At 48.4% G+C, this 127,212-nt stretch overlaps 8 protein-coding genes, 2 long non-coding RNA genes and 1 other non-coding gene across 23 annotated transcripts; 7 read left to right on the top strand and 4 right to left on the bottom strand.

Annotated features, from left to right (window-relative positions):
* Positions 1-31,504: 31,504 nt before the first annotated feature.
* Positions 31,505-37,782, bottom strand: S100a16 (S100 calcium binding protein A16). Of its 2 annotated transcripts, none has more exons than XM_005331259.5 (3): positions 37,608-37,782; positions 32,449-32,626; positions 31,505-32,211 (listed from the first exon to the last, which is right to left on the bottom strand). In XM_005331259.5, the coding sequence occupies exons 2-3, from the start codon at positions 32,599-32,601 to the stop codon at positions 32,053-32,055; spliced, it is 312 nt and encodes a 103-aa protein (XP_005331316.1). In that variant the 5' UTR covers positions 32,602-32,626; positions 37,608-37,782; the 3' UTR covers positions 31,505-32,052. The 2 variants fall into 2 exon arrangements, with proteins under 2 accessions (XP_005331316.1, XP_005331317.1); XM_005331260.5 differs by lacking the exon at positions 37,608-37,782 and adding an exon at positions 33,732-33,887.
* On the top strand, positions 36,794-38,830 carry LOC144368507 (uncharacterized). Its single transcript, XR_013428267.1, has 2 exons — positions 36,794-37,106; positions 38,395-38,830. It is a non-coding gene; the product is annotated as an uncharacterized LOC144368507 (long non-coding RNA).
* S100a14 (S100 calcium binding protein A14) lies at positions 38,783-40,903 on the bottom strand. 2 transcript variants are annotated; one of them, XM_005331261.5, is made up of 4 exons: positions 40,757-40,903; positions 40,320-40,429; positions 39,780-39,926; positions 38,783-39,570 (listed from the first exon to the last, which is right to left on the bottom strand). In XM_005331261.5, the coding sequence occupies exons 2-4, from the start codon at positions 40,347-40,349 to the stop codon at positions 39,433-39,435; spliced, it is 315 nt and encodes a 104-aa protein (XP_005331318.1). In that variant the 5' UTR covers positions 40,350-40,429; positions 40,757-40,903; the 3' UTR covers positions 38,783-39,432. The 2 variants fall into 2 exon arrangements, with proteins under 2 accessions (XP_005331318.1, XP_021586240.1); XM_021730565.3 differs by lacking the exon at positions 40,757-40,903 and adding an exon at positions 40,615-40,726.
* Positions 40,904-44,552: 3,649 nt separating this feature from the next.
* S100a13 (S100 calcium binding protein A13) lies at positions 44,553-53,649 on the bottom strand. The gene is made up of 3 exons (XM_005331262.5): positions 53,414-53,649; positions 51,929-52,122; positions 44,553-44,783 (listed from the first exon to the last, which is right to left on the bottom strand). Exons 2-3 carry the CDS (start codon positions 52,079-52,081, stop codon positions 44,643-44,645), a joined length of 294 nt encoding a protein of 97 aa, XP_005331319.2. The 5' UTR covers positions 52,082-52,122; positions 53,414-53,649; the 3' UTR covers positions 44,553-44,642.
* Positions 53,650-54,213: 564 nt separating this feature from the next.
* On the top strand, positions 54,214-58,101 carry S100a1 (S100 calcium binding protein A1). 2 transcript variants are annotated; one of them, XM_005331263.4, is made up of 3 exons: positions 54,214-54,367; positions 56,308-56,461; positions 57,766-58,101. In XM_005331263.4, the coding sequence occupies exons 2-3, from the start codon at positions 56,321-56,323 to the stop codon at positions 57,907-57,909; spliced, it is 285 nt and encodes a 94-aa protein (XP_005331320.1). In that variant the 5' UTR covers positions 54,214-54,367; positions 56,308-56,320; the 3' UTR covers positions 57,910-58,101. The 2 variants fall into 2 exon arrangements, with proteins under 2 accessions (XP_005331320.1, XP_005331321.1); XM_005331264.5 differs by having other exon boundaries at positions 54,238-54,367; positions 56,279-56,461.
* Positions 58,102-59,253: 1,152 nt separating this feature from the next.
* Positions 59,254-69,049, top strand: Chtop (chromatin target of PRMT1). Of its 5 annotated transcripts, none has more exons than XM_078027526.1 (6): positions 59,263-59,568; positions 60,817-60,898; positions 62,228-62,381; positions 64,991-65,174; positions 65,956-66,093; positions 67,848-69,049. In XM_078027526.1, exons 2-6 carry the CDS (start codon positions 60,834-60,836, stop codon positions 68,051-68,053), a joined length of 747 nt encoding a protein of 248 aa, XP_077883652.1. In that variant the 5' UTR covers positions 59,263-59,568; positions 60,817-60,833; the 3' UTR covers positions 68,054-69,049. The 5 variants fall into 5 exon arrangements, with proteins under 5 accessions (XP_077883655.1, XP_077883654.1, XP_077883653.1 ...); XM_078027525.1 differs by having other exon boundaries at positions 64,988-65,174; XM_078027528.1 differs by lacking the exon at positions 65,956-66,093 and having other exon boundaries at positions 59,258-59,568.
* A 17,861-nt stretch (positions 69,050-86,910) lies between these two features.
* On the top strand, positions 86,911-88,472 carry Snapin (SNAP associated protein). Of its 2 annotated transcripts, none has more exons than XM_078027523.1 (4): positions 86,911-87,114; positions 87,271-87,317; positions 87,514-87,632; positions 88,356-88,472. In XM_078027523.1, the coding sequence occupies exons 1-4, from the start codon at positions 86,972-86,974 to the stop codon at positions 88,464-88,466; spliced, it is 420 nt and encodes a 139-aa protein (XP_077883649.1). In that variant the 5' UTR covers positions 86,911-86,971; the 3' UTR covers positions 88,467-88,472. The 2 variants fall into 2 exon arrangements, with proteins under 2 accessions (XP_077883649.1, XP_077883650.1); XM_078027524.1 differs by having other exon boundaries at positions 86,916-87,114; positions 87,876-88,472.
* A 159-nt stretch (positions 88,473-88,631) lies between these two features.
* Ilf2 (interleukin enhancer binding factor 2) lies at positions 88,632-96,050 on the bottom strand. Its single transcript, XM_005331266.5, has 14 exons — positions 95,896-96,050; positions 95,476-95,535; positions 95,269-95,311; positions 94,338-94,442; positions 93,805-93,882; positions 93,229-93,331; positions 92,146-92,211; positions 91,740-91,856; positions 91,201-91,279; positions 90,497-90,584; positions 89,884-89,945; positions 89,691-89,805; positions 89,404-89,494; positions 88,632-89,154 (listed from the first exon to the last, which is right to left on the bottom strand). Exons 1-14 carry the CDS (start codon positions 95,898-95,900, stop codon positions 88,994-88,996), a joined length of 1,173 nt encoding a protein of 390 aa, XP_005331323.1. The 5' UTR covers positions 95,901-96,050; the 3' UTR covers positions 88,632-88,993.
* A 106-nt stretch (positions 96,051-96,156) lies between these two features.
* Positions 96,157-99,811, top strand: LOC144368506 (uncharacterized). Its single transcript, XR_013428266.1, has 2 exons — positions 96,157-96,715; positions 96,868-99,811. It is a non-coding gene; the product is annotated as an uncharacterized LOC144368506 (long non-coding RNA).
* Trnam-cau (transfer RNA methionine (anticodon CAU)) lies at positions 96,239-96,310 on the top strand. Its single transcript has one exon. It is a non-coding gene; the product is annotated as a tRNA-Met (tRNA).
* Positions 99,812-103,124: 3,313 nt separating the features above from the next.
* On the top strand, positions 103,125-119,910 carry Npr1 (natriuretic peptide receptor 1). Of its 5 annotated transcripts, none has more exons than XM_078027522.1 (23): positions 103,125-103,251; positions 103,900-104,701; positions 105,356-105,555; positions 105,939-106,052; positions 106,407-106,542; positions 106,892-106,983; positions 107,640-107,775; positions 107,993-108,077; positions 109,498-109,618; positions 109,991-110,065; positions 110,290-110,367; positions 110,783-110,887; positions 111,326-111,400; positions 111,520-111,676; positions 112,094-112,249; positions 112,468-112,636; positions 114,167-114,313; positions 114,413-114,536; positions 114,683-114,751; positions 115,013-115,187; positions 115,458-115,556; positions 119,061-119,152; positions 119,317-119,910. In XM_078027522.1, the coding sequence occupies exons 2-23, from the start codon at positions 103,984-103,986 to the stop codon at positions 119,377-119,379; spliced, it is 3,186 nt and encodes a 1,061-aa protein (XP_077883648.1). In that variant the 5' UTR covers positions 103,125-103,251; positions 103,900-103,983; the 3' UTR covers positions 119,380-119,910. The 5 variants fall into 5 exon arrangements, with proteins under 5 accessions (XP_077883648.1, XP_040143527.2, XP_013216644.2 ...); XM_040287593.2 differs by lacking the exon at positions 103,125-103,251 and adding an exon at positions 103,270-103,402; XM_013361190.4 differs by lacking the exon at positions 103,125-103,251 and having other exon boundaries at positions 103,534-104,701; positions 106,458-106,542.
* The last annotated feature ends 7,302 nt before the right edge of the window (positions 119,911-127,212 follow it).

The raw sequence follows: 127,212 nt of genomic DNA, 5'->3' as shown, positions 1-127,212 counted from the left end.
ATTCATTGCTGCATGAGCAAAGGGTCTCACCCACACCAGGTGCTGAGCGGTGTTTACGACCGCTGAATGGCAATGAGGGTCACTGGGGGTGGCATCTAGGAGCCTCGAGGTCAGGGAGTTGTTCTCGCCGCCTGAGGTCACACCACTGATGACACTAGCAAATAACAACGTCTCCTCTGGGTCCCAGGAGTGGAACTGAGGCATCAGGCTGGAAAACAGAGCTTCAGAGAGCTACAAATCCCCGAGGAGTGACCACAGGAAACGTCCCATCACGGGGACCAGCTAAGGAGCAGAGCAAACTCCCTGGTGGGGAGGGATGGAGACAGGAGGCCGACAAAGAGAGACAAAGAGGCAGTCATGGAAAAAGAGAGAAGGAGAGAGAGGGCAAGGAGCTATGAAAGAGAAGTTGGGGCAGCTTGATCAGAACTTTTGTCTTGCTGTCACCTTTCATGTCTCTTGTCCCTTCATTCCTCCCCATCTAGGTTCGCTGCCCATGTTGATGTGTCCTGCTGGACGGGACAAGAAGCCACTTGAAGAGCCTCTACATGACCTTCCAGACGTCCTTGAAGAGGAAGACAAATGAGATACAAGAGATTTCTGAGTGGGTGGGGGTTCTGCACCTGCCCATCCCACAGGTCCTCCCTCTGGCCACTCTCCATCTCTTGTCACCCCTACCTGTTTGAGTCACCAGGAGTGTGTCTGGGTCTCTGGGAGTGGAATGGGTGTTCCTGGGTGCACCTCCTTCCCTTCACACTTCCCCACACCCTGCCGGAGGTGAGGCTGTGACCACCTGCTGGCTTGTGTCCTAACCACGTTGTCCCTCATGAAGAAAGTCCCATAATAAAGGTTTTTCCCATTAAAAAAAAAAAAAAAAAAAAAAGAGAAGTTGGGGGAAAGGTCAAGCAGAAACGGAATGGGGACGGAGTGACTGGTTTGGAACCAGAAGCGGGAGAGGGCTCTCGGGAGTCCCCCCGCATCTGGAGGCCTGTCCATAGCCAGGTGTCTCCCCTCCGGAACTGAAGCCAGAATTGTGCCCACCCCATGGCAATGCTCTGCGTCTGTGAAAATCAGACTCACTTGCCACCAGCTTGCTGTGTGACCTCCAGCAGTCATTCCCCCACGGCGGGACAGGTCTGTTGGATGAATGAGAGGCCTGAGTCCTGTTCCAACATTCTCCACTTGTCTACAGGCAGAGAAGCCAGGACACAGGCAGGCAGTGGGGATGCCCAGGGCAAGGATGTCCAGCTGGAGAAACTGGATCTTCCATTCCATCCACGCCCTCTGGGTGCTCCAAGTGAACAAGTGTTGCACCAGCGGCTGCTGGCTTTTGCCCGACCGGCTCCTGCCCCCTGGTGGTGGCGACGTGTCATTGCAGCGCTGGTCTCCGCTTGCGACTTCCCCACCGCTTCTCCCTCTGGTGGCCAGCCCTTCCCAGGCCCTGCTCCTGACTCACCCTGGACCAAGCCGCGCTGATTCACCTCCAAGGAGCCTTCCCACACCCACACCTGCCTCGCTTCAAAGGAGTTTCCTAGCAGTTCCTGCTAAGAAGCCCAGGTGGGCTGAGATTCCCCAGAAATCATTTCAAGTGGCCGAGGGACAGTGGGTCACAGTGCGTGGGCCTGTGATCCCAGCAACTCAGGAGGCTGAGGCAGGAGGATCACAAGGTCGAGGCCAGCCACGACTCAGTGAGACCCTAAGCAACTCAGTGAGACCCTGTCTCTAAATAAAATACAAAATAGGGCTGGGGATGTGGCTCTGTGGTTGAGTGCCCTTGAGTTCAATCCCCAGTACCCACCTGCCCACCCCCCAAAAAGAGATAATTACTCCAGAGTCACAGGGATCTTTTGATAAAGAGGAATTGATATTAAAGTTACAAAGTCAGGATGTCCTTGAGCCTGTGTTCCAACCCTTCCCAGGACAGCATCACAAACTGGGAAGTGCCACTCCAAAAATGGTTTCTAAAGGGAAGAATACTGAAGTTGAACATAAAAATAAGTGGTCTGCTGTCCCACAAATTGGCTCATACACAGGTCCCTTCCAGGGGGAAAGGGCTGTCCAGAAATTCCGCATTTCTCATAGGGTGGCCCACATTAAAGACCTCACTGAAAAACACCACAGATCTCCAAAAAGGCCTTCCCTTCTGGCAACAGCTCTTCCTATTCTAAAATTGCTAGGTAAAATATTTACCCTGGAAGAAACTGATTCAGAGAATGCTCAGGAAAAAAAAATGACTCCAAAATACGCTGCTGAGCCTTTCAGAGGACTTTCATAGCATCGAGGTTGTGCGTGTGTGTTTCTGCAGCCTGGGGACTGATCCCAGGACTGAACCCACAGGTTCAGCAAGTGCTCCACCAAAAGCTACATCCTCAGCCTCTTTTTAAAAAAGTCATTTATAGCATTGATTTTTTTTTAAAGAGAGGGAGAATTTTTTAATATATATTTATTTATTTTTTAGTTCTCGGCGAACACAACATCTTTGCTGGTATGTGGTGCTGAGGATCGAACCTGGGGTCGCACGCGTGCCAGGCGAGCGCGCTACCGCTTGAGCCACATCCCCAGCCCAGCATAGCATTGGTTTTTAATAAACTAGGTAGAAAACTTGCAGAGAAATGATGGTTGTAAATGTCAACATGCCCACCATGAAGGAAAGAAGTCAGATTTCCTGAACTTTTGGTTCCACTAAAAGAAAAGAGAGTTACTAATTAACTCTCTTCTTGTTGTTTCTTCTCTCTCTCTCTCTCTCTCTCTCTCTCTCTCTGTACTGGGGAATGAACCTAAGGATGCTTAACCACTGAGCCACATCCCCAGTCCTTTTATTTTCTATTTTGAGACAGAGTCTTGCTGAGGGGTTGAGGCTGGCCTCAGCTGCCTGAGTTGTGGGGATTACAGGCAGGTGCCACTGTGCCTTACTTAATTAACTCTCTTCTGATGAGAAGATTTTTAAATAAATTTCTTAATACAAATTAGGACAACACATGACTGGAAACTATATTCAATTCACTTTTTCCCCAAAACTACTCAGAAATAAAAAAGTATATACTTATTTTCAAATACCAATTAATCAACACAAGATATATCAAATAGCTATATCATTTGGAATCTTAAAATGGTAACAATTAGCAAATACGTTCACAGCAACAACCATTCAAATATCCTTCTCAAACATCAGAGATTTATTACATGTTAGCTGTCTCAGAGTTTTTCAGTGGTAATACATTAAAAATTATACATGTCGGATAAAAGCATCCGTGCAATTATTTTATAATTCAGTTACAATCAAAATGCTAGCAGGGCCTGTTTTCTCCACACATGCCAAAAATCAGTTTCTATAATGGCAGGATATACTCAAATATTAACTTAGCTATGTTTTCTAAAAATAATCTTTTCGAGAAATAGTCTTTCTCCAACTGAGTGCGGTGGCACAACTTGTAATCCCAGCATTTTAGGAGGCTACGGCAGTAGGTTCAAAAGTTTGAGGCTAGGGGCTGGGGATGTGGCTCAAGCGGTAGCGCGCTCCTCTGGCATGCGTGCGGCCCGGGTTCGATCCTCAGCACCACATGCCAACAAAGATGTTGTGTCCGCCAATAACTAAAAAATAAAATATTAAAAAAAATTCTCTCTCTCTCTCCCTCTATCACTCTCTCTTTAAAAAAAAAAAAAAAAAAAAAGTTTGAGGCCAGCCTCAGCAACACAGCAGTATAAAAGGGGTGGTGGGATGTAGCTCAGCAGTAAAGGACCCCTGGCTTCAATTCTCGGTACTGAAAAAATATATATGCATTTATTTTTTATTATCTCTCCAGGAATCACAGTTCATCTCCTTTCTATTTTATTCTCTTTCAAAATTAGGGACTTGTTTTTAGCTAACATTTGAGATCATTCATTTGCCACTACAAACTTAGAGTTTAATGCCTATGTTATCGCTAATTAACGAATATGATTTAAAATGAGTCCCACTACATATGGTTTTCTACCCCATAGGTTACAGTCACCTTGTGTATACATTAAAGGATTATTTATTACATTCTGTTGTCACCAAGGAAACTATGCTTTGTAGCTTAAACAAAAACTCGTTCAACTTTAATATTTCACTGTCACATTAAATCTCCTGGCCTGAAAAAAAAATAAAAATAAAAACTTTTAAAAGCATGACCTTTCTTTCTGGAACATTTTTCCCTGTACCACTAAGCACCAGAATTGGGAACTTGCCGTCTCCCCAACTCACCATTCTTAGGGGATGTCAGTGTACAAAGGCCCATAGTCCCTGAGTTCTGTCACCTGACAACTGACTCAAGAGAGCCTGGGACGCTTCCAAACTGGCTACCGATTCTTCGTGGCCTCCCCGCAGCCAGGGGCTGGCTGCCGTCCCAGCAAGTACACGGGTCTGGGTGTCAGGCAGGCTGGAGTCTCAAGCCAGGCTCCGCCATTGGCCAGAACAGAGAGCCAAGAAAGGACAGTGTCTCCGGTGAAACTAGGGCTAACAGAAATCCACATAAATCAGGGTGATTAACCACCTTCCCAGAAACACCCAACTTGAGAAATATGTTTTACTGCATCTTGATAAAGCCAGGGAACGTCCTAAGTCTCAGAAAAAGACTAGAGGCAGTTTCAGAAAAAGCCAGGTGACTCAGAAGTATAAGCGGTGGTTTTTAAAATTATAGGGTATTACTCATGAGGAAGTGATCCCCAGAAGGACATTTTAAAAGATCAACTTGTAAGACTGGAAAATGGCTGTGACACAGGAGTTAAGACTTGACTCCACCATTTCTAATTCTATTAATGGAGATCTTTCGGCTCTCAGACAGAAGTTCAACCCGAGTTCACCAAAGCCAAAGGGGTGTGGCTGCTACAGGGCATAAGGTCACTGCCATCATTCACCAAATCCACGAACCACACCCTTGAGGGCCAGAACGGGGATTCAACGCCATTCATTCCTCCATCGTCATCCATCCATCCTTCTCTCTCTCGGGCTGTGTGTCTCTCTTTCCACGTCAGCTCCCCTCTTGCTGTGGCATAGCAGGGCCTCTCTATGTAATGAGGAACCTGATCACCTATCCCTCCAGTTTTGTAAACCCAATATCTCTATGTTAATCAAGGAAGAGTCTGATTGGCTCTGCCAGGTTCACACACTGGGCCCTAGGCCAATCCCTGTTTCCACGGAGACAGTGTTATGATTGACTAGTGTGGATTAGAGCCGCATCCCTGTGCCCAAGGGTCTCTTACTAAAGGGACGGAGCCAGTTACCTCAGCGAGATCACACTCATCACTTAGCTGGGTGCGGTGGCCCACACCTTCAATCCCAGCAGCGGCAGAGGCTGAGGCAGAAGGATCCCTAAGCAACTTAGCAAGACCCTGTCTCAAAATAAAAAATGAAAAGGGCTGGGGATGTAGTTCAATGAGCAAATGCTCCTGAGTTCAATTGTTTATTTGGAGATGAGACTTCACTAAACTACCCCAGCTGGCCTCAAATTTATGATCCTCCTGCCTCAGCCTCCTGAGTTGCTGGGATAACCACCACCCAGCTTCTCCCATCATAATTGCCAAAATATCTAGGTCCAGCTTCGAAGACAGTGCAGTTTGGTGGCTGCCTCTAGTCCAGTGTCTCCCCATATGCCGTTTCTTAATAAGAAATCAATTCCTTACATGGGGGGAGACACACAGGTCATCCAATTTATCCGTGCAACCCTGTAAGATCACCCACGTCCAGTTCCCCAGCTCTCTATCTACCAGCCAGTCCCTGGCTTGCATTTGGGACTTTCCTCCTGGAAAGGAACAGCGCTGGTTCCCGGGATGTTTGGATGTATCCTGAGGTCACAGGGTGAACAAGACCTAGTGTCTTGGAACCAGATCATCTCTGAGTGAAGTGATGGAGAATGACCTTGTGAACCTGCCCGGCTTCTGTCCAGATAAACATCTGCTCCCGAGAAGGAAGGACAGCAGGCCGGCCGGCAGGAAGAAGCTAACATTTCCAGAGTGCTGACTCTGGGGCTTTGTTCTAAGTACTGAGCATGGAGTATCTGATTTGATCCTCCCAGCCTCCCTCCCATGGGAACAATGTCTATGATGAATCAGATCAGGACACTAAAGCTCGGGATTAAGTGCAGGGCCAGGATTTGAACTCAGGTTGGCCTGGCGAGGGAGTAATGGACCAGCCTAATGCCATGTTGAGATGGGGAGCCATCTCATCACAAAGTCACGAAGGTTCATTTCTGTTTTACCGTAAAATACTAAGATTTCTATTTGGCCTGACCGTAATTGGATGTTTTAAACAGTTGCTTGGGATTCCTGCCCTTGCTTTGAACTTCCCCATGCCCGGCCCTCCTTGACCAGATGACTACCCTCCCTGAATCCCAGCTGCCCCTCGTTAACTCTGAGGTTGGACTGAGTCTGCTCCCCACCTTGAGACGTTAAACAACGTAGATCCTAAACCTGCTTTCTGCCCTTGAATCATGCTTGCCAGAACCCTGTCACTCCCTGTCAGTTCCCAAGATACCCCCCCCCCGCCTTTGTAACTTTTTGTGCTATCAAAACCTTCTTTTCCCAGATAACTGCTGTGTTAATTTGGTGTAAGGTTGGAGGCCATGGTCTCTGCATGGCGGAGAGCACCACTCATCCATCAGTCCTGCCCCTGCTTCGCCCAAGCTTCCTGCCCTGCCCCCCCTTTCCTCTTCCCCCTCCTTCCTCAACTGAGGCTGAAACTGGTTCTCTACACCTCTCTCGCTTGCTTGCTTCCCTGTTTCCTCCCTTCCTCTCTCCCTCATTCTCAGTCTTATACCCCCTCAGTTTAGACAGCTCCTAAAATCAGAGGGTTGGAAACGGGGTTCAGCCAGCGCCACCCTCCCACCCAGAGGCTCTCCTCCCCAATGTGGGCATCCCCTGGGTCCGGCCTCTAGGACCCCAGGTTGGCCAAACACCAAGCCAGCCACCACGGTCCCCACTGAGCACACGCCAAGAGCCCCTGGGTTTTCCTAGGAATCTCAGCTAACCGACCCTTCTTCTCCTATCCGGAGAACCTGCCTCCCCCAACCTGCCTGGGACAGCGACTTCCCGAGCCGTGTCCTCCTGAGCTCCTGTCTCTCCCTTCTTCAACTATTATGGTCAGGGTTGAGTGCCCCGTTCTCCTTTTGTTTACCTTTATTTTTATTTTTTAACTTTTTAATTTTTTGCAGTACTAGGGTTGAACCCAGGGCGCTCTACCACTAAGCTACATCCCTAACCCTTTTTAGGTTTTTTTTTTAATTTTTCTTTTTTTCTTTTTTTGAGACAGAGTCTTGCTGTTTTCCAGGCTGACCTAGAACTTGGGATCCTCTTGACCCAAGTAGCAGTGTGCTTTTGCTACTGCTCGATCCTTGTCCACATGTCAATCCAATTATGAGGACATGGTTTTGAGAAAAAGAAAGAAGGTTTATTGCTTTGCTAGCAAAGGAGAAACACAGGGTTCTCCTGTCCCAAAAGCTGTGATTCTGCCCATCTTCAGGAACAGGCTTTTAAAGAGGTGACTCCAAGGCTACAGTGATCTCTGCTGGAGTGGCAATTCACTTGTTAGTTTGGGAGGTATCTATCTCTGAGATCTTCTGGTGCCCTCCCCAAAGTCTGGATGACTTCGTTCCTATGGTGGGTGTGTACTCGGGACAGATAACTCTGCCAAGGATGGGGAACAAAGGTAATCCTGTTTCCCCTGAGATTAGGGAGGGGAGGGATTAGGGAGGAGCAGGGAGAGAGGAGGAGAAAGCAACATGTCCATAAATAACTTGCAGAGGCTGGGGCTGTAGCTCCCTGGCTGGGCGCTTCCCTAGCTCGCGTGAGGCACTGGGTTCCATCCTCAGCACCACATAAAGAGAAACAAATAAAATAAAGGCATTCTGTCCATCTACAACTACAAAAAAATTGTTTTTTAATAAGTTGCAGTGGCAGAGCACAAGACTATATTCAAAGCATAAAGCGGAGCACTGTTACGTTTCCTTTTAAACTCTCTCTTCCCTGCTGTTCTGGGTGACAGACTAGAGAGACCCCTCCCTCAGCCGGTTCTTAACCTAAAAAATTATTATTTCAATCAAAGGGACATTGGGTATCTCTTTTGGGGGGTATTCTGACCCATGCTTTGGGTAGCATGTTTCTGCTCTTAATTTAAAAGCCATGTTTAGATTGACACACTATCAGCTGGGCACGGTGGGTGCACACCTGTAATCCCAGAGATTCGGGAGGCTGACGCAAGAGGATATCAATTTCAAGGCCAGCCTCAGCAACACAGTGAGGCCCTGTCTCAGAATCAAAAAAAGAATAAAAAATAAAAATGGCTAGGGATGTAGCTCAGTCGTAAGGTGATCCTGGGTTCAATCCTCAGTAACAACAACAACAACAACAAATCCATACACTAACTGTGTAATAATGGTCCACTTTATTCTGAACCTAGATGGCCCTTGCTGCTCTGCCACTGGGACTTATTTTTTAAATGGACATATTTCTTTCTCTTTCTCTCCCCTCCTTCCCTAATCTCTGCCCCTCCTTAATCTTGGAGGAAAGAGTTACTTTTCTTCCCCATCCTAGGAGGGGCAATCTGTCCTTGAGCACACACTCACCCCAGGAATGAGATAAAGCATATTTGGGGCACTTTAAAAAATGACAGTCTCCCAAATCAATAAATGAACAGAGAACAAGTGAAACAGCCTTTGAATCACCTCTCTAAGACCTATTTTTCCTCCTCATGGGTAGAATCCCAGCCTCCAGGACAGGAGTCTCCTGGGTTTCTCCTTTGGTAGCAAAGCAATAAAACTTACTTTTCTCAACACAGTGTCCTTGTTATTGGCTTGGCGTCAGGAACAAGGACCAAGCTTTCGGTGACAACTGTACGTGGCAGATGGCCCTTCATGGTCTGTGGCTTGGAACTGTACGTTTCATTAAACAGGTCATCAATCCTCTATATTTGATTCTGTTTAGGTTTTTCTCTTCTTTTTTTGTACCAGGGATTGAACCCAGAGGCACTTAACCACTGAGCCACACCCCCGGCCCCCTCTTTTTTTTAATTGAGTAAGGGCCTCACTAAATTGCTGCGGCTGGCTTTGAACTCACGGAGCTCTTCCTCCTCGGCCTTCTGAGTTGTTGGGATTACAGGCATGGGCCTGGGTCTGTTTGGTTTTTCTTAGTGAAGTTCAAAAGCAAAGGAAAAAAAAGAAGAAAGGAAGAAAGGAAGAAAGGAAGAAAGAAAGAAAGAAAGAAAGAAAGAAAGAAAGAAAGAAAGAAAGAAAGAAAGAAAGAAAGAGCCCTATGTACTGCTGTCTTTTGTTGTGAGGTCCCCAGACTCATCTTTAAGACCCAAATCAACTGGATGCAATGTGATCCCTGTGATCCCAGCAGCTCAGGAAGTGGAGGTAGGAGGATCACAAGTTCAAGGCCCCCTGAGTGACTTAGTTGAGACTCTGTCTTAAAATAAAAGATACAAAGGTCTTGCATGAGCTCAGCAGCAGAGTGTCAATGGTTCAAGCCTCAGTACTGCAAAGGAAGGGGAAAGGAAGGAAGGAACCCTGTTGGCATGACGTGACCTTCCTATTGCCTTGGCACATGGCCTCCTGGTCGAGGATGTCACCAAAGGGGACTAGGAACATGAGGCCAAGTTTTCTGCCAAGCACCAATAGCTCCCCGTTCACCCCAGTAACCCCCAGGCCTCCCACACTCCCACCCCCCTCTAGACCATCTTCCTGTAGGAGACATCGAGCTCCGTTCAAAGTAAATAACAATCAGGAAGGAAATAACTCACGAGCTTTGCTTTTAACCGATCTTTTTTTTTTTTAAAGTGAGAGAAATGGAGGAAAGAAATGGAACAAGGACTTGGACTCTCGACTTTTGCCGGCTCTTGTTCCGTGGGTGGCTAACGCATCTCTGCCTTCCCTCCACACCCCTTTCCTTTGCTCTGGTCACCTTGGGTTCCAAGGTGACAGGTCAGCTCCATACACATTCTGGGAGGGGTCAAGCCACTTTCTCACCCCAGACAAGGCTCCACTTGACAATGCCAAGATGATGATGGACAGACCTCACGTGATGGAGATGCCCAGCTTTGGCAACTGTGCAAACCCCCAACCCTGCCCTCATTCCCCCCTCTATAAAAGCTCCAAGTCACTGTTGGCCCCTCAAAGGGTGTAGGTCCCCTTGTCTTTGCAGTGTGGTTAACAATGATTAAAGTTCCTTTCATGCTTTCCACCATTACCTTTCCTGTTTGTTTTTGGGGGGTTAGAGGCCCTGAGATAGGGATTTAGGATAAGAGAGAGAAATGTGGAATCTTAAGGTCAACACCCTCAAGCCCTTGAGATGTAGAAAACACAGTTGTAAATCCTGGCCCATGCCCTTGTAAAATGAGGGAAATACGCAAGCCCAGGAAAACTGGTGCAAAACTGATGCAGTTCCACCCTGGATTATGCACGTCCAGTCTGGCCCCTGAGACGACCTTTCCATAAATATTGGCCCCCAACCCAAGTCAGGGCTGCTTTTCCCTCCCTAGACAGCCCGCATCCTCCTTTGAATGGGTATCTTCCTTCCCAAATAAACCTCTATGCCTTCGTCTGGCTTGTGCTGAAATTCTTTTCCATCCCATATGCCAAGAACCCTGCTGGACCAGGTGAGATGGGGCACACCTGTCATCCCAGCAGCTCGGGAGGCTGAGATTAGAGGATTGTGAGTTCAAAGCCAGCCTCAGCAACAGTGAGCAACTCAGTGAGACTCTGTCTCTAAATAAAATACAAAATAGGGCTGGGGATGTGGCTCAGTGGTCGAATGCCCCTGAGTTCAACCCCTGGTACCCCACCCCCCCAAAAAAAATGGAAGAAAGAAAGTGAAGGGAAAGAGAGGAACGAGAGACGGGTAAGAGAGAAATAAAAGACGGAGACCAGGCAGAGACACATACGAGAGTTTATTTGTCAGAGCTGAAAAATTAAGGCCATGTCTCTATAGGAGAGAGGCAAAACAGGCCTGGGTTCTGGGATTTTCAGGCTCAATCATCAGAGCTGGGCAGGTCCTAATACAGGTGTTCAGGGTGGGGTTGGTACGAGGGAGTGGGTGAGCCTTTCTCAGATAGGCCCTTGGGCTGGAGAGTGAAACTTTTTTCCTTAAAATAGCAGCTGTCACTTAAGATGGCAGTCCAGATGCTAAGCAGCAATGTTAGTGAAAAAATCGTATAACCTGGCCTCCCCCTTACCCCCACTCACCTCACTATGTTGCTCAGGCTGGCTTCAAACTCCCGGGCTCAGGTGACCCTCCCAACTCAGGTTTCCAAGTAGCTGGGCACACCACCAAAACAACCTCATGGTCTATTTTTCTTGAAATAAATTTTATTTGGGGAGGGGGGTGCCAGAGATTAAACCTGGGGGCCCTTAACTACTGAACCATACAACCAGACTTTTTTATTATTATTATTTTGAGACAGGGTCTTGCTAAATTGCTGAGGTTGACTTTGACCTTGCAATCCCCCAGCCTCAGCCTCCAAAGCTGCTGGGATTACAGGTGTGTGTCCCTACACCCAGCTAAAATAATTTTTTTTTAAAAAAGTTGCAAAAAAAAAAAGTGGATGCAGAGTTTAGCTGGGCGTTGTCATGCCCACTGTAATGCTACCTACTTGGGAAGCTGAGGCTGTTGTAGGGACAAAGGAGGCAAGGCACCGAAGATATTTTTATTTGGCTGCAGCCAGGTTCAGGGGGCACAGCTTCTGCTGTAATCCATCAATCCCCTGAACCCCGAGTTCAGGGAGTTTCAGAGTTTTATACCCAGCGTGTAAGGGGAGGGGCTCAGAAGTTCATAGTCTGCAGAAGTTCACATAAAAGCAGCTTTTTCCTTCACTGTTCTGGGCAAGTTAACTCTTCAAGGAACACACCTGAGAAGGGGAGAGCTTCTTCTCCCCTTTCTTTCCTCCCCCTGCCAGCTGTTACCATGGAGCCCAGCTGTAACTTATCTTAAAAATGCAGACATCTCTGTGAAGCCCAGCTCAAGGCCAGAGGCCTTGTTTGCACATTTCTTCAAAGTACTATACTGGATACATTTGTGAAAAACTAGTAAGGGGTGTCCAGCACCTGGAGTGCTGGTATCTTCCCGGCCAGTGGCCAAGTAAACAGGGCAATAGGAAAATAGGAAGTTTATCTACAATGGACTCTTTTGCTGACAGTCCTAAAATCAGCCATGGTGAAGAGGGCTTTTCTGTGGAGAAAGGGGGTGCCACTTCAGAGGCAGGAGGATCACAAGTTGAAGACCAGCCTGAGACACTTAAGAAGACCTATCTCAAAATAAAATATACAAAGATCTAGGAATGTAGCTCACTGGTAGAGCACCCATGGGTTCGATCCCAGTACCACCGAGAGAGAAAGTTTCAAAGAAAAAATATATAGTGAAAAATGTGAAAAAAAAAGAGAACAGATTTTCAGAAAATAAATAAAAAGTAAATTAAAACATGACAAAATTAAATGTCATATTCTAAAATGGAATAAATAGAATAATAGCAGATAAACTTTAAAAAAAAATGAAATTGAAAAAAAAAAAAAAACGTGCTGGAGACCCAGCTCAGGGGCAGTACTTGCCCCCCATGTGCAGAGCCCTGGGTTGGAAAGCACATGGCCCACAAGTGACAGAGGCAGGAAGCAAACCTCGGCTCAGCCAGAAATCCTTCATTCTGCAGCGAAGTCCATCCATCAAGCACTGAAGGCTCATTTTCTGGGTGTAGGAAATGGCCCCTGAGTCACGGAAGGAGTCTGGCTTTTCGAGTCTACAATGAGGGTGAGTTAACCACCGGAGGCTGCGGACGTGCAGCTTGGACAGTCAGGGACCTGGTTTGCAGGTTGAAATTTCACTCAGGAAGGCAGCTGTAAAAAGTTTGAAACTCCTCGTCACTGGGAGAAGCCCACAACTTATCTTCCTTCCTCCAGGACCCACTGTTACCTAGAGATTCACCGTTGGCTTTTCTCCCCCCAGGACTCATCTGCATGGGAAAAGGGAGAAGTCCCTTGGCCCTTCCTTCAGGGCCCACTGTGGTTGGGAAGGGGTGAGTGTTTGCTTTTGGTGGAGATGCTGGGGCTGAACCGGGAAGGGGTGAAAGTTGGCTTTTCCCTCCGGGCCCATTACTACTGGGAAAGGATGCAGTGAGAGAGGTGTCATGACTGGCTCATTTCCCTCCTCTGTCCCTCTCTCTTTCTTGGGGAACTGTCTTGTAGGAATATTATCTTCCATAACCCTTTCCTGGGTTTGCTCCCGAAGTAAACACATACATGGAAAAGGAAAAGAAGCACAACAATAAAAAATATTATGGAAAGAATAAGAAATGTGGAAAACAAAACAAAAAAAATTCAAATATATAATTGGTAGACCTAAAGAAAGAACAAGAGGCTGGGGCTGGGGCTAAGGGGTAGAGCGCTCTGCTCGCCTAGCATGTGCAAGGCCCTGGGTTCCATCCTCAGCACCACATAAAAACAAATAAATAAAATAAAGGTATTGTATCCAACGACAACTAAAAAAATAGTTTTAAAAAAGAAGAGAGCAAAGCATTAAAACAATAAAATAATCTGAAAGAAATATTTCATTCTTCAAGTTGTGAAAAATAGAAAGTTTGCCGGTCCGTTTTCAAAATAGAGTAATTTGCCTCAATCAGGATGTAAGATCCAATTAGAGCCTCTTCCTTTGCCCACCCTAGTCTTAAAATCAGCCAATTTTGTACATCTTAATCCGAGCTCCTCCCATCAGAGCAAGGGGCAGCGCTGCCCTGGGGATAACAGCAGACAGACTGCAGGACCTTCTTTGGCAGCCCCCCTTTTGTAGAAGTAAAAGGTTTCCCCTGTCAAGTTTCTTTTTTTGCACGTGTTGATTTCTTGCAAAATTTCTAACAAAGTCTATATTTCTAACAAAGTCTAATGGCCACATCATATTCCAAGAAAAGAAGTTTAATACAACCCAGGCATATCCCGAGAAAGTTACTGTGTTAAGGAAAAGGAATTAAACTTCCATTTCCATCTGGTTAAAACATGACAGTGATACTTTTTTTTTTTTAAATAATCTGCTAAGCTCACATGAAAGTAAAGGAAATTTTCAAAAGCCCAAGCAAAGCAGGAATTAAAAAACCCAATGAGCATGAGTTGACACTACAGCTCTCCTTGGGAAGGACCGGCTCCTGGTGTCAGGAAACACAGAGCTTCCAATTTCAAGGACCGTTTGAGTAGAGATGAGTCCTTACATCAGCAAGAAGCTGGGAACTGGAAAGTCCCTACATGAGGCAAGAATCCTGCAAGAACTACTCCCCGAGGGAAAGAATGTCCAAGGGAAAGTCTCTACCAGCAAAAGAGAGAGCGAGGGAAGAGCTTGTTATGCAAGGGCCTGGGCTCCAGTTAGGGAAGAGTGGTTTTCCTGGAGAAATTCTCAACATGGGCTGCCTCCATGCAGATGGCAGATTTTGGTTTACATAACTGGTGTGATTCAGAAAGGCCAAACCCGCCAGGCGCTGTGGCACAGCCTGTGATCTCAGTGATTCTGCAGGTGGAGGCCAGAAGATCACAAGTTCAAAACCAGCCTCAGCAATTTACTAAGACCTTGTCTCAAAATAAAAAGGGCTGGGGATGGGGATGGGGGGAGAAGGACAGGGCTGGGAGGAGGAGAAGGAGGAGCGGGGAGGAGGAGAAAGGGAAGGAGTTAACAAATTGGTAATGGCCTTGGGGCACTTGGGAAAAACAAAAAAAAAAAGAAAAATTGCTTTGAAGACCCATATTCTTAAACCAGAATAACCAGGTTTCCCCTTAATACATTTGGATTTTTTTTAATTTTTTATTATTATTTTTTTAATTTTTTGAATCAGGGATTGAACCCAGGAGCACTTTACCATATCTCTCAGCCATTTTGGGTCTCACTAAATTGCTTAGGGGCCTTGCTAAATTGCTGAGACTGGCTTTGAATTTGCGATCCTCCTGCCTCAGCCACCACACCTGGCTCTTTTTAATTTTGAGTCAAGATCTTGCTAAACTGCTGAGACTGGACTTGAACTTTCAATTCTCCTGTTTCAGCCTAGAAACTCTGGGATTATAGGCATATAGCACTGCACCCAGCAAGACTGAAAAATTTTTAACTGCACAATATAGGCATCTTTTCAGAGGAACCATACACACACACACACATGCACATACTGACCACACTGCATAAGAAAGAAAATCTGAAGATCTATAACCATCAAAGAAATTGATTAGGGGGTTGGGTTGTGGCTTGGTGGTAGAGCACTTGCCTAGCACATATGAGGCACTAGGTTCTATCCTCAGCAACACATAAAAATAAATAAATAAAATAAAGTTATGGTGTGCATATATAACTCAAAAATTTTTTTAAAAAAGAGGAAATACTGTCCAGCTTACTCTATGTGGCAAGCAGAAAATAACTTTTGTGGTAGAGACAGCTCATGCCCCATTACCTGTTCTCACCTTCTTTCTCACAACTAAAGAATTCCTAAGCAGCAGAATACAGGATTTGAAGACGGGTGAGTCACTTGGACACATAAACTATGGGTGGTTGAGAAGAACCATCAACCAGCCCTAACCACCAACTTCCAGATAGTCCAGGAGAGAGAAGCAAAATTCTCCCTCATTGAAGTCACGGTTATTTTTGGTAACTGTTAACAGCCTTTTGTATTTTGTATTTGGTAACTGTGTTACCAAATAGCCCACCACAGTACTAACACCAAAAATGAACCATATGATAAAGGAGAACTTGGGTAATCAATCTGTTATGATTGTAAATGCAAAATTCTAAATTAACTATTAGCAAATGGCAAATGGAATCTAGTATTATGCTTGAATGCTGGGATACAGCTCAGTGGTAGAAAACTTGCTTAGCATGCACGAGGCTCTGGGTTTGACACGGGCACCTTAAACAAAACAAACATACAGTTTTAGTGTGTGATATAGATAGATAGATAGACAGACAGACAGACAGACAAAGGGTTTATACCATGAATGCAGAGATGATTTTAATATTAGAAAGTGTATTAATATATATCACCACACTGACAGACTAAATTTTCAAACCATATGATGATCCTAGTGGGTGGAAGAATTAATTCAGTACCCATTTGTAATAACCCTTAGTAAGCTAAAACTAGGAAGATATATCTTGACCAATGAAGGACATCTAGCAAAAATCTATGGAAAATTTTTTTTATATTCTTTTTTATTTATTTTTTGACACCAGGGATTGAACTCAAGGGCTCTTAACCACTGAGCCACATCCCCAGTCCTTTGTTGTTTCTTTATTTTGAGACAGGGTCTCGCTAAGTTGCTTAGGGCCACACGGAGTTGCTGGGGCTTACAATCTTCCTGCCTCAGCCCCCCGAGGAGCTGGGATTACAGGCTGCTGCGCCACCCCATCTGGCATGGGAAATAATTTTAACATTTGACAAAAGAAGAGTACAAGATGAGAAATATAAGTGACAAACAGGAACGTGATACAAGAAAATATAAACACCATGAACATAAAAGAACCTACTAATGTAACTTCAAAATAGATAAGACAGCAACTGACAATGCTTCTGGGAGAAATAGTTGATTAATAGTTGATCACTTATGGTTAGAAAATTTAACACAACCTTTTCAGAAACTGATTAGTAAAGGAGAAAAAATAAGCAAAGGTATAATGAAGGTGTACAGCTCCCACTCTCCATTATGGAAGCAACCAGGATCTTTGCAAAATTCCACTCTCTAGGCACAGTCACAGGGCACGTCCGATGCTGTGCAGGTAGAAATGAAGCTGCGCCCTTTGCACGGCCGCTCCTGCCAGCGGGGCCCCTGGGAGGACAGCTGAACCCAAGGCAGCACCAGCAGCTCTGCCGCCATCTGGGCTGGGCTCCCCTGCTGCTGCTCCCTGGCAGCGGCAGCTGGCGCAGCTGTGGGCTCTCTGTCACACTGCAGCTGTGGCCATGCTGCAGCTGGGAGCTTGGTGGGAGGAAGGAATGCTCTGCCCCCAACGTCTGACGTCACTTACCAGCAGCCTCAGGGAACCCAGCCAGTAAGGCAGCAGCCGCAGGTTGGTGACTTGTGCCTCCATGAGATAAAACAATTTTTAAAGTGTGCTCAGAACCAAGATGACATGGGGCTCTGTGAGGGCTTCAATGAGGAGCTGAGACAGTTGCAAGCTCACTAATAGATTCCTCTAATCACTGAATTCAAGTTGAAGAAGGAGAAAATGGGCTGGCATCACTAAATTGTTTTAGCATAAAAATGTAATTGGTAGTGAAAGCATAAAGTGTAAAACCTTCAGCAAACCCTCCCTCTCCTCGTGATGCATAGCATCCTGGGTTTGTTTGGGTTTTTGTTTTGTTTTGTTTTGTTTTGTACTAGGGATTGAACCCAAGGGCGCTTAACCCCTGAGCCACCTCCCCAACCCTTTTTTTATATTTTATTTAGAGATGGCATCTCGCCATCTTGCTGAGTTGCTTAGGGACCTGCTAAATTGCAGGCTTTGAAATCACAGTCCTCCTGCCTCAGCCTCCCAAGCCACCATACCGGGTGCATCCTGGCTTATGACTAGCAACAGAAAAGGATGTTCTCACGGTTCACTGAGAAGGCATAGAAAGGGTGATTGGGCAAACATATCTGTGGCCTCCTTAGACCAGTTGTTGTGCTGTTATTGTTTGTGAGTTGTTTAAAATAAAGTGATTTTTTTTCTTTCATTATTTGTGGTATGACATTGAATCCACGTGCTCTACCACTGGGCCACATCCCCAGCCCTTCTCATTCTTAAGTCTCCCTGAGTTACTTAGGGCCCCCATAAGTTGCTGAGACAGGACTCAAATTTGTGACCTCAGCTTCCCAAGTTCCTGAGGTTACAGTCTCATTTTAAACGAGAGAGGATGCATAAGAACCTATGTATTAAGATATAATTTATGTAAAGTTAAAAAGGCAGTGCTAAATAATACGTTGCTTAGGAATACGTGATTTAAAAAAATGTTTCATGTGTGTGCACTGGAAATTGAACTCAGGGACACTCTACCACTGAGCTACATCCCTTGCCCTTTTCATTTTTATTTTGAAATAGGATCTCACTAAGTTACCCAGGCTGGCCTTGAATTTACTTGCAAGCCCCCTGCCTCAGCTTCCAGAGTTCCTGGGATTACAGGCATGTGCCACTGCACTGGGCAAAAAAAAAAAAAAAAAAAAATGTATTCAAGGGACTCATAAACACGTAATTCAGGATAATAGCTAGAGCTGTGGAAAGGGTGCGTGCCATGTGGGATTGGACACAGAGGCTTTTAACTGGATCCGTTAGTTTTGTTTATTTTGAAGGGATTTGAAACAAATGTAGAAAAATGTTCAAATTCAACAAAGCTTGTGCCTGGACATTGTTTTCTGTACACTGGAAATATTTCGTCATTAAAATAGTGGGGAAAGAAAAAGAGTTTAAGAAGAGCAGCCACAAAGAAAAAGGAATTGCACATGAGATTTTGCAGGGAGATCTGGTTAGCCTGAGAAAATCGGTGGCCCTTCCAGTTAGCGCAGGAAAGGGGAGCCAACGGTGGAGCGGTGTCTCCGGGACCTTGGAGAGAAAAAATGAGTGACCCAGGAATTTCATCCCCTGCCAAGCACCCACAGGCTCCAGCTGAAAGAACTCAGGAGCTACACGGAGCCAAAAGCCCTTTGAAATCCAACCAACTAAATAATGAATCAGATGAAGGATGCAAGAATGAAGAGGTCAAGCTAAAAGGTCTGTTATTGAACACGGAATTCAGAGAGTAAAAGGCTCCCCACCCAAGGAGGTCATGGTCGCAAACAGAATGTAAATAGTACATGTATCAGCTCCTGAGAAGGAATTCACATAACTATCAACAATGGATAGACTGGGGCAGGGAAAATGATTGTAATTATAAGCATACTGTTTTCTTTGACCTTAGATAACTATCTAAGATGAAGGCATGTGGTTAGGAGTTGTTTTTCATCTGCAGGATTCTGTAGGAATTACTGTTTTCTTTTCGGTGGGGCTGGGTACTGCACCCAAGGCCTTGCGCAGATGAAGTGTCGCTCTACCCCTGAGCCACATCCCCAACCCCAGGAATTAATATTTCTCATAATGAAAAAAAAAAAAAAACAGCTGGAATTGAGTAATTTGTTCATTTGGCCTTTGGATAAATTCAAGTGAAATTTAAATAGTGCTTAAAAATGAGTAATCCTTATCATGATCCCACTGCGACAACTTGCTTTCCTGTGGATCATCTCTGGGTCTTTCTTTGTAGATAGCCATTCTCTTGGTCCTCAGGGGAGTGGGCCAGGAGGCTTCAAGGAAACCAAAATCCATGGACGCTCAGGTCTTTACATGAAATGGCCTCATGTTTGCACATGGCCTATGTCTACCTTCCTGGTTCTTTGTTTTGTTTTGTCCTAGGGATTGAAACCATGAGTGCTTTGCCACTGAGTTACATCCCCAGCATTTTTTTTTTTTTTTGGTAATTTTGAAGTTTATTCGATCCCTCCCTCCCTCCCTCCCTCTCTCTCTCTCTCTCTCTCTCTCTCTCTCTCTCTCTCTCTCTCTCTCTCTCTCTCTCTCTCTCTCTCCCAGGATCTTTATTTATATGCGGTGCTGAAAATTGAACCCAGTGCTCATACATGTTAGGCAAGCGCTCCACCACTGAGCTACCACCCAGCCCAGCCCTGGGTGGTCTTGAACTTGCAATTCTCCTGTCTCAGCCTCCCAAGTCACTAGGAGGCTGAGACAGGACTTGTCTGGCTTCCATGCTGGCTTCCTGTTTAATCATCATTATATTCTCCTTTTTTTTTTTTTTTTTTTTTTTTCTTTTTTGGTACCAGGGAATTAACCCAGGGGCTCTTAACCACTGGGCTACATGAGACAGGTTCTCACTAAGTTGCTGAGGCTGGCCTCAAACTTACAATCCTCCTGCCTCAGCCTCCCCAGTCACTGGGATTACAGGAGTACGCCACCATGCCTGATCGTCATTGCACGTGGCCTAGGCATATCTTCCTGGTTTTTTTTTTTCTTCTGTTTTGTTTTGTCCATCACCTTTTTACATCTCCAACCAGCCCAATCCCACAAAGACAGTCCCATGTGAAGGCTAAGTCAGGTTTACCTTGTTAAAAATTTCTGAGTATGATTCTTCAAAAGTCATCTCAAGCTGGGAGCAGAGGTGCACACCTGTAATCCCAGCAACTCAGGAGGCTGAGGCAGGAGGATCAAAAGTTCAAGGACAGTCTTAGCAACTCAGCAAGACCCTGTCTCAAAATAAAACATAAAAAGGTCTGAGAATGTAACTCAGGGGTGGAGTGCTCCTGGGTTAAATTCTTAGCACCAAAACAAATGTCATCTCTGTTGATAACGATTCACTTGTTTGTGTGATGATGTAGTATTTGCTGTCTTCTTCTCTAAACCGTAAGCTCCATAACATCAGGAAACACCTCGTCTCACTCTTTTCGTTACAGCCTTTGACACACACCTACGTTACCTTGTAACCAGGTGCTCTATACTGAGCTCCATCCTCGGCCCATTTTATTGTATTTTGAGACCAGGTCTCTCTCAGTTTCCCAGGCTGGCCTTGAACTTGTGATCCTCCTGTCTCAGCCTCCTGAGTAGCTGGGATTACAGGCGTGTGCCACAGCGCCTGGTCCAAGGTACTTTATTCTTTCTTGTTTATTTGTAGCTTGTCTTGTTGTATTTCATTGTCACTGTGGTTTTTATTGGTGCCTTATAGCTGTACATGATCATAATAATGGGTCCATCGTGACATGATCACACACGCGAGGGATATCATTTGCTCCCTTACACTCCCTCGTATTCTATTTCCTCCTCTTTCTCCCTCCTCCTCCTCCTCCTCCTCCTTCCCTTCCTCTATTCTCCTGGTCTTCCTTCCATTCATTTTTTTTTACTGTTGCTTTATAGATATACACAAAGGTGAAGTTCACCGTGGTACATTCATATTCGTACGTGGCATATTTTGGTCGATTTCAAATTACTACATCCTGAATGAATAAGTATGCCTGGGAAGCCACACAGCCCCATACAGGGCCTGTGGGGGACACTCCTGGCCCTCCACTGTGTCGAGGACAAGACATGGACAGATGTCCCTGCCCTCATGGGTGGCAGTCCACACAGTTGGTGAAACCAGGGAGTTGCATCGTGTCTCCTCCTGGCCACAGGCAGTGTGTCCTTAGGTAAGTCACACCAGGTCTCTGAGCCTCAGTATCTTCCTCTGTGAGATGTGGGCACTGATTCCTGTCCTACAGGGTTATCAATAAGCCTAGAATACAGAAGTTTTTTGGGGTTTTTTTCACAAGTATTTTTAAGGTGAGGTGGCACATGCCTGTGATCCCAGCAGCTCAGGGGGCTGAGGCAGGAGGATCGAGAGTTCAAAGCCAGCCTCAGCAACAGCAAGGCACTAAGCAACTCAGTGAGACCCTGTCTCTAAACAAAATACAAAATAGGGCTGGGGATGTGGCTCAGTGGTTGAGTGCCCCTGAGTTCAATCCCTGGTACCAAAAAAAAAAAAAAAAAAAAAACTTTTAACATGAGACAATAGAAAGGATCATTTTGTTTTTTGAAATAAACCTTATTAGGAATTTAAATGGAAAAACAAAGCCAAATGAATAGAAAGTGCAAAATCTAGCCAGGTGGTTTATTCTTAGCTTCATGGGACACAGTAAATCAGGTTCCCACCCTGTAGAATAACAAGTTCAGCAGGATGTGGTGCTGCACACCTGTGATCTCAGCCGCTTGGGAGGCTGAGGCTGGAGGATCACAAGTTCGAGGTCAGCTTCAGCAATTTAGCAAGACCCTGTCTCCAAGTAAAGAATTAAGAGGGCTGGGGTGTAGCTCCGTGGTAGAGGATCTCTGGCTAATCCCCAGTACTTTAGAAAAGAATGACAAGTCCAGCTGCAGACGGATTTGACAGGCACAACTTGCTGGCGCCCACCCCGTGGGTCCTGAGGGGTGAGACAGGAGGCTGAGAAGACCACGCACAGAGACCATTTCTCGCCCTCGGTCCCCTGCTCCGCTCAGCCAGCCGTCCCCCCGGAAGGCCTGGGGTGGAGCTGCTTGGCCCTGCGGGGGCTGCCTCTGCCCCCCTGGGACCCCGCTGGCCCAGGCCTGAAACCAGGCTCTGATGGCCATTCAGTTCTCTGGCCTCCCCTGAAGTCCAGCTTCCTCCACAGAGTTTTAGGCTAAAGCCTAGCCCTCTGTTACGGTTTGAATCTGGAGCGTACCCCCCAGAAGCTCATGTTTTAGGGGGTGCAACTTCTGTAGGTCATGAGGGCTATAGCCACATCAGTGGATTAATCCACTTGGTGGATTAATATCGGGAACACACTACCAGGTGGTGACTATAGGCAGGTGGGCCATGGCTGCAGGAACTAGGTTCCCGGAGGTGGGGTCGGGCTGCATCTCTCTGGGGCCCCTTGTGTGTACGTGTGGTTGTGGGTCTGCTCCCGGCTGCTGTGAGCTACGCATCTGTCTGCCATCTTTTCTGCCTCATCTCAGGCCCAGAGCAATGGAGTTGGCTAAACTGAGACCTCTGAAACCATCAGCCCCAGAAGAAACTTTCCCTGTACTAATTTTTTTTGTGTTTGTTGTTGTTGTTGTTGTTGTTATTGTTTTGGTACTGGGGATTGAACCCAGGGGTGCCTAACCACTGAGCCACAGCCCCAACCTATTTATTTATTTATTTATTTTAATTCACTTTTTAGTTTTAGGTGGACACAATATCTTTGTTTTACATTTATGTGGGGCTGAAGATTGAACCCAGTGCCTCGTGCATGCTAGGCGAGCGCTCTACCCCTGAGCCACAACCCCAGCCCGCCCCCCAACCCTTTTTATATTTTATCTAGAGACAGGGTCTCACTAAATTGCTTAAGGCTGGCTTTGAAATAGCGATCCTCCTGCCTCAGCCTCCCAAGCTGTTGGGATCACAGGTGTGAACCACCACGCCCAGCTCACTAAATTGTATTTATCAGATATTTTAACCACACGGACAGAAAGCTAACACAAACCCTAGCAACAGGCTTCTAACTGGGTTCTCTTTCTGTCTTTCTGTCTCTGTCTCTCTCCTGTCTCTCTGTCTCTGTCTCTGCCTCTCTCTCTGTCTCTCTCTCTGTCTCTGTCTCTCTCTGTCTCCGTCTCTCTCTGTCTCTCTGTGTCTCTGTCTCTGTCTCTCTGTCTCTCTCTGTCCCTCTGCCTCTCTCTCTATCTCTCTGTCTCTCTGTCTCTATCTCTGTCTCTCTCTGACTCTCTGTCTCTCTCTCTCTTTCTCTCTGTCTCTATCTCTGTCTCTCTCTGACTCTCTGTCTCTCTCTCTTTTTCTCTCTGTCTCTGTGTCTCTGTCTCTGTCTCTCTCTCTATCTCTATCTCTGTTTCTCTCTCTCTGTCTCTCTCTGTCTCTGTCTCTGTCTCTCGTCTCTCTCTGTCCCTCTGCCTCTCTCTCTCTCTGTCTCTCTGTCTCTATCTCTGTCTCTCTCTCTGTCTCTCTCTGACTCTCTGTCTCTCTCTCTGCCTCTCTCTGTCTCTGCCTCTCTCTCTGTCTCTCTCTCTGTCTCTGTCTCTCTCTGTCTCTGTGTCTCTGTCTCTGTCTCTCTCTCTCTATCTTTCTCTCTCTCTCTGTCTCTCTGTCTCTATCTCTGTCTCTCTCTGCCTCTCTCTGTCTCTCTCTCTGTCTCTCTCTGTCTCTGTCTCTGTCTCTCTCTCTCTCTCTCTCTCTCTCTCTCTCATTTCCTGCCAGCTGTTCTAAAGTCTTGGTGAATATCGGGGGCAGTGAGGCACAGCTGACTCCCTCACGGAGGCAGGAGAGGCTCTGGGGAAAGAACCGGGTGGTTCTGGCTGACCCTGGCCCTGCTCTCCTGCCTCCTAAGAGAATCTCTCCGTCTCTAATGCAGAGGTGACATTTTCTTCCTTTCCGTCCCCCTCTTCCCGTGGAAGGGAAGTGGGAGTGCTGGTAGGGTGAAGGGAATAACACTGTGTGGGGGCTAGGCAACGAGTGGTCACTGCGGGAGGGACAGAAGGGCCACTCTCTTCCGAGCTGCCTCTGGGATCTCCCAGGAGACTTCCCCAACCTTGGGTTTGAGTGTCGCCACAGTTTGGCTCTGAATTGCTCCCCAGAAGCCCATGTTTTAAAGTCTTGTTCCCAGTGTGGAGCCAGCAGTGGACACTTTAAAACTTAGGGCCCAGTAGAGGTCACTGAGGGTCCCACAATAGGAGGGTGGGACACCGTCCCTTTCCTCTTTCTCTCTTCTGCATTTCAGTCATGGATTGAACAGCTTTGCTCGTCGACGTGCTCCCTCCCTACCCACGACACCCTGTCTCACTCAGACCCAAAAGCCACCGGGGGCCAACCAACCACGAACTGAAGCCTCCAGAACTTGTGAGGTTTATTTGTTAAACCTTTCCTCTTTGCAAGTTGATTATCTCAGGTGTTTTATTACAGTAATAGAAAGCTAACAAAAACAAGGAGCCACCTCCTCTCTTCCCCAGGGCCTTGGTACCAACTTCATCTTTGCTAGATCCTCCAAGAAGCTCTGTGCCCCATTTCCTCCCTTTTGTGCTCACCAGACCTACCCCTCCCCTGATTTTTGTTCCATCTCAGCCTATCCTTCCCCCGGGCGTAGTGATCTTGCTGCTCTCTGAAGTCCATTTTCACAGGGTTCGCTTCTGCACTCCCTATAAGAATTTTTTTTTAACTATATGCTGACTTGCACACATTTCAAGTCAACCGGGCAGATTTTTTCATCATGCTTAAATCACTGTTAAAAGTGTACATTCTGAAGCATTTAGATAACTGGAGCATTTTTAAATAAAGCTATATAGACACTGTTTTAAATGTGTGTTGTTCGAGGAAATCTAAACATTTGAAATATGTAGGTCTGAGAAAACAACGAAACAGAAAGTCAACAAGTAAATAGAGGACTTAAAGAACACCACAGATCAATTGGACCTGAACGACATTGCATTTTTGAGTCTGGGGATGTGGATCAGCCTGTGCAAGGCCCTGGGTTCCATCCCCAGTACCAGAAGGAAAAAAAAAATGTGACTGTAATGAAATGCCTGCAACAGCTAGCTTTATAAAGAGGAAAGGTTCATTCAGCTCACAGTTTGGGAGGTCCCAAGTCCAAGATTGGGCAGGGAGGCTCCATCTGTGTGACATCAGATGAGAGCAGCCGATGGCAGTGCATGATGGCAAGAGCTCATGTAGCAGCAAGCAGTCACATCTCAACGGGAATGAAGAGCAAAAAGAGTGTGGGCAGAAGCAGGCTGGCTCCTCTATAACAATCCTCTCCCACGGGGAGACCCACAGGGCCACAAGAGCCGGGCAGAGTGATGCACGCCTAGAACTCCAGCTACTCAGGAGGCTAAAGTAGATCACAAGTTCAAGGTCAGCCTCATCAATTTAGGGAGACCCTATCTCAACCGCAAAGCTAAAGAAGACTGGGAGTGTAGCTCAGTGGTAGAGCACTCCTGGGTTCAATCCCAGGACCATAAATCAATGAATAAACCAATTAATTCTATGAACAGAGCAGGGGGGAAGAGCAGGAAGAAAAGATTAACATTAAACAGAGACATGAGATGGGAGGGAAAGGGAGAGAAAAGGGAAATTGCATGGAAATGGAGGGAGACCCTCATTGCTATACAAAATTACATATAAGAGGTTGTGAGGGGAATGGGAAAACAAACAAGGAGAGAAATGAATTACAGTAGATGGGGTAGAGAGAGAAGATGGGAGGGGAGGGGAGGGGGGATAGTAGGGGATAGGAAAGGTAGCAGAATACAACAATTACTAATAGGGCATTATGTAAAATTGTGGATGTGTAACCGACGTGATTCTGCAATCTGCATTTGGGGTAAAATTGGGAGTTCATAACGCACTTCAATCTAATGTATGAAATATGATATGTCAAGAGCCTTGTAATGTTGTGAACAACCAATAAAAAAAAGGAAAAAATAAAAAAAATTTAAAAAATAAATAAAATTTTGAATTACCTCTTCAAAAAAAAAAAAGAATCACAGCTCTCATAGCTCTTATCTTGAAAAAAAGAAAGAAAAAGGAATATTCACATGAATCAATAGCTTCCTCCAATTCGTTCGGCTATTTGCTGTTTCTCTGTTTCTTTTTCTTCATAGGCAATAGATACTTTCTTTGCCTCCTTATCTTTAATCCGCTCGGCAACACATTCCAATCTGACTTGTTTTTCAGACCCCCCAAATTGCTTGTGCTCAACCACCAATGAACTTTATTTGGCTAACTTGGCCAATAGCGGTATAAATTCCTCACTAATTTACTTGTCCTGCCTCCAACACGGTAGGCCCACCCTCTTCCGACATTCCACGGCTGACCCAGACTTCTTTGCTGACCCTTTTCCAAACAGATACGTGGCTTCTCCCCTAGGATGCTCCATAGGCAGCTCAAAGCTTGAATCAGATGAAAATGGTATCCAGTCTCCTGCCTCAACCCTTTCTCTCAAAGAAGACGTTTGAAAGGGAAGCCCCTTTCCTTTTAACATCATTGCTTTCTCCAAATATTACAAAATCACATATCAAAACAAAAATCTCATCCCAGCTACCTGGAATTCTGAGTCAAGAAATGACAAGTTTGAGGCCAGCCTGGGCAACTAGCAAGACCCTGTCTTAAAACCAGATAAAAAGGGCTGGGGTGTAGCTCTGTGCTTGCCTAGGATGTATGAGACTCTGGGTTCAAACTCCAGGAAGTATCTTAAAACAACAACAACACAACATCAACAACAACACACATACACGCACCAGAAGCTCAAATACAAAGGAAAAAATAAAATACACACACACACACACACACACATATACACAACTAAACCTCAAGTTGTCTGAATAGCTTCATTGTTTTGTAGCAAGGATTTAATAAATCTCAAGGACCGTGAAAAAATAAAAATAAATAAATAAATAAACCAAGTGATTAATGAAATAATTATATGCCAACAAATTGAATAACCCACAAGAAATCTGATAGGTTCCTATAAGCATATAATCAGCTAAGACTGAATCATGAAGAAATAGAAAATCTGAAAAGAATTATTACTAGTAAAGAGATTGAATCTAATTAAAAAAAAAAAAAAAAAAAACTCCCAACAAAGAAAACCCAGGATCAAATGGCATCCCTGGACAATTCTACCTAATACTTAAAGAAGAATCAATACTAATTCTTCTCAAACTCTTCCAAAAAAATTTTTAAAAAATGGAACACTTCTGAAATCATTTTATGAGTTCAGCATTATTCTGCCACCAAAGCCAGACAAAGATCCTACGGACTAAAATATCTGATGAATAGTAATGCAAAAATCATCCAAATATACTGGCACATTAAGTTCAACAGCACAGCAAGAGCATTATCAATCATCATCAAGGAGGATTTTACCCCTGGAATTCAAGGATGGTTTTATATGCGGAAAGGAATACATGTAATGTGCCAATTAACAAAACAGAGGACAAAAATCACAGGATTATCTTAAATGATGCAGAAAAAGTATTTGATAAGATTCACCACTCTTTCATTATTTAAAAAAAAAAAATACTCAAAAACCTAGGAATAGCAGAAAATTACTGCCAGGCACAATGTCACATGCGTGTAATCCCAGCTACTCAGGAGGCTCAGATAGGAGGATCAGGAGGTTCAAGGTTAGCTTGGGAGACACTATCTAAAAATAAAAAGAAAAAATAAAATAAAAAGAGCTGGAGATGTAGCTCAGTGGTAAAGCACTCCTGGGTCCAATCCCCAGTACCTTAAAAAGAAAAAAGTTACCTCCCCAACATGATGAAGGTCACATTTGAGAAACCCACAGTTAACATCAACTAAACAGTGAAAACTGGAATTTATTCTTCTAAAATCAGGAAAAAGACAAGAATGCCTATTCTCACCAATTGTACTCAACATCGTACCAGAGTCTTACTCAGAGCAATTAGGCAAGAAAAAGAAATAAAATGCATCCAAACTGGGGTAAAAAAAGAAGTAAAATAATCTCTTTGCAGATGACATGGTTTTTTTATGTAGAAAACTCTAAAGAATTTATTTTTTTAAAAGCCCATGAGAACTAATAAATAAATACAGCAAAGTTATGGCCTTTTGCATTTTTTATTTTGAGGCAAGGTCTTGCTTCGTTGCTAAGGGTCTTAGTAAATTGACGGAGCTGGCTCCACTTGTGATCCTCCTGTCTCATCCTTCCCCTTGGCTGGGATTACAGGCGTGCACCACTATGCCCAGCCCAGAGGCAATTTTTACAGAAATAGAAAAAGGCCTCAAATTCACAATGAACTTCAAAGGACCCAAAATAGCCAAATAATCTTGAAAAAGAAAAACAAAACTGAAAGTCTACACTTCCCAATTTCAAAATATATGACAAAGCTCTGGTAATCAAAACAGATTGGTCGGGGCATAAAGACAGAAATACAGACGAGTGGATCAGAAAAGAAAGTCCAGAAGTGGTCCTCACTTAGCGAATGAAAGGCTGTTTGACAAGGTGCCAATATTACACAACAGGGAAAGGACAATCTCTGCAACAGATAGCTGTGGGAAAACCGGACACCCACATGCAGAAGGATTAAGGCACGAAGACACACACCTGTAATCCCAGCAACCCGGGAGGCTGAGGCAGGAGGGTTGACCGCCAGCCCAAGGCCAGCTGGGCAACTGAGCAAGACCTTGTCTCAAAATAGAAGATGAAGGGACTGGGGAGGTCGCTCAATGGTAGAGTGACCCTGGGTTCAATGCCAGTACCAAGAAAAAAAAAAAAAGAATTAAGATGAACCTTTGTCATATGATCTAAGACCTGAAACCATAAAACTCCTAGGAAAAAGCACAAGGGAAATCTTCATGCCCTTGGTCTTGACAGTGATTTCTAGGATGACACCAAAAGCACAAATAACAAGAGCAGAAACAGAGCAAGGAGACTACATCAAACAAAAACTTCCACGATCAACAGAGCAAAAGGCGACCTACGGAGGGGGAGAAGAAATTTTTTGCAAACCGTACATTGAATTAAGAGTGAATGCACATAATATACAAAGAACTCAACAACAAAAAGACAACCCAATTTTTAAAACTAGTAAAGGATTTGAAGAGACATTTCTCCAAAGAAGATACACGAACAACGTGCAAATAAAAAAATGCTCAGTCTCACTAATTATCAGGGAAATGCAAATCACAACCACGATGAAGGGTAGGGGTAAAAGGGGATAGAGGAGGATTGGTTAGTGCATACAAAAACACAGTTAAGCCAAGTATAGTGGCCCACGCCTGTAATCCCAGCAGCTCAGGAGGCTGAGGCAGGAGGATCACAAGTTCAGAGCCAGCCTCAGCAATATCAAGGCACTAAGCAACTCAGTGAGACCCTGTCTCTAAATAAAATACAAAATAGGGCTGGGGATGTGGCTCAGTGGTCAAGTGCCCTTGAGTTTAATCCCCAGTACCAAAAAAATTTAAAAATATACAGGTAGATAGGAAAATTAAGATCTAACATTCCATAGCAAGGTAGGGTGGGTATAATTAACAGTAATTTATTGGTGGCTATATCAACAATAATTTATTCTATATTTCAAAATATCTAGAAGACCGGATCTTAAATGTTCCTAACACAAAGAATTGATAAATGTTTGCGGTGACAAGATATGCTAATTACCCTGAGTTGATCTTTGCACATTTGACTATGTGTCAAAATACCACATAATACCCCATGAATATGTAGAAATATCATGTGTCAATTAAAAAAAAGTAAGCCACAATGAGATATTACCTTCCACACATTCGGATAGCTACTATCAAAAACACAGCCTGGGGCTGGGGATGTGGCTCAAGCCGTAGCGCGCTCGCCTGGCATGCGTGCGGCCCGGGTTCGATCCTCAGCACCACATACCAACAAAGATGTTGTGTCCACTGAGAACTAAAAAAAATAAATATTAAAAAAAATTCTCTCTCTCTCTCTCTCTCTCTCTCTCTCTCTCTCTCTAAGAAAAAAATTTAAAAAAAAAACACAGCCTGACACAGTGGCTCACGTGTGTCATCCCAGAAACCCAGGAGGCTGAGGTAAAAGGACGGCAGATTCAAGCCAGCCTGGGCAATCTAGAAAGACCATGTCTCAAAATTTAAAAAAATAATAATAATAAAAAGGGCTGAGACTGTAGCTCAGTGATAGAGAGCCCCCGGGTTGAATCCCCAAACCTGTAAAGAAAAAGAAAGAAAGACCAATACATCTGAGCTTGGTGGCACATGCCTGGAACCCAGCTACTCAGGAGGCTGAGCCAGGAGACTTGCACATGCAAGGCCAGTCTCAGCAACTCAATGAGACCCTGGCTCAAAATAGAAAAGACCTGGGATGTATAGCTCAGTGGTAAAGCGCCCCTGGGTTCGATGCCAGTACAAAAAGAAAGAAAAAAACAATGTGCATAGAGTTAATGGTACTGCAATATACACTGAAAAGTATGGCATGTTTATAATGGGTGTTTTTTTTTTTTTTGCCATAATAAATAGATAGACAGATAGATATGCAGACAGACAGAAGACCCACACTAAGGAAAAAAAAATGTGAACAGGTTCTTCACCACTTAGACAGCCTAGTGATACTTGGCACAGATAAAAGGCATGTGTTTCATTTTTAATTGGGGAAGAGTTATTGCTTTTCTGTTTGTTTGCAGTACTGAAGATGGAACCCAGCAGCACTTTACCCCGGAGCTACATCACCGATCCTTTTTAGTTTCTGAAACAGGGTTTTTACTAAGTTGCTGAGCCTGGCCTCCAACTTATGATCCTCCTGCCTCAGCCTCCCAAGGAGCTGGGATTACAGGCATGTGCCACCACACCTGGTGGTAAACGATGGTTACAGTGAGGAGGAGGTGACAAAGGAGGGTCAGCCTGTTCCGAGGCCAACCAATTTTAGAAGGCTTAAGATCTGGAAGTAGATTCCAGGAAAACTCCCTGTGCCTGTTTCTTTGGGGAAATCTTAAACCTTGGGGTACATGCTCCCATTTCCAAACGCCTGATCCCAAGTTCTACAGGCTGGGGTTCCTGCCGTGTTCTCCCTGGGGGGTCCCTTGGTGCAAGAGAGGGAGAGGAATGGAGAAGGCGTGTTCTTTCTTAGCCGCTGAGGCTTCCCCTCCTCCCCTGGCCTCCTGCACCCCTACTTTTCATCCCCCAGCTTCCGCTTCTTGGAATAGCACGTTGATAAGGATTCTGGGCTCCACACCCCGCGGGGCTCAGGACGGGGGTCTGGCCCCCTGTGGAATCGCAGTGAGGATGAAAGGAGACCTCCTCTGCACCTGGAAATTGAACAGGGATCTGAGTCTGGATTACGAAAGTCTGGAGACAGGGACACTTGGCCTCCGGCCCTCGGTGGAGCAGGAGGGAGGGTGGCAGCAGGTGCCGGGATCCAGGAATCCTCATTTCTCTCTTGCTCTGCCTGTGAGGCCCCCCCTCGGGTCAGAGTGGAGGGCAGAGACCACCCAGGCATGTGAGGATCTCAGGGAGACCGAAGGGCTTGACGACCGCCGTCAAGGGACCAGGGAAGAGGGATACAAACTCCACATCCAGCCTTTATTACCATCATTTTAGTGGCTACGCGGAGGGCGGGGGCTCAGCCCTGCTTAGCTCATCCCAGACACAGAGGCAGCTGGGGTGGGGGGCCCCTAGATATGCTTCTCGGCCCCGCGGAGGGCTGTGGAGGAGGGAGAGCTCTCTGCCACTGCTGACACCAGGAGCAGGGAGACCTCAGCAGCAAGCCGACCTCTGGAGGCAGGAGGCAGACACCAACATCAGGCATTGGAGGGGTAAACAGACGGAACAGGTGAGGAAACTCTTGGGGTCCCCAAACAGCATTGAGATCTCATGGGGGGGCCCCCTAGGGCCTGCTGGCTCCAGGGACTGAGACCCTCATGGTAGCACCCCCACACTGAGATATTCACAAAGGGGCCCGGGCATCTCCCCTTCCCCTGTTGAGCGAGGGTAAGGAGAGGGTCTGGGGGAGAAGCCAGGAGGGGCTGGGAGGGCAGCGGGGTCAAGGAGGGAGCCTGGGCAGAGAACAGGGCTGGGCTCCGGGGGCCTGGAGGGCGGTGGCGGGGCCTTTAGCTGCTACTCTGCTGCTCCTGCTGCCGGATCAGGTTGGCGATGGGGCCGGTGATGCCACCTATCAAGGTCCAGTACTCGTCAAAGCTGATGCGTCCGTCGTGGTTGGCGTCCAGGTTCTGGATGAGCTTGTCGGCGGCCTTTCGGTTCCCCGTGTCCTGCAGAGCAACGGGGACGGGGTGGGGGGTGGCTTTGAAGGTCGGGAGGGTGGCAACCCCAGAGAGCCTGGGCAGCTGTTGCCCTGGGAAAATGCAAACAGAGCCCTGGGTGGGGGGATGGGGGTGAGGCCTGGGCACCCTGGGAAGACCCGGGCCTCAGGGCTGCAGGGGAAGGACAGAGGAGAGGCCCCGGCACAGCAGGAAGGGGAGAGGCAGGACCCTCTGCAGGGACTTTACCGTCAGCATGTGGTTGAGCTCCTTCTGAAGCATCTTGCGGAAGCTGCTCTTGCTGATCTTGTTCTTGACCAGGCTGTGCTTAGACACGTATTTGTAGAAGTTCTCCACCAGCACCACCACCGCCTTCTCTAGGTCCGTGTAGCAGTCGGCCATTGCGCTGCCTCAGCTCCTCCGGGGCCTGGTACCGAGGAAGGGAGATAAGACACTCCACAGGCCAAACCTCCTCCCTTACTGACACCCTGCGCCCTGGCGCCCCCAGGAATGACTGGTCCTCAGGAAAAAGGGGGGGACCATGGGTGCTGGGGTGCGGGGGTGGGCCCTGGAACGAGAGCTATGCGGCTCCTCTAATCAGGTGCTCCCCAGCTCAACCGCCTGGACAGGTTCTCCAGCCCGTCCCCAGCCCAGGGCACTGGCTGCCCGTGAAAGACCCTCCATGTCCCTGTCCAAGGAGAATCACACGAAACACTGGCTGCAAAAGCAAGAGGTGGTTTATTGGGACACAGGCGCCTGCGGGTGCCCAGCAGAACCTCAGCCGGAGCTTTGGTGAACTGGCACACCGGGCTCGGGGATACAGAGATTTTTATAGGGTTTAGGACAGGTTTCGCGCGTGCGCGGGGCAAGCAACAAGTTTCTTATTGGTCATTTTGAACCCAGCACATAGATTACCTAAAAGGCAAAGTTGTTTTTCGCTTTATGTTTTCTGGAAAGACCACGTAAAAAACACATAACTGCACTCTGCTCTTTCTGTCCCAGTTTATTCAGGCATGCCCTGGGACCTGGTTCTCTGTTCTTTCCCAACCATCCTGTTCTTTCTCCACTGGCTACCCTTAACTGATTATCAGATAAACAGATCTGGTAGGTTCGCTACATGTCCTGATGGTTTTATAACTGGGCCTGGGGCTACTGGGCTGGGGTCTTTCACCCGCCGCTTGTCAGCCCTGGTAGGAGCAAGAGGCTCCCTTTCGGAGGAGGACGGCAACTGCCCAGGCCTCCCACCCTGCTCCTCACCTAGCACCGAGGGCCCCTGCCCAGGGGCAAGAGCAGCTAAGAACTGCTAGGATGCGAACCCAAGCCCAACCCAAGCCCTTCTCCAGGCTCCAAGGTAGTGAATCCAGAGGCTCAGGCCCCAGCCGCCCATCTCCAGGAAGGACCAGATGCTGACCCATCACGTCAGATTTTGAGCAGCCTCCCAACCACCCTGCCACGCCCGGCCAGCCTCTCTGCCCTCCTACCCACCCCTAGAACATACAGCGGAATCCAAGGAAGCCCCCTGACCCCATTACCTAAGGAGGAGCCAGGCTGTTCTGCCCCAGCTGGAGCCGGACCCTGGACACAACAGCTGCCTGCCAGAGGCCACTTGCGTCACCCCCTCACCCAAGGACAAAAGGCACTCACATTCCAGGCGGATACAGCCTTCTGAATAACAGGATATGAGGGGAGCAGGCGGATCTCCTCTGTGAGTCGCCGCCCATGCCCAGAGCCCCCCCAAGTCAACCCAGGCAAATCAGACACCCCTCCCACCCTCAAGGCCAAGAATGAGCTCCAGCCGCCTTCAGCTGGTTCTGGCAAAGGGAGATGGGCCCAGCCACAGAGCAGGCTGACGGGAAATGGGGGTCCTCTTCTCTAGGCCCCACAGTGCAGCCTCCTGCCCTGCCACCTGCTTTCCCCTACCCTCGCGGCCATTCCTACTCCCATGCCCATGGCCAGGCCTGCTCCACCCAGCTGAGCCTGCCCATCACTCTGGCCTTGCCCAAACCACGCCTCCCTTGGAGGCCTGCCTTGACCCCTGCCCTGGGCACGTTCCTCCCCGACTCTTCACTGTCCCGGCCCTGTCTGGAGCCACTAACTGGTGTGGCCACTGTCTCTACAGCTCTGGTCTCAGTCCTTGGGGCAAGGACTGATATGCAGCAGCTGCATTTCCTGAGCCAAACCACAGAATGCATAGACCTGAGGACAATGATTTTTTCCTCGGGGTACACAACAGCCCTTCTTCTGGTCTCCCTGACTCCCCTGGCCCGCCTGCCTTGCTCGGCTCTGAGCCTTGCTCCAGGGAGATAGTTCTAGGAATATTGGACCTCCTAGGAGCTTTTTCTCAAGGAAGGGTGAGACCCGGGGAGGAAATAGCCCAGGAAGGAAGAAGGAAGGAGAGTTGACAGGGAGAAGGGTCAGTGGCATCTCCAGCAGGCAATCCTTCCCTTCTCTCCCTGCCCTGGCCCACATGACCACTCTGGTCTGTGGCTGGACAGATGACATAAAATGCCAGCACTGCAGGAAACCGTACTCTTTATTTAAGTGTGTGGTTCAATAAGACGTTCAGACAAATCCTCTGACATCCACAAATAAAGAGGAGGAAAAAAATGTCAACCACGGTCTGTCTGCTCCGCTGCTCTTGGGTGGGAGGTACCCAAGCTCATGACCAGAGAGCTCCTGGGGTTTCTGGAAATGGTACCCATTCCCGGAAGGATGATGCCACACCCACTCCCAACAAGCCTGGGGAGTAGGGAGAGCATTTGGAGACCCCTCCCACAATTAACCCCCTCAGACCTGTTCCTACCCTGGGAATCCCGTGGGGAGCAGTCAGGGAGAGGGAAGGGAAAGACAGGGGCGTTTGGGATGGTGAACCTCTGCCCCTCCCCACGAGACCCACCTCTCCCTCCACCTGCCTTTTGAAGTCTTACTTCTCCAGCCACAGGCAGCTCCTCCTACTCTTCCTCAACACCATGCCCAACCCCTACCCTCCCTGCGGCAGGGGCCAAGTAGGCAAGGCCCAGGTGAGCACCCAAAAGAAGACTCAGCCTCTGGCTCTCAGGTGGGCTGGGCAAGCCAGAGAGGAACATTCCAGGGCTTCCACTCCCGGGTCCCCCTCCCGGGAATCAGCCCCCGCGCCCTTCTACTGGTAAAATGGACCACGCGGAGATAACCATCGAGACAAACACTTTTCTGAAGCTCTTTCCGATGGCAGGTTATCAGAGCGGGACAGTCACCATCACGTGTCATTATTCTCCGCCTCCCACCCTCCCCTGGGGGCCAGGAGACAGGATCTGCCACCCCACCCAGCCCATAGCCACCTGCTCCTCCGGATGCCCATCCTCTCACCTCTGGACCTATCTCCAGGTATGGGGGAAGGGCAGCTGTGCTGTCCTAGGGCCCCTCTCTAGGATGGGTGGCCGGGAAGGGGTTGCTGCAGTAACATTGTCTCAAGAGATCTTGGCCGAGAATGGTGGGCAGGGGGGGAGTCAGGGTGTGGCAGTGCACACTGGAGACTGTTAAGAAAGTGGGAAAAGGGGACCACTTGTCCTCCAAAGAGCCCCTCCCTGGCCCCCACCTTCTCCCCGTCTTCTCCGTGGCTGATTCATCATTGAGCAACCCGCAGGCTCCCACCTCCCACCCCCGCCCACCTGAGCCCAGCTTGCTGACTTCTCCAAAAAGCCCAAATTGCCCTGACACCATCCCCTGGATCTCAGCCGCACCAGCCCCGCCCTCCCACCCCCAGGTTCTGGCCCCGCCCCCTCGAGTGTCTGCTGACACCCCCCCACCAGTCCCCTTCATTCCTGAACCCTGAACCTCCACCACAGCCCCAACGTGCACCTCTTGCCACCCTGCACACACTTCCGGACTCTTACATCGTTTCCAAGCGTTGGGCTGTGTCCCCAAACTCCTAGTCCCCTCGTCTCTGGGATTCTCCAGAGTCTATCCATTCTCAAGCTCAAGTTTGGCATTTTGAGTTCCTTCCATCTGCTTCCCATCTACCACTCACTCACTTATTCACGCTCCTGCACGCTCTCTGCTCATGTGCTCATTCAGTCATTCTTTCTCTTTGCAGGAGAGAGGGACTCGGTGCTGGGGATGGAACCCAGGGCTTTGTGCTGGCTAGGCCCCCTCCCACTGAGCCCTAGTCCCAGCCGCAGGCCTTCCCTTCCTGACTCACTCCTTCTGGCCCAAGTGCCCTGGGTACACTGGGAAGGCCTGTTGAAGAACTGGGCTGGGAACCTGAACAGGCCTGGGAAGGCGATCTGTATTTGCAATAAGTATTTCAAAAGAATTTCTCCAGCCTCAATCAACAGGTCCATTCTCTGCTGTGTTCTCAGTGGCCTGAGGTTCATGGTTCTCACAGGTGACCTGCCTCAGCCCTTCCCACCCTCACAGGGTTCATTCACACCTGCACACACAGAAGCCAGGGGCCCGGCCTTTACGGATCCCCTTTGCTTGGGCACCTCATTTACCTTCTGCCCTCTTGTGCTTTCAGACCACTACGCGGTGGACTTCTTTGAAATTTCTTACAGATGAGTGAAGCTGGAGGCAGGTGCAGGCACGTGTGCAAACCCAGACACGCACACGCACACACACACACGCTGCACCTGGCCTCACCACTCAGGGAGCTTCCCTCCTCACCTCCACCCTGCCCTCACCCCCACCTCGGCTGGGCTGGGCAGGCCGAGGCTCCTATAGCACCAGGGGCTCTGCCAAGCCAAGGCAGTCAAGCCAGGACCTGCCCGGGTCCCAAGGTGGAGAAGCTTCGGGTTCAAGGCTTGGCTTCTTTCCCTCTCCCTTTCCCAGGGAGCTCCCAGGCTTCCCCAGGGCCTCACCCAGGCCCCTCCCAAGGAACAACTCCCGGAGCACCACGGGGCCTGCATCCGGGACCTGCCCATGGTCTTCAGGTAAAGAAGCCACCTCAGCCCCGGCCTCCTTCCCTGGGCTCTGAGGCTCTCTGGACCCTCCTGGGTCCTTTTCAGTCTCCCAGGACACAACTCCCAGACCCCAGAGAGGCCTGTGTCCCACATCTGACCACCCCACCGTCCCCACCAACACACACTTGTCCCTTCTGTTCAGGGAGGGCCGAGCAGCTGTGGGCAAGGCTCCCAGGGTTCTGCCCAGTGTCCCAGCCCCTGGAGAAGAGCCCAGGCAGCTGCTGGGCCAGAGAGGGTCTCACCACCCTGCCCACTCCTCTGGAGGCCCCCTGGAGCCCCCAGCCACAGCAGGACTCCTCATTCTCACACTGGCCTTTGGGAAAAGTTAATAATTAACAAAACCTCTTCCTGCCCTGCCTCTGGAAGTCCCCTGTCCCCAGGCCCCCTTCACTGCCCCTTCTCCTGGCCTCCCAAGCCTGCAGGGTCCCTTGGGCAGCCCCAGACCTCCCAGACCGGATCTGGGGTGCTCACCTGCTGCTCGATCCACCTCCACTCCTGCAGGGTTCTGGGGCCTGGGCTCTGGCACTGCCAACAGCTCCCCCGTTCAGCCCGGCCAGGACTCCTCCCCGCTGCACTCCCAGAATCTGTCCCACTCCCTCCCGGCCCTGCCTGGCTGAGCTGGCTTGGTGGGGAGGTAGTGGCTGAGCTCCTTCTTAACTTGGCCCTGGGGTTGGGCCCTGGTTAAAGGGATACACACCTTTTTTCACACCCCTCGACTGCCACCCCAGAGGGAGTGGTGGAACCTGGCGCTCCCCCAACTCCACCCTCCTGACCCCACGGGGCCTGAGCAGAACCTGACAGAGTGGAGAAAGGCAGGGCAGGACGGTCACCTGCCCTTCTGACCTGGGCCACTGGGAGCCCAGTTTCAGGGGCCCTCCACAGACAAGTTCAGGAAGCATTCCGGTCCCGCCTAGCCGGCCACAAAAGCTTCCTCCATGTTTGGATGTCAGGAAGAACACCTGTCTTCTGTCGACCCTGGGGACCAGAGGTGGGCTGTGGTCTTCCCTCTCCAGGTCAGCACATCCTCACCTCTGCTGAGACCCATCCCCAAAACCCCTCGTGCACCATAGAGGATTCCTCTGCAAATCCCCCAGGTCCCCAAGGAAACTGGCCAGCTCCACCTCCCTGTGGTGGGGACTCTCTCCCACTCCCAGGGACTTGCACTCACTGGGCATGCATCTGTGTGTTGGGCTGTCTGTAAGTGCTGCCCGTGATCTTCCTGACACGCCTATATCCTGTGCCTATCCCCTTTTTACAGGTGACAGACACACTTGAAAAGCATGTCCAGAGTTTCACAGATGCAAGTGGCAGAGATGGGACTTCAACCCAGGCGGGTCAGCCTGGATCTCAGCCCTTTGCTGTTCCTTCATGTCCTTTTCCCCAGGTGTGCACACCTGGGCCCTCATCTCCTGCTGGAGGATCAGCTCCTGGACAAGGCAGAGCCTGTGCCTCAGAGAGGACCAGGTCTCGGGCTGGTTGGGCTTGTTTCCACCCTCACCCAGATCCCTGGGGACAAGGCCACACCCAGTCAGTTCCACTGCAACTGCTCTCCTTCCCTGGGTCTGTCCCACCGATGACTCTACCACCTGCCCCCAAGGATCCCTCACCCCTGGACCCCAGGGCAAGTGTCCAATCAAGACAACACCTTTTAATTTTTTTTTCCATTTTTTTATTAATCAAATGATACAAAACAACCCTCATTCTGTAAATGCCCACGCACCAGCGGCTCCTCTCCCCACAGTCACACCCTCCCAGCCTCTTCCTCAAGCTCTCCCTCCTCCCCGGCCCTAGCCCTGGGACAGAGTCTTGGGAGGAGGGTGGGGCAGGGCTGGAGGCCGGAAGGGATAGCCTGGGACAGACAGCTATAATTTCGTTTGGAGATGGAGAGGGGTAGGTTCTCAGACATCCTTTTGGGTACCCTATCCAGCCATATCCCCAGCTCCCTTCTTCAAATCATTTCCCATAGCCCAGCTCCTCTGCCCTTTCCCCACGATCAAATCACTCCGCCCTTCCACCACTGTTACCCCTCCCTGTCCTCCCTGGTCCCCACCTGCTCCCTGAGCTTCCCCCCTCCCCGGCGGGGTCTCTGGGTCCCGCCATCTCCACAGAGCACGGGAAGGAGGTATTCAGAGACCCTGGAGAGGGCTATTGTGAACCTGAACTTGGCAGGGATGAGGAAAGGTACAGGCTGGGGAACAGGGTGGGGGTGATGGAGAGAAGTTTGATTTCCAGGCCCACCGTCTTGAAGGTCCCCTTTCCCCCGTATCCCCCCTTAAGAGATTCCAGGGAGAAGTCCTCAGCTCCTTGGGACAGGGCTCTCCAGCTTCACGCTCCTGGCCGCTTCTCCGATTAGCTCCCAGAAGCTCCCGAACTCCAGTCTAGAGTCGTTGCAGTTGCCCAGGTTGGCGATTTTCTCTTCCAGCCCACAGTTGCTCTGGGCAGAGGGAAGAGGCCACAGCTCAGCAAGACAGGGCCTGGGATCTTCCCACCCCGCCCTGCCCAGGGGCAGACAGCAGGACCTGAGCCTGCCCGGCACTGGCAAGGGGGAAGCTAGGGGTGGCCAGTGCCCGTGTGGGTGGGGTCGTGAGGCGCTAGCTTGGGAAGTCAGGGGACTGACGAGGGTGGGGTCCATCCCCTCAGTACCGGCATGAGGTGTGGCAGCTGCTGGGTAACCAGGTCCCGCAGCTCGGAGGAGGTCAGTGTCTCCTTCCCGCCCTCCACCGAGTACTGGTGGAAGTTCTTGATGAGGGTCTCGATGGCCCTCTCCACCTCACTGAACTCCTGGGCGTCCTGCAGGCAGCAGACGTTAAGCACATCAGGGAGGCTCCTGATGCCCGGGAGCCTGGGTAAAGCCAGCAGGGCAGGAGACAGCTGGAGTGGCCCTGCCCGCTCCAGAGCCCGGGACCTAGTCCCTCTCCCTCACCCGCACCCCAGCCCCCAGCAGCTTCTGCCCTGACCCACGGGTTGGGCAAGACTTTCCTCCCGGCCACCCCCATCCCCGGGCAGGACGGGCCCCAGCACGTGGGCAGACACCCTCTTCCATCCCATCACCTTGTGTGGGGTTCAGGGAGGGATCTCAGGCCTCACGGGCGAGGTCTGGGTGGAGGCCAAGGCCCAGGTGAGGGGCAGGAGTCCGTGGGGTGGGAAAGAAGAGGGAAACAGGCCAAGAGCGGAGGGCCCCACCTCAGCATTGGCTGACCGACACTGTCCCATGGTGCCCGGAGCACTTGGTCCCTTGGTGAGTCTCGTCGTCCTAGAGCCTGAGCCGGCAGAACAGATGGATCATGATCTGCCTGGAGAAAGGGGACCTGAGGTCAGGGGACACTTCTGCTTTCTGTCCCCATGACCCCTTTTGGCTCCACCCAAGATCTTCTGCCTCACCCCCAGGGTCAGAGGCAACCCCACACAGACCCAGTCCCTGCCCAGGGCCCAGGAGATAAGGCCACAGTGCCCAAGTCCACCCATTTAGAGGTCTCACCTCAGTCTCCCACCTCCAGCCACCCACTTAGGCTCAAGACGCAGGAGCTCCCGGACCCAGGCCCCAGCCCTCCCTTGGGAGACTCAGGCAAGAGAGGCTCAGGGTGCTCCCTGGACAGGAGAAAAGCCCTGGGTTTCCTTACCTGCTGGCAGCCGCTGAGACTGGACGGGAGGAGCCAGCTCACCTCAGCTGGGCTCTTATACCTGGGGGAAGGGAGGGGAGCAGGGGGCTGGGCCTCAGAGCCACCCCAGCTCTTGCAGCAGCCTGGGCCGGGAGCCAGCTGTGTGGGCCCCACCCTCCATGGGCCAGAGCTCCAGAGCCAGTCCCCACCCCTGCCACGAGGAGGGAGCCCTGGAGGGCTGGGGCTGGGACACCCCTGGCCCCAGATCAGCAGGCAGAGTCACAGGGAGAGAGGGAAGGAAGGTGGGGGAGGAAGGGAAGGGGGACTTAGAGAGCCACGCCAGGGAGGTGGGATGACCTGGGGGAACCGCGAGGATCAGAGGGGGTCTCCATTAGTAGCTAGGGAAGAAAGAGAAGCAGGGGCTGATGTGAGGTTTGCAGAATGAAGGTAGATGTAGAACTTGAAAGAGGTCTGCAGGGGGCCTCCCTGTACCTTTTTTTTTTAATGTTTATTTTTTAGTTGTAGTTGGACATGTACCCTCATTTCACCCATTTATTTTTCTGTGGTGCTGAGGATGGAACCCAGGGTCTCACATGTGTGAGGTGAGCACTGTGCTGAGCCACAACCCCAGCCCCCTCCCGGTACTTTTGAGATACCTCTCTCTCTGCCCGACTTCCCAACCAAAGCCAATAGGGATAGGGACCCTCCAGCCTACCCAGACCCCAGAGCCCAGCCACTCCCGGTCCTGATGGCTGAGACATGAATGAAGAGGTCAGGAGGAAGGACCAAAGAAGGTCAGCAGCCTAGGACGGGTGTGATGCACACACCTGTAATCCCAGCAGCTCCGGAGGCTGAGGCAGGAGGATTTTGAATTCAAAGCCCACCTCAGCAGTTTAGCAAGACCCTAAACAACTTAGTGAGACCCTATCTCTAAATAAAGTATAAATAAGGACCGGGGATGCCAGGTGCTGTGGCGCAGGCCTGTAATCCCAGCAGCTCCAGAGGCTGAGGCAGGAGAATCGTGAGTTCAAAGCCAGCCTCAGCAAAAGCGAGGCACTAAGCAACTCAGTGAGACCCTGTCTCTAAATAAAATACAATATAGGGCTTCGGATGTGGTTAAGCACCCCTGGATTGAATCCCAAGAAGAAGAAGAGGAGGAGGAGGAGGAGGAGGAGGAGGAGGAGGAGGAGGAGGAGGAGGAGGAGGAGGAGGAGAGCCAGGTAGAGAGCCACAGAGAGCATTGACTGACTTCCTGTCAGCTCCCTCAGCAGCCCAGACTGCAAATAGGCAGGGCCCAGACGGCAGCTCACCACCTCTCCAAAATACTTGGGCTGCAGGTCCGTCCCTCCCTCAGAATCCCACGCCCCCCTAGCCCCCCAGCTCCACAGCAACCCATGCCCTCTAACCCAGTCCCCAGGATGCCACCCCAGAGAGCCTTCACTGTACTTCTGGGAACTGAGCCCAACCCAAATGTCCCTCCCGACCTCCCCAGGCTCAGGGGCCTGGGACCTAAAGTCATGGGGAGGGAATTCAAGACAGGCAGTGGGTCCCGTCCGTGTGGATCAGGGCAGAGAGGGAGTGGGACTCAGAGCCAAAGTGCCTGGGCCCTTTCCCCACCTCCCTGGGTCACCTTCTCCTGAACTCTCAGCCTTGATTAGGGCCCTCTGTAACTCGAGGCCCTTCCACAAGGGAGTCCCAAGGACTTGGATTCAGGGACCCCCTTCCAGGGTCTCTCCATCTGAGAGCTTCCCTGAGGAGTCCATCTGAGGTCCCTCCTAGAAGGTCTTTGCCCGTGGCCCCTCCAGCCAGGAAGTCTCTGAGGTCTCCGTCTGGTGCTCCTCCGGCGTGACGTCTTCATCGGGAGCCTCTTTTTGGGGTGTATGGGAGCTTGCCTCAGCCTCTGTGTTTTTCTGGGCTACGAGCTGCCCCACATGGGCACCCGCAGGCACAGCAGAGGCAGCCCTAGGAGGCCGTCCTGCTGACTGGCCCGCCTCTGCTCTCTCTGGTGGCCGGTACAGCACACCGCATGCCCCTCAAGCCAATGCGCACTGTCGGAGGTTCTGCTTCCCTCAGTGCCATGGCCCCCCACAACCTACCTCACCAGTCCCCGCTCTGCGTGTCTGCTGCGGTGGAGGGAGGCTGGGATCTGAGGTCTAGTGTTCCCGGGGCGACCCACGGAGGACTCTGGTGAGCTAGAGGCTCTGGAATTTCAACCCAGTTCTGCTTGTCCTTGTCTTTGTGATTTAACCTCTCCAAAAATCCATCACCTTTTTTGGGGGGTTCTGGGACCCTTTACTACTGAGGTACAGTCCCAGTCCTTTCCTTTTTTTGAGAGAGAGAATTTTTAATATTTATTTAGTTAGTTTTCAGTGGACACAACATATTTATTTTATTTTTATGTGGTGCTAAGGATCGAACCCAGCACCCCGCGCATGCCAGGCGAGCATGCTACCGCTTGAGCCACATCCCCAGCCTCCTTTTTTTCTTTTTGGTTTTTTGTGGGTTTTTTTGGAGACAGGATCTCACTAAGTTGCTGAGGCTGGCCTCCAACTTGGGATCCTCCTGCCTCAAGTCTCTCGAGTCTCTGGACTTAAAAATACTACCTACCTCGTGGGGTGTGGTAGTACACACTTAAAGCCCCAGCTATTCAGAAGGCTGAAGTAGAAAGATCACAGGTTTGAAGCCAGCCTAGGCAACTTAGTGAGACCATGTCTCTCTCAATCCCTAGTACTGCAAAAGGAAGGGAGGGAGGGAGGGAGGAAGGAAGGAAGGAAGGAAGGAAGGAAGGAAGGAAGGAAGGAAGGAAGGAAGGAAGGAAGGAAGTTGTGAAAATTGGCTGAACATGGTGACTCCCTCCTGTGATCCCAGCAGCCCGGGAGGCTGGGGCAGGAGGATGGTGAGTTCAAAGCCAGCCTCAGCACCTTAGTGATGCCCTAAGCAACTCAGTGAGACCCTGTCTCTAAATAAAAATACAAAAAAGGGCTGGGATGTGGCTCAGTGGTTGAGTGCCCCTGGGTTCACTCCTCAGTACCAAAAAAAAAAAAAAGTTGTGAAAATTAACTAAAATAATACAGGTGACATGTTCAGCCTATGCCTGACATATCGTCAGCCAGTGACACCTGCTCGCTGCTGTCATTGTCATCCTGGGACAAACTCGAGGGATAGGATAGGGAAAACTGGGGTTATAACTATGCAACTGAGCCCCAGGAGACACCTGGTAGGATAGAACCCAGATCTCTGCGTCTTTCACACATTTATTCATCGACCACTTATCTACTTACCTATTTTTTTACTTCTTAGGTTTTTATTTTTATTTTGGACTGGGGATTGAATTCAGATATGCTGTACCCCTGAGCTACATCCCCAGTCCCTCTTATTTTTTCTTTTGAGACAGGGCCTCACCAGGCTGCCCTCAAACCTGCAATCCTCCTGCCTTAGCCTCCCAAATCCAAGTGCACCACAATGCCCAATCCAGCCATTTATTCACTGAGCACCTATTCGGTGCTAGACCTCATGTCAGACGCTGTGGGATATCTGAAGATGAATTCACGGTCCCTGTATTCAAGGACCTCATAATTTTCAGACTCACCCTCAGGTCAGGGCAGTTTCCCGCCCCCTCCCCATCTCAAGAGAAGATATCAGTAGGGGATGTGAATAAGAAACGTGTGCCAGGGGCTGGGGCTGGGGCTCAGAGGTAGAGCGCTCGCCTAGCATGGGTGAGGCCCTGGCTTCGAACCTCAGCACCCCATAGAAATAAATAAAAAGTCAAGGTCCATCAACAACTAAAAAATATTTTGAAAAAAGAAAGAAGCCTGTGTGCTTCGAGGGAGAAGGTTTATTTGGGGAGTGATGGGTTCTCCTGGCCCTGCCAGGCCTACTCTCCCCACCGCCATCCCGGCCAGCAGCTCTACTGCGCCTTCTCCTGCGCCTTCTCCTTCCTCATTTCCTTGGCCAACTCCCCAATCAGTCTCCAGTACTCATTGAACTTGAGCTCCGAGTCCTGATTCACATCCAAGCTCTTCATCTTCTCATCTAAGGAGCCCACATCCTGAAAGGGAAGGGCAGGTTAGAAGGAGGGATCTTGGGACAGAAGAGGGGAGATTTGCTAGCTTACCGTCCTCCGACAGCCCGCCCCTCAGAGAGCACCAGCCCCGCCCCTTACCTCAAGGAAAAGGCTGCAGGCCTGGGCTGGGCTGCCCCGGGGTCCCAACTTCCAGGACACCAGCAGAGAGGTGGAGGGGCCTGCTCTGACGGTTTGCTCTGACATACATACTCCCACCGCGGCCTAGCATACACTACAAATAGGATGTCACTGGACACAGAGCTGGAGAGAGACACACACAACCTGCTCTCACCGGCAGGCAGAGCTGGCGCTAGCACACCACTGCACCAGTCCGGGTTGACCCAATAATACTCAGGGAGCCTTTGTGGGGACAGATCCAACCTGGCTCCCTCCTCCCTCACAGTAGTAGCTGCTCATTTGCATCACCCTTCTGTGTTCTCCTGTATCCAGCTGGGCCAGTACCCGGTAGATCAGGGAATGGCAAAGACACAGGGTATCTTGTTTTCCAGGGGCCCTTGATAAAGTCTCTCAGGACGGGCCTGTGAAACCCAGGGATACTGGAAGCCAGACTTTCATGATAAAAGGATTTGTTACCAGACCATCACAGTGGAAAACTTGATCGTAGGGCTGGGGACATAGCTCAGTGGTAGAGGGCCTGCCTCAAATGCACAAGGCCCTGGGATCAATCTCAGCACCACAAAAAAAAAAAAAAAGAAAGAAAGAAAGAAAACTTGATTGTTGAGTAAAGGGTCAATATTAAAGCAAAAAAGGTACCTCTGTTGAGCTTGATGCTCAACATTTAAATCAACACGTGAACGAAGGCAGAGAAGATCTGCCAAATCTCTAAAGCTAATTTATGGGAGAGCTCAAGTCCTCTCGCTCTCCCCAGCTTTGTGGTACTGGGAATTGAAGCCACGGGTGCTCTACCACTGAGCTGTGTCTCAGCCCTTTTTATGTTTTTAATCTTTATTTTTATTTTATTTTATTTTTGGTACCAGGGGCATTTAACGACTGATCCACAACACTTTTTTTAACTGTTTTTGGTACAAGGGATTGAACTCAACCACTGAGCCACATCCCCAGCCCAATTTTGTATTTTGTTTAGAGACAGGGTCTCACTGAGTTGCCTTGCTGAGGCTGGCTGTGAACTCACCATCCTCCTGTCTCCGCGTCCTGAGCCACTGGGATTACAGGTGTGTGCCATCACACCCAGTCTATCATTTCTTTAATGGGAAAATATCCTATATGTACTGTTACATTTTTTTAAAAGCTATTTGTAGAACAATATATAAAAGATGTATTCTTTCAAGTAGGGTACAGTGGCGCACATCTGTAATCCCAGCAGCTCAGGAGGCTGAGATAGGAGGATCCCAAGTTCAAAGCCAGCCTCAGCAACAGTGAGGCGCTAAGCGACTCAGTGAGACCCTGTCTCTAAATAAAATACAAAGTAGGGCCAGGGACAGGGCTCAGTGGCTGAGTGGCTCTGAGTCCAACCCCTAGTACCAAAAAAAAAAAGTGTTCATTCACTCACTGGAAATTTTTTTCATTTTTAAATTCTTTTACAATTATATTCACCCATTCTCATGGACTGAATTTTAGGGGTTTTTTTGTACTGGGAAGTGAGCCCAGTAGTTCTTTATCAGTGAGCATCCCCAGCCCCTGCTTTTGAGGAGGGTGCTGGGGATTGAACCCAGGACCTCATGCATACTAGGCAAGCACTCTACTGCTGAGCTATACCCGCAGCCCCCTCAGTCCTTTCTTGGTTGGGCTTTTGTTTGTTTGTTTCTCTTTTTTTTTAGAACTGGAGATCAAACCCAGGCCTTTGCACGTTCGAGAGAAGTACTTTGCCACTGAGCTCATCCCAGTCCCTCATGGACTGCATTTTGTGTCCTTGCAAAACCCATGTTGAGACCTCTCTGTCAGCCGGCTTTTCCTTGTGTGTTTTCCTGACACAAACGACTTGGAGTGGGGACCAGTTATTTGGGCTCGTGGTTTCAGAGCTTTCAGTCCATAGTCATCTGGTGCCACTGCTTCAGGCCACAGGTCAAGTGCAACACCGTGGCGCCAGGCCCAGAGGTATTAAAGCTGTCGGCTCACGGCTGCCAGAAAGTGGGGTGGGAGGCAAGAGAGAGATGCACCCTCCCGGGCCGCCCCAGGGACCTACTTCCTCCAACCAGGTCCCACCTCCCAGTAGTCCATCCTGTCTCCAACAGGTGAACTGAATGGCGGGTCAGAGCCTTCATGATCCAGTCACTTCCCAAAAGCCCCCACCGTGAACACATGAGACTTTGGGGGGCATTTCCGATCCAATCCACAACAAAATCCCAAACCCCAGTGTGACGGTATTAGGTGTAGCCTTGGGGCGTGAAGGTGGATCCCTCATGAATTAGATTAGTGCCTTTGCTTAAAGAGACCCCAGAGTGGGCACGGTGGTACAGGCCCCTAATCCCAGTGACTCCAGAACCTGAGGCAGGAGGATCGCTAGTTACAGGTCGGCCTCAGCAATTTAGCAAGACCCTGTCTCAAAAATGAAAAGGACTGGGGATGTAGCTCAGTGGTTACGTGCCCCTGTGTTAAATCCCCAGTACCAATAAAAATAAAAACAAAAACAAGACCCCAGAGAGCTCTTGAGCCTTTTGCCCAGGTAAGGACAAAACTGGAAGAGGTCAACCCGGAAGAGGCCCTCGCCTGAACCCAACGACTCTGGCGCCCTGATTTGGGCTTCCAGCCTCCACAACTAGGAGAAATGAATTTTGTTGTTTGTCAACCACTCAGATTATAGTACTCTGTTACAGTAGCCAAAACTCACTAAGACTGTCAGTTAATATTTTTATACCTTTATTTTATTTACTTATTCTTATGTGGTGCTGAGGATCAAACCCAGTGCCTCACATGTGCCAGGCAACTGCTCTACCACTGAGCTACAGCCCCAGCCCCGTCACTTAATATTTTATTGAGCACCCAACAGAGAAGTCAGATACTATTTAACTGCTGAGATTCAATGGTAAGCAAATGCCTTTCCTTCTTGAGCCTTTCACACTTAAAAACATGTAAGTGTATAGTGGAGGTCAGTTTGGTTGTGTTCTGCAGGGTAAAGGAGGTGACCTTTGTGTTCAGTGGTGAAGGGAGACTGTGCTGAGGATTTGCCAGCTAAGCAGAAATCTGAATTAAATGAGGAATAAGCCTAGCAAGTACCTGGGAGACGAGCACTGTGAACAGGAGGGGAAAAGTGGAGACGGTAAGTTTCAGTCACTCTCATTGCTTTTGAGGAGTACAGAAGAAATATATGGTATAACTGAAAGCAGCTACAAGGTCTTTATTATTATAATTTTCTTTCTTTTCCCAAGATGGGAGACATTATAGCATATCTGTAAAGAGACTGTGGTGGCGCACATCTGTAATCCCAGGTACTCGGGAGGCTAACACAGGGCATCACAAGTTGGAGGCCAGCCTGGGCAACTTAAGTGAGACCCTACTGCAAAATAAATGTTAAAAAGGGATGATGGGGCTGGGGTTGTGGCTCAGCGGTGGAGCACTTGCCGACCGTGGGCAAGGCCCTGTGTTCGATCCTCAGCACCACATAGAAATAAATTAATTAATTAAAGATATGGTATCCAACTACAACTAAAAAATAAATATTTAAAAAATAAAAAGGGCCGGGAAGGGCTGGGGCTGAGGCTCAGTGGTAGAGGGCTTGCCTAGCACATGTGAGGCACTGGGTTTGATCCTCAGCACCACATAAAAATAAATACATAAAATAAAGGTATTATGTCCAACTACAACCAAAAAAAAATTTTTTTTTTTTTTTTAAAGAGGGGCTGGGAAGCCAGGCGCGGTGGTGCACGCCTGTAATCCCAGCACGCAGGAGGCTGAGGCAGGAGGACTGCAAGTTCAAAGTCAGCCTCAGCAATTTATTGAGGCTCTAACAATTTAGCCAGACTTTGTCTCAAAATAAAAGGGGCTGGGGATGTGGCCCAGTGGTTGAGTGCCCCTGGGTTCAATCCTTGGTTCAAAAAAAAAAAAAAAAGCATGCAATTCCCAGTACTAAAAAATAAATAAATAAATAAAAATAATCAAGCAACAAAAACCCTGATAAAAAAAACCCCTTAGAGAAGGAAATTTTAATGATGCAAGAAAGAGAAGGGATCACTGCAAGAATTGCAAAAGGAAAGTCTTTAAAGTAGGTGAGAGGGGATGGGATCCTGAGCACCCGTTAAGAGCTAAAACTGATCATGTATGTCACCAGGAAGGAAGCAGATTGTGTGCTGATTGAGCAGTAGATTTGGGGATAAGGGTAGCACATAGAAGTTTCCTGGTGACGTGTTTTCTTAGTGAGGGAATTTCTCAGTGAGAGGGAGGATGTGGAAAGAGGCACTGGAGTTTGAGAAGGGAGGGAAAGTTATGAAACAATCATCTGAAAGAGCTGATACACAATCATTCAGGGAAACACAGCAGAGTTGCCAGGCATTGCTAAGGGTCCCTCAGAGTCTGTGGTTGCTGATTTAAAGTGAGACAAGTCAACGAGGCCGTGCATTTTCCTCCTGCCAGATTCAGCTATCCAAGTGTAGGCAGGGATGGTGGATTTAACCAGCGAGTTAATGTAGGGGAAATGTTGGATTTCACCAGGGTTGGGATTCTGCCAGACAACTGGGACAGAGAGATAATCAAGTGCGTTGAGGGTATGATCCTAATAACGTCTTGAACGTGAGCTAAGGAAGACGAGAAATGAAGAGATGAGAGATGATGATGGAAAACGAAAAAGTGGCAGGTCAAGAGACTGAAGGTCCTGCCGGTCATGGTGGCACAAGCCTATAAGTTCAGGAGGCTGAGACAGGAGGATCAAGGGCTCAAAGCCAGCCTCAGCCATTTAGCAAGGCCCTAAGCAACTCAGTGAGAGACTCTGTCTCTAAATAAAATATTTTTAAAAAAGTGGGGCTGGAGATGTGGCTCAAGCTCACCTGTCATGCATGCGGCCCGGGTTCGATCCTCAGCCCCACATACAAACAAAGATGTTGTGTCCACCAAATACTAAAAAATAAATATTAAAAAAATTCTCTCTCTCTCTCTCTCTCTCTCTCTCTCTCTCTCTCTTAAAAAAAAAAATGCTGGGAATGTGGCTCCGTGGTTAAGTGTCCCTGGGTTCAGTCCCAGGTACCAATCATCATCATCATCATCATCATCATCATCACAACAGATGCAGTGCTGAGAAGAATAACAGTAGCCAAAGCTGAAAAGATATAAGAAGTACAGTAAGGAGGGCAGAAGGCAGGCACGGTGTGCAGACCTGTAATCCCAGCTATTCAGAAGCCTGAGGCAGGAGGATCACAAGTTCAAGGCCAGCCTGGGCAATTTAGTAACATCCTGTCTCAAAGTAAAAAATAAAAAGGGCCACTGGAGCCGGGTGTGGTGGCACACACGCCTGTAATCCCAGCAGCTGGGGAGGCTGAGACAGGAGGATCGTGAGTTCAAAACCATCTTCAGCAATGACAAGGCACTAAGCAACTCAGTGAGACCCTGTCTCTAAATAAAACACAGAACAGGGCTGGGGATGTGGCCCAGTAACTGAGTGCCCCTGAGTTCAATCCCTGGAACCCCCTCCCAAAGGAAAGGGCCCCTGGGTTCAATCCTCAGTACCATGAGAAGAAACAAAGAAGGAAGAGGAAGGCAGCTCAGCTTCCAAGGAGCTGGGGGTCTACAGAAGAAGGAACTAAGGTCCAGAAAAACAGATGAAAAGCAAAGAGGCCACTTCTTGCTTTCCCAGGCCCAGAGGACGTCAGAGGGAAAATCAGTTACTGCTCAACCAGACTCTGGGAATGCTACACCTTCATCAGAGAATCTGACATTTCCAATAAAAAGGCGACAGCAAAAGTCTGAGAAGTGAGAGGGTACAGGGGATTTTGCAGATGAGAGACTTAAGTTTCAGAGGATGGCTTTGTTTTTTAAAAATCCATACTCATACACTGCTAAGTACCTGTGAATTTTCAGAAAGGAGGAGAAAGAAACTGCTAGCCTAGAATGACGGGCCAACCCAGAGTGGATGAAATTTAAATCCCAACTCATTCCTTCCACTAGACAGAAGGATGGCCCTGTCGGGCTCTCTATTGCGGGGATCCCAGAGACGGTGGGAAATAGTCACAAGTGTTCCCTATGGACCTCCTACACCGAGAGTCTAGACTCCATGGATTTAGCTGTTTTCTTTATTTTCTTGTGTGCATGTGTGTGAGACAGAGAGAGAGAGAGAGAGAGAGAGAGAGAGAGAGAGAGAGAGAGAGAGAGAAAGTTAATTACTGGGAGTTAAATCCAGGGGTACTCTACCATGGAGCTATACCCCCAGCCATTTTTTAAATTTTGAGACAAGATCTCACTAAGTTGCCGAGGCTGCCCTCAAACTTGAGATCCTCCTGATTCAGCCTCCCACGTTGCTGAGATGGCAGGCATGTGCCACCACGCCCAATTTTGTTTTCGCTTTTAATAATCCCATTCCCACTGCTGGGCCTCAGTATCCATACATGTGAAGTGAGGAGTCTGAACCATGTTTTTATGTTTTCTCTTGGCCTCCTTCAAGCTCTGAGGGTCTGTGAATGACCTGGAAGCCATCTCTGGGGCCAGTCCTGTACTGGGGAAATAAGACCAGAGAGGCACACACAGACACAAGAACCCAACAGCATTTTTTAATGGGAGTACAGAACCCAGTTGCACAAGCACAGTATCTTTGCTTACCTAGTCTGTGTGTGTGTCTCTCTCTCTCTCTCACTCACACACACACACACACACACACACACACACACAGAAAACCCAGAACCATGTACGCATGCAGTCACTCACATCCTTTTATTTTAGTTTGTTTGTTTGTTTGTTTGTTTTTGAGGTCCTGGGGATTGATCCCGTGACCACTGACCTACATCCTCAACTCTTTGTTATTTTTGATTTTGAGACAAAGTCTCACTGAGTTTCGTGGGTTGGCCTCCAATTGGAATTCGCCCCCCCACTGAGACCCGGTGTGCGCCCCCATGCCTGGCCTCCCACCCCTCCTGTGGCTCACTGTCTACTCGGCAGTCTCCCCTCCAACACTCAGGGTCCCACCAACACTGCCTCCCTCACAGAATCCCGGCCCAGAGACCTCCACCCACCTTGAGCAGGTGAGGCAACTGCTGCGTGGCTAGTTCCTTAAACTCGTTGACGCTGAGGCTGCCCTTGCGGCCTTCCCGCCCTGCAAAGGTGAAGAAAGTGGTGACCACCGTCTCGATGGCCGCCTCCAGCTCAGTCAGTGGCTCGGCCGCCATGAGGCCCCTGGGGTTGGAGCTGAGGTGCTCACACAGCTGACCTGCAGGACGTGGGGGAGCAGAGGGGGAAGAGTCAGGCAGTCCGGGATCCAAGGATGGTGCCTCTCCGGGGTGTCATTATAAGAAAGAGGGAGGGTTCAGAGGTTGAGCTTGGGGTCGGGGACCAGGCAACAGTATCTCAATTTAAGTTTAGTCCCAGAAAACTTTCTTCTGGGGGTCACGATCTGAGGGTCCTTTATTTTGGGGTGGGGCACTGGGGAGGGAACCCAGTGGTGCTCTGTTACTGAGCTACATTCCCCAGCCCTTGTTTTATTTTCTTTTTTTTGAGGCAGGGCAGGGTCTCAGTAAATTGTCCAGGCTGGCCTCTAACTTGTCTTCTTGCTAGGCGCCCCCAGAAGCTGGGTTTGCAGTTGCGGGCCACCACACCTGGTCTCTGAAGGTCCTTTTTAAGAAGCCGGCTATGCGGGTTCAGGTGCCAGTGATCCCAGCAGCTGGGGAGCCTGAGGCAGGAGGATGATGGCAAGTTCAAAGCCTGCCTCAGCAATTTAGCAGGCTGTCAGCAACCTAGCCAGACACTGGCTCGAAATTAAAAATAAAAAGGTCTGGGGGTACGGCTCAGTGGTGAAGCCCCCTGGGTTTCATCCCAAAAAAGAGAGAGAGAGACCCTCTGGTGATCCATCAAGTATGGTGATCCCTCTATCCGGGGAGAGGTTTTTCAGTTTGCAGTTCCTTCTTCAAAGTCCTCGGGGTCTGGTGGCCCTCTGATGGGGTTTCTCTGATGGCCCTATCTTGTCTCTCCCAGTGTTAAAGGGTCAGGAGGCTGTTTGTCTCCACAGTTTGTTTACAGTGGGACCTGCGGTCCGCCCACACGCTGGTCACTCCTTCCAGCAGAGAAGCTTAGGGTTGGCACAAGCCCAGCGGTGGTCAGGGCTGGCTCAGTCGGGACAGATCCCCTCCCCTACCCCTCCTTGGGGGCAGCTGGACCGAGAGCTGGGACGAGAACCCCTCATGCCCTTCCCACCCTGTCTCCAGATGACAGGTCCTGGCGCCAGGTCCTCTGATTCTGCGAGCCCACAGGGGCACCCGTTCGGGCACTCACGTCCCCTGGGGGCACGACAGAAAGCTGGAGGAAAGGGACAAGCCCACGCATCCCTCTCCTTTCCGTCCACCCCCCCCCACACACACACACAGGCTCCTGCGGGGACGGCTGCTTGCTCTCCCCAAGCCATTTCCTGAATCCCTGTCCCAGCCGGCTCTGGGGGAGGGACCGGGAGCCAATGGGGAAGAACGGATCCCCAGACAGCCCCTGGGTGGGGACGGGGTGCGACTCACCAGGGTAGGAGATGGGGTGCTGCGGCGGAGACGCGAGGCCGAGGTTTATAAGGCCTGCCTGCGGGAGGAGGGCGCCACGCCCAGCCCGAGGTGTCCAGTTTCCTAGCTGATTCTCCAGGGGGGACCGCCCAGTCACGCCTCCCGCTGGCCTGGGGGCTGGGAAGCCTGGCCGCCCGACCACTCCCGCAGGTTTCCCAGCTTGGGGGGGCGTCCTGGACAGATCCCATTAAGCAGGGGTCCCAGAGTCCATCACTTCCTTTACGGGGGGGGGGGGGGGCTGCTGCCCTACCACACCCCCAACAGCTAACCCGGAGGGGGGCAGGGATGACAACCACTAATTGAAAATCCAACTGGAGCTCAGCACTGAGAGGCCAATCTGCAAAACCCCACAGAGACCCTGCAAGGGCCACTGCGGCCCACACTCCTTCCAAGGACTGCAAGCTCCGGCACCACGATGGGGGACCCAGGCCACAGGGGCAGAGCAGAATCCCAGATTGGGAGATCTCAGCAGTCCCAAGACTAAGTCACTCACTGAGCGAGACCCGTGGCCAGCCCCAGGCTAAGACTCCCTCTGCAAACCCTGCCCTTCCCTGTCAGTGTCGCAGCCAGCTCCAGGGGCTGTGCCATGGAGCTGGGGGTGAGACTCTCCCCCCAGGACCCACCTCCCGCTCCCTTCCCCCTGCACTTCCCCGCTGGTACCCAGCAGGGGTGGGAGGGCAGGCAACCAAGGCCAGGGAAGAGACACAGGGCAGCCTGTTCCAGCCCAGGAGACAGAGGGCGCCTCTGTCCTCTCCTGGCCCCTTGCCTCACTGGGTGTCTGTGAAGGGGTGGAGCCGCTGTGGGGGCAGCGGGGGAAGGACTGCTAAAGACAGGTCTCTCACACAGCCCGGGAGCCACACTTGCAGCCTCGGCCATTTGTGCAGAACCCGCTCCCGTCTCAGGCCCAGGCCAACTGTGAGTATCCCGCCCAACCTGGCCTAGGTCCTTGGCCTGGCCAGCTTGGGGGAAAGGGGACTTCAGAGGGGGTCCCAAGAGTGAGGGACGGGTGACGATGGCATTCTGCATCGTGGTGCACTTAGGGCCTGAGAGGAATTAGGGTAGGGGCAGCTCAGGATCTGGGGGAGACGGTTTGGAAGGTGGTAAGTTGGGGGTGAGTAAGGGTCAGAGTTAGAGCTGGGAGCTCAGTGAATGGGGAGCCCATCACCCAGCTTCCAGGCCACCAGCCCCTCCCACACAGAGCCCGGGAGTCCCCTGCCAAGTCTCCTCAGTCTCTCATTGTTGGGGAAGGGACACAGCCTTGCCTTGCTTCCCATGGAGTAACAACAACAGAAGAGAACAGCTGTTCCTACCCACTTCCAGACTCAGTCTCTGCCACCCCTGCCCAGCCTTGCCAAGAGCCGGGCCCAGGGAGGTCTGGGGGCCGCAGAGCAAGGGCCACATGATTATCAGGAAGAGAGGACCCTTGGTTCTGAGCCCTCTCCTAACTCTTCCTTCACAAGACCTCCCCTTTGTCTTCCTCTTTTCTCAGCCCAGACCCCCTCCTCTTTCCCCAATTCCTTCCTCTGTAGTTTTCCTATTCCCCCAACCCAGGTCCTCCCAGAACTGCCCCCACATAAAATCCCAGGCTGCTGGAGAGCTTGGGGCAACCTCCAGCTGTCCCTCCTGATAGGACCGGTAACTGAGCCACCAGCATCCCTCCCTCGAGCACCCCCTTATCCTCTCTATCAGCCCCGTCTTGGGTTCCGTCGCCCCCACATCTCTGTGACAATTGCTTCTCATGTCCGGAGTTCAGGTGACACTCACAAGGGCCTTATTGAAGAGCTGGGATGTCATCCGATCAGAGCCCATTGTCCACTCCCCCAGTCCTGGGGAAGGATGGGGATACCTGATCCCAGACACCTGAGCTGCCCCTTGGGGCTGTGGAGGGCCTGACTGTCCCAGGGTCAAAGGACAGAGGCTCCCCAACTTGGCAGTCTCCTCTCCTCAACAGACCCCTCCATTCTTCTCCTGTTCTCTCCCAGGCCCTTGAACTCAAAAGACTTCGTGCACTCAGTTTTTATCTCCCCGACACATACCAGCCCCATTCCCTGCTCCCACTGTACCCACATCCACCAGGCAACCAGGCACCAAGGTCTACAGATTCCCTCCCCCTCTCCAGGGCTCAGTCATTCTTTTCTCCCTTCCTGCCACCCACCCGATGGAGGCGATAATTTTGCAGAGAGGAATTAAACTGAAGGCACTGGGAGGCACAGCCCAGAGAGGTCAAAATGACATGTGGAAGAGAAGAGGGCTTGAAGGACCAAAAAAGACCCCTACAAATTGCTGGCAGGAAAATCAGAAACAGACTCCGTTGCCCCCAAAAGCTCTGGGCCACCCACTCAGGCTACCACCCTCTGTCAGGCTCACCAAGGGAGCCAGACTCAGTCCTTGCTGCAGTGGGCCCCAGAGTCCAGGCTACAGGGACGCCAGCCCACCACCCCAACGGCAGAACTGGCAGAACTTGGTCGTGCTAGGCCTACAAGGTCCAGGGTAAAAATAGAGCCGGCAGAAGCCATCCTGGTCCTGTGACCACCCCAGCCTGCCCCACCCTCGTCTCTGCCCAGGCAGTCAGGAGCCACTGCGGACGCCCACTGCAGGCCTCCGGAGCCAGCCCAGTTCCGGCTGCTTGCTCTCCATGCCCAACCCTGACTCCCTTTGGCTAGGGTTCAGACTGAGGGATGCAGAGGTCTGCAGTTAGCTGTGCTGGGCCTTCCCCCACGCTGTAAAATCTCAATGAAAGATAAGCGGCAGTAGGACTCCCACCTCAGGGTTATCTGGCTGTGGAACCAGGTCCAGGCCTGAGCAGTCCCCGGGCCTGGCCCCCAGCTCACCCCTGTGCTGTGTGGATGGACTAGGCGCACTGCTGCGATGGGCTCCGAGCTGGAGACTGCGATGGAGACCCTCATCAACGTGTTCCATGCCCACTCAGGCAAGGAGGGGGACAAGTACAAGCTGAGCAAGAAGGAACTGAAGGAGCTGCTGCAAACCGAGCTCTCTGGCTTCCTGGACGTGAGCATGGAGTGGGAGGAGAGGGTGGGTGGGCAAGAGGTGGGGCACTGGGGGCGCCTCCCTGCCATTCCTCCCAGCCCCCACAGCTCAGTCCAGCCACCCCTCCTCTTTCATCTGGGTCTTCCAGGCTCCCCTGTGTCAAATCCAAATGCCCTGGTTTACTGCCTATCTGTGAAGCACTAGGTCTTGTGCAGTTTCCTCAATGAGGTTCACGGTCAAGAAGGGAAACCCTGAGCTCCAGGAAGTACACAGAGCCTTAAAAAGGTACCAGAAAGGGTTAGTAGGAGATCAGTGACCACACCGAAGTAAGACGGTTCCTTGAAGAGTGGCAGTTGGGCCAGGGGCTTCCACTGGAAGATGACTGGGGTCAATGAAGACAATGTGGAGCACGCCCAGTAGTTCCATTTGACGGGAGAGTGCGGAGAAGTAGGCTGCAAACATTAACAGGGGCACAGTGAAGAAGTCACTCAGATACGGCAGAACTGGCAGCTCTGCATTCAAATTTTGGTCCTACTACTTCCTTTTTCTTCTCCTGCTTCAGTATTGGGCATTAAACCCAAGGGTGCTTTATCACTGAGTTACGCTCCCAGCCCTTTTTATTTTTTAGGACAAGGTCTCACTAAGCTGCTGAGGCTGGCCTCAAACTTGTGATCCTCCTGCCTCAGCCTCCTGAGTCACTGGGATTATGGGCGTGTGTCACTGAGACCAGCCCTGCCACCTTTTTTTTTCTTTTTGGTACTTAGGATTGAACTCAGGGGCATTCAACCACTGAGCTACATCCCCATCCCTTTTTACTTTTTGAGACAGGGTCTCACTAAGTTGTATAGGGGCCTTGTTAAATTGCTGAGGCTGGCCTCAAACGTGGGATCCTCAGTCTCCTGAGCTGCTGGGATGACAGGTGTGCATCACCACACCTAATGTCAGCCCTGCCGCTTTCTGCGTGACTTTGGGCACATTTATTTAACAAAAATCATCCATGATTCTTCTTCAGAATGGAATTAATAAAAAGAGCCCCGTACTGCTTGAATTAGAATTAAAGTAGACAGTGCCTGGAAGGCTCCTAGTGTAGTGCTTGTCACACTGTAGACAATTAGCTTATGGTGAGTGACGTTATCATGAACTCTTCCAGTTAAGGCGTGTCTTCTGAAGGCAACAGGAGCCCGTGAGCCTTCTCGGATGGAAAGCAGAAGGTCCCGTGATTAGAGGCTGTCTGACCTCTTGCTCATGTCTGCCTTGCTCTCCTCGACTACCTCCTGCCCCTGACTCAGTGATGCACACCTCCTCTCCCTCTTCTTCCTCCACAGGCCCAGAAGGATGCAGATGCTGTGGACAAGGTGATGAAGGAGCTCGATGAGAATGGAGACGGGGAGGTGGACTTCCAGGAGTACGTGGTGCTGGTGGCTGCTCTCACAGTGGCCTGTAACAACTTCTTCTGGGAGAACAGTTGAGCAGACAGCCCAGTGGGCAGCGCCCTTCCCCTCCCCCTGCCGGCCGCCCCTTCACTTGCTTTCACCTCACCCCACTTATCCCTGTCCACATTCTCACCATTGCCCACCTCCCTCGATACACACCAAGGGCGCAAGAGTAGCAGTCCAGGCCTGCAACTAATCTTTCATTAAAGGCTCCGCTCTCAGCAGCCATCAATGTCTGTCTCCTCTGGGGTCTGGAAGTGGGTGGAGAAGTGAGAGTTGATTACTCCCAACTCCCCCGATTTTGGAAAGAGTTCCCTGTGCACATCATCTTCCTACGTGAAGAACGCTCAAGACTTACAAATGTAGGGGTCCAAGGTTCCAGCTGGAAGAGACATCAGCTTCTCAACTACAAAACCAGAGGGAAAAAAAGCTCCTTTCAACCTTCAACCAACCTTTACTGAGGTCCTACCACGTGCTGAACATTGTGTGGGAACTGGGGACACACCAGTGAGCAAAATAAAACTCTCCTTACCTCATCAGAATAAAGTCTAGCAAGGGCGCAGGACCATTAAACACACCCACACAAACTAAGTGCCAGGAAAAACAGGGTCCCAAAGTGTACATGGGGCAGAGGAAAGTGCTGAAGATATGTTCATTCATTCATCCCTGAAACATTTAAGCACTGTGTGTACCGAGACTTAAGAAAAATCCCTTTACAGGTCTGCACCAAAATCTATACGGAGGGCTGGGGACATGGCTCTGGGGCCGTGTGCTTTCCTGGTATGCAGGAGGCTCCGGGTTACATTTTAAAATTCCACATGGATGGTAGTTTGGGAGAAAGACATGGAAGGTTTACCCCAAAAGAAGGATCAGACCATGTTCAGGCCAAATGGGAAGGGGAAGAAGTGGAGCTGAAAACAGGGAGGGATACGGGCGGGCGCAGGTGTGCAGTTAGCTAGAGGAGGGCTCCCAGCACTAGGCTCCCGGGCCCTCTCAGGTCCATGCCACTCACAACCGGTGAGCTGGGAACTGGGAACGGGATGAGGCAGGAGCCAGTCAGCTGGGCTCGACGGTCCGGAAGAGACGGAGGCGAGCCCCACACACAGGCCTTTAGACACGCTTTCTTAGGGGCAAGAGAAGGGCTTCAGGGAATATGCGCGCTTTTCACCTGGACCAGAGCCCACCACCCCTCCAAGTGCAGTGCAGCCCTGCCGGAAAGCGAAGCTCCCACATGCCCCGCCCACTAGACCACACCCCCATGGGCGGAGCACCATAGCCCCTCCTCCACCGCAGCGCGCCTCCGACTCCCGCGCAGGCGTAGTGCATCCGCCCCGCCCCTAGCTGCGTGCGCATCTAAACGCCTGACGTAAGTGCGCAGACGCCATTTTAGCCGGTCCTACTCCGCACGGAGCGTGGCAGCCATTTTGTTTTGGACACCGAGCAGGAGTTGGCGGCGGCAGCTGTGGAGGCAGAGACGAAAGGCAGAGAAGGGCAGGCCGGGCGACCAGGCGGATTGGCCGGCTAGGTAGTCAACTAAACGAACGAACCGCGCATTCTACCGCTTGCTTATTTAACCAACCGCCCACCTAGTGCACCCGAGCCCCTCCGCCGGCAACCCAGGTTCGGCCGGTCCCCGGCCGCCCGCCGCAGCCGTGGTGGCAGCCCCGGGAGGAGCGCTGGCGTCCGTTTCCTTTGGTGCGTTTCGGTGGGAAGAGGGGGAGGGGGGATGGAGGGGGGGTGGCGGACGGTCCAGCGGCTAGGGAGGCCGGCTGTGGGCGCCGAGGCAGCGTTGGCGGGGAGGCCGGCTGTGGGCGCCGAGGCAGCGTTGGCGGGGAGGCCGGCTGTGGGCGCCGAGGCAGCGTTGGCGGGGAGGCCAACGGGGAGGGGGCGGAGCCCGAGACGGGGCGGGGCCCAGGTGGTGGTGAAGGCCCCGGGACCTGGTGGGCGGAGGCGGGCCGGCCTCGGCGGCGCTGGGGACGGTGGGGGGGTTTACTGGGGGGAAGGGGTGCCAGGGATTCAACTCAGGGTGCTTAACCACTGAGCCACCTCCCTGCCCTGTTTGGCATTTATTTAGAGACAGGGTCTCACTGAGTTGCTTAGCGTCTCTATTTTGCTGAGGCTGGCTTTGAACTCGCGATCCTCCTGCCTCAGCCTCCCGAGCCGCTGGGATTATAGGCGTGTGCCACCGCGCTGGGGCAGTGGTAGGGGTTTAAACGAGGACTATCGGACCTCGTGGCGGCTTTAGGGTTAAAGTCTGAGAGGGCTCTGGAGAGCTGACTCCCATATGAATGCTTATTTAGGAAACCTCTCCCACTCAGCCCCATAAATCCCTAATCCCTTGCCAAGGCTCCTGAAACTGGGCATGCCCGTGTGTCTTCCCTGGATCAGTGGGTCTCAACTTTGCCCATTAGGCTGCTTATTTCCCACTATTTGCTGATCCCCGGCCTCTGCCCCTGCCACCAGAGATTGGTCTGGACCCCTGGCATCTGTATTTTTAAACGTTTCTTAGCCAAGTCTTTTGCAGCCAAGGTTGAAAAAGGTTCTCTGTATTAAAAGCCAGATTTTTTTTTTTTTTAATTGAAGATTGAAGCCAGGGGCACTTTACCACTGACCTATGTCCCCAGCCTTTTGTTTTGAGACAGGGTCTGAGTTGCTTAATTTTTGTCATTCTCCTGCCTCCAGGTTCCGTGGTGGCTGGGATTATAGGCATGTACCACAGTGTCAGGCTAAAAGCCAGACTCTTAAAACAATTTTGGCAGATGTTTGCTGTCCTTGGCCTTAAAATTTTTAATAATTTGAGACAACACTCATAAACTCATAATGAATTTTGATTTTCAATAATCAGTGACATAGACCTTTTCATTCATTGTTTTGCACTTGTCCCTTTTAGAAATAAAGTAGCCATTATTCTGATTTCTTCATTCTGCATGTCATCCTTTGTAGATTCACGGGATTTGAAGATGGCTGCACAATCAGCGCCGAAAGTTGTGCTAAAAAGCACCACCAAGATGTCTCTAAATGAGCGGTGAGGCAGCCAACAGCAACTTCAGCTCCTTCCTAAGAAAACATTACTTAAATGGCCCTGGGGTCCAATGCACAAAAACCGTTGTAAGCTAAATACCAACAGAAGGCTTCAGACCTCTGTTCTTAGTTGCATCTTAATGTGGTACACAAAACAAATTGGGCGGTTGTTTCAAAACCCCATAACAGTAGATTTTTATGTTAAGCTGTCTGAAATATTTATCTGGTGGGATGTATTTTAAAAAGACTCCTCGCACCCTCTCTTTTCTTCAATTTTTTTTCTTTTTTTTTTTTTTTTTGCATTGATACAGGGGTGGTGCAGCACGGTAGCATGATATACCCTGGCTGCAAAAGGCTTGCTGCCCAGTCCAAGGCCAGCAGTGTTGTGTCTGGCCTGTAAGAGGCAGGTAGCAAGCCATGAATATGTCCAAAGGCCCTCGAATGCCATTCCTGGGCCTTGTAAGAGGCACTTGCTTTGCTCCATTTCACTTTCTTTCCATTCTGCTTTTTAGTTTGTTTTTGTTTTGGAATCTTTTAACAGTTAAGTGTTCTGTCTCATTCCATTAAGCTTAACCCTGTCAGATATAATAGAGAAATATTTTCACAGGCTCTTAAATGATTAAACTAATATTTCTCAAAAGTACTCACTTGGAATTGGAAAAAATGATCCTTTGAAACTGAGAAAAATTAAGGTATTTAAAGGCAGTTTCTATCTGAGAGCTTTGTTCATTCAGTATATTTGGCCAGTAATCTTTATCAAGTTGATGTTAAAATGTCTATTTTTGCTTCTTCTGAAGCATATATACTTCTCTCCTTATCTCTGAGAATGTAGAACATTAATTACTTATATTCACATGTTCCTAAGCAACATGTATTTATAAATTGATACACTTCTAAAATTTATGTGGATGTATTATTTCCCTGGCTTTGAAAATGCTCTAGGCCTTCCTCGTATTTGCCCTTAAACTGAACCCTTGAGTTCCCAAAGTTTAGGCTTTCTTTGTTTGTCTTTGAAACTACATCTTCTGTCTCTTGTCATCATATCTGCTTATTGCGTGTTTTTCATACTTTCCACCTCTCTTAAGAGCTGTTACCTGAGCCCTTGTTATCACTTTTGATTGTGCTGCACTTAGCTGCATTTCTAAGTTTCTGATTCTTGCAAGTTTTGTGGAAACAGAGGAGTCTTTAACCCACATCAGCCTTGATCTAAACGTACCACTTTACTTAAAAGTTCGTGGGATCTGGAGCTCCTGGTCTAGCAAGCCATGAAAATGCCAATAAATGTTTTGTAATAAAGCTTTTGTTTAAACATCCATTTTGTTCGACCTTGAAGCTTTACTAATATGCTGAAGAACAAACAGCCGATGCCAGTGAATATTCGAGCTTCGATGCAGCAACAACAGCAGCTAGCCAGTGCCAGAAACAGAAGACTGGCCCAGCAGATGGAGAATAGACCCTCTGTCCAGGCAGCATTAAAACTTAAGCAGGTGAGAGAATGCGTCGTAATGCTCTGAAGCAGCTGGTGGTCTGTGTCAGTCCGCTGAGGCTGTCTGGATGCCATGGATGATGACACTGAGGCTCAGGGCCAAACCTGAAGCTTCTATGAAAGGGAAGTTCAGAGAATTCCGATTTTGGCAGGTACTGATAAAAATAATGTTTTATTATTTCTGTTTTAGGGAGTTTGCCATCTGTGTGGCCTGTTTGTGTTATCAGTGACTATTAATCTCTTACGTTTGGTCCTTTACCCGAAAAGTAGATTTGATGGATTTTTTTAATACAAAGAACCTTTGTTTCAGGTTGGGGTATAGCTCAAAAGAAGAGCACTTGCCTACCATGTGCAAGGCCATGGATTTGTTCCCCAGCACTGCCCAAAAAAAGAGAAGGAAAGAAACTATTTGTTTAGATGATCTTCAAAATATCCTTTACTTCCTGTTAAATGATCCATGTCCTAGGGAAATAATTTTATTCTTCCCTATACAGGGAATTTGGCCTTAGTCAAAAGTTTTCAGTGCTAAAATATACAAAAAATATAGTGACTTTTGTTTCCACAGCACCTGAAGTTTTATCAGTACATTAGAGCAAGAGTTCTGAGTAGCTAACTTAAGAATTAGTGAGGTTCTCTTTCAAATTTCCAGTAAGAGATAAATCTATAAAGACCTGAAATAAAACCTGCTCTTTATTATTCATAGACTTTATATGCAAGTCCGGACATTGGCTGTGGAAGGATATGTCCAAGCTGTGGCTGGGCGTCCGGAGGGCGATGCCATGCAACTGTAAGGACTTTAACTGGTAGCACTGCATGGCTGTGCATAAATTCAGCAGTTAAATATAACACCCTCCCACTCTTATTCCGAACCACTGGCTCACTGACCAAAAATAAACAAGGCTTTCTGCTTCAGCTACCTTAAGCCTTGTATGACTGGATCCATCTCTGACTCAGGAAAGCCAGAAGCAAAAGGCACCAACAAAGGACCTTTCAGCATGAAGCTTTCAATGTAGGCTGTGCGAGAAGTAACCTCCAGAGCAACACTGTCAGTCGCTTCTGATATGATGGAAATGCTCTGCGCTGTCCAGTACAGTAACCACTAGCCACATACGGCTATTCAGAACTTTAAATGTAGCTAGTGCTGTGGAGGAGCTTCAATAGCCACATGTGTCCAGTGGCTGTCTCAAATAGCAGTTTTAGAGTGGAAACCAGTGGTATAGTGGACATCCTTAAGTGTCCTATCAATGTTAGAGGCCAAGATTGGTAGCAGCTAGGGATGGGGATAGGAGGAGAACTCTAGGCACTGTGTAGTTCTTCATTGAAGCATAGAACTCAGTAGAATCGATATGTTCAGGAAAACTGAACATGAGGTACTTACAGAATATAGTCTTGACCTCATGATTGTGTGCTGGGGCTCTGAGTGTAGCTCAGTGGTAGAGCATGCGTAAGGGTATGGATTTGACCCCTAACACTACAAAAACAAAATAATTGTGTGCTAATTAGAAGAGTGAGGACAGTCCCTTAAAGTTGGTTGCACCTCCTGTGCTAGATGTCTTTCTCTACTGATCAGAAGTGGCTTGTTATCTTTATCTTGTGCTAGGAAGTTATGCCTCACAGCACAAGAGGGCTACTATTGGCCAGAGGGGGACACATGTCTTTGGTAGTTATTTGTGGGTTGAACCTAAGCGTGCATAAACTTTATTTACATTCATGTTGTAGAAAAACAGGCCTTGGTTGTATGTTCAAAGCTACATTGATGAAATTTCCTTTGAAGAATTTTTTTAAGATGTGATCCTCAAGGATTTATTTTTTTGAGAACAGATTATTGAAAATCTATCTCTGTAGTATGTCCTTGTCCTCATATGTGCCCCTTTGTGGTTAAAGTTCACCTATGTTATTTCTAACAGTTTGGCTGGCTCTCTGGAGATATATTTTTGTTTATTTTGAATTAAAAGTTATAATATTGGCTTAAGGAAGCTGTTTGCAAGTGTAGCTATGGAATTATGGATTTCTAAGAAATGTAAGGAAAGGAAGTTTGACTCTTTTGTGTTTATTTGCATCTTAAGGTAAAAAGTGGACCGTCTGGAGATAGATACTCAAAGGAAAAATGGAGCACACTGGCCTCTTTGACTGAAAAATCAATCTTGTTCTTAAGTCAAAAGAATTCAAATGAACTTGTAATTTAAATTGTGCCCAGAGTGTGGTGAACTTCCTGTGGTGTTTGAGTAAGCCTTTGAAGACAGTGGTAGTTCCTGGGCAGGTATGAATTAAGTCATGTCATTGTCAACCTGGGGTTCAGAAACAGCAAGTGTTCTTATTAAAACCTAAGTTCCAGCTGGTGGTATATGACTTCTATAGCCAAATCAGTGAGGTGAATTTGTGGTGATGCCGATTTCATGGGATCATACTGAAGCTTCTTAGAGTTTATGCTCTGGAATTCTTTTATAGCATGTTCTGAGAACAAAGGTTTCTGATTCGGGATCCTTAATGATACCCACAGCAGGTTATTTCCCGCCATCTCACTTGCTTCCTTTTCTTTGCACTTAGAATTGCCACCTCTCACTGAATTGCTTTTTGATCTCAATCCTCCAACACCTTTTCTTCCAGAAGAGCTTAAAGCAGCGCCTGGGTAAGAGTAACATCCAGGCACGGTTAGGCCGACCCATAGGGGCCCTGGCCAGGGGAGCAATTGGAGGACGAGGTCTGCCCATAATCCAGAGAGGCTTATCCAGAGGAGGACTACGTGGGGGACGTGCCACCAGAACCCTGCTTAGGGGCGGGATGTCGCTCCGAGGTCAGTGCTTTGTGTACCTGATAACTGTTGGGCCCTGTCCCCTTTCCTTTTCTCTTGGGCTGCTTATGGACACATTTGTTTAACATCTTTAATACTAAATTTGTATTAATCTAATTAATAACTTTTGAAATCACATTTTTAGTAGTGCTGCATGCCTTTTATTGATACCATTCCTTTTCTGGTAATGTGCAATGGTGAGAGGCTATGACCTGCATAACAGGTAATTCATGTCATCTCCATTTCATTTTAAAGCACCCTGCTGCTGCTTGATTCAAAGCACATTCAAGTTGTAGAAATAAGTCAAGTTTAAGAAATGTATGTTAGCATATATATGAGGCCATGGGTTCAATCCCCAGCACCAAAAAAATAAAGAAATGTATGGGTCTTTGGCCTATGTCAAAACTAAACATCTCTGTTCCTGGTGCTAGCGCAACACTGTTAATCTGAAAGAAAGAGAGGAAAAGTTGACCAATAGTACTTAACCTATATCTTGTAATTTGGGCACTGCTATTCTATTCCCTGTATAATTTTTAAATTTATTAAAAGTATGTACTTAATTAACTCGCAACTTCCCAAGATGGATTTGTGGTCAGAAATGTTGAACTGATACAAATAATGAGCAACTTAATCTGGTCACACTCTTAAGTGTGCAGCTTGCCCTACCCAGCCTACAAACTAACTGAATTACTTTAATTTAACCCTCACCGCCTTCCTTTGGTTAGAATCTACTTTTGTTTCTCTTGGATTTACCTGCATATACATTGTATGCCTCCTCTCCAAGGTCAAAACCTGCTCCGAGGTGGACGAGCCGTAGCTCCCCGAATGGGCTTAAGAAGAGGTGGTGTTCGAGGTCGTGGAGGTCCTGGGAGAGGGGGCCTAGGGCGTGGAGCTATGGGTCGTGGCGGAATCGGTGGTAGAGGTTAGTCAGCTACCAACTTCAGAGAGTAGCTCCCCCTATTTCCTTCCTTTAAAAACTCAGAGCCACCTTTCTGCACAGCTTCAAGTCACAGGCAGGCTTGTTTGTTTGTCTTGTTTTGTTTTTTGAAACTGGCTTATTTCCTAAATTCACATGCTGGTAGATTGAAAGTCTGTCATAATTTTTCTAAGAGCCAGTCAGGTACATATTACAGAACCAGATATTATGCAGTGTTCCCCTAGGTTCTTACAGATTTAAATTTTTTTAATTTTAAATAACAAAGTGGTTAGTTTGGAATTTTGTCTTTTACTAAATCTGCCCCATCACTACCACATGCCCATCTTCTAACTTAAAACCTCACTTTAACTCAGATAAGAATAGAGGAGGTGGCCTGGGGGTATGGCCCCTGGATTCAATCCCCACTACCCTACACAAACAAACACATAAAAAATGTGAACAGAAAGAAGGTAGTAAGAGGCTGGGAGTATAGGTCAGTGGTAGAGCTCATGCTTAGCACCATGAGGCCCTGGGTTCCATCCCCAGCATGGGGAGTGAAAGTCAAGAGGGTGAGACTTGGCGCTGAGCAGTGGCTCTGAAATAAGTTTCTGCTTATGGGGAACCAGAGAGGTTTTTCTGATAAAGGTAGGAAATTAAATGATATTACTGTCAGTTAACTAACTGGCTTTTGCTGATAATCTTACCTTTGAGGTCTTGATATTTGTCTTTTGATCTCATAACCCAGATTGGGGGGGAAAAAATTGGTGGTGGTGTTACTGCCAAATCTCATGGGGGCTTTCTGACTTAGAATTTAGTGAGAAACTCCCACCACCGTCTGTTCAAGCGGAACAGCCCCTGTGTGTATTTGCTTCATTCCTTTATAACCTGGACATTGCCAAAGAAGAAATTAACTGGGAAAGGGCATTAGATAGCCAAGGGCTATTTTTTTTTTTCTCTTTCATTATATACTATGTAGGGTTTTTTTGTTGTTGTTTTTTGTTTTTTTGGGGGGGGGGTTTAGTGAAATGCGAGGTAGTTTGGTTTCAGGATGAAATAGGTTTTCAAATTATCCCGACTTGATTTTTGAGAGATCACATGGGTAGGGAAGATTAAAATGACTCAAAAAGCCGGATGTATTTTATTAAGTGAATTGAAACTACCTCTCAGATAACCACCATTGTCGTGAGGTGCCTAGAATCAGAGATAAAGAGGCTGGTACTCAACATGTTTTTCTAATCACATTGTCTGTGTCAAAGAGAAACCCTCAATAACCTGACACATGAAGTCAGTTGATTAGCCTTAATAAAATTAAGGAGAGAACTTTCCAGAGGGTATCAATTAAAGCTTAATTAATTTGAATGTCTGCCTTCGCATCCCTGATTCTCTGTGCCCTTTTTACTACCTCCCTGTTACTAAATTCAATTATCTATAATGTATTTTAATTATGAATTTAGAGGGGGGTCTCAAACATTAGGGAATTTCTTTCTTAGAAGAGATTATCTGTTTATTAGCCGATTATTTTCCATTTGTTGATAGATTTTTAGATAGTATTTAGAGAGGAGCATGTCATAAGGGATTCATTATATGTGCTTTCCATGTGTTGCTTTCTATCCAGTGTGTTTCTTGTTTTTCCAGATTTCTCCTCCTCTCTGCCCTGCCCTCAGCTTTCTCAGCTAGGCCCCACTGCTCTAAGGGGCATTTACGTAGCTCCCATTAAACCTACTTGTAACTGTCTTTTTTTCTTCCCCTCCTTGGGCCAGGTCGGGGCATGATAGGTCGGGGAAGAGGGGGCTTTGGAGGCCGAGGCCGAGGCCGTGGAAGGGGAAGAGGTGCCCTCACTCGCCCTGTATTGACCAAGGAGCAGCTGGACAACCAGTTGGATGCGTACATGTCGAAAACTAAAGGACACCTGGATGCGGAGTTGGATGCCTATATGGCACAGACAGATCCAGAAACCAACGACTGAAGCCTGCCTGCCTGTCCTTCTGTGAGAGACTCTTGTTAAGTCACCACATCTGTAAATAACCTTGAGATAACAGATGAGAAGAAACCTGATTGATGCTGGAAGGACCTATCTCAATAGGCTATGGACTCACCTGTCACCAGTTTGTGCATTTAGTGTGTTCCTTTTACTTTTTGATACTGTGTTGTATGAAACTCTTTTTTTCCTTTGATTTAGTTGGGGTTTTTTTGTTTGTTTGTTTTGTTTTCCTCTTCCCTTCACCCAGACTTTGAAGATGAATGTGTTGGCCTTGTGGGTAGAACACTTTGCCTACCTCTGCCTCCCTTCACCTATATCATACACTGACATTCTCTGTGCCCCCACAAAAAGTTCCAGAAAGAGCCAGTTTTCCTCCTGGATGCCTTGGTTTCTGAGATAGAATTCTGTTGTACATCCTGTTTAATAGCGTCTTAGAAGTGTTAAGAAAATCTGGAGCTGAAAAATAACGTTTTGCTGCATTGTTAACAATGTAGTAAATTGGGAATATTGACATTACTATAGGGACACATAACAGGTTACCATGGTATCTGCTTTGACTGAAGTTGCTACCAGGTGCATGGATACCACATCATTGATAACCAGCATGCTGGATTGGATACGTGTATTTTCTACCCTCAGATGAGATTTTTGAGCTTGCCTCTTGGTTGCTTTGTATCATATCCAGAGGGATGGGCTGCCTTACACCTGCAATCGAGAGGAAGAAGCCCTTTGGTTTGAGCACAGGGAGAGGAGTGGGGCAGTAGGGAGACCACCACTGGAAAGGATCAGGAGCTGCCCGTGCCAGAATGCAGTTATCATGTTTGTCCCAGGCCACTGTTGGGCTTCTCCATTGTTGGCTTTATTTGATCCTCTTCTTTCTCTTGAAGGTTTAAGTTCAACCATATTCTGTCAACTGTTCCCAGTTTTCAGTGGAATCTTGTATTTCTGGTTCATTATAACAAATTGTTCTCTCAAATCCAACCAGGACTCTCTCTTTATTTGTTGGGCTCCTGAGGTGCTGTAGCTGTTTTAATGTTATCTTAATGTACCCCTTGTGTAGTTGAGAGTCATTCTTGCTTGTGGGGGAGACTTTGAGGCAGAGGGTGAAAGTTTTTGCCTTTTTCGATCCACTCTATAAAGTAATGAACTGGCTATGGGAACCTAAATGGAGATAGTCCTTGGACCCTAACATAATTTGCCTTGCTGTTTGGCCACCCACAATAAGCCCCTTGCCATTGATTGAGCTGTGTGACATCCTACACATTAGGATCCTGGAGGGACATTTTGGTCATGACAACCTGAACTTGGATTCTTACCTGTTTGAGGGTCTGTAAACAAGTCTGGATGGTGCCTGGCAAAATGCCAGAGGGAGTGGTTTGTGAAGTAAGGCCAGTGAGCCATTAAGTGTGGAGATTTCTTATTGGTTGACTGATGTATCTAGTTTATGCTAATTCAGGTAAGCTGTGTGGAATGTATAAATACCCCTCCTGTCCTACAATAAAAGGCTTCCACTCCTGTTGTATCAATCTACACAAATTGCTCGTTCCCCCCGCCCCTTATTTTGCTGCAGCCAGACTGCAGCAGAGAGCTTGGTGCTGATAACGCCAAGGTTCGTTCCCCGTACAGGCCACCATCTGCAGCAGTCTGGCTGCAGCAAAATAAGGGGGGGGGTGACGAGCAAACCACTCCCTCTGGCATTTTGCCAGGGGCCATCCAGACTTGTTTACAGACCCTAACATTTCTCTGGCAAAATGCCAGGCGCCATCCTGACTTGTTTACAGACTCTAACATGAGATGGGACATCCAAGGAACCCAGAGAAATTGAATAGTGACTAGGCAAAGCTAAATCCCCTAGCTTGGCTCCTTCATCTTTTCTAGTGCAGAAGCACAGCAACAAGAAGAGCTGGTGTTGGGGTCCCCCTCCCCCTAGAGGAGGCTGATGCTTAATTGAAGGCCTTAACAAAGAGGTGGCCACTGTAGCCCAGGGCCCATTTTTCTGAGCCTCTTAACTCACAACCTACATGTATAGTGAATACCCTAGGGGGCCTCATCCTCCACGGAGAGGCACTAGAAGCTCTGCTCTAGGAGCTTTGGGCTCTTTAGCCTCACTGGCTGTTCATTGCATTTATCTAATTGTCCTGGGGCCTGTCCCCACTGCCATCCTCAGTCCATGGTAAGTGCCCCAGGAAGAGTAGGATGAGCATGCCTGGCTGCTTTCAGCCACTCTGCCATCTGCTGAAGGCTTTGAGGCCAGCAAGGCATTGTTTCATAGAAAAGCATTGGGAATATGGAAAATGTGAAGACAAGGGGGAATGATATTCCCAGTTGATAGAACGAGGAGACAGCTTATAACAGTAGAGTATACTTCGACGTTCTACATACACCGAGTATAGCTTACCATTCTTGTGGTTGTGGGGTTACACTGGTCGGGTGTTTGTACATGAACTAGCGGGAGGAGCAGTGGGTGTTCAGGTAGGAGAGGTCTCAATGTGCGGTTGTCCTGGAGCCTGATTACTGAAGAGCTTGGCCTTTATAATTTGGGTGGTTTTAATAAGCAGAGCACACAGGATGATTCCTAGAACTCTGGTGAGATGACAGAGGGGCAAGGTCCCAGCTACCCACTTGTCTTAATGGCAGTGTCTCAGGCTTCCAGGAATGCAACCCACAGAGCCTCTGGAAGTGGGACAGGCCATGGAGGGAAGCAAGGGGTCCAAAGAGACCAGGACCTGAAGAGGGACTGGCCTGGTGCTATCCCTGGTACCACTGCAGGCCCACCTCTTGATTGTCCAATGAGCATGGGAAGGGCAAAAGGGCCCGAGCGCCATTTTCCTGGGGTCCTCTAGGGACTCACCTCTTACTCTCCTCTTCCCCAAATTTCATTGACAGACACTTGACCTCTTGATTTCTCGACCTTTCCCCAAAACCACCCTCTTACCAGGGATCTCTACAGTCCAGACTTATTTTTCAAGGTTTTAGCTGGAAATGCCATTGAGAGTGGTCCAGGTGCCACCTGACTGCACCCTGTTCACTACGGGTGGCAGTGTGGACCCAGCAGGGAAAGGGGTGGAGGCTTCCTTCCTGAATGGGCTTTTGGAGCTCTTCCACACCCAGGCTGCAGACCCCACCAGGCCTGCTGGGGGCCCTGACGTGTGGCTCAGGAGCAAGAGGGAAAAGATGAGAGGAAATCTGTAGCAGGTAAGAATGACACCCAGAAGTGGAGAGAGGTCTGAGATGGCTCTGGGATCCACAAGGGCAGCAGCCCCATTGTGAGCCTGTGTTGGGTCAGGGCCCGGGACTGACAGCTGAGGCCTGCAGGAGACCCCCTAGGATATTCACTTTACACGTAGGTTGGACATATTACATTAATTTATGTACCCTCGCTGTAAGGCTATTATCAGCTCAAGAAAAAACACCCGTGGGCAAGAAGGGGACACAGCAAAAATTCTATCAGGAAGACTCTGGGGTGAAAGGGGTTCCCCCAAATGTCCTGAATCTCTCCTTTGGGTTTTTGTTTTTGTTTTCCTGCACTGGGAATTGAACCCAGGGGCACTTGACCATTGGACTGTATCCCCACCCCTATTTTTGTCTTTATTTTTTTAGTTGAAGATGTCTATTTTTCTCTTTAGATATGATACATGACAGTAAAGTATACTTTGACATTCTACATACATGGAGTATAACTTACCATTCTTGTCACTGGAGTTGTGGGTTTACACTGGTCGTGTGTTCGTACATGAACATAGGAATGTTATGTCAGATTCTTTTTTACTCTTTTCTATTCCCATCTTTTCTCCCTTCCCTTCATTTTCCTTTGTTTAATACGATGAACTTCTGATATCCCCCCATCTTATTGCATGTTAGCATCCACATATTAGAACATTCTGCCTTTGGTTTGGGGGATTGGCTTATTTCACTTAGCATGATAGTCTTCAGTTCCATCCATTTACCAGCAAATGCCATAATTTCATTTTTTATGGCTGGGTAATATTCCATTGCGTATCTATACACCACATATTCTCCATTCATCTGTTGAGGGCCCCTGGGTTGGTTCCATAGCTTAGCTACTGTGAATTGATGTAGCTGTGTTACTATAGTATGTTGATTTAAAGTCCATTTGGTACCCAGACTTTTTTTTTTTTTCCAAATTTTAAGAGACAGGGTCTCACTAAGTTGCCACGGCTGGTCTTGAACTTGAGGTCTCCTGCCTCAGCCTCCTGAGTCCCTAGGGTGACAGGCATGTGCTGCAGTGCCTAGCTCTCCTTTGGATTTTTTTTTTTTTTTTTTTTTTTTAGTTGTAGTTGGACACAATACCTCGTTATTTTTATGTGGTGCTGAGGCTTGAGCCCAGGGCCTCACACCTGCTAGGCGAGCGCTCTACCTCTGGGCCCCAGCCCCAGCCCTCCTTTGGATTTTAATTGAAAGCACATCCTTCCAAATTTTCCGGGGAAGAGCCAGGCATAGAACAGAGAAGACAACGATGATGAGAAAGACAAAGTGGACCAAAGGCCCTCAGTGACCTCAGCGCTCAGGGCCAGCACCACATCCTTAGTCTCCCCTTTGTGATGAGCAGGAGCCCTGGAGTCTGACCTGAGAATTCACCTGGGGGACATGGGGGGTGGTAGCCCTCCCGAAGCACCGCTGATAAGCTGGAAACCAGGCTTCCTGCTGCCCACCCTGCCCCTCCCCTGCCCGCTGCCACATTGCTCCTTCAGTTCCTCTGTTGAAACACTCTAGGGCTCCCCAGAGTTCTGGCCTACCAGAAAGCAAGCCGGGCCAGGAATATCTCAAACCTGTCCTTTGGATCTGACAGAGGCCCAAGGAGCCAGACTCAGGTGACCCTTCCCAGTTGAAGCATTACCAAGTCACCATTCTGAGGCCCCCCTCTCCCAAAAGAACCTCTGCTACAGGGTGCAATGCTACATACCTGTAATCCCAGCTGCTTAGGAGGCTAAGGCAGGAGGATCACAAGTTTAAAGCCAGCCTCAGCAACTTAGCAAAGCCCTAGGTAACTTAGGGAGACTCTGTCTTAAAATAAAAAGTAGCCAGGTATGGGGTGGTGAACACCTGTAATCATTGCAACTCGGGAAGCTAAGGCAGGAGGATCGAGAGTACAAACCCAGCCTCAGCAACCTAGCACGACCTTTTATCTAATAAAATATTTTAAAGGGCTGGGGATGTGGCTCAGTGATTAAGCGCTCCTGGGTTCAATCCATGGTACAAAAAACAAAACAAAACAAAAAATCCTCTGCCAATCCTGACTTCCCTCCCCAGTCTCCTCAATAGGCATAGGTACAGATGACCTCCAGGCAGAGGGCACTATGTGACCCACTGCCTGAAAAAAGACAAGTATGTCCCTGCAGAGCTTCCTCAGGGACCGACCCCAGGACCCACCAGAAGGCAGTCAGCAAGAAAAAGATAGTTCAACCAGAGCACCATCCAGAGGGTGGGGAGAATGAAGTCAGTAGAGGGAGCTTCAGAAGTAGAGCAGAGCTCAAGTTTCCAGGAGCTGATGAAGGACCCTGAAATCTAGAATAGGAAGGTTTACGGGCACTGAAATTCCTACAGCACCCAACCCAGCACCCCAAGAAAACCGGCTGAGGGAGGATTCTGCTGGGTTGAGGATTGGCAATGTGAGCACCTCTGAGTTGGCAGGACGTCCTGACCTCCAGGCTCCTGCCAAAGGTTTACCTGCTCCAGTTGGCCTGCAGCAGACACAGCCACATTTCTTTCTGCCTCCTATGACTGACAGAGGCTGCTGGCACTGTGATGGGCAGGATTTATACATCCACTTTAGAAATCTGTGAATGGCTGGCAGCCAGATTGACCACACCACCTCACTGGCCACATGGAGATGCGGCTACACCAGGCGCCACTGCTGTGGGACCAGGGAGTGCACTTTATGCTAGAACTCAGCCTGATCCCCAGCTCTAGCTGTCCAGGCTTTGGGGCGCAGAGTGACATTCATCAGTCTGCTGGCTGTAAGCACCAAAGAGACTTCAGAAGTGAAAAATGCTGTGAATCTGGGGCTGGGGATGTGGCTCAAGCGGTAGCGCGCTCGCCTGGCATGCGTGTGGCCCGGGTTCAATCCTCAGCACCACATACAAACAAGTGTATCTGCCGAAAACTAAAAAATAAATATTAAAAATAAATTAAATATATATATATATATATATATATATATATATAAATGCTGTGAATCTCCTCTGCTACCCTGTGGAGAAAACAGAGACCAAAGACAGGCCTTCCGAGTCTCAGCAGAAAGTAGGCTTGGCTGCACGCCTGTAATCCCAGCAATTTGGGAGGCTGAAGCAGGAGGATCACAAGTTGGAGGTCAGCCTCAGCAATTTAGTGAGACTCTGTCTCAAAATGAAAAGGGCTGGGGACATAACTCAGTGGTCAATGCCTCTAGGTGGAAGGAAAGAAGGAAGCAAGAAAGCAAACTTGGCTTTCAGAGTGTCACAAGGAGGCCGTTGGGATATGGGAGGGTCATGCTCTCTGAATTTTTCTGTAAAACTTCCAATTCTTCTCTTCCTATCCTCTTCTTCTTCCCCTCCACTGGCCTCAGGGTCTCGACCCTTTTTTGTTCCTACATTTCCATTTGATACAATCTCACCTAAGAAATTCCACTTGGAACCAAAAATGGGGAGGTTAGAAAACAAGACTTGTTTGGATCAGGCCTGTGAGTTGGAGACACCAGTGTCACCCAGGTGAATAAAATGGCCCTTTAGGTCTAGAGCTTTCTGCAGCAGCAGACTAGTGGATCCCCAGCTGTCAGAGAACCAGGAATAAAGCCACACAGGTCTGAATTCATCCGTTTTGCCTGCTCTATGAAAATGGTTCTAGACTCTTTCGATGGTTCCTTGGCCATCTGGTGGTAGAGGACACTGGAGACACGCCCCAGGAGGAACCATGCTGTCTCCTTCTGCTAGGCACCCTAGAGCTTGGCTTCTCCATCCTGCGGCACAGCGTAACCAGCAGGACCCAGTGGCCAGCAGCTGGGATTGATCCTCAGCACCACATAAAAATACATAAAATAAGATAAAGGTATTGTGTCCAACTACAACTAAAAAACATTAAAAATAAAATCAGATGGGCTTGGGATGCAGCTCAATGGCAGATCACCTTTAGGTTCCATCCCTAGTATGGGGAAGAGGGTCCTGGTGTGGCTCACTGAACGGTACAGAAGTGGTAGTGCCATGTAGCCTCGGGCTGTTGATAGCAGAATTCCTCGGGTGAGCCATCTCCAATAAACAGCCTCTCCAGAAACTCTAGAGGAGAGAATGCCTGCAAGTTCTGGAAGGCAGATTTCCAGCACATTCCACCCATGTGGCACTACCACTTAATTTTATTTTTGGTTTTTCTTGAGACACGGTCTCCCTAAATTGCCCAGAATATCTTCAACCCTTCAATCCTTAGTCTGAGACTGTTTCCCAAATTTCTAGGATCACAAGTGAGCACACCAGAGCTGGCTCACAAGTGTCTGCATATCAGGTGGGGGTGGGGAGGGGGGTCTCTTCCTTGCAGCCTCTATCTCTAGGGGCAACAGCTGCTCTTTCCCAAGTGATTTAGAGTTCTCTTGACTTGTCAGTCAATCCCTCATGATTACAATTTTGTCATATTTAATAATTATTTATACAAAACTCTTCCTGTGATATCATCATGTCATTTCTCTCTAGTGACGGGACCCCCTCTGATACAAGCAGCATGATGGTGGTGCATGTCGTACCTGGGTGAGAGGAGAGGTTCTTAGGAACTGCATCTCCTTCCGTCTCTGGAGAAGCCAGTGCTATGGGATTCAAGTGTTATAGTTAAAGCTTCATCCCGGGGATTCATAACTTCCAGACCACTCACGTAGAATAGAATCAAGTCTTTATTGAAGCACACGGGTGGTGGCTGACCAGAACATAAAGCTGTTCCCCTGATCAGCCCTGAACAATTGCAAGGGTGCTCCTTATAAGCCTGAAAACCGCAAAGGGGATGTTCGGGGGGCGGGGGGGGGGGTCTAGCCAATGCAAGCCAGCCAGGTTACAGAAGCGGGAGAGTGCAGTCCAGCGGTGGTAAGCATAACCAATCACAATTAGTCCAGTCACCCCAGTTACAGAAACAGCCCCGTTACCCTAGTTACAGAAACAGAGCCCCATTAGGTAGTTCCGTGTTCTTAAAGGTTCCTATAGCAGGGGCTGGGGATGTGGCTCAAGCGGTAGCGCGCTCGCCTGGCATGCGTGCGGCCCGGGTTCGATCCTCAGCACCACATACGAACAAAGATGTTGTGTCCGCCGAAAACTAAAAATTAAATATTAAAAAAATTTTTTAAAAAAAGGTTTCTATAGCAAAAGGAAAAGAACATCTTGCCCAAGTCATGATCCTTCTACTTGGCATGGTTGTTTTACAGGATGGAGTCATAAAACAAAATGGAGTCACATTTGCTTTTATCACATTCCCCACTGGTTTTAACAGGTTTGATGTCAATCTTTCACATCATTAGGCCTCAGGCTTTTTTCCATCCTTTTGTGTCTAAGGATACTGGGCTTGCAAGACCATAAGTCTGACCTCACCTACATTCTTGTGTACATGGTTTAGGAGGGTTTTTAAGAGGCAGGGTCCTACAGTAATCCCAATCAGGAGAAGGACTAGGGCCTAACTATGGCTGAAATGATGGTAGTCAACCAAGGGGACCGTGAGAATAGGTTTGGAACCAATTGCCTGAAGTTTAAATTTATATCTATTTGACAGCTGAGGGACTTAAAATTTTTAGAGCCTGTGATAAGAGTTGTAGTTCCCAAAGCAGTAGATCCAGCTATTTCCATACCAGCCAGGAGGGGAACTAAAATGGGGGCAGCCAGCCTATGTTGATAAATCAGTGGGCCCTGGCCTTTTTTTTTTTTTTTTTTAGAATTTTAATATTTATTTCTTAGTTCTCGGCGGATACAACATCTTTGTTGGTATGTGGTGCTGAGGATCGAACCTGGGCCGCACGCATGCCAGGCGAGCGCGCTACCGCTTGAGCCACATCCCCAGCTCTGGCCCTGGCCTTTTAATAAGTCCAGGTGTTCTTTTCCTTTTACTCCATCAAAATAGTAGGTTACATAGTTCAGAGTTATTGACAGTTTGCAGATTTAGTCAAGGAGTTCAATGTGGGATCCGGGAAGCACAATTTTTGGTGAATGAGGAGTTGTCCCACTTATAAGTTGGGTTGTGGAAGCAAGTGTCTCTTTCTGGGAGATCACCCAGGGTGATCTTGGGAGTAGTTTCCCAGGTACATCTTCCTGAGCTAGACATATTGGCGAACATCTATGTTGACTGTAATTTTATCTCTAATGTTAGGGACTTCCTACTGTTGTCAGGGAAAAGCGCGATGACCGTTCTTGCTACTTCAAACTGAGAGGGGGCGATGTGCAGGGGGCAAGCAGTTTGGAGTCCCTTTTTAGAAACTGAGTGGGTCAAGAAGTCCATGGTAAAAATCTGGTTCAGGAAGAACAAACAGGTTGTAAAGTCACCTGGGGTGGGCACTTCCATGAAAGAAACAAAAAGACATGAGTGCTCAAGTAAGATTAATACAAAATAGCAGTTGTAGCATCTGGAACCTGTCCATGGATATCATGAAAATGACAGAAATTAATAATTGTTTACCAGGAGGCAGAAGACCTGAGAAATTGTCCCCATAACAAGGCCTAACAAAGTCTAATAAGGCACTTTTTTTTTTTAGGGAACATAAATCTTTAACATTGTCAGAATGTAGACACAACATTTACTTAAATTAGTTAATGTCTTCTGATTTTTGTAAAAATACCTTTTGGGCATGACCTCTGTGTTCAGTAAAGATCCCTTTGTTACTTAGGGTTAATTAGATTAATAAACATTGATTACATCTACCTGGGTAGGAGGTTAGGAAGATCTGTAGGCCTTAAACTGACTAAAAAACTTCTGGCAGTTTTTTTTTATTGATAGTTATCAGGCATTTTTGCCTAAGAATTTCTCTTTTGTTGCCTCCAGTCTTACTCATTTTGAGGGGTGTAACACAAGTGTACATTTTAAGTTAAATTAAAATAATTTTTTTAATTTAATGCCCAGGAATGGCTGTGTTTTGGGTTTTAACTGTTTTTGCTAGGTGTTTAAGACCAAGCTAGTCAAACTGACCTTGTTCCTATCTATTGGTAAGTCAGCTGAGTTTCCTTGGAGGACACTCTTGGGGAACCTGTGAGCAGCATTTTAGCTCTGTTAGTGTCATCTGCATTAGGATGGGTCAGGGTCTGGCTGACCATGTGGCTTCCCTTGGAGGCATCAGGCATGTCTCCCTGTTTCAATGACCCTCCTCTTTTGCAGAATGGACACTCATTGGCTTTCTGTTCTCCAGGCCCAGAGTTGCAAAGCTTTTCCCCCTGTCCTGGGTTCAGGCTGACTCAGAGGGCAAGAGCCACATATTGGTTTCTTTGGCTCCTTTATTTTAACCTTAATATTTAAGTTTGGCCTTAAACATCTAGCAAGTCAGATTTACCAGTTTTAAAGTAAGAATGCTGGGCTTTAACTTTAATGTTTATAGCTTTACAGTTAATTTTTTTTTTTTACATAACACAATATCCTTATTTTATTTATCAATTTATGTAATGCTGAACATCGAACCCAGTGCCTCACATTTGTAAGGCAAGCACTCTACTGCTGAGCCATAACTTTAGCCCCTTTACAGTTCATTTAATCTCTTTTAATTATTATCTGTCTACAGATGATAGCTTAATATCTCAAATTAATTTAGGTTGTGTGTTCATGAAGTATTAACTCTGTAAAACATTAACAGGCATCAGTTGTTGTTAGTTGCGGAGCAGGCTGAACCAATGTTAGTTTCGCTTGGCTTGTTTGCCTGAAGTCTGACACTCAACCCCACTCAAGACTGAACATTCAACCCTACTTAAAGTTGATCACTTGACTTTTACCTGTCTGGTGTCACGGAAACCCACATCTGACCCCTGCCCGGTCTGCCTGAAGGCAGAAGGTGACACCCTTAGCAACTACTGTCTGATCCAATCACTGCACCCCAGCAAGGCACTTGCAGACCCAGAGAGCCCATTAGATTTGGGCTATAAGAACTTTCTCTTGTCAGGTCCTCCTCTCTTGCTCTTTCTTCTCTCACTTCCCCTCTCTCTTTCTTCCTCTCACTCTTCTCTCTTTCCCTCTCTCTTACCCTTTGTTTCCTCTCTCTCTCTCTCTCTCTCTCTCTCTCTCTCTCTCTCTCTCTCTATCTCTATCTCTCTCTCTATCTCTCTCTTTCTTTGTGTTAATCAGACATTGCCACAATAAAGGTCTCTTGGTTGCTCCGAGTGTCATGGTCACCTTTTTTTGGTTATAATGAAATACAAAGTGAAATTAATAATAAAAACATATTTAGCTTGTATATAATTTTGAACCTTGGCTGAGTTATACATTATATTTCCTATTTGAGATTACAGTAATTTTTTAAATAAAATTAATCTTTGGATATAACTTTAAATCGACTGAAATCTGGCCTACTTTGAAGTTACTCTGACATGCTGTAAGGTGGGAGGCAGAGCCTGCTCTCAGGTAAGGCAGGGCTCTTTACAAATCCTAGGTAAAGTGTTTTAGTTCTAAAGCTGATCTTTATCTCTCTTTTTAGATCTCATTTTATAGTTTATATATATTGTTTTCTGACTCTGTTTGAATGTTGGTAGCACAATAAGACATACATTTGAAACATTAATTAAGGAAAGGCTGAGAGCCCTTAACATGTTTTTTCCATGTGGAAAAGTGGCAAATGTTTTATAATATTAATCTTTAAATAGATTAGGCTCTCATTACTTTTTAAAATATCTTTAAAATTTTATATTTTAGTAAAAGGTAACATAAGATTTGGTTACAAAACATTAAATAATATAAATAAATCAAATAAAATCTATTTTCCTTATAAGTTTAAAATTTCCATTACAGACAACTTTAGTTTGGCGAATACCAGCTTGATAAAATGTTTCTTTAAATCTTTTACCTTAAAGACTTGTATACCTGAAAGATATGAACACATTTAATCTGTAAAGAAGAGTAATGTACCACATTTTTATTGATTTTTTTTATATTAACCAAGGTTAGCTTTTAAAGAAAAATCTAGACTCTGTAATGTAGGACAATACTCTAAAATAACAGTTGCTGTTTAACCACAAATGTACAAACCCTGATTTTTTAAGATTACTTGTTCTAGGGGATAAAACTTAATAGACACAATGTAATTAATATTTTTAGAAGTTTTGTCATTTTAACATATAAATATATCAGTACATTATCATTTGACCTTAGGGAACAACCTTGAATAGTTTTAACTATTTATGTTACATACATAACTAACTTAGTTACATATAAACCTTTTAATATTTGTCTCTTATTTATAGACCTTTATGTTACTTAATTAGATCCTTTTGTTGTTTACTTAGATGTATTATAATTATACATATACTTTACCAAATAAAGACTTTTTATTTGGAAACGTTTTTTATTAAATATATTTTTATATAGTTTTTATATTTAAAACTTTTTAATAATTTTTAATCTATTGATCTTTTTTGTTTGTACCTTGAAATAACCCTTATAAATTTCTGAATTTAGGTAAATTAATCTATTTTAATAAGATGAAATATTTGTTATTTACTGTACTTTAATTGAAATACAGTTGAAACCTCTTGACTCCTTGTATGTAGAATTATACCTGTTGGGACTTTGTAATTTATAGTAACTTTTGTTTTTATAATAACACAAAATAATTTTAAATTTCCTTTTTAGTTTACCAATTTATGAAAATGCCAACATGGTTTAAATATTTTACCTATGGAACTTAAGGAGTTAAGAGTATTTGATATTATATTTAATAGTCAGCATTTTAACTTTGTACCAATTAGATGTCTCTAACAAATACATCCATGATTAATTTCATATACGTTTAGATGAAATTTATGTATCTGTTTTTTTTAAAAAAAAAAACAAGTATCAGACAAGTGCATTGAATAGTATTAGTAATCTTTTTTCCTGTTGAAGAAAAATCCTAGAGACAATGGATGTCAGATACTTTATAACATTTTAACAGTTGTTTAACCATCTAGAAACAAAACTATTGGGGGCTGGGGATGTGGCTCAAGCGGTAGCGCGCTTGCCTGGCATGCGTGCGGCCCGGGTTCGATCCTCAGCACCACATACCAACAAAGATGTTGTGTCCGCCGAGAACTAAAAAATAAATATTAAAAATTCTCTCTCACTCTCTCTTTAAAAAAAAAAACTATGCATTAGTAACTTTAAAGACATTTGTACTTTTATCTATTTTTTCCAATTTGAATTGAACCTTTTAAGTCATATTAACCAAAAGTATTTGGATCCATTTTTTTTAATTATAATTTATGAGCTCATATGTCAATTTTTTTGTACCAAATATATATAGACATGGCAATGCATGTAGACAGACAGTACACGGGTGCACCCACACAAAGCAAACAGACACACAAAAACCTTGTAGCTTATTTCTTAAAAACTTATTCGCTTGAGAGTTAACCTTTGTAAATTTGCCTTAGAATAAAGCAGAGCATAATCAGAAAAACATATTAACCTAGGTGTATTGGATCAAAATTATGAATTTAACAAATATAGAATTTTTAAAGTTTTCTGACCTTTTTCCTGAGGTGGTCCTGTTCATGAAAGCTGAAAAGAGTTGAGGGAACATAGACAAACAAAGGGGGCTAATTTTTCCCTGGAGGAACGTACCAAAGACGCAGCTTCATTGGTCTCCTTGAGAGAGTCCCCCAGGTTGGGGTCCCATTTTAAACTGGTTTTTCTGGTTTCTTGGAGAGCGGCCACCAACTTTTAGCCTGACATTGAAAAATCTTTAGACTATTTTTTAATAGTTGGGAGTTATTCATGCTTGTAAATACTCAGAGACAAAAGCCAATTTTTCTAGACAAAATTATGCTTTCCTGGCTGGGGATGTGGCTCAAGCAGTAGCGCTCTCGCCTGGCATGCGTGCGTCCCGGGTTCGATCCTCAGCACCACATACCAGCAAAGATGTTGTGTCCACCGAAAACTAAAAAAAAATTTTAAAAAAAAATTATGCTTTCCGTTATACAATTTAGGAATAATAATTTTATAAAACACTTTAGTTTTAATCTGTCCTCTGTAGGAACTGACATGATTTACCCACTTGGCCACCTGGCCCAGTTCCTAAATGGAGGCAATCTCTAGAATGCCTTTTTCTTTTTACCTTTAGCTTTTACTTTTGATAATTCTTTTAGTCCTGTTGGCAGCACTTTACAATTTAATGCAAGCTGTAGTGAGCACAGTTAAGACTCTTTTAACCATTTTTTTTCCCATTAGAAACAAACTGAGGTAGAAATTGACACAGAACACAAAGGGAACAAACAAAAACCAACCAACAGACAAAGTCCTGAAAATTGTTAAGAAAACAAGTTGAAGGGGTCCAGGTAGAGATCTCTTTAGCGCTTCCTTTCTCTGATGTCGGTGGAGAAAAGGAGTCCTGGTGAAGGAAGAGCGGTTATGAGAACAGGAAAAGGGCCCATGCACAACACACGGACAGACAAACAGCCAGCAAACAGACACTGGACAAATGACAAACAGCAGAACAGACACAGGACAAGCAACAATCGCTGAGGTCGCACAGGGAGACCTCTAATGGGGCAGAGACATGTCTCTCGTCCTGCCCCCAGACAGATACAGACAGATGAGGTCACACAGGGAGACCTCCAGGGAGACAGTGACAGCGTCTCGTCCTGTCCCTGGAAAGGTGTAAGCCACTGTGTCCAATCTGACCTTTTCCCCAGGAGAGTGGACTCCCCAGAACTGACAGCAGGAGGCTTCTCAGAGCGTCCTAGGACAGATGGGAGTCGTCCTGGGAGTGCGGCTGAGGAACGTCTCTCGGGAGCTCCCCTCTACTCCGGGGCCGAGGTCCAAAGGCCCGTCGTTGGAGGCAAAGTTGGCATGAGGGTAGGGAAGAAATGGATCCAGGGCGAGCCCTCAATGTTACAGTTAAAGCTTCGTCTGGGGTTTCATAAACTGACTTCCAGACCACTCACGTATCATCGAATCAAGCCTTTATTGAAGCACACCGGTGGTGGCTGAGCAGAACATAAAGCTGTTCCCCTGATCAGCCCCGAACAATTGCAAGGGCGCTCCTTATAAGCCTGAAAACCGCAAAAGGGATGTTCAGGGGGTCCAGCCAATGCAAGCCAGCCAGGTTACAGAAGCGGGACAGTGCAGTCAAGCCGAGGGAAGCCTAACCAATCCCAGTTAGCCCAGTCACCCCAGTTACAGAAACAGAGCCCCGTGACCCAGTTACAGAAACAATGTCCCATTAGGTAGTTCCGTGTTCTTAAAGGTTTCTATAGCAAAAGGAAAAGAACATCTTGCCCCAGTCATGACTCTTCTACTTGGCATGGTTGTTTTATAGGATGAAGTCATAAAAAAAAAAATGGAGTCACATTTGCTTCTATCACACAAGCACCAGCAGGGAGAAGAGGGCTTTTGTGCTGCATCCCTTAGGCCATGACGCCTGGACTTTGATAAGTGCTTGGAGAATGAACAACTGTACTCGCTCGGGCCTCCAGCCTACTGTCCAACCTCAGGTTGTCTGTGAAACCCTTGCCCCTTCTCCCACACAAACGTCCAAGGAACCAACAAGGGATGGAGTATAAAATCTTTTTTGGCATTAATTTGCCCTGAGCATAGTATTATGTCTGTGTCATCTGGCTGGTATTTTAGAGTCCAAATGGACCAGGAGGGGAGAAAGTAGAGGCCAGAAGATCAGGCAGGAACTATCGCAACAGGTTCACAAGAGAGAATGGTTAATCCACAGTGATAAAAGGAGTAAAAAAGGAGAGCATAAGAACAAGGCCCAGCCGTTTTCCCCAGAGACCCGGTTTTGGAAGTAGGATCACCCGATAAAATACTTCACTAAAAAGTTACTTTACTGTTTATCAGCAACTGAGATTTATTGGTTCCCCAGGTATTTTGTTTGATCTATTTTCTAAATCTGGCCACCCACCTTTGAAGTCTACCTTCACAAGCATCCAAGGAACCAACAAGAGACGGTTTCTAAAACTCCTTTCAGCCGCAGCAAGGTATCATGTCGTTGACGGACACTTTAGAGTGCAAACAAACTCAAGGAGACCAGAGGCCAGAAGGCCAGACAGCAGCTGCTGCAACAGGACGGAGAGCCAACAGCTCACTCCAGGTGATAAGCAGCGGTTCCCTCCGAGGCCTGGCTTTTGAAGTAGGATCACCTGATAAAATACTTCCCCTAAAATGTCATTTCTTGTTTCCCTGGAATTCTCACTCACTTCGTGTTGCAGGTATTCTGTTTCATCTATTTTCTGGAGATTCCTTATCCAGACACTGGTCCACCCAGCTCCAGGGCCAGGCCAGCTCCTGCTGTCTCTTTCCAGTCCAGGCCTCAGGGACTGGGACTTTTCCCCTTTCCTCCTCAACACGGTCCCTGTTGGTCCTCTGGCGTGGATTCCTCTTCCCAAGGGCTGGCTGGGAAGCAGGGTGCAGTTTTCCTAGCTCTTCCCTTCCTTGCTGATGACTTTCAAAATAAGTCCCCAGCCTCTCAGGAGAGTTTGACCTTTAATCACCAGAGAGAAGGGAGCAGGGAACCACAGTCAACAATCACAAGTGCACAAGACCTAAAAAGACGGGGTCTCAATGGGGGTCTCAGCTGGGGACCTTCGCATCACCAGCCTCCCACGGCCGGCCATCCCGGTGCCTTGTCCTCCTGTATTTCTGAGATGAATATGAGCACTCTGTGCCCCCAGAGCTCTAGGGATCCCCTTTTTCTGTCCTTCAGGAGTGTTTCTCCACACTCAGTCTCTGCCGTAGCCTAGAGAATTGTGAGCACCTAGAATACGTTAGGCCTTAACGGGCAAAGATGTAGAGTCTCTGGAAAGCCATGAAAAACCAAAATAAACTCTGGGATTTTTTTTTTAATATTTATTTTTTAGTCGTAGTTGGACATAACACCTTTATTTTATTTATTTTTATGTGGTGCTGAGGATTGAACCCAGGGCCTGGCATGTGCTAGGCAAGTGCTCTACCGCTGGGTTGTTTTTTTTTTAAACTTTCCATGGTGGGGATCAAACCCCAGGGCTAGAGTATGAGCTAGGCAAGGGCTCTACCACTGAGCCAGCCCTAGGGGACCTTTTTTTTATTTGGCACCAGGGATTGAATCCAGGGGCACTTTACCACTGAGCCACTTTCTTTTTCTTTTTTTAATATTTATTTTCTAGTTCTCGGCGGAACAACATCTTTATTTTTTTTTTTTAATTTTTATGCGGTGCTGAGGCTCGAACCCAGCGCCCCACGCATGCCAGGCAAGCGCGCTACTGCTTGAGCCACATCCCCAGCCCCACGTTCTTTTCATTTTTTGAGAACGGGTCTCACTAAGTTGCTGAGGGTCTCACTAAGTTGCCAAGGCTGGCCTCAAACCTGTGATTACAGTGCCAGGATGCCGCAGTCTGGCTGGGCACAATTCAGGAGCCACTTGTCAAGCAGAAACCAACTTTATTTAGAACACACACCACACCACAGGAGCTCTTCAGGAATTCCCTCAGAGCCCAATTGCCACCACCGCTTCCCACCAGCCTCTCAATCCCCCCACTCCTCCTGCTCTTGAGGCCCATTGGCTGGGTCACGTGGGTGGACCCCAAAAAAGTCCCCCCATGAGCAGCTCCATGGTCTGAAAGGGTGGGGAAACAGCCCAATGAGCATCACTGCAGAGGAGCCAATCAGCTGGCAGCTAGAAGTTTGCTGGGGCCCCTTCCCTGTGGCTCTCAACACCAGGATTACATGCATGCTGCACTTTGCCTGCCTTCCTTCCAAGGGACCTTTTATGAGGGTAAAAAAATGAAAATATGGAAACATGTAATTTTTAAAAAATGTAATCGTAGTTAAATATGCATAAAAACTTACCCTTTAAATGTACAGGTGTATGACCTGAAGTCCATTCCCATGGTGTGCAACCATCCCCGCCATCCATCTCTGTGACTTTTCAACTTCCTAAACTGGAACTCTGTACCCATTGACAATAACTCCCCATTCTCCTCTCCCTCCAGACCCTGCGGACACTGTGTGCGGGGGATAACCCAGGGCCCCCACGGTCAGGCAAGGCTCTGTCCCTAGCTACGCCCAGCCTCTGTCCTACACTTTACGAAGTGGACCCTGCTGGGCACCCTACTAAGGGAAGCAGGCACTCTCTGTCCTTCTCTGCCTGGCTCATTCCGCTTAGCATAACCTTCTCAAGGTTCACCAAGGTCTTAGCAGGTATCAGAATTTCAGAAATCAATTCCTTCTTTTTTAAGGACATAAAGTTTCGCACATGTTTAGTGACATTAAAAATGCACTCTTCAGGGGCGGGGCTGTGGCTCGTGGTAGAGCTCTTCCCTAGAGAGCGCGAGGCCTGGGATCCATCCCCACAGGGCACCACATAAAAATAGATAAAGAAGAAAAAGGTATCGTGTGCATCTCAACTAAAAAATATTGTTAAAATACTCTTTTATAAATATAAAACAATACCCTGAGTGTCATCTGGTTTCCTCCTGAAAGAGGTCTCTGAACACTGGGGAGGACAGCAGTTATTGTCTCCATTCCACAGGAGGAAAACAAAGAGCACACAATCCAAAACAGCAGCTCCTGGCCGCGCTCCTGGAACCCCGAGCTCTGCAAACCCCGCCCTCCAGACCCGCCCAGAACCACCGCTCCCGGGGCCCCGGGTGCTCTGCTGCCGCTCCCGGGGACTCCATTTCCCAGCAACCCCCGGGCCGCCCCGGCTCCGCGGCGCCCCCTCGCGGCGCACTGGGGAGAACCCCAGTTCCCGGCGGCCCTAGCGGCAGGTTCCCGGCACCGGCCGAGTTCGGGATGGCGGGTGCAGGTTCTGCTGCAGTGTCCGGGGCTGGGACCCCGGTGGCAGGACCCACAGGCCGCGACCTCTTTGCCGAAGGCCTCCTCGAGTTCCTGCGACCGGCTGTGCAGCAGCTGGACTCCCACGTCCACGCCGTCAGGTGCCCGGGGGCCGGCGGGGTGGCCGAGCCGGGGCGGGCGGGGCGGGGCGGCCTGCCCGGGGAGCCTCGGGGCCATGGAGCGGGGCCGGCTGGTCCCGGTGCAGGGGAAGCGTGGGCGGCGGGCGCGCTGACCGTGCGGCCTTGCGGCCTTTGCAGGGAGAGCCAGGTGGAGCTCCGCGAGCAGATCGACAACCTCGCCGCGGGTGAGTGGGCGGCCCGCGGACCCAGGCAGGACCTTCGGTTCCCCGTCCCCGGCCGGGTCTCTGCCCCTTGCCCCCAGGACGTCTGGGCCCCTGGGACCGGGAGTGAAAGGAAGTGAGGGGAAGGACGGGACGATTCCGCCTTCCCAAGAGCAGGAGGTGAGCTGCCAGACGTCGTCTGTTGCTCTTCCGTCCCCAGAACTGTGCCGCATCAACGAGGACCAGAAGGTGGCCTTGGATCTCGACCCCTACGTTAAGAAGCTGCTCAACGCCCGGCGACGCGTTGTTCTGGTCAACAACATCCTACAGAATGCCCAGGTAAACAAAGTCCCCGCTTCAAGTCCTCAACACAATGAGTCACGACTTTCAAAAATTGGGGGGAAGGGAGTGGGCAACTAGCATCAGTAATAGACTCCGTGCTCAGTATCCAGCTGCAGCCATTGACATCCTACGTGAACTTTGACGCAGGACCGTCCTCAGGTGTTTCCAGCACCTGGCTGGCTCAACCCCAAAGCTTTTCCCAGGGGCAGTCACTAGGTTCCACCTCTTTCTGTCTCCTAGGAGCGGCTGAGGCGGCTAAACCACAGCGTTGCCAAGGAAACAGCCCGCAGGAGGGCAATGCTGGACTCAGGAGTTTATCCCCCTGGTTCCCCAAGCAAGTAACAAGATGGCAGGGGACTGAGCAGCACAAACAGTTGTTACCCCACTGCCTTGTTTCAACACACAAGAAGATTCAGGGAACAATTTCTGCAGACTTTGGGACACTTAAATGGCAGCCTTGGTTTATTTAAAGCACTTATTCACTACGTGGGAACCCAAGAAACCTGCGTGCAGTAGACTCAAGTTCCCAGAGGACTTTCGTTACAGCTCTTGCTCCCTTCCAAGAACGAAATGAGGTTTTTTTCTTAACTACATACTTAATGACCATCTTTTTCAGGCCTCGTCAACCAGACTGGAGCTTCATTTGTTACGTGTCTGGTTATAGTGGACCCAGGCAACATGTTCTCTACCTGTGACTTCTCTTTTTCCTTTTGTTTACAGAGGATTTACAAAGACAAGATGAATGACCTCTGTCCACCCTTTTTTGTTGATTGCACTGGCTTGAATACAACAGCAGTACTGCTAGAACCATTTAATTCAATAAATGCTTAAACAGTATTCTCATTTACTGATATATGAAAAAGTTCCAGAGGTATATACTTCAGTTTCAAGTTGCCATTGCCATCTTGGTGTTTATGACTCAGTATCACTTCCAATGAAAAAAAAAGAGTAAATAAAGAAGACCACCACCTACTAAGGAAAAACAAAACCAAGAGCCCTACTAGGAAGTACTTTAATAGTTTTTCTTAGAAAAAAAAAAAAAATGTCCAAACACCTAACAGTTCACATTTCAACAAGAGAGTAATGGTTGAGTGGGGTGTTTAGGAGTTGGGATTTGGGCGTATAAGGAAGAAATGTTGATATCCTGCTTCATTATAGATGGATGGCATAGATTTATAAACAGGAGATTTTGGGCTGCTAGGCCAGTATCAAAACCAATGGAATGACAAATCTTTCTATAGAGTTTCTTTCCTGATGTCTCCTCTATTCCACAGAAATGCACCATACAAAGCCCAGTAGCAGATAGCTTAGGATCTGGTCTTCCCCTTGAGTAGGAACGGGAATGAAGGGAAGGAAGATCACTCTTGAGTTTCCATGCTTTCCTCTTCCTCTCCTTGAGGTGGTTCTTCTGTATTCTCCTCCTCTTCCTCTCCTTCCTTCTTCTCAGGTGGCTTCTCGTAAGCCTTTTCTGAAGGTGTCACTATCACTCCATCCCAGGTAGATATTTCAGAAGCAAGATCTAGAATAAAAAAAAATAAGTGCTTTCAAACAAATACCCCAGCAAACAAGCAGAACACAGCAGAAACATGAAGTCATCTGAGTAAGATGGATGCACTGGCTAAACCCCTGCAATTTCAGCAAGACTGTCTCAAAAGAAAGGGCTGGGGACGTATCTCCTTGGAGTGCCCCAGGGTTCTGTCACAGCACCACACAAAGCCAGCTGAGCACCAGAAGAAACCCCTGACCCATACACACAGTGAGTACTCACAGCTGGCATCACCCTCCTGGCCAAGGATCTTCCTAAAGCCACCGTGTGAGAGGATTCGAACCAGAGTCTGAGCTGTGTAGCAGACCATATCCTGAGGAAGAGCAAAGTGAGGGTAAATTAGCAAAGAAAATCAGTACTTCATCTGAATGACACCCTTGTGAAAACAGATGCATATAACTTTTAATCTTGGGACCACAGTCTTTGAAAACCCCCAGATACCCTGGATCCCTAAAGATCATGTTCCCTAGGTCCTCTCAGAATAGACCACTTCATAACTGTCCCAATACCTGCTGTTCCAGGGTCATGACCGTATGTACTCTGAAGTTGCCGCTTTCACAGGGGTCAGTGATACCCACTGATCCTGGAAGAAACAGCCCTGCAGCCAGAATCTGCAAGCAACGCCTGAAACATAGGGAAGTATTAACACACCCCCACTACCACCTTATAACCAACCCCAAACTGAAAAGAAATATGTGGTACCTGTATGCCACATTTAGGGCCAAAGGCTGTCTGGTGGGGTTATTCATCACAGCATAGTGCCCCTAGAAAAGAGTAAGTCTGGTAGGTGTGCCACCAAGTGGCAATTCTATCTTTAAAGCAAACTAAAACTTGAATAAATCATCACAAGGAAAATAAGTCATTAAGGTCTAGCCAAACACATCCAGAAGAAATTTTGAAATTGGTCCTCATTTGTTCATTTCTTTCCAGTATCACAATAATGAAATAATAGTAATAAAAACAAAAGGGGCACTGTAACTCAGAAACTACCCATTTAATCAATTATTCCCAGAACCCAATGAAACAATAAACTTTGAATCTACTGGATCACCTGTCCACTGAATTTCTTTTTTTTTTTTTGAGAATTTTAACATTTTTATTTAGTTCTCCGCAGACACAACATCTTCGTTTGTATGTGGTGCTGAGGATCGAACCCGGGCCGCATGCACACTAGGCGAGTGCGCTACCGATTGAGCCACATCCCCAGCCCCTGAATTTCTTTTTAAGCTTTACTGAATTTCAGATTCTAGTAGGTTTCAGAATAAGTACTACCAATATTAATGCGTAGGAATTCCTATTGTCCTTGTTTACTTACAAGTAGGTCAAGGATCCAGGGTGTGAGGGGCTCAAAGCCAGGAAAACGAATCCTTAAGTCCTTCAGCAGTCTGATGAGAACTTTAACTCTGAATGTAAAAGGGATCCAAGGATTAAAAGTAGTAACATCGCTGCTGGTCAAAGTGGTACACGCCTGTAATCCCATTAACTCTGGAGGCTGAGACAGGAGGATCTAGAGTTCAAAGCCAGCCTCAGAAAAAGTGAGGTACTGAGCAACTCTGTGAGACCCTGTCTCTAAATAAAAATATTTTTTTTAATATTTATTTTTTTAGTTATTGGCGGACACAACATCTTTCTTTGTATGTGGTGCTGAGAATTGAACCCGGGCCGCACGCATGCCAGGCAAGAGCGCTACCGCTTGAGCCACATCCCCAGCCCTCTAAATAAAATATTAAATAGGGCTGGGGGTGTGGCTTAGTATCAAGTGCCCCTGAATTCAATCCCTGGTAGCCCACCCCACAAAAAAAGGTAATAAGATCACATTTCCACACCTGAGGTAGAGTTGAAGCTGACTATACTATTTATAAAACTGCATGTGCTCTTCTTTCAATCTTAATTTGCTTATTTAAAGTAAAAATGAAAATCCAACAGATCATGGCCAAAACAGTTCTATCAGAGGAAGTATAGGGAAATCCTGCTATTCAGTTAGAAAGGTTATCTGAAAATGACCAGAGACCGACTCACGTGGACTGAGAAGCATTTTCCTCGAACCAGCGGGCATGTCGGATGGCTGCTAAAGCACTCTGCAACACCTTGATATCCACTAGATAAAGCATGACAGACCAATGTGAAACAATCCTGTTATTAAGCAAGCAGTCCAGTCCTGCCACCACCACAGTTCAGAAACTTAGGAGAGGCAAGCTAATTTTAACAATTTTGTTAAACCATCCCATGTTCCTCAGATCAGCAAGTCACTTGTTCCAAAATTATTACACCTATTCCAAACTAAATCTAGAAGCATGCAAGATCTATGATTTTCTCCAAAAATCTATCCTCCTTTCTTCACAAATATTTCCACCATCCTTTTTAATTGTTCCAAATTTTCTTCCTGGCTATCCTATCTTTGAAAATTTCACTAGGAAGCTTGTAAAGTTATTTCCAAAGTACAGGGTAAACTTAAGTCCTTCAATTTCCAGAAAGCTTCCTATGAAACAAAAAAACTCAGCAAAGATACCATGCATTTTATTTCCCCCACACTTTCAGCAATGGAAAAAAGGACTAACAGTGGAGTTCCGGGTCCAGTTTTCGGAGATTGGGTGGCACTGTCGTAATGAGAATCTTCACTGTAGCATCAGAAGAACTGATTTCAAAACCAGTTTCATTGGTCAGCATGGTCAAAACTAAAAGAATAAAATAATCAAAAGTTGTAATTCACATTTTCATTAGATGATCAAAGTTAAATCATTCCTGTGGGAAACAGGTGGGCATTTAAAAACCAGAGTTCAGACTAAGGATTCAAAATACAGAGCTTTAGAAAGGAGATAAAATGGAATTTCAAACCCCTTCCAAAAACTCCTACAACATAAAACTACATTTACTCAATCTAATCTGACCTGATTTTGTTGAAAGTATAATTACAGGACCTGGCTCCTATTGCCACTCAATACATATTCAGCAATAAATTCAAACCTTCAGATGGATCCTGTGCTCTTAAACTTTCCACGACTTTGTTCCCCAGGGCAGCAACAGCTTCCACTAGATTGAGGGGGAAAAAATACCATTATAAATCATCTATTTATGTAGACTTCCTATATATCTCTGAGATACTTAGTACCGTCATTTCTGCCCCACATTCAAGTGTGGAACAAGTGTAACAAAACACTTTTACAAAGGAAAGCTTAAGTCCTAGACGTAGAAACTGGAAGGTTCAGGAATAGGACACTTCCTATACTCACATCTTCTTTCCATACTAAAATCGTTAGATTTTTTAATAACTTAAAATTTTTTTTTCTTTTGTAGTGGTAGATGGACAGCATGCCATGCATTTATCTATTTGTTTGTTTATTTTTCTATGCAGTGCTAAGGATCAAACCCAGTGCCTCACAAATGCTAGGCAGGTACTCTGCCACTGAGCTAAAGCCTCAATATCAGAGTTTTTCAGGTCAGTGGCACTTATAACATCTGAATTGGTTAGTCCTGTGCACTGTAGGATGTTTAGCACCATTCCCAGCCTTTAGCCCCTTTTGATGCCAGGAGTATCCCCTAGCTGTGACAACCAAAAACATCTCTAGGCAGTGCTAATAATTCCCTTAGGAGCAAAATATCCAGCAGAGAAACACAATCCCAGAGTACTGGGCATACATTCTTTCAGACACACATTAAAGAGTCTGTCCCTTTTATGGTTTGGATATAAGGCATCTCCCAAAAAGCTCACGTGTTAAGCAATGCAAGAATGGTGAGAGGTGGAACGATTAGATTATGAGAGCTGAAGCTTTGTCAGTAGACTAACTCAACAGTCCCTTATAACCCAGTAAACTTAAAAAATCAAATTTCCTATTTATGTTCCAAACACCCCCCCACCTCACACACACACAGATCTGGTCTTTAAAAATCCCTAGGTCCCAAATCAAACTATTACATTGTTTTCCACGGTCAGAAAGATGAACTGGGGGCTGAGGGATGTAGCCTAGCAGTAGAGCACTCGCCTGCCAAGCTCAGGGGCCTGGGTTTGACACCTAGCACCAGAAAAGAAAGAAAAAGAGGTATACTCACATGTTGGCAGAATCTTTAGTATTACCACCAGGTCAGCTACATTGTGTCCTGTAGTCATTGTTCCCTTTTTATATGATCCTACCTGTCGGACTTCTTCAATTTGCTATTGAAAAAAGAATTTCAGGGGGAAAAAATTAGAAGAAAAAGGTGCCAAGTTCCTCTCAGATCTCTCTTTTATTTAGAGACAGGGTCTCATTGAGTTGCTTAGCGCCTTGCAGTTGCTGAGGGTGGCTTTGAACTAGCGATTCTCCTGCCTCAGCCTCCCAAGCCACTGGGGGCACGTGACCAGCTGCTCTCAGAACTCTTAAGACACAACTTCTTATTTCCCACATTTGGATGCAGCAGTGGTATATTCATATCTCAAAAGCATGAAAGCATGGTTATACAACATGGCTACAGATAATAATGATAGCTGATAATAATAATAAAAATCTTGCCTCCAACAACAGGGAAATTTCAGAAGTCTATACTTTTCCATTTTAAGTTAAATGTGGAACAGGTAAAGAGACAGAAGCCAATGAAAATTCCTCTTAACAAGGCTGCCCTATCTTAGAACTAAGCCATCAAAAAACTCACCACTTCAAATGTCCCTGGAGCCACAATCAAATTGTCGATCACATTGTTTATTTTTGTCACCAGAGAAAGGATTGAGGCCTAAAAACATCACAAAACAAAAATACCCTAAAGTCAAAAATCACAAGTAACTTCTCAAGAGTTACTTGAGGTTAGGGGAAAAAACATTTTCCCCTAATCTCTTCTATACAAACTCATGCAATAGGGGTCTGAAAACACTTCACCCCTTCTGGCCTTGAATATATCTGAAAAGAACAACTATTTAATCCTTAATAGATTCCCCAATGAAAATATGATGCCACATAACCACTCATATATTCACTTAGCACTTTAACTCTAACTCTCTATATAGAGGACAAGTAAACCTTCTGTGGAGTTTAGGTTCTTGCTGGTGATCAAAACCAGAGCCTCATACATGCTAGTATAAGTGCTCTACCACTGAGCTACACCCACAGCCCACATAACACTCTTCTTAACTATAATAGTCACTTTTCTGTTTTTAGTGAAATCTCAGAAAGAAAGCCAAAAGAACACACCTGTTCTGCAGAATTGGGAGCAAGGTCCTGATTCCTCTTCAGCAAGGCTTCACTGAAGGAAGTTTCATCAGGTGCTGGCTTGACTCGAGGGAAGGCCATTTCACACTGAGAGAAAAACAAAAACGTACCATTTACCAAAAATAAGATACAACAGATATTTTTTCCTGTTATGATAGAAAAAAAATTAAAAACAGATAATTCTACTCGTTTTCAACCAAAGATGTTCAAACAAGGATAGAAGAGCCATAATTTAAGCTCGCGCTACCTTTGTATTTAAAAAAAAAAAAAAAAAAAACTAAGCCAGAGACATAATTAACTGCTTAGGACAGATTCCAACTATGTAGGCAAGAAATCATCTTCCTTACCCTGCTTACATTTTTTTTTTTTTTTTTGGAAGTACCGGGGACTGAAACCATTGACACTCTACCATTGAACTGTATCCCCAGAACTCTATTTTAAAACAGGGTGTCACTAAGTTGCCAAGGCTGCCTCAAATTTTGAATCCTACCTATACAAACTCAGGCTCCTTAGTAGCTGGGTTTATAGGTATGCACCACTGCAAGTGGCTTTGCTTACATTGTTTTGGTACATGAAATGACACACAGTTGACTCAAAACTCCAACTCTACAGAGGGGCAGAGTGGACAAAGAAGGCTGGATTTCATCAGTGCATGCTGTATACATGTATTGAAGTATCACACGGAACCATGTATATGGACTACGAATCTGTATTAATTGTAATAAAATCAGGGTCCGAGTCGAGTGTTTGCTCGGCAGGCTTGAGGCCTTAAGGTCAATCGCCAAGTGCCAAAAGTAAATAAACACATAAGTAAAACTCTTTAAAATCCCAAATCATTCACGAATCCCTACTCCAACCACCTACATCCACAAGTGACCATGACCAGGAAACTGACATTAACTCAAGCACTCACCAAATAGAAATCGAATGGGATATGTGGCACGAAGGGCCTGAACCTAAAACAAGAAAAACAGTGCAAACAGAAATCAGGCCGACGGGCACCGGCACGGGCGAGGCGGAGAAGGGGTCTGCCTCCAGCAGGGGGGCAGGCGGGGCCCCTCCAACCCCCACCCCGACGACGGGCACTGGCCAGTGCGGGGATGTCCAGACGGGCACTCACCCTCCTCCTGGTCCCCCTCTGGAACCAAAGCGCCCGCCGCGCCCACGGCCTCGGTCACCCCTGAAAACAGAGTCATTTCAGCTCACTGCAGACCTCCACCACGGCGCGCCAGCTCCCCGCGAGAAGGAACCGAGGGGCTTCGCGCGTGCATTTACAGGGCACGTCCCGGCCGCCTCAGTCCAGACGGCGGCGCTCCTGCGGGCCCCGGGGACCCTCCCTCTCTCCGGCCCCTCCAGGCCCGACTCTCGCACCCGCCTCCCCGCTCCAGCCCGGCCCGGCCCGCCTCCCAGCCTCGGACCACCCTACTCCCCCGGGCCTGGGGCCGCAGGCCCGGGACACACCGCCCTGGGTCCTCCGACTCCCCGCGACCCACCTTCCTAAGTTCTCAGGGAAACACCTTGAGCACCTACATCCCCTTACCTCATGGCTCCCTTAATCCTGGACAATGGAGGCCCCACCAACCGCCCCTTTTTTCCGAGGCGCGGGTAACCGGAGAGGCGTCTTGCCGGCGCGTCCCAATAAAACTCGGCGCGATTGGCTCCCTCATTACTCCGCCCTTCATGCTCATTGGCTTACTTTGGCGAATCAGGCTTAGGAACAAATAAAAAACGCCCACTGTGTCAGGAATGAGCCAATAAAACTAGGTTTAACAGTAGTGACAGTTTTCGACTGGACACTAGATGGCGCTAGGGAAAAAAATTTCCAGGACGGCGAACACGTAGAGAACTTTGTGTAGGCATTATGAGAAGGCTCTGTCGCAGGTAGCAGAGTGGCGCAGCGGAAGCGTGCTGGGCCCATAACCCAGAGGTCGATGGATCGAAACCATCCTCTGCTATCGGAGTGCAATGTTTTGTTTTCTAGAGCAGGTAATTTACCTTTCTTCTGTAGAGCTAAACTATTCTAGTTTCTTTGTTTCTTCCTCAAAATTGAATTTTTAGGAGCTGTTTTTGCCACCGACAAACAACGTGGAGGGAAGTAGAAAGAGACTTTAGACAGCAATGAAGAGCACGTGTAGAGCCCTAAGGCAGGAGCCTGGGAGGCCAATGGAGAGGCCGGTGCACAGGAGCCGGAGCAGTGGCCAGCAGAGAAGCCCAGCCTCACCCCCTGTGGAAAGTGCAGGAATAATTGAATTCCATTGACCTCCATTACTCCTCCCGACTTAGATTCTAGAGTTGCTGTGATTCCTTATCCTTTTCCAGGGCGGAGTGCGTAGATCTGAAGGGTAAATGACTCCAGCCAGGTAAGGAACACGTCCACCGCCTCATTCCGGTGCCTGGTGCCTGCGCTGCGGGGAACAGCTGTTCTGATTTCCATTAGTGTACATCAGCTTTGTCTGTTTTGATCTTCACATAAACAGACTCACACCAAATGTACTTTCTCTCCTTCCTCTAGGTCTGGCTCCTTTGGCTCATCTGACTTCGAGATTCTTCCATCTTCTACATTTATCATCCCCACCCCACCCCCATGTTGGGAATTGGACCCTGGGCCCAGCCCATGTCAGGCCAGCAGTGGGCCCCTGAGCCACACCCCCAGGCCAGCTCTTCTGTCTTTATGAGTAGTGTGTTTTGTATAGTAACATACCTACCAGTTTTCTATCCATTAAGTTCTTGATGAATTCAGGACCTCTAGCTCACTGAGGCACACTTACACCCACCTGTGTTGTTTCCAGTTTAAGACATTCTGTGTGGAACATGCTTGTACATGTTTCTTGTGATGGGATGCATTCATTTTCCTCGTGAAGGTGTGGGTGTATATGTATACAGAATTCAAATTATATACATATGTACACTTGAATTCCACAAAGCAGCAATGTTTATTAATTTAGTGCTCATTTAGACTAATCATTTTAATGCTCTTTATTTCTTCCTTCCTGCATCTCCAGCCTACCATCTGGAATAATAGTCCTTTTTTTTTCTTGTGGTTCTAGGAATTGAACCCAGGGGTGCTCTACCACTGAGCTACATCACCAGCCCTTTTTATTTTGAGACAGGGTCTGGCAATTGCCCGGGATTGACCTGGAATTTGTGATCCTCCTGCCTCAGCCTCTCAAATTGCTGAGATTACACATGTGCACCACCACACCCAGTTCTTGCCTATCTTTTATGGTTTTTGTTTTTTTTGTTGTTGTTGTTTGCTTTATACCAGGAATTGAACCCAGAGATGCTTTACCACTGAGCCACATCCCCAGCCCATTTTATTTGTTATTTTTAAGACAGACCCCCATTCTGATGCTGGTCTATGAACTTGCAATCCTCCTGCCTCAGCCTCCCAAATCATTGGGATTACAGACAAATGCCATTGCACCTAGCCTCTTATGTTTTTATCTTTTTATCCACATTTTTTTTTTTTTGTACACAGGATTGAACCCAGAGGCACTATACTACTGAATCACATCCCTAGCCCCTTTTTGATTTTTTTTTTTTTTTTTTGAGACAGAGTCTCACACTAAGTTGCTTAGGGCCTTGCTAATTAATTTTTTTTTTTAATATTTATTTTTTAGTTCTCGGCGGCGGACACAACATGTGTTGGTATGTGGTGCTGAGGATCGAACCCGGGCCGCACGCATGCCAGGCGAGCGCGCTACCGCTTGAGCCACATCCCCAGCCCCCTTGCTAATTAATTTGCTGAAGCTGCCCTTAAATTTGCAATCCTCCTGCCCCAGCCTTCTGAGTCACTGTGATTATAGGCCTGCACCACCACACAGTTCTTAACTTTTGTTTTAAAATATTTGGGGTCTAGGATCACAAATTCAAAGCCAGCCTCAGCAAAAAAAGAGGTGCTAAGCAACTCAGTGAGACCCTGTCTCTAAATAAGATACAAAATAGGGCTGGGGATGTGGCTCAGTGATAGAACATTCTTGAAGCTCAGGATTCTTCAATCTGTAGCAGCACACACACACACAAATGTTTTTTTAAAACATTTTTAAATTGTCTGCTACTAGAGTTACTCCATTATTGAGAGTTTGATTATAAACTTTATTTCTAGTTCAGTATTACTTCTGAGCTCCAATCCCACGAATTCAGAAGCCTAGTGAACACCTCCACTAGGGTATCTATAGACACCTCAAACTCAAACTCAAATTCAGTCTCCCCCATAAAAAACTCCCAGTTCCTCAACCAAAGTGTCAATGTCACCTCAACCCTTCACTTTGCAAAGTCCATGAGATACCACAAAACATTTCCCCATCTCCTATCCACCTCTACAACATCTGGCCTCTCCCCTCCCCACCTCAAGACAAAGACTTGCCTATCACACAAAGGTTTTCGTGACCTGTCCCCTCTGCCCTCTTTCCTGCCTCCCCTCCTCAGTCATCAGAGTTGAAAACAAGCTCCCACTGCAGCCAGGCAGGTAATGCTTTGAGTAAAGCACATTGGGTAGGAACCTGTCATGGTTTGGATATGAAGAGTCCCCAAAAAGCTCATGTGTGAGACAATGCAAGAAGGTTCAGAGAAGAAATGAGTGGGTTATGAGAGACTTCACCCAATCAGAGAATTAATCCCCTGATAGGGATTAACTGACTGGTAACTGAGGCTGGTAGGGTAGGCTGGAGGAAGTGGGACATTGGGGGCATGGCTATGGGGTATATATTTTGTTGTTTTTGTTTGTTTTTCTTTTCGGGGGGTAACCAGGGATTGAACTCAGGGGCACTCAACCACTGAGCCACATCCCCAGCCCTATTTTGTATTTTATTTAGAAACAGGGTCTCACTGAAGTTGCTCAACATCTTGCTGTTGTTGAGGCTGGCTTTGAACTGGCGATCCTCCTGTCTCAGCTTCCCCAGCTACTGGGATTACAGGTGAGGGCCACCATGCCAGGCTTATATTTTGTATCTGGAGAGTGGATTGTGTCTGTCTGTCTCCCTCCTCCTCCTCTTCCTCCTCCTCCTCCTCCTCCTTTGTAGATGACATAATATCTTTATTTATTTTTAATGTGGTGCTGAGGATGGAACCCAGTGCTTCACATGTGCCACAGGTGCTCTGCCACTGAGCCCCAGGCCCAGCCCCAGCCCCTCTCTCTGCTCCTTGATCATCATATGAGCTGCTTCCCTCTGCCACACTCTTGTGCTATGATGTTCTTCCTCACCTGGAACCCCAAGGAATGGAGCTGATTTTCTGTGGACTAAGACCTCTGAAACTGTGCCCCCCAAATACAATGTCCCTACCCTAAGGTTGATCTGGTCATATCTTTTAGTTACTGCAGTGGAAAAAGCCAACTAAGACAGAACCGGAATGAACTAGTCATTTGAAGGAGGTCACAGATTCTTGTTCCATCTGATTGTCCATGGAGGGGCCTATATTACTAGCTCTTCTGTTTCAATAAAAGTCAGAAATCCCAATATTCATGTACCATCTGTTGATTTTTAAATATGGGCAATTTAATGAAATATATAGAAAGAACATAGTTGGATGTTGTGGCCCACCCATGTAATCTCAACTACTCGGAAGCCTGAGGATGGCAAGTTGAGGCTAGCCTCCCACAACTTAGTAAGACTGTCTCAAAATAAAATAAAAAGGGCTGGTTTGGGGGATGTAGCTCAGTGTTAAAACTTGTCTAGCCTGTGCAAGACTTTGGGTTCATGCAAGCCAAACAAAGCATATTTATCTCTGGGCCACTAACTATAGACAACAAGAAAATTCATATGTCTCCTAAAACTGCATGTGTAGGAAATATACTTCAATAGTATGTTCTCTCATTAATGAATTCAGCAAAGTAGCAGGATATAAAATTAACATCCATAACTCAATTGTGTTTCTATATATCAATGGTGAATCAACTGAAAGTGAAATTAGGAAAACTATCCCACTCACAGTAGCCTCAAAAAAAAAAATACATTGTTACTGATCTAAAAAAAAAAAAAAGTGAAAGACCTCAAAAATAAAAACTACAGAACACTAAATAAAGAAATTGAAGAAGACCTTAGAAGATGAAAAGATTTCCCATATTCTTAGATAGGAGAATTAATATAGTGAAAATGGCCATACTACCAAAACCACTATACAATTTTAATGCAATTCCTATGAAAATTCCAAAGACGTTCTTTGTAAAAATTGGAAAAGTAATTACGAAATTCGCTTGGAAAAATAAGAGGCCCAGAATAGCTAAAGCAATCCTTATCAAGAAAAGTGAAGGGGAGGGGCTGGAGTTGTGGCTCAGTGGTAGAGCACTCGCCTAGCACGAGCAAGGCACTGGGTTCGATCCTCAGCACCACATAAAAATAAATAAATAAAATAAAAGTATTGTGTCCAACTACAACTAAAAAAAAAATATTTTAAAAAAGAAGTGAAGCAAGAGGCACCACAATACCAGACCTTAAATTATATTACAGAGCTATAGTAACAAAAAGAGACCAATGGAACATAATAGAAGACATAGAGACAAGCCCACATTAAATAGTTACCTCATACTAGACAAAGATGCCATTAATGTGCACTGGAGAAAAGACAGCCTCTTCAACAAGTGGTGCTGGGAAAACTGGAAATCCATATGTAGCAGAATGAAATTGAACCCTTATCTCTCACCCTGCACAAAACTCAATTCAAATTGAATCAAGGACTAGGCATTAGACCAGAGACCATGCATCTAACAGAACAGAATGCACACCCAACATGTCAGCTTAGGAACCAACTTCCACACAAGACTCCTAAAGCACAAGAAGTAAAATCAAGAATCAATAAATGGGATGGTATCAAACTTAAAAGCTTCTTCCCAACAAAGGAAATAGTCAAGAATATGAATGGGAGTAAATCTTTGCCACCTGCACCTCAGATAGAGCATTAATCTTCAGGATATATAAAGAACTTTAAAAACAAAACAAAACAAAACAAACGAACAAACAAAAAAATAAGGGACTGGGGTTGTGGCATGTTCAAGGCCCTGGATTCAATCCTCAGCACCACATGAAAATAAGTAAATAAAATAAATGTATTGTATCTAACTACAACTAAAAAATAAATATTTAGGGGCTGGGATTGTGGCTCAGTGGCAGAGCGCCTTCCTCTTGCATGAAAGGCACTGGGTTTGATCCTCAGCACCACATAAAAATAAATAAATAAGTAAAGGTATTGTGTCCATCTAAAACTTAAAAAAAGAAAAAAGAAAGAATAAATATTTAAAAAATCAAATAAGCCAATCAATAAATGGGCAAAGGAACTGAACTAGACACTTCACAGAAGAAATATGATTGGTCAACAAATATATGAAAAAATATTCAGCATCTCTAGCAATTGGAGAAATGCAAATTAAAACTATACTAAGATTCCATCTCACTCCAGTCAGAATGGCAATTAACAAGAATCCAAGTAACAATAAGTGTTGGTGAGGATGTGGGGGAAAAGGTACACCCAACATTGCTAGTGGAACTGCAAACTGGTGCAACCACTCTGAAAAGCAGAATGAGATTGCTCAGAAAACTTGGAATGTAACCACCATTTGACACAGTTATTCCACTCCTCAGGACATAAAATCAGTATACCATAGTGGTGCAGCCACATCAATGTTTATAGCAGCTCACTTTACAATAGCTAAACTATGGAATCAACCTAGGAGCCCTGAAACAGATGAATGGAAAAAGAGAATGTGGTATACATACATAATAGAACATTACTCAGCCAGAGAGAAGAATGAAATTATGGCATTTGGTGGTAAATGGATGGAACTGGAGACTGTCGAGCTAAGTGAAATAAGCCAATCCCCACAAACCACAGACCAAATGTTCTCTCTGATATGAGGATGCTAATACACAACAAGGGTAGAGGAGGGAAGAATAGAAGTTCATTGTATTAGATAAAAGGGAATGAAGATAAGGGAGAAGAGATAGGAATAGGAAAGACAGTAAAATGAATCTGACACAACTGGTGTAATTTCCCATCATGTATAACCACAAGAATCGGATCCTAATTAGAATAACTTATTTTACATGTATGTATACTAGGTTAAGATACACTCTACTGTTATGTATGTCTAAAAAGAACAAATAATAATAAAAAAAACCCACTGTGTTCTCTCTACACAAAATACCTTTCTCATTCTTCTACCCTTGTTGAATTATTTCTCTTTGGAGATTTTCCTGGCCCCAATCCAGGCAGAATTAATAGCCCTTATCTAGGCCCTTTAGCAATTCACTCATGCCTCGGTTGCAGTGGTTAATGTATATTGTATTATTTGCTTAACAGAAGATTGCTTATCTTAGGTCCTGCTTATTAGGTTCCAGGTTCTGAAGAGGCTGGCAGAGCAATACCGTCAATGACTCCTTAAGAACATTAGAGGGCAGACTGATTCCACAGCCATCTGGGCCAGGGGGCCCAGCGGTCAAGTGCCCCCAAACCCTCTTCTTCAATTTACACCTCCAGAGGTCATTTCCAACATCATTTCCTCCACTGCCACCACGGACCCCTTTTAGCAATCCTCCCAACATAGACCTATATGGTATAAGTGGCCCTGAGGTTGGCGCTCCTCGCCCCTCCCCCGGCCCAGTCCCCAGTCCACCACCTGCTCTTCCCACCTTCCCACGACCTTTGGGAACTGAAGAGTTAACGCCTCCCTCCCACCGGGTCCGTCTCCTTTGCTAATCTGCAGGTTCTGGACGGCTGTGCGCAGGGACGGGAAGGGAAATCATAGGTGGACTGGGTAAAACGGACTCGGGCTCAGTCTTCAGCGCCTTTTTTTTCAGAAACCTGTCGCTCTCCAGCCCCATTCCCAAATACCCACGTCCCAACACACCTTCCCCGCCGAGATCCCGAGGCGACACCAGTCTCCCTCTTCCCCCGGGGGAAGCAGGTAGGAGGGCGGGACGAGGTGGGGAGCCGGCGGCCCCTGGCTCCCTCCACACCCGACTCTCCCGAGCTCCTCCCTGTCCCGGCGAGGGCGCCGGTCGGCGGGTGCTGCCCTGCAGGAGGAAGACGTCCGGCTGCAGAGCAGCGGAAAGAGGGTCTTTGCGGAAAGGGCACCAGCCCGGGGCGGGGGCGAGCCGCAGACCTCGGGCTGGGAGGAAGGAGCTAGAGATCTAGGATTGGCTCTTCGGGCTCTAATGTCACCAAGTCTGGGAGGGGAGACGGCCCGGGGCGGGGGGGAGGGTTCAGAGCTTGGCTCGGGTCCTGGCCGGTTCCCCCTGGACAGCCGGAGACTTGGGCCGGCCAGACGCCCCTCTGGCACGCTCCCGGGGCAGGCGCTCTCGCACGCCTCGAACGCACACTCCCCGTCCCTCCCTCGCGCGCTCACCCGTCTCCCCAGCGCCTGCTCCCGCTTTCTCTCTCTCCCTGCCTAACACACCTCGCTCACTCCCACTCGGGCCGTCCTTTCTCTCCCACCTGCTCCAAGTCTCCCTCTGCGCACCCCCCGGTGGCGGGCCCAGCCCCTGGCGCTCTCGCCTGTCACTATCGCAGCTTCGCCGGGCAGCGCCCCGACTTGCTCTGCTCCTTCTCGCAGGGACGCGCCTGATGCCCGGAACCCGCCGCTGAGCCAAGGAGACCATGGTGGGAGCGCTTGCCCGCCGCGGTACCCACTGAGGCCATGCCGGCGAGCCAGAGCCCGGCCGGCGCCGGCCAGCGCTGGCTTCTGCTCCTGGTACCGCTGCTGCTGCTGCTGCTCCAGGGCAGCCACGCGGGCAACCTGACCGTGGCCGTGGTGTTGCCGCTGGCCAACACCTCGTACCCGTGGTCGTGGGCGCGCGTGGGGCCCGCGGTGGAGCTGGCTCTGACCCGGGTGAAAGCGCAGCCCGACTTGCTGCCAGGCTGGACAGTCCGCACCGTGCTAGGCAGCAGCGAGAATGCGCTGGGAGCCTGCTCCGACACGGCTGCGCCCCTGGCCGCAGTGGACCTCAAGTGGGAGCACAACCCCGCCGTGTTCCTGGGCCCCGGCTGCGTGTACGCGGCCGCTCCGGTGGGGCGCTTCACCGCGCACTGGCGGGTGCCCCTGCTGACCGCGGGCGCCCCGGCGCTGGGCTTCGGGGCTAAAGACGAGTACGCGTTGACCACCCGCGCAGGACCCAGCCACGCCAAGCTGGGCGACTTCGTGGCGGCGCTGCATCGACGGCTGGGCTGGGAGCGCCGGGCGCTGGTGCTCTACGCCTACCGGCCGGGCGACGACCAGCCTTGCTTCTTCGTGGTGGAGGGGCTGTACATGCGGGTCCGCGACCGCCTCAACATCACCGTGGACCACCTGGAGTTCGCCGAGGGCGACCACGACCACTACACCAAGCTGCTGCGGACCGTCCGGCGCAAAGGCCGAGGTGAGAGAGGCCCCCACCCCCATTTCTCCACCTCGTCCTGACGCCTTTGACCTTTGACAGCGTGCAGGGCGCTGGCCTTCGTCTCCCTTCCGCTCTGGGCCAGTCTTTTCTCTTCCCGAGGCTCTTCGTTCCTGTCTCAGCCTCCCCCGCTCCCCAACTTCTGGGTTTCTACTTCCTTCTCTTTCCCTGCGCCCCCCTCCCCGTTTACGCTCCTACCCTATCACCTCTCCCTGTTTCCCTGACTGCCCAGGGTTTACCCTAGGGGAAAAGTGCCTGCTCTCCTTCTACCTAGTAGGTCCTGTCCCTTTTTTCCCTCCCGTTTCCCTCTCTTTCTTACTGCCCTCTCCCCTCCTCCATCCTTTCCTCCCGCGGCTCCCACACACCCTCTCACCCATCCCTCTACAGCTGGCCCTTCTCTGCCTCCTCCCCTCCTGTCCCACCTGCTCCCGCCTTGGTTCTCCTTTCCCGCTCTGCCCAGCTCTGCTCCTTTCTTCCCCACCCTCCACACCTCCTCCTCTCACCCTTTTTCAACTTTCTCCTGCCACTGCCTAAACTGAGCCAGTGCCATTTAACCGCCACCAGGTCCCTCGTCCTCCCCGCGAGCCGGCCTCCCTACCCTTTCCTTTCCCTGGCTGACTCCTCCTTTCCTTCCAGTCATCTACATCTGCAGCTCCCCAGATGCATTCAGAACACTCATGCTCCTGGCCCTGGACGCCGGCCTCAGTGGGGAAGACTATGTCTTCTTCCACCTGGATGTCTTCGGGCAAAGCCTACAAGGGGCACAGGGCCCTGCTCCCCGCAGGCCCTGGGAGAGAGGAGACGGGCGCGATGTCAGTGCCCGCCTGGCCTTTCAGGTGAGTGCCAGGGTTTGCCCATGCTGAGGGACTGAGCTGTTGAGACTTGTTTCTAGATACTGTGTCCCTAAGTATCTGAAAGGAGGAAAAAATAATAAAATAAAAGGTGTTCTTGGTGCTCATGAGGGACTTCAGAGCCAGAAGGCTAAAAAGATAAGACAATGGGGCTCGAAGAGGGAGTACATTGAAGTTCCACACGCTGGGCTAAGACTCCAGAACCTCGCTCAAGAGCAGGGACCACTTCATGCAGGAAATAGGGTCTACTTTGACCTTGACCTTAGCAGAGAGGCTGGCCTGTGAGGTTGGCTCCCTGACAACTGGTGCCACAGGGTACTGGGGGAACAAGGATCAGCTCCTAGCTCGCTCTCTGACCCCTTCCTCAGGCTGCCAAAATCATTACATATAAAGAACCGGATAACCCTGAGTACTTGGAATTCCTGAAGCAGCTCAAAGTCTTGGCCCGTGAGCAGTTCAACTTCACCATGGAAGATGGCCTGGTAGGAGGGGGTCCTGGAACCTCCTGACTTTGCTTCAAGGCTCTCCTCCAGACTCCATCCTGTTCTTTCCCACATCTCAGTGTTTCCGGGTCTCCCCTTGCCTCCCTTCCCATTGACTCCTTATCTCTCTGGATGATCGAGGTGACAGTGACAAGTTCAACCCCTAAACCTCAGGTCCTCATCAGTAAAATGGGGTTGACTAACCCTGTCCTGTCTGCCCAGTCCCATACTGTGGGTGTATTTTATGTGTCCTGTCTGGGCTCCCGGTGCCTCCTGTCCTCTCCCCATGGCACCCTGCTCTGGACCCTTCATCTTCCCCTTTTCCCCCCAGCTGACTTCTCTCTGTCCCTGCAGGAGAACCTCATCCCTGCATCCTTCCATGATGGGCTTCTGCTCTATGTCCAGGCAGCGACAGAGACGCTAGCACACGGGGGAACTGTCGCCAATGGGGAGACCATCACTCAGAGGATGTGGAACCGAAGCTTCCCAGGTCAGGGCCTGGGATTGACTGGAAAGGGCTTTTTAGGGGAGGGGGGTGAGTACCATGTGCCCCAGCTTGTAGCCCTGCCACTCAGGTAGCCATTTGCCCACGACCAGTCTTTCCCTTTCTCTTATAAGAACCTCCACAGCTTCTTTCAGGCTCTCCTTCCCTCATCCCCCAGATCCATCCAGTCCTCCCACGTGTCCCATCTCAGTCTTTCCTGCTGCCAACACAGCGGTCCTGTTGGCTCTTCTTCTGTGCCTATGTATGTTTGAAGATCAGGAGATGGAGACATGGAAGTGGGACCTCCCTGAACGGGAATTTTCTCACAACTCAGCTATGTTGCCCCTGCCCACAGGTGTGACAGGATACCTGAAAATTGATAGTAATGGAGATCGTGAGACTGACTTCTCCCTCTGGGATATGGACCCTGAGACCGGTGCCTTCAGGGTACGTGTGCACACACTCAGAAGACCGTGTGTCTACTCAGGATGACATCGCACCCTCCTGCCCTCCCCCGCAGCCCTGCCTGGACATCTGTGAAAGCCCTGGACAAAACAGGCCCAGTTCCATTCTGGGGAAGCAACCAGAATGCTAGGGACTCGCATGGGGAACCCCATGTCTAAGGAGGGAGCACAGCCCTTTCCTTGGGGAGTTCCTAAGGAAAGCAAGACTCCTCCCAGCAGTCAGGTCGACTCTGAGCTAAAAGGAATGCCTAGGCACAGTAAACACAGTAGAGAGACTGGCAGGGATTGAGGCCAGAGGCACCAAGGATCAAATCCAGGCAGGTTTCCTGGAAGAGAAATGCAAAGATGAGGCTTGGGAATGTGGATTGAGATGGATGCTACCTTGTCCTGTAGATTCTGTGCTTTAATGGAGGCTCTAAAGTCCTTGAGTGTAGGCGTGGGGTTCTACATGCAGCTTTCTTTATAAAGCCCTTGAGTCATTTTCAAATGTTTGCCCCTTAATTCCAGGGGAACAAGTATGAGGTCTCTCTGTAGGCAGTCACAGCAGGGGCTTGGTGACTACTCAGAAGTATGGATGAGGAGGTGGGAAGCAGGACTGTGTCACTGGACAGGCCCTTGACCATTCCTGCTCTCCCTCAGGTTGTACTGAACTACAATGGGACTTCCCAAGAGCTGGTGGCCGTGTCGGGGTGCGAACTATACTGGCCTCTGGGGTACCCTCCTCCTGACATCCCTAAATGTGGCTTTGACAACGAGGACCCATCCTGCCACCAAGGTGACTGGCCTTTGCTCTGCAGGCTGCTGTTCTGGAGACACTGCCCCCTCCCAAGGGGAATCAAGTGGGTGCTCCTCTCCCACCCCTTTCTGGATTCAGAGCCTCCTCCGGCCTTTTGCTTCCCTTCATCCATCGCTGTTGACCATGATGAAGGGAAGGCCCTTCCTCCTCCTCCGTAGAGCCCAGATCACTTGCCACACTTGACTCTCTCCTGCAGACCACTTGTCCACCCTGGAGCTCCTGGCCTTGGCAGGCAGCCTCGCCCTGCTCAGCATCCTGATTGTCTCCTTCTTTGTATACAGGTGAGCCCAGCGGTGGCCCAGGGGTGCGGTGACAGGGGGAGACTTGGAGAGGGAGGTGTAGGGAGAGGGGGGAGGGGAGGGGTGAAGGGACAGCGGGGAAAGGCGGAAGGAGAGAGGGAGAAAAGAAACGAAAAGCCCTAAAATGCCACAGTGCAGTGGCGCATAACTATAATCCCCGGGGACTCTGGAAACTTGAAGCAGGGGGATCACAAGTTTGAGGTCAGCCTCAACAATTTAGGGAGACCCTGTGCCAAAATTTAGGGGGAAAAAAAAGCTGGGCTCAGTGGCACACGCCTGTAATCCCAGCAACTTGGGAGGCTGAGGAAGGAGGATGGCAAGTTCAAAGCCAGCCTCAGCAGCTTAGCAAGGCCCTGTCTCAAAATTAAAAAAATAAAAAGGGATGGGGATATGGCTTAGTGGTTAAGTGCCCCTGGGTTCAATTTCTGGTACCATCATCATCATAATAATAATAATTTTTTAAAAAAGATTAGGAATGTAGTTCAGTGGTAGAGCACCTACCTAGCTTGTGTGAGAACCTATGTTTAATCCTCAGTACCACAATAAATAAATAAATAGCCTTAGGACACAGAGAAGAGAACAGAGAATGGGGTGAGAGGAAAGAGGCGACAGGGATAGAAGTGGCCAGAGAAGGTCAAGGAGATACAAGAAGGAGCAGATAGATTGAGAGGTGATGTCATAGCAGAGCGGCTCCTGGCATGAAACTGGTTTTCCTTGCCCTGGGCCTTGTTCATGAGCCCTGCTGTGACCAGTGGTGGACCTCGAGTGGATAAGAGAGATGAATGAGCCCCACTCCTGCCTTCCAGTGAGGCTGAAAGGGAAATCCAGGATACAGGAGAGGAGGGAGGGAAGACAGTCAATGCTGATTGAGCCTAGACCACGTGTCAGGCACTTCCCACACACAATATTTCTTTTTATTCTCATAACAGTTAAGAGTAAAGCCAGGTGTGGGAGTGCATGCCTGTAATCCCAGCAACTCAGAAGGCTCAGACAGGAGGACTGCAAATTTGAGGCCAACCTGGGGCCATGTATCGAGACCCTGTCTCAAGATAAAAAAATGAAAAGGGATCAGGATGTGGCTCAGTGGTAGAGCATCCCTGGATTTAATACCGTGTGTGTGTGTGTGTGTGTGTGTGTGTGTGTGTGTGTGTGTGTAAGAATGAAATAAATATAGTGGCCGCCAATTTCCACAAGAGGACATTGACTGTGACTACCCCAATGTCCCCAGTTGAGGTAGAATTTCACCGGGCTCTGGGCTCTGACCCTCAGCCTGGGAGATAGAATTCCCTCATTCACCTCTTAATACTTGAAGTGGTCTCGGGGCTCAGAGGAGGGACTGCTGACCACTCCTGACCAGGTCGGGGGATCATACATGAGCTCAGGCGTAGGTCTCATGCCCCAGGAAGATGCAGCTGGAGAAGGAGCTGGCCTCGGAGCTGTGGCGAGTGCGCTGGGAGGACCTGCAGCCCAGCAGCCTGGAGAGGCACCTCCGGAGCGCGGGCAGCCGGCTGACCTTGAGCGGGGTGAGAATGCTGGTGTCTGAGGGGCTGGGGGGCAACGCGGGTGTTCGCCAGGGGGACCTGGGTACCAAGAGCAGAAGGGTAGAAACAGGGCTCCACACCCACCTCTGCCTTCCTTTGCTTCATGACCTTGAGCAAGGCCATTCCCTCTCTGAACTGGGCTCAGTGGTGGCTGCCTCTCTGGAGCCTCCCTCCAGGGGCTCTTGGAAAGATCAAAGGAGGCGGTATATGTGAGGACACCAATATAAAACCAGTAAGCCAGGGGAGGTTTCACGATGGGTGACACAAAGCTAAGGAAGGGGAGGAAAGACCAGAGCACAAGCACCCAGGGGCGTCCGGGCCTCTAGGCGGACCCCCTGTTCTTCACCCCTTCAGAGAGGCTCCAACTACGGCTCCCTGCTAACCACCGAGGGCCAGTTCCAGGTGTTTGCCAAGACAGCCTACTACAAGGTGGGCCTGGGGAGACTTCTGGTCCTGGGTGCTGTGGAAGTGTGCTCTGGGGCAGAGGGTGCCAGGGTGGGCTGTCCAGGGGCAGTTGGAGATCCTCAGGGGAGTGGGGTGCCACTGGGAGCAGCTGGGGGTCTTGGAGGGCGGCGCGAGCTGTCAGGAGCAGATGGAGGTGCCAGGGCACCAGGTCATGCTCCACACAGTGACAGTCTCCATTCCTTTCTCAGGGCAACCTGGTGGCTGTGAAACATGTGAACCGTAAACGCATTGAGCTGACGAGAAACGTCCTGTTTGAACTGAAGCATGTAATGTGGGGGCGTGAGGCGGTGGCCTGGGGAAGAGTCCCCTGCCGGGAGATGGCCAATTGAGCTGTCTGGGGAGGTGTGGGTTTTCAGAGTGTCCTAGGAAAGCTAGGGTCTGTGGACCCGGGATGGGCCCTTGCATCCTGGGGATGGGATTAGGGGACCCATCATGAGCTGAGAGATGAGATCTCTGGAGATACCCTGGAGGAAGACCCTGGAGGGACCTGATGTGGTGACCTGGGGAACAAAAGGCCAGGAGGCAGAGGGTGTAGGAGGCAGACTGTGGGGGAGAAGGGCCCAGTGGACACGTTTGCAAACAATGACTAGGGAGTTAAGGGGGAGGGTCCCTGAGGCCAGAGAGCCATCTGGTGAGGAGTGAGGTGTCTGTGATGCTCCTGATGCTGCTTCTCACCTGCAGATGCGGGACGTACAGAATGAACACCTGACCAGGTTTGTGGGTGCCTGCACTGACCCCCCCAACATCTGTATCCTCACAGAGTACTGTCCCCGAGGGAGCCTGCAGGTGAGGGGACAAGGGAGTGTTAGCGAACCTGGGGTCCAAGCTGGGCATGGCAGGGCATGCCTATAACCCCAGCTACTTTGTGAGGCTGAGACAGGAGGGTTGCAAGCTCAAGGGCAGCCTCAGCAACTCCGCAAGACCCTGCCTCAAAATGAAAATGGCTGGGGATGTGGCTTAGTAGTAGAAACACCCTTGGGTTCAATCCCTGGTACTGCTTGGAAAAAAAAAAAAATCCAGAAATCTGGGTTCTAGCCCTGGCTCTGTCCCTGACTGGCCACAGGAGCCTAGCAAGCCTCCCTCTTTTTGGCCTTTAGTGGCCCCGTCTGTAAAATGGGAATGGGGGAAATGCAGCTAGAGTAAATCCAGTGTGGTCCGTGGGACCCTTGCATCCTCCCCCCACCCCCATGGAGGTCTGTGGGGTACAGGTCTGACTCTCCCCAGCAGGACATTCTGGAGAACGAGAGCATCACCCTGGACTGGATGTTCCGGTACTCACTCACCAATGACATCGTCAAGGTAAGCCCAGGGGGGCCGCTGGGGGTTGGGGGTTGGGGTGAGGACTGAGTATGCTTCTCCCCTGGCCCTGGTGGTAGGTCCCCTCATGCCCAAGACCTCTGCCTCCCCAACTTTCCCAGGGAATGCTGTTTCTACACAATGGGGCCATTTGCTCCCATGGGAACCTCAAGTCGTCCAACTGTGTGGTAGATGGGCGCTTTGTGCTTAAGATCACCGACTATGGGCTGGAGAGCTTCAGGGACCCGGAGCCAGAGCAAGGACACATCCTTTATGCCAGTGAGCCCAACTCTTGACCCTCAACCCCCCCTACCCGACAAGCACCACCAGGGTAGCTTAGTAGGGAGACGGTGGCCTGGGATCTGTCTGGCTCGGGCATGCCTCTACCGAATCCAAACTCAGTTCTCATTAGCAAAAAGGGGAAGACAGAGCTCTTCCCTTTCTAAACACAGTGTGCTCTGTCCAGACCAGTCCCAGCCACAAGCTGGTTCACGGCTTTCCCCCACCTCTCCCCCACCGGAAGCTCTCTTTCCCAGCCTCATCGCATATTCTTCTTTATTTCTATTATTGCTTTTTTTTGGCCATGAAAGCTTATATTCGTTGCTAGTTTTTCTTTTCCCACTAGAATATAAAGTCCCTCATCCCTTCACTTTGGGGTCCTTCACCACCACGTGACTCCTAATGTCTGACCCACAGAAAAGTTATGGACAGCTCCTGAGCTTCTGCGAATGGCTTCACCCCCTTCCCGCGGCTCCCAGGCTGGTGACGTGTACAGCTTTGGGATCATCCTCCAGGAGATTGCCCTGAGGAGTGGGGTCTTCCACGTGGAAGGTTTAGACCTCAGTCCCAAAGGTGAAAGAGCCACAATGTCCCCTACCTCGAACCCCAGCCCCAGGGAGAGGGACCCTTGGAAGCATCCCTACCCCTTCCTTCTGAGACAGGGCCTGGCCACCACCCTTTGTTCCACTGAGGCCAGCCCAGCGGGTCCTAGGCTTCCCTAACCAACTCCAGCTGGCTGCCCCAGCCTCTCACGGGGCCCCTGGCTAACCCCTGTCCCCCACCCAATACAGAGATCATTGAGCGTGTGACCCGGGGAGAGCAGCCCCCCTTCCGGCCCTCCCTAGCTCTGCAGAGCCACCTGGAGGAACTGGGGCAGCTGATGCAGCGGTGCTGGGCCGAGGACCCACAGGAGCGGCCACCCTTTCAGCAGATCCGCCTGACACTTCGCAAGTTTAACAGGTCACTGGTGCTAGTCATGGCCGCCTTCCCTTCCCACTCTAGACCTACAAACCCCACACTTCAGTCTGTCTGCAGGCACAGGGGGAGCCGCTCCAGCCTCTCAGCCCTCTGTACAACTTGGCTGTCCCCTCAGCCCCCTACCATTCAGACCCCTTTCTTCCACCTACAGCAACACCCCAAGCCCTGCCCACTCTCCCACACCGGGCACAGTGGTGTGCAGAATAAATGGGCCACACGGCTTTGGCCTCTCCTCCGCTCCCCCTATCCTCAGCCCTCCCCATGAGCTCCTGCCCCAGCCCACTGGTCTCCCTTTCCCAGACACAGCTCTCTGCTGCCTGTGTGCCTGTCACTTTGTCCTGAGCTCATCCTTGTCCCTCTCCACCTCTTTTTTTTTTTTTTTTTGGCACTGGGGATTGAACCCCGGGACACGCTATCTACTACTGAAATACAACTCCAGCCCTTTTTATTTTCTTTATTTATTTTTAAGTATTTTTAAATTGTAGATGGACATAATACCTGTAATTAATTAATTAATTGTTTTTATGTGGTGCTGAGAATCAAACCCAGTGCCTCACACATGCCAGATGAGTGTGCTACCGCTGAGCCACAACCCCAGCCCCTTTTTAAAATTTTTTTTTAATTTTAATTTTAATTTTTTAGTTGTTGATAGACTTTATTTTTTTTATTTATACGTGGTGCTGAGAGTCAAACCCAGTGCCTCCCACATGCTAGGTAAGTGTACTATCACTGAGCCACAATCCCAGTCCCAAGCCCTTTTCATTTTAAGACTTGGTCTCACTAAATTGCCCAGGCTGGCTGGGTCCAGAGCACACACCTATAATCCCAGTGACTGAGGAAGTTGAGGCAGAGGATCATTAAATTCAAGACCAGCCTGGGAGACCATGTCTTTTTTGTTTGGTTTGGTTTTTTGGAGATTGAACCCCAGGGGGTGCTTGACCACTGAGCCACATCCCCTGCCCTTTATTTTATTTAGAGACAGGGTCTCACTGAGTTGCCCAGGGCCTTGCTAAGTGTCTGAGGCTGGCTTTGAACTCAGTCCTCCTCCTTCCACTGGGATGATAGGTATGTGCCATGCACCCTGCTTTGAGACCATGTCTTAATAAAAAGGTCTGGGGATGTAGCTCAGTGGTAGAGCACCCCTGGGTTCCATCCCCAGTACCACCACCACCACAATAATAATAATAAGGCTGGCCTTGAACTAGTTAAACTCCCAAGTTGCTGGGGTCACAGGTGTGTGCCACATTGCCCACCATCCCACCTCCTTCCAACTCACTCATGTTCAGTGAAGGTAAACAAGCTGTCAGAATGTCTAAAGTTTCCTACTTGGCCCTGGGTTCTGAGATGAATTGAACTTTCCTCCCATCCTTCTCACCTGCTCACCCCTATCCTGTTGTGCCCCAATTCTCACCTTCACCAGGGACCTGCTGCAGCTGGAGGTGGGCTGACCATAAGCCTAGGTAGGGGGAGGGCCTGGGGGAGGGCTCTCACCCTGCTGCCCGGGCCCCTCAGGGAGAACAGCAGCAACATCCTAGACAACCTGCTGTCCCGCATGGAGCAGTATGCCAACAACCTGGAGGAGCTCGTGGAGGAGCGCACGCAGGCCTACCTGGAAGAGAAGCGCAAGGCAGAGGCCCTGCTCTACCAGATTCTGCCTCAGTGAGTGCCCATCTCTTCAGACCAGCCCCCCGACACACACTCAGCCCCTGCCCCTGCCCCCACCTCACACTCTGGTCTACGCCTGCCCTGACCCCTCAGCTCAGTGGCTGAGCAGCTGAAACGCGGGGAGACAGTGCAGGCGGAGGCCTTTGACAGCGTGACCATCTACTTCAGTGACATCGTGGGCTTCACCGCCCTGTCAGCAGAGAGCACACCCATGCAGGTAAGCCAGGGGCGGTCACAGGTGGCAGACCAGGTGGGTCAGCTGGGTGTCACTTCTCCATCCCCAAGGTCTACCTTCTAGTTCCCTCCTCCCACCCCAGGAAGCACCCTTCCTTCCAGTCCTACGTGGCTTCTTGTGCCTTTCAGGTGGTGACCTTGCTCAATGACCTGTACACTTGCTTTGATGCAGTTATAGACAACTTTGATGTGTACAAGGTAGGGATGGGAAGGGACAGACAGACGTGGACAGGGTCAGAAAACGGTGAGGTTCAGGCGTATGAAAGAGAAGTCCTGGGCACATGGGCAGTGACGGGGGGGGGGGGGACCCACGGGGACCCACCCACCGGGGGGACCCACCCACAGGCAGAGGGGCGAGGTGAGCGCAGGGCGGGAGCCGGTGCGCGTGGGTGTGGCCGGCAGGTGGCCCGGGGAAGGGAGTTCCAGCCCTCCTGCCCGGCCTTGTCTCGCGCCCGACAGGTGGAGACAATCGGCGACGCCTACATGGTGGTGTCGGGACTCCCAGTGCGGAACGGGCGGCTCCACGCGCGCGAGGTGGCCCGCATGGCCCTGGCGCTGCTGGACGCGGTGCGCTCCTTCCGCATCCGCCACCGGCCCCAGGAGCAGCTGCGTTTGCGCATCGGCATCCACACAGGTGCGGAGGCCAGGAGCACGGACGGGAGGGGTCCCCTGGAGGTGGAGCTCCGCGAGGAGAACGCCCCTGGGACCAGCACCTCGGCCCCATCTCGGTCTCCCCCTCCCTGTCCCCACTCCCCCTCTCTCTCCTCCTTTCCCTCTCCCTCTCTCCCTCTCCTCCCCTCATAGCCCACCTCCAGCCTCTCCTGGGGCGCCTACCAGTCTCCCTTAACTCCCTTCTCACCCCCGTTAGTGTGATGGACTCTGTTCCCTCCCTTGTCCCTCCTAGGACCTGTGTGTGCTGGCGTTGTAGGGCTGAAGATGCCCCGTTACTGTCTTTTTGGGGACACTGTCAACACTGCCTCAAGAATGGAGTCCAATGGGGAAGGTATAGTGGCCCTCCTAGAGGGGAGGAGGAGGGCCGGGTAGCCAAAGGAATGGCCGCACTGTGGCAGCTTAACCTAGGCAGTCCCTGTTCTGGCTTCTAGTCCTTTCTTCTCCCACATACCCTTCTCATAATGCAGATGACTCTCCTCTTAGGATGGGGTTACATTGTAAGTTGAAAATACAGTAACACACCTAACCTCTGGGAATATCATGGCTTACGTAGCCCACCGTAAACATTCTCGGAACACTTACATTAGCCCAAAGCCAGCAAGACCCCCTAACACAAAGCCTGTGTTGTAATAAAGTATTGAATATCTCATGTTCACACACAGGCGAGTGTTTGTAGACATGATGGGATGTGAAAACAAAATGCAATATCCAAAAGATGCTAGCAGCACAATGTACCCTGGAGCACAGGCTGTTCACCTTTGGAGTCATGAGGCAGACCCTGAGCTGCGTCCCAGGGCAGCTGCCACCCACAAGGGCAGGAGGTCACGTACTGCACATAGCCCAGGAGAAGATCAGAATTCAAAGAATTGAATGTATGTGGCTTTCACATGATCACAAGTCAAAAGATTGGACTATAGTAAAAGTCAAGGACCAACTGAGCATAGTGGTGCACCCTGGGCAAGGCTGAGGCAGGGGACTTGCAAATTCAAAGCCAGCCTAAGCCACTTAGCAAAACCCTGTCTCAAAATAAAAAAATAAAAAGTTCTGGGGACGTAGCTCAGTGGTAAAGCACTTCTGGGTTCAATCCCCAGTACCAAAAAAAGTATTTCTGGGTCAGTGTTCAACAGTGCCTAGCAGGAATCACACCTTTAAGGCCCTCTGCTCCATCTTTGGTGTGGTGAAGATGATTGCAAAGGCAGACAACTAGGGCGTGACTCTCAGTTCCAGAGCTAGCTGTATCAATGTGCTATCCCTCTCTGAGTCCTGGTTTTCCTGATCTGTAAAATGAAGGTAAAGTATCTACCTCGTGAGGGGCTCAGTGGCACACATCTGTTATCCCAGTGGCTCAGGAGGCTGAGGCAGGAGGATCGTGAGTTCAAAGCCAGCCTCACCAAAAATGAGGTGTTAAGCAACTCAGTGAGACCCTGTCTCTAAATGAGATATAAAATAGGGCTGGGGATGTGGCTCAGTGGTTAAGCACCCCTGGATTTAATTTCTGGTACCAAAAAACAAACAAAAAAATATCTACCTCGTAAGGAATATGTGAGAAGCTGTACAAATGCCTAGCACATGAATGTCACTCAGCTTTTTCGAGACTCAGCAGCTTATCTGTATCTCAGGGCTGTTAAAAAAAAAAAAAAATCAAAAACCAAACAACCCTAGCACAGCTCCTGGCACACAGTAGGTATCTATAAATGCTGGCTCCCACCCTTTCCTTTCATCCTGCTTTCTGTTTCTCTGCTATCCAGCTTCTTCTGTATTTGACACAATTCAAGTCAGTAAATATTTATTGAGCCATAAATACCTGTGCCAGGCCAGAGTTTAGCTGAGGAGTCTATATGGACCCCATCCAAGGGTCCAGCCCTGGGAGCCCTGTGGGGTCTGGTTCAGCAGATATTCCCTGGGCCCTGGGTTTGAGGCTCCGGGGTCGGAGAGAGCTTCTCCCTGAGGTCCACAAGGAGCACATTCTCAGAAATGGCTGATAACAGGAGGCCCCATGATGCCGACCCGGGGAGAAGTATCATGAGGTCAGACAGTGGCCAGGGAAGGAGTATGGGACTGGTGGGCCCATCTCTGATCTCCTCGGCAGCTGGGGCAGATCTTCTGCCCTGGGTCTCATTTCCTCAGCCATAAAATGAGAGGATGGAGTCACGTAACAGATAGCAAGGGCTTCCGTAAAGCTTCCTATGGGCCGCGTGGTGTTTGAATCATTCATTTATTTATTTATGGGGCTGGGGATCCAACCCAGATGAATGATTCTAATCCTCACAACAGGAACGCATCCCTTTGAGATGGTGTTTTCTCTATCAGCATCTCATAGATTTAGAAAATGAGACACGGTTTATATTAATTACCCAAGCAAACGTCTAAGGGATTCATGCTGAGGCAGAGCAGGATCCACAGCTTCTAACCACTATGCTACACTGTCCCTCTGGATCTGAATGATACTCTATAACCGTACTGCCCAGTAGTATTTTTTAAAATGTTATTGTATTTTTAATGCCTTTATTTAATTAATTTATTTGTTTTTATGTGGTGATTGAACCCAGTGTCTTACACATGCCAGGCAAGTACTCTACTACTGAGCTAAAACTGCAATCTCCAATAGTATTTTCTTGTGCGGTACAGGGAATCAAACTCAGGGATGATCTACCAGTGAGCTACGTCCCCAGCTCTTTTAATTTTTTAAAATTTTTATTTAGGTCTCACTACGATGTCAAGGCAGAGGAGTCAGGCATGGTAGAGCACGCTTGTAATCTCAGTGGCTCAGGAAGCTGAGGCAGGAGGATTGCAAGTTTGAGGCCAGTCTCGGCAATTGAGCAAGGCCCTTAACAAATTAGTGAGACACTGCCTCAAAATAAAACATAACGGCTAGTATTGTGGTTCAGTGGCAGAGCACTTGTCTAGCATATGTGAGGCACTGGGTTTGATTCTCAGCACCGCATATAAATAAGTGAATAAAATAAAGGTCCATTGACAACTAAAAAATATATTTAAGAAAATAAAACATAAATAGGACTGGGGAGGTGGCTCAGTGATTAAGCACCCCTGGGTTCAATCCCTGGTATATAAAAAAGTCAAGGCTGGCCTTGAATTTGCGATCCTCCTGCCTCAGCCTCCTGAGTTGCTGGGATTATAGGCAGCCATGTGCTACCACTCTTGGCTCCAATACTATTTTCTGCAGTCATGAAAATGTCCTGCAAGTTTGACTGTCCAGTATTGCAGACTTTAGTCACATGTGGCTGTGGATCCCTTCAAGTGTGTCTAATACAACCAAGGCACAGAATCTTTGGCTGGGTTTTGTTCTTGAACTGGGAATTGAACCCAGGGGTGTTTTACCACTGAGCTACATCCCCAGACCTTTGGATTTTTTATTTTGACACAGGGTCTCACTAAATTGCTGAGGCTGTCCTTGAACTTGTGATCCTCCAGCTTCAGGCTCCCAAGTGGCTGTGATTACAGGCGTGCACCACTGAGCCCAGCGAGGCACTGAATCTTTAGCTGCATATCGTTTCAGTTATTTTAGACATTTTTATTTATGATGACATATTTATTTATAGTGTTTTATTTATAATGACATATTTATTTATAGTGATTTTATTTATGATGACATTTTTATTTATGACGACCATATCAGACAGCACAGCTCTAGAATTCTAAAGGAGCCAATATAGTCACACAGTATAGTCACACGTACGTAGAGAGGGTGGGACTTCTCTGAGTTAAGAGGCTTTGGGGCCAACGGATGGAGGAGGGCATCTGTCCACCCCAGTCCCTGGTCTCCTCTGCCTGCTCCGTCCCTCGCACTCCATCTCCCTTCCCCTGTCCTACTCAGCGCTGAAGATCCACCTGTCTTCTGAGACCAAGGCAGTCTTGGAGGAGTTTGATGGTTTTGAGCTGGAGCTTCGAGGGGATGTGGAAATGAAGGTAGAGAAAGAAGTCCCTGCCATCACGGTCCCTGGGGTCCTGGGGTGGGGGTACCCTTCTCCAGCAGCCAACGCCACTCCCATTTCTAGGCCTCCTCCCTGATTTGGGGCAGTAGTTGTGCCACTCCCCACCCCAACCTTTTATTTTTTATTTTTTCCCTCCAGGGCAAAGGCAAGGTCCGGACCTACTGGCTCCTGGGGGAGCGGGGAAGTAGCACCAGAGGCTGACCGGCCCCCCTTGCTGTCCTTCCATACCTCCGATGCCTGGCCTCCACCTCTCCCCCCAGCAGCCCCACCACTGCAGAAGGAGGAGAGAACCGTGGTTGGAACAGCTCAGGCCCCCAGACCCCAATAGAGACCCCGGGTGTGACTCTGAGAGATGACTGGCCTAGGGAAGAACCCAGAGCTCACAGGACCGACCAAATCACACACTCACCCAAAATGGCACCGGTGCAGGCACATGTCCCCTCCGCGTCCCCTAACGGGCTCCTCCTCCCTCGGCCTTGCTACACTGTGACTTTTATTAAAATTACCACAGGGGGTATGAAAAGGGACTCTAGTCAATGGAGGGGGTGGAAGGTCCAGATGTGGGCCTGAGCCACAGGGACCACAAATACCATCCCACCCATAGCCACCACCCACTCCTCCACCCGACAGTGGGCACAATGCACAGGCGAGAAGAGGGGCCATGGGGAGGGGCTGTGGTCCTGTGGGCCTTGTTCTCCTGTGAACAGACCATTAAAATCTTTATTCCAGTGACAGTGTCTCTTCTTAAGGGAGAGAGCATTGCCAGAAAACATAGCCATGTTCTCTACCTTCTGCTTCGAAAAGACTTGTTTCTCCAACTGGGAATGTAGATTCTGAAAATGCCGGCAGTCACCTGCAGCTTTGAGGAGACCACGGAACCCTCTTTGAATTTTGCAGAAGTGCAGAACCTTTGCTTGTGTGGGTTATACTTATTGATATCGGTCATATTAGACATGAAAATGACCACAGCGAAGAAAGTGAAATGAATGCTTATTGATTGAGTCATTCAGGATAACAATAATAAACCCATTATATGTCAATAATTTTTTACTACTTTATGAAGGACATTCTTAAGAGAAACTGGCCTTTACTGGTACGTGGTAGTGAAGGATGCAATGACTAATTTGGAGCCACTGTCTTCATTTATGTAAGGCATCAGCGGGTTTACCCTCACTGCTTTTGTGTTGACCCAAATGTCAACACAATCCAAAGCCAAATAATGTGTTGGTGTCATTATGAAAATCCTTGACCTCATCTATCCTCTGAAACAGTCTTGGGGACTCCCAGGATCTGTGGAGCACACTTTGAGAAATGCTATATTACCCAATGGCTGGTATACAGCAGGAATGACATAATGAGTATGGGTTGAATTAGGCCTGGGAATCAAGAAGTGGTATCACATGGATCCTCTTGATTGACTGATTTGGGTAGTACTGGAAACGGAGCCCAGGGACACTCTACCTCTGAGCTCGGTAAACCTTCCCCCCTGCCTCCAGTACTGGGGATTGAACCCAGGGGTACCATTGAGCTATATCCCCAGTCCTTTTTATTTTGAGAAGGGTCTTGCTAAATTGCTAAGGCCAACCTCAAACTTTTAATCCTCTTGCCTCAGCCTCCCAAGTAGCTGGGATTACAGGTACGTGCCCCCATGCACGGCTATGGATCCCTTTTAAACTCACTGAGATTTGGGGATTGTCCACCTACCCCTCTGTTGGTTTCCCATGTCAGTGCAGACCAATGTGATAGTTTGCAAAATGCCTCTCCAAAGGGTTAAGGACCCTGCTTTTCCTGCTTGAGCCACCCACCCCACCTCCTCCCTAGGCAGGCAGGCAGGCAGGAATGCGGGGGAGAGGTGGCTACAGCTTCACCTCCCCCAGGGGGAAGGAAAGTGCCAGACATTTCTTCAGGATCATCCATCAAGTGCAGACAGGCCTCTCCCTGACCTCCCAGGCCCCTTCCTGGAGTCCTTGCCAAATTTGATCTGGAGGTAGGGGTGGGCTCCACGGAGCTCAGAGGTCGGTCTAAGGCCCGACTCCCTGGTACACAGTGATGGTTGGGGATGGAGAAAGGGTCAATTGTTCTCCCTCCTGGTCAGTGACTCTTGTGGATGTTCTGTGCTTCCTACCCACCCCTTTTGGCCTCGGTCAGACTTGATTTATTGGGAGAGAGCGCTGCTCCCGTGGTCAAGCCTTTCTCACCAGCCAAGCTCAGGACGAAAAACACTGGGGAAGGCCCCAGGAAAGATGGTTGCCCTGGCGACCACAGCCTCCCCAACTTCCTGTGGGCCCTGGTGGCCATGTTGACTCCCAGGCCCCAATTCCTCCTCCCAGGAGTCGCAGAGGGTCCCCAAAGAGAAGGGCTCTGACGGAGGGAACGGTGGGGACTGAGAAGTGAGGTCTGGGGGGAGGCGGCTGGGACATCCAGAGGAACCTGGGCTCCGGGGAAGGGAGACTGTGTGATGGGGGGTGATTGAGGAGCCCCAGCAAGACAATTCTAGGAAATGGCCGGTCAGATCCTTCCGGGGCAGCCTGGCTCCAGGGCAGGCCCTGGGAGGGGAGGGAGTGGGAGGGGGGCCTGGGGAGCAGCCCCAGGAGTCCTGATTTCAGCCGCCTCAGAACTTTCACTGGAGCTGAGGAGATTTCCTTCCGGAGGAAGGCCCCTGAACTCAGGAAGAGCTGGGAAAGCCATTACCAAGGGAGGGGAGGGGAGCCATGAAGCCCTCCCCCCAAAGCAGGGGGGACAACTGTGCCAGGAGCCTCCACCCACGAGGGAGGGGCCGCCCAGCTCCAGTCTCCCCGGGCTGTCCTGACCAGCAGTTTTGGGAGGGGTGCTGGTGGGGGCCACAGGGTTTCCCCAGAGTGCTAGAGGAATAACAACAACTGGAATAACTGGCATTGGGCTGTGGGCCGCAGTTTACAAAGGCTCTCACATACATTATCTCATCAGCCATGTGACACTCCTGGAAGAAGGCTGCTGAGCTGTGGGGAGGAGGACCTCCAGCCCAACCCACCCCCTGTGCAAGGACAGGGCCTGGAAAAAAATAGAGCTGAGGGAATCATGGGGCAAATATCCCTCCCAGCCCCCTGTTTTCTCTGCGTCAAAGCACTCGGGTAATTTATTTGTCACAGCAGGACATTCGGTTTATCTTTTAAAAAATGATTTATACCTTTTAGGACAGATCCGCAGAACCTCATTAGCAAGAGACCAGTGTTGCAGCCGGAAAGTCATTCTTTCATTAAATTGCAGAGACTATAAAAATAACCTTAAAATAAATAAATTAACCATTTTTTTTTTTTAAGAAATTAATGCTGTCCAGAGAGATTTAATCTCCCTGGGTTGGAATGCGAGTAAGATTCCAGAGGTGTTTACCCCCAGGGTCAGGGTGCTGATAAATTTGGTGTTGCACTAAGCAGAGGCAAAGGTGCTCTTGAGGAGCAGGACATCCAAGCCCTGACTATGCCAGATGCCATTCCAGCAGGAAAAGAGGAGGTGGGAGGGGAGAAGCTGCTTGACTATAGTTCAGACCCCAGGTTAGAGAAGCAGTGAGCCATTCTAGATAGAAAACAAAAACCAAGCAACCCCCCCCCCAACACACACACACCTACCTGCCCACTTCCATAGGACACATATGGGCTCCAGTGAGTTGAGAGGTTGGGTTGGTTGCCCGTAAGAACCATTGCGAAGCCCAGATTCCATAATCAAGGACATGGATTAGTGACTGCAGCATGCCTTCTGGGCTAGATGCTGTCCCCATATTAACTGCTGCCTTTCGCTTCCAAATGTGCACAGCATATGGTATGCCTTGGCTGCTGTGCATCCAAAGAACAGGTCATCTTGCCATGTCCCTCAGCACACCAAGTCCCAGAAGCCAAAAATTAGGAGAAAATTCCGTGGGGTCTCAGTGTTCAGAATGGCATAACTGCACACCCCTGTGAAGTGACAGGTGGCACAATGTTAATTAAGAGGTTGGACTTGGCAAACAGCCTGCCTGGATTCAAATCCTAGCTCTGCCACTTACAATCCTCGTAGACATGGGCAAACTATTTGGCTTTTTTATGCCCTCAGTTTGTTCTTCTAGAACACAGGAATGATCCTAATAAGACCTTCCTTATGGGGGCTTTTTAAAAAATATTTTTAGTTTACCTTTGTTTATTTAGGTGTTTTCTTGTTTTGTTTTGTTTTTTTATGTTGTACTGGGGATGGAACCCAGGGCCTCACACATGCTAGGCAAGTGCTTTAGCACTGAGCTACAACCCCAGCCCTTATAGGTTTGTTTTGAGGATTATCAGAGTCAATTCTTGCTGACACATCCTTAGGACTCTGGCTGGCAGGTGTAAGAACTGGATAAAAGTTTGTTAGCATTAAGAGTCTACATTATACAAACTCTAGTGTTAAATAGAAGGAGTTCCTGATGTCCACAGAGCAGTTAGAACGAAAGCTCATGATTGGACACCTTAGTGAGAGGCATTAGATCTAAAAATCTTAGCATTAGGAGAAACAGTAGAGGTTATACAGTCTAATTGCACACCAAGGGCTGAAATCCTTTCAAAAAGAGTTATAATCTTCCATGTTCTACTGGAAAACTTTCAAGGACTTGGAACTAAGATCATGCTATTTTTATATTTGGTATCAGGAATTGAACCCAGGGGCATTTAACCACTGAGTCACATCCCCAGCCCTTTTCTGTATTTCTTTTAGAGACAGAGTCTCACTGAGTTGCTTAGGGCCTTGCTAAGTTGCTGAGGCTGCCTTTGAACTCCTGATCCTCCTGCCTCAGCTTCCCAAGCCTCTGGGATTACAGGCGTGTGCCACCACACCCAGCCCTACCACTGGCTTTTCTAACTATGCGGAAGTCTACCTTCTTTTCTAACAATGGTATCTGCCTGACACTGATCCATATTGGAGTCTCCACAGTGTATCATCACTAATTTCTTTATAGTGATCAGACCCTTCCTTACAGACTTTTTATTTATTTTTTATTTTTATTTTTTAAAGAGAGAGTGAGAGAGGAGAGAGAGAGAGAGAGAATTTTTTTAATATTTATTTTTTAGTTCTCAGCGGACACATCTTTGTTGGTATGTGGTGCTGAGGATCAAACCTGGGCCGCACGCATTCCAGGTGAGCGCGCTACCGCTTGAGCCACATCCCCAGCCCCTTACAGACTTTTTAAAAAATATTTTTGCCAAGATCTGATTCCAAATTCCACCACTCTGGGTGAGCTCTCATGGTCTGCTCTAGTTTATCAATGTCCCTTTAACAACCTGTCTCCCATTCGCCTGGAGCAGAATGATCCAGGTACATTCTGAAGAAAGCAGACAAACTGTCACCCACCTACCTCTGTCACACAATGGGCCACTTGTGGCCACATGTACAACAATGCCTCCCTCCACTCCCCAGTTTTCTCACATTGCTGCTGTCAATCCCTTTATTTCACCTTGTTCTCTGTTCTTAAAGTGAAATATACCTTCATTGTTACAGATTTCACACAGAATGTAAAAAAAAAAAAAAGTGGGTTTGCGTTCTTTTTCTATCTAAAACTCACCACACATACTGGGCACGTTGGTACATGCTGGTAAGCCCAGTTACTTAGGAAAGTGCCATAGAAGGAGACCTCTTTTCTTTTTGGAGGGTACCAGAGACTGAACTCAGGGGCACTCGACCACTGAGCGACATCCCCAACCCTGTTTTGTATTTTATTTAGAGACAGGATTTCACTGAGTTGCTTAGCGTCTCACTTTCGCTGAGGCTGGTTTTGAACTCACAATCCTCCTGTTTTAGCCTCCTGAGCCACTGGGATTACAAGTGTGGGCCATCATGCCTGGCTCCCCGCCTTTTTTTTATGACAACATGGGGATTGAACCCAGGGGCGTTTTCCCCTGAACTATATTCCCAACCTTTTTTATTTTTAAGTTTAAGAGGGCCTTGAATTTGCAATCCTCCTGCCTCAGCCTCCCGATTACAAATGTGCACCACCACCATATCTAAAGAGTAGGATCCCTTGTGCCCAGGAGTTTGAGACTAGCCTGGGCATCATAGTGAACCCAGCTTTACAAAAGTTTCCTCTCTAGCTGACCCCCAGCCAGGTGGATCCAGGTGTTGTGGGGTCTGAGGCTTATACAGTTTGATAGATCCTCTTTAAAAAGAATACAAAATTATGTGTGAGATAAATATTTAATTATATTGTGAAAAGAAATTAACTGCCTGACATTTATTTATTTACTTTTGTTGTAGATGGACACATTATTTCTATTTATTTATTTATTTTTATGTGGGGCTGAGGATTAAACCCAGGGCCTCACATGTGCTAGGTGAGTGCTCTACTGCTGAGCCACAACCTCAGCCTCCCAGCCCTTTTTTATATTTTATTTAGAGGCAGCAGCTCACTGAGTTGCTTAGGGCCTCACTAAATTGCTGAGGCTGGCTTTGAACTCATGATCCTCCTGCCTCAGCCTCCTGCGCTGCTGGGATTACAGGCGTAGTCACCATGCCTGGCTCTAACTGGATTCTGAATCATAAATTCTCACTGATTTTGTGGTTAGGAGGAATTATCCAAGTTTTGGGATCAGGTCTATGAAAAAGGTCACAAAAGGCTCCCCCTTCAGGGTAACTTGTGCTCTCTTATGGACATTATTTGGAGCCTACCTTTCTCCTGCAGTAACAGATAGTTTGCTGAGGAATGTGACACAGCCTGTCCACTTAAGCCAGGCAGTCTGTAGGTAAATTGCTTTTTGGAAAAGAAAGCTTCGGAGGTCAGCACTGTGGGCTCTTTTTATAGAACGGTTCCCTGAATCTCATGTTTCAACCATTCACATCTGTCTGTCCCCTAACATCACTAAGTTGCTAAGGGTGGCCTGGAGTTTGCCATCCTCCTGCCTCAGCTTCCCAAGAAGATGGGATCACAGCCCTGGGATTACAGCCCTGGGATTACAGCCCTGGGATCACAGCCCTGGGATCACAGACCTGGGATCACAGACCTGGGATCACAGACCTGGGATCACAGACCTGGGATCACAGACCTGGGATCACAGACCTGGGATTACAGACCTGGGATTACAGTTGGGATTACGGGCATGCCCCACAGGGTCAGTTGTTTTTCTTTCTTTCCCTTTCTTCTCTTTCTTTCTTTCTTTCAAAAAAACAATAGATAATCAATTGGGCTTAGTATTTTGCAATAATGACTTCAACCTCCACTACTGGCTCAGTACTGAGGTAAGTAGTCTGTTTAACAATCTCAGAATGAGCCAGCGGGTGGGCCTATATTCCAAAGACGGGGTGGAGCTGAGTCAGGAAGATAGCAAATTCAAGGCCAGCCTCAACAACACTTAGGAGCCTGTCTCAAAAAAGTAAAATAAAATCTAACTTAATTTAATCAATAAAATAAGAAGCACTGGGGATGCAACTCAGTGGTAAAGCGCCCCTGGATTCTGGTCCGGAAACCATCCTTCATCTTAGAACCTTAACCACAAGGTTAAGTATAGTAGTTCTTTCACGGTGTTGGTGGCCAGAGGAACAAGTCCTTTCACTTTGAGATTCTTTCCCTCGGTGCCTCTGGTCAGCTCAGCACATGTGATCTCACATGCTCTCCAGTCATCTCTCATGGCAGCACAATTCTAATCTGGCGAATCGCCACCTCTGGTTATTCTGTAGAGACAAGGTCTCCCTAAATTGCTGAGGCTGGCCTGGAACTTGCCATCCCTCAGCCGTGCCATGCCGTAGTGGCTGGGACTCCAGCTGTGCCATCATGCCTGCCTGTTTGTTTGCTGTTTGTTCCTGCAGTGTTGGAAATCAAACCCAGGGCTTCCGTGTGCGAAGCAAGTGCTGTACCACTGAACTCGTCCCCAGCCCTTTTTGTTTTTTAAATTTTATTTATTTATTTATTTTTTTTAATGTATTTTTCAGTTTTCGGCAGACACAACATCTTTGTTTGTATGTGGTGCTGAGGATCGAACCCAGGCCGCACGCACACCAGGCGAGTGGGCTACGGCTTGAGCCACATCCCCAGCCCTTAAATTTTATTTATTTTGGTACCAGGGA

Source organism: Ictidomys tridecemlineatus, chromosome 11, assembly GCF_052094955.1.
Source record: "Ictidomys tridecemlineatus isolate mIctTri1 chromosome 11, mIctTri1.hap1, whole genome shotgun sequence".
In the NCBI taxonomy this organism is placed as follows: domain Eukaryota; kingdom Metazoa; phylum Chordata; class Mammalia; order Rodentia; family Sciuridae; genus Ictidomys; species Ictidomys tridecemlineatus.
The sequence above is the reverse complement of the archived record's forward strand: the minus strand, read 5'-3'. Positions and strand labels throughout refer to the sequence as shown.

Excerpts from the sequence above, each read along its gene's own strand:
- Npr1 (XM_078027522.1), top strand. The coding sequence starts at position 103,984 with ATGCCGGCGAGCCAGAGCCCGGCCGGCGCCGGCCAGCGCTGGCTTCTG. Across the intron at positions 108,078-109,497 it reads GTCTCCTTCTTTGTATACAG|GAAGATGCAGCTGGAGAAGG; the intron begins GTGAGCCCAGCG and ends CTCATGCCCCAG. Across the intron at positions 115,188-115,457 it reads GCGCATCGGCATCCACACAG|GACCTGTGTGTGCTGGCGTT; the intron begins GTGCGGAGGCCA and ends TGTCCCTCCTAG.
- S100a13 (XM_005331262.5), bottom strand. The coding sequence starts at position 52,081 with ATGGCGGCCGAGCCACTGACTGAGCTGGAGGCGGCCATCGAGACGGTG. Across the intron at positions 44,784-51,928 it reads AGTTGCCTCACCTGCTCAAG|GATGTGGGCTCCTTAGATGA; the intron begins GTGGGTGGAGGT and ends CTTCCCTTTCAG.
- S100a1 (XM_005331263.4), top strand. The coding sequence starts at position 56,321 with ATGGGCTCCGAGCTGGAGACTGCGATGGAGACCCTCATCAACGTGTTC. Across the intron at positions 56,462-57,765 it reads AGCTCTCTGGCTTCCTGGAC|GCCCAGAAGGATGCAGATGC; the intron begins GTGAGCATGGAG and ends CTTCCTCCACAG.
- S100a14 (XM_005331261.5), bottom strand. The coding sequence starts at position 40,349 with ATGGGACAGTGTCGGTCAGCCAATGCTGAG. Across the intron at positions 39,927-40,319 it reads GTCGGTCAGCCAATGCTGAG|GACGCCCAGGAGTTCAGTGA; the intron begins GTGGGGCCCTCC and ends TGCTGCCTGCAG. Across the intron at positions 39,571-39,779 it reads AGCTGCCACACCTCATGCCG|AGCAACTGTGGGCTGGAAGA; the intron begins GTACTGAGGGGA and ends CCCTCTGCCCAG.
- Ilf2 (XM_005331266.5), bottom strand. Across the intron at positions 95,312-95,475 it reads AGAGGGGGACCAGGAGGAGG|GTTCAGGCCCTTCGTGCCAC; the intron begins GTGAGTGCCCGT and ends TTCTTGTTTTAG. Across the intron at positions 94,443-95,268 it reads TCCCATTCGATTTCTATTTG|TGTGAAATGGCCTTCCCTCG; the intron begins GTGAGTGCTTGA and ends TTTTTCTCTCAG.
- Chtop (XM_078027525.1), top strand. The coding sequence starts at position 60,834 with ATGGCTGCACAATCAGCGCCGAAAGTTGTGCTAAAAAGCACCACCAAG. Across the intron at positions 60,899-62,227 it reads AAGATGTCTCTAAATGAGCG|CTTTACTAATATGCTGAAGA; the intron begins GTGAGGCAGCCA and ends TCGACCTTGAAG. Across the intron at positions 62,382-64,987 it reads CAGCATTAAAACTTAAGCAG|AAGAGCTTAAAGCAGCGCCT; the intron begins GTGAGAGAATGC and ends CTTTTCTTCCAG.
- Snapin (XM_078027523.1), top strand. The coding sequence starts at position 86,972 with ATGGCGGGTGCAGGTTCTGCTGCAGTGTCCGGGGCTGGGACCCCGGTG. Across the intron at positions 87,115-87,270 it reads TCCCACGTCCACGCCGTCAG|GGAGAGCCAGGTGGAGCTCC; the intron begins GTGCCCGGGGGC and ends CGGCCTTTGCAG. Across the intron at positions 87,318-87,513 it reads GATCGACAACCTCGCCGCGG|AACTGTGCCGCATCAACGAG; the intron begins GTGAGTGGGCGG and ends TTCCGTCCCCAG.
- S100a16 (XM_005331259.5), bottom strand. The coding sequence starts at position 32,601 with ATGGCCGACTGCTACACGGACCTAGAGAAGGCGGTGGTGGTGCTGGTG. Across the intron at positions 32,212-32,448 it reads AGCTCAACCACATGCTGACG|GACACGGGGAACCGAAAGGC; the intron begins GTAAAGTCCCTG and ends GTTGCTCTGCAG.